Source organism: Pantherophis guttatus, chromosome 2, assembly GCF_059756535.1.
Source record: "Pantherophis guttatus breed Tessera chromosome 2, ASM5975653v1, whole genome shotgun sequence".
Classification (NCBI taxonomy): domain Eukaryota; kingdom Metazoa; phylum Chordata; class Lepidosauria; order Squamata; family Colubridae; genus Pantherophis; species Pantherophis guttatus.
The window spans coordinates 248,452,799-248,580,615 of record NC_142064.1 but is presented as its reverse complement, the minus strand read 5'-3'; the positions used below and the strand labels follow the sequence as shown (position 1 = coordinate 248,580,615).

The window sequence follows — 127,817 nt, the reverse complement described above, 5'->3', positions numbered from 1 at the left end:
TAATGGAACATGAACTCCGATGGATCAGGATCAGGTCATTTATGGTGGTACATTTTGTGTCAACTAATGCACTTTATGAGAGAAAAGTCTGGAGTTCCGATTCTTTCTACAAGGAGCATTTTGAAAGGAAGGATGCAAGGTTTATGGATGGGCCTCAATAAATTGTCCCAGAGGTGCTTTTTCAAAGGATCCATTCTTGATTCTCTTGAAAATACAGGAAGAGGATAGTCTTCTCTTTATTTATTGTTGACTGAGAGACTCATTTGTTTTGTCTGAGATAGAATGGCTGTATTGATAAACTTTGGATTATCTTTCATCTGCAGTCACTTATTAATTGACCAGCATTGCTGTTAACTTTTTTTTTTTTAATTTGATTTATATGCCGCCCTTCTCCGGAGACTCAGGGCGGCTTACAATGTGCTAAGCAATAGCCATCATCCTTTTGTATATTTATACAAAGTCAGCTTATTGCCCCCACAATCCGGGTCCTCATTTTACCTACCTTAGAAAGGATGGAAGCCTGAGTCAACCTTGAGCCTGGTGAGATTCGAACCTGCAGTAATTGCAGGCAGCTGGTCTTAATAACAGGGTGCTTTAGACCACTGTACTACCAAGGCTCTTCTTGTGTTTTTTTTTTATACTCAAGATAATCTGAAATCAGTTTTCTCAAAAACACGCCATCTACTGTGTCAGATAAGAAGAATGAAGTCTGCACTTCTCAATTTATGAAATACCAATAGCTGGCTTTAAAATGCCATTCCTGTCTATACTTTTTCAATGGGGGGATGGATCTTTTAAAAAATGAATACCGTAAGTTACCTCATGAAAAAGTATAGCCTGGTGAGATTCGAACCTGCAGTAATTGCAGGCAGCTGGTCTTAATAACAGGGTGCTTTAGACCACTGTACTACCAAGGCTCTTCTTGTGTTTTTTTTTTATACTCAAGATAATCTGAAATCAGTTTTCTCAAAAACACGCCATCTACTGTGTCAGATAAGAAGAATGAATAATCTTTTATTGCAAGAGTTTTACAATTACATTTTCACCCCTTTTTTCACCCCCCCCACCTCCCTCCCCAAACTTCCTCCCTAACCCTCCCTAACCCTCCCCCCCCGACTTCCCTATTATGTACTCATAACTAATAACACTGATATATAAGCTTGAACCCATCCCTCCCCCTGTATAATTTTTCCACTTTGTCTCTTTAAAATATTTCTAATACATTATTTTCAAATAAAAGCTATTTGATACTTTCTAGTTTGGTATTTGTTCTGAACGTATTCTATCCACCTTTTCCATTCCCATTCATAAGTCTCTTGTGAACAGTCTTTTAAATATGCTGAAATCTTCGCCATCTCTGCAAAACTAGCCATCTTCAAAATCCATTCCTCGATAGTGGGCAAAGCTTCATTCTTCCAATATTTACCTATCAACAATCTTGCTGCTGTTATCATATACAATATCAATTTTATTTCACCCCGTGTAAAACCCTTAACTATACCCAATAAAAACAACTGTGGAGAAAATTGAATTTTTTTCCTCAAAACATTCTGCATGACCCACCAAATTTTTATCCAAAAAGCCTTAACTTTCCTGCAGGTCCACCAAACATGATAATACGTAGCATCTGAACATTCACATCTCCAACATTTTGGCTGAACATTAGGGTACATACATGACAACTTTTTGGGATCTAAATGCCATCTATAAAACATTTTATAAAAATTTTCCCTCAAGTTCTGCGACTGTGTAAATTTAACATTCTGAACCCAAATTTTTTCCCATGTTTCCAACATCACTGGTTCTTCAAAATTTTGTGCCCACTTAATCATACAGTCTTTAACTAATTCAGTTTCTGAGTCCCTTTCTAGCAAAACATTATAAAGCCTCTTGATATGCATTGGACCTTTCTCTCTTATATGTCTAACCAATTCTTCCTCATGCAACATAATACCAGTTTTTTGGTCCTCTTTCCATCTCAATTGTAATTGATTATATTGTAACCAAGTTAAATTAATCCCTTCGTCCAACAGTGTCTGCAATGTCTTCAGCTGCCATCTGCCCGCATCTGTAAAAAGAACCTCTTTGTATAAAAAACCCCCGAGTGACATTATATTTGTATTCCACAAAGTATGACCAAGATCCAGCCATAGCGGTATTTTATAATCCCATTTGAGTCGGTGCTTCTTCCAAACTCTCATCAAAGAGTCTCTGAGTATATGACTTTTAAATACTTTATCTACTTTGTCGTCATAAAATAAATAAGCATGCCATCCAAATTCAAGATCAAAACTTTCTGCATTCAATATTCCAGTCTTTTTACTTCCAAACCAATCACTTGTTAAAGTTAAAGCTGCTGCATCATAATATAACTGTAGGTTTGGGAGTTTAAGGCCTCCTCTTTCTGGAACATCTTGCATAATTTTCAATTTCACTCTCGGCTTCTTCTCGTTCCAGACAAACTTATTCACACCAGACTGCCAAACTTTCAATTGTTTATCACTTTTAAGCACCGGAATCATTTGAAACAAAAACAGAAATCTTGGCAAAATATTCATCTTAACTGCTGCTATTCTTCCAAGTAAAGACAGTTGCAGCTTTTTCCAAATCTCCATATCTTTCTGAACCTCTCGCCACAACACCTCATAATTATTTTGAAACAATTTCATGTTTGATTCTGCAACCTAAACTCCAAGATATTTTACCTTAGGTACAATTTCAAAACCTGCCCTCCGTTCAAGCTCATGTTTACGATCTTGTGTCATATTTTTAACTATCATTTTGGTCTTTTTTGAATTCAGTCTAAAACCTGAAACTCTACCATAGTCTTGTATAATGTCCTTCATCAGGATTGTTGATTCCATTGGTTGTGATAGGGTAACAACCAGATCATCTGCAAATGCCTTTATTCTATAATCCTCTTGCCTTATCATTATACCTTTCAAAATTTTAGAGTCCCGTATTGTATTTAGCAAGACTTCCAATGTTAAAATAAATAAAAGTGGGGACAACGGACATCCCTGTCTTGTTCCCTTTTCAATTTTAAACTCTGTCGTCAGACTTCCATTGATAATAATCTGTGCCTTTTGCTCTTGGTAAATTGCTGAAATCGCTTGTATAAATTGGTCCCCAAAGTCCATCTTTTTTAAAGTCTTTAGTAGAAAATTCCAATCCACTCTATCAAAGGCCTTCTCTGCATCCAAAAAAACCAGCACTGCAGGAATCTGTTTATTCTTATCAAGATATTCCAATAAATCTATTACTTGCCTTACATTGTCCTTCATATATCTGCCCTCAATAAATCCCGCTTGATCCTTATGAATCACCTTTTGAATTACTGGCATCAACCTGTTGGCTAATACTTTTGCATAGATTTTATAGTCTGTATTCAAAAGAGATATTGGTCTATAATTCTCTGGTTTTTTAGGACCAACTTGTTCTTTTGGTATCAAAGATATATAAGCAGTTGTCCATGACGGGGGTATTTTACCCCCTTGTTGAATATTGCAAAATAAATCTCTAAGTTGTCCCACCATTTCAGCTTGTAAAGTTTTGTAATACACTGCGGTCAAACCATCCGTGCCAGGAGCTTTGGCTGTTTTTAACTGTTTAATTGCTGCTATTATCTCCTCCTCTGTTATAGGATAATTCATTCTTTCCTTTTGTTGATCAGTAATTTTTGTAACTCTCTTATCATTTAAATATTTTTCTATAAGTCCATTCTGCACCTCCTCTTTGGCATATAGTTTGGTATAATAGTCCACAAAAGCTTCTTTAATTAATTTTTGTTGAGAAATTTCTTTCCCTCCAATATCAATACTATCAATAGTCCGTATACTTTGTTTTTTCCTCAATGTGTAAGCCAACCATCTGCCCGGTTTGTTAGCGTTGCAAAATGTATTATGCTTCAAATATTGTAAGTTTGTTGCAACTTGTTCCGCCATAAGCATTTGAAATTGATCTTTCAAAAGTTTTATAGCACTTCGTATTCTTTCATCTGTTGGGTTTTTAATAAGTAACTGTTCTTTATTCTTTATTTCCATTTCCAATTCAGATCTTTTCTTTTGTCGGAACAGTCTATGTTTAGAGTTCATGTAGATAAGTACCCCTCTCATATAAGCTTTACTTGCGTCCCAAACAATTTCAATTGGGGTACCTTTATTCAAATTTATTTCAAAAAATTCTTTCAAATGCTTTTTAAGTTCTATTGTATTTTTTTCATATCTAAACAAATTCTCATTTAATCTCCAAGAACGTCTCTCAACCTTATCCATCTCAATTTCTATCCATACAGGGCTATGGTCAGTCAAAGTTCTTGGAAAAATCTTTGTTCTTTTTGTCTTAACAAGTAGATCATTTGACAACAGGATAAAATCAATCCTAGAAAAGGATCTATGTCTATCAGAAAAGAAAGTGTAATCCAATTCTTTTGGGTTATGTATTCTCCAAACATCTTTTAGTTCCATATCTTCTTTCATATCAAAAAAAGTCTGTGGTAGTCTAATTCTAGACTTTGCCAAACTCTTTTTATCTAGTTTAGAATCAATTACTCCATTCCAGTCTCCCATAATTAAAATAGATCTATAGTCCCATTGCAATATTTTAGTATGTAACATCTTATAAAAATAGTCCTGTTGTTGATTGGGAGCATAAATTCCAATCAAAAGAATTTGGCCATTTGCTGTAATCAATTCAATTGCTACAAACCTACCATCTTGATCTGCTTCTATAACTTTAGCTGTTAACTTTTTATTTACATAAATAACCACACCATTCTTTTTCTGCGAAGTTGAAGATATAAAATGTGCTCCTAATTTTGAGTTTATCAAATATTTTTGATCTTGAGTTGTAATATGCGTTTCTTGTAAACATATTATATCATTATTAAATTGTTTCAAATATGTAATAGTTTCTTCCTTTTCTGTGCTGAATTCAACCCATTGACATTCCAAGATAAACACTTAAAGGTCATCAGCCTCTTTCTGGAGCACAGAGCAATATGCTTGAAGTTCATCCGAGAGCTTCGATATCGCTCCTCCCAAAGCTCCACTCTCTTGTACAGTACTCTTAACTGCCTTCTTGTCTTGTCTTTCCTGTTGTTGTTGTTGCTTTTGTTTAAGTAGCTTAGATTGAGCTCTAGTTATACGTTGATCTTTAACTTCAGTCAACTGAATCAAGTCCAAAATTGGAGAAGAATCAAACAGGGGCTCACTCAAAAAAACTCCTTCTGCACCTTGCACTACTTCTAATTCCTGCTTGGACTGTTCTTGCAATTGCTTCTCTTCACTCTCTTTAATCTCCAAAACTGTGGATGTACGTGGAGATGGTGTTCTTTCCTTAAGAATAGTAGTGTAAAAGTGTTGTGCCTTCTCCACGGTATTCAGCCGATATCCTTCTCCCTTATATCTAAAAATTATCCCAGCTGGTGCATCCCACCGGAAGGGTATCTGTAAATTTTTCAATTCCTTAACAAGAAAACCAAATTCTTTTCTGGCTTTCAACATTTTAGGAGGTAATTCTTTAAAAATTTCAAGTCGTGAACCCCCCACTTGTACAGAAGTATGAAAAGATTTTTGCAGGATATCATTTCTAATTTCTCTATCTGTAAAGTATATGACCACATCTCTAGGCAGTTGTCTTTGTCTGGCCACCCAAGAGTTCACTCTGTAAATTTTATCTATTTTGTGAAATACCACATCAGGATTAACTTGTAGAATCTTGGCCAAGGCTTCAGAACAAACTTGTCTCAAATCCTGTCTCTCCCCCTCTCGAATTCCCCGAAGCCGTATGGCGAATTCCATCGCCCGGAATTGTATCATAACAATCTCATCTTCAATTCTCTGCATTTTATTGTCAACTTCATCAATTTTATAATCATTGTCTTTCATCTTGACATTAACTTCTGATTTAAATTCTTCAACTTTAAAATCAACTTTCCCAATAAATTCTGCCAGGCCAGACGCCACTTCTGATATTTTTTTGGTCACCTTATTTTGATTCTGTTTCACCATATCTTTAACTTCATTAATTTCCTGCATAAATTCCTGATGTGATTTTTGAAGTTTATCATCTATTTCCTGTTGAGATTTTAGAAATTTATCATCCAGAGTTTTAGAAATAAATTGTTTTAAGTCTCCCACATCAAATTCTTTTTTCTGGGTCTGTAACTGCTGTGCAGAGGGAAGCTGCGTTTCTTGTTTATGTATGGGGGATCCCCCCCCTGTTGCCTTCCCTTCCTGCTTCTTTGAAGCCATCGTGCCACGTAAGCTAGTTTTTCTGAAGAGGGAGGTTCTTTTTCCTTTCCCTCTTCCACAGAAACTTCTAAAAAAGTCCCCCAGATTTAATCAAGGGAAACTGAAATAAAGCAAAGTCAAATTTTAGCAAAAGAAATTTTTTCTTTAGATAGAGCAACTTTGTAGCAGCTTTACAACTTTGTAGCAAAGCAGGAAGGCTTCACAAATCCACTTTCACTAGCTCGTTAACTCAAATGCTGGGCGCCATATTTTTTCAAATCACTTTCACTCGCTCACTTTCTCTTTTGATTTAAAAAGTCAACAAAGCACTAATACTTGCAATTTTCAAGTTTCTGGATTCAAGTTGATATTTCCGCTGTTTGTTAGAGTTAGTTCCTTTCACTTTAAAAGTTTGCTGCTGCCGGCTTGTTCTGCTGAAGGCAGAATCGTCCCACGCCGCCCGGAGTCTCCGCAGGTTGGAAGGGAGCCACACCTGTTTTCGCCCCCAGAAGCAATTCCCTGGGGGGGTTACAGGGGCTCAACCTGTGCCCTGCTGTCTCTGCTCCTACAATCTTCAAGATTTCGGAGTTTTCGAGCCGCTCCTCGTTCGCGGGGCGGCTCTACAGGCGGCGGGGCTGGCGGTCTTTAAAAAATCACCGCCGTCGCCGAAGCTCGCAAACCGGAAGTTCCTGATTTCGCAATAATCTTGAATCAGATCACACCTATGCCAGGAGTGAATTCTAATTTTTTTTACTACCTGTTCTGGGGGCGTGGCTTATTTTGTGGGCGTGGCTTGATGGTCATGTGACAATTCTTTAGGATTTAGCAGAGGTACTGGTCTACCAGGCTTTTAACTGCTTGCAGAGCTGTACTGGTCTACCGATTTGTTTTTGGAGGCACTGGTCTACTCATTTGTTTGTGGAGGCACCGATCTACCCATTTGTTTTTTTGAGCGCCCTGGTCTACTACCACACTGCCTTTTAACACTGATCAGCTGTAGGGCGGCACTTTGAAGCCCCACGGCAAGAGTTTAAACAGTTTTTTTCCTTCTAGCTGATCAGCTGGGACTCGGGAGGCAGCGAATAGATTGGGGGCGGGGCCAAATAAAAGGTAATAATACTGGGGGGGCAGGAGGGCCCAACTCCCGAACAAAGAGAACTGGTTCGGTGATGTCATATCGTCACCGCTACTGGCTCGGCCGAACCGGGCCGAAGCGGGAGGAACCCACCACTGGCCTATGCAGACTGTCTGTGTCTCTGGATCCTGGAACCTCCCCTAGTTTTTAGAAGAACTGTGAAATGAAACTGTACAACTGATGCCTAAAGTGCTTCTGAAGGAAGACAAAGAGAAAAATTCAATCCAACCTTCCTTTTGGTGGGAAATGAATTGAAAGGGTGGTTTGCTTCCCTGAAAGATTATTTGGACCATTTTTTTCCCATCTGATTTCAGGTTGGGTTACAGTATAAATCATGCTTGCAAGTAATCTCTGGAGGGCTTTGGATGAGGGTGGGTACCCCTTTATGCCCTCCTGAGTCTCTGTACCATTCATCATGGTTTCCTTCTGGAATAGCTTAGCAGGGGTGTCAAACTGGTGGCCCGCGGACTGGATGCATCACATGCAGGCCACGCCAACCCCAGCTCTGTGAAGGGAAAAAACATAGTCACGGCAATGTGACCAGGGGTGAAATGCTCCCAGTTCGGACCGGATCACCTGATCCGGTAGCGATGGCGGCAGGTGGTTCAGAGAACCGGTAGCAAAAATCCCTGCCCCCCCATGCCCAACTGAGCCGCGCGATCATCAGAAGCTTTTTTTTTTACTTTTAAAAGCATTTTTTCTACAACCTCTTCGGCCGAAAAAATGCTTTTAAAAGGTAAAAAAAAAAGGCTCTTATGATTGCGCGGCTCAGCTGGGATCATCAGAGTCTTTTAAAAGCATTTTTTTTACAACCTCTAAAACCTTTAAAAGTAAAAAAAAAGAAAAAAAGGTTGGCCATGCCCACCCAGTCACATTACCCCCCCTACCAAGCCACGCCCACAGAACCGGTAGTAACAAATTTTACATTTCACCCCTGAACGTGACGCGGCGAGTTTGACACCCGTGGCTCAATGGGTTAGGAAGAGAGAAGGAATAATGGTTCTACTCTTTCTGGTGCCAGTTAGTGTTGATGGAGATGAGCAATCTAACCCCAAGGCCCCAGAGTTTGGCACCCCCCCTGCTCCTATTTAACATATACATGAAGCTGCTGGGTGAGGTAACCTGCCAGGATGAGGAAGTGTCTAGACAGGCCAGCTCCTTCAGAAGGCCACTCATGATGTCACCTCTATTTCAGGAGATGAAAGAGGTGGTTAAACTCCAGAAACACTTTTACCCCTGTTTGGATGACACTCCAATCAAGCAGGGCAGGTAGCCATTTTGCCTGAAATGTCTTTATGGCAGTTTCAGACTCAAAACTGCCTCTTACCTCCCTGATGACTTTCAGGATTAGTTGACTATTGAAGTATTGGCACAGGATTTATTTCTCATTAAATAAACCCTGAAGTTCTGAAAATGAAAAAGTTTCATCAGAAATATATGATTTTGATATTGGAGCATTATAGGACAGGGCAATAGACATAACACAGATCGTTATGTCGACTTCCAACAGTTCATTCTAGTGACTGTTTGATGTTACAACAGCACTGAAAAAAGAGACATGACCATTTTTCGCACTGACGACCATTGCAGCATCCCCATGGTCACGTATTCCAAATTCAGGTGCTTGGCAGCTGGCTCATATGTATGATGGTTGCAGTGCCTTAGGGGTTATGTGATCCCCTTTTGCGACCTTCTGACAAGCAAAGTCAACGGGGAAGCCAGTTTCACTTAACAACTGTGGCAGGAAAGGTAAAATGGGCCAAAACTCATTTAACAAATGTCTCACTTAACAACAGAAACTTGGGGTTCAATTCTGGTCATAAGTCGAGGACTACCTGTATTAAAGATGCTGTGGAATTCAAAACATACATTACTCGGCAAAAAAACCCCGACAGGCTTGGGGTTTACTTGTTGATTTGTTTCCAGACTCAATTCAGAGGGTTTGTTTAACTCTCTCTTGTAATTCTCAAGATCCAGAAGAAAAATCACAACCTGTAGGAAAGGTTAAGCTGACATTGTTGAACAATCATACTAAGTACCTGATGAAAGAAGTAATGAGTGGTGTCTTCCTGGGCTCCATTCCAAGACTTGGGCTTAACATATGATTATCAAATTTGTGAGGAACACAGAGATATCCTGCAGAGGACAACAAGCACTTTAGAGGTCAAGATCAAATTCAGGAGGAGATTGCCACACTGAAACTTTGGGCAAAACCCAGCAAATGAGGCTCAACAGAGATAACAGAATAACAGAGTTGGAAGGGGCCTTGGAGGTCTTCTAGACCAACCCCCTGCTCAAGCAGGAGACCCTCTACCATTTCAGACAAATGGCTGTCAAATCTCTTGTGAAGGAGGCACGGTTCTACCGTTAATGAGAAAAAGACATGAGTCTCAGCTGAGGAGGCCTGCGGGTCTTGGTGGATCACAAGTTGAAATGAGCCAACTGTATACAGGTAGTCCTCAACTTACAACCATTTGTTTGAAAAGATTAGAGGAAGCTCGCTTCCTGTTATCCAGGATACTGCTTTTCAGCGCTATGTGCTTAGTGCTCAAAGCATTGTTAGAGACCCCACACACCCACTTCACGGTCTGTTTCTGTTGCTCCCCTCTGGGAGGAGGTTTTGAAGTATTTCTAGCAGGACTTCCAGATTCTGTAACAGCTTTGTTCCCTATGCCATTCAAACTAGACTGTGTTGTTTCTCTGTGTCATATAATATATGTGGGTATATGCATAATTTTGTATTTATTTACTTATTTATTTATTTTGTCATGCTTAAGTAGTGTATATTGGAGGTGGAGACCCTTTGAGAGCTGTATGCAATGAAATGTCATTTAACGTATGCCGATTAGTCTACATTCAAAGCAGGAGTGAAATTCAGCAGGTTCTGACAGGTTCTGGAGAACCGGTAGCGGACATTTTGAGCAGTTCGGAGAACCGGTAGTGAAAATTTTGAGTAGTTTGGAGAACTGGCAAATACCACCTCTGGCTGGCCCCAGAGTGGGATGGGAATGGAGATTTTGCAATATTCTTCCCCCAATATTCTTCCCCCAGGTGTGTGGAGGGAATGGGGATTTTACAGTATCCTTCCCCTGGAGTGGGGTGGGAATGAAGATTTTGCAGTATCCTTCCCTTGCCACACCCACCAAGCCATGCCACACCCACCAAGCCACGCCAAGCCACACCCACCAAGCCATGCCCAAGAACCGGTAGTAAAAAAATGTGGATTTCACCACTGATTCAAAGTGACAATAAAGTTATTCTATTCTATTCTATTCTATTCTATTCTATTCTATTCTATTCTATTCTATTCTATTCTATTGAAACATACAATGGCACTGAAAAACGTGACTTATGACCAGTCCACACACTTAACGTCACAGCATCCCCATGCTCACATGATCAGAATTTGGGCACTTGGCAATGGGCACATATTTACAATGGCTGTAGTGTCCTGGGCCCACATAATCACCATTTGCAACCTTCCTATCCGGCTTCTGACAAGCAAAGTCAAAGGGAGAAGAGTTTCCCTTCACTTCCTGCAATGATTTGCTTAACAAGCATGGCGAAAGATTGTAAAATCAGGCATGACTCTGTTAGAAACCACTTTGCTTAGCAACAGAAATTCTGGTCCCGGTTGTGTTTCTAAGTGAAGGACTACCTGTAGTGCAGCCACTCCCCAAAACCTTAACTGCCATAACAGAAGAATTATGTCAAGAGAAAATAATCCCTATCACTGTTCGGGCCAGTCTATACCTAGAATATTTTATTGCACTCTATAGCATTTCAGTAAGGGCACTGACAAACTTGAATCATTTGTAGAAGAGATATACCAAGATAATAAGAAGCTGAGAAAGAAATACTTAAAAAGAACAATTAAAGACAATGGGTAGGCTTAGATTGCAGGGAGCCATGGTCGCTTTCTTCAGACGTTGGAAGGGCTGAAAGACGGAGCAGAGTTGTCCCAACTTATTAAGACAAGAAAACTAGATTTAAACTAAAAGGTAAAGGTTTCCCTGTCAATCATGTCCGACTCTAGGGCACGATGCTCATCTCCGTTTCTTGCCCAAGGGAGACAGCGCTGTCTGAAGACAATTTCAGTTGTCATGTGGCCAGCGGGGCTCTACACCAAAGGCACACAGAACGCTGTTACCTTCCCACTGAAGTGGTACCTATTAATCTACTTCAGTGGTGGGTTTCAAAAATTTTTACTACCGGTTCTGTGGGTGTGGTTTCGTGGGCGTGGCATAGCTTGGTGGGCATGGCAGGGGAAGGATAGTGTAAAATCTCCATTCCCTCCCCACTCCAAGGGAAGGATACTACAAAATCCCCATTTCCTCCCGATCAGCTGGGACTTGGGAGGCAGAGAATAGATGGGGATGGGGCCAGTCAGAATTTTTACTACCAGTTCTCCAAACTACTCAAAATTTCCGCTACCGGTTCTCCAAAACTGGTTAGAACCTGCTGAAACCTACCTCTGATCTACTTGCATTTGCATGCTTTCAAACTGCTAAGTAGGCAGGAGCTGGGACAAGCACAGGTAGTCCTCCACTTACAACAGGCCATTTAGTGACCGTTCGAAGTTACAACAGCATTGAGAAAAGTGACTTGGGACTACTTTTCACACTTATGACCATGCAGCATCCCCATGGTCACGTGATTTATATTCAGATGCTTTACAACCGGCTTCACATTTATGAAGTCCCAGGGTCATGTGATCACCTTTTGCAACCTTCGGACAAGCAAAGTTGATGGGGAAACCAGATTCACTTAGCAACCTTGTTACTAATTTAACCACTGCAGCGATTCAGTTAACAAATGTGACAAGAAAAGTTGAAAAATGAGGCAAAACTCACACTTAACAAATTTCTCACTTAGCAACATAAATTTTGGACTCAATTGTGGTGGTAAATTGAGGACTACCTGTAATGGGAGCTCAGGTCTTGAACCCAGGTTGTTAACTTTCCAGCTGACAAGCTCAGCATCTTTAACCACTGAGCCATTGTACCCCCTGTACATGGGAATAAATTTCAACTGGACATCATGAACCAATAAGTTCATGATGTCCAGTAAGGGATGCTCTACAGTAGAATAGACTGGCTTGCAAAGTCATGGTATCTCGTTCGCTCAAAGTGATTTAACAAAAGCTATATGGTCAATTGTTGCAGACGCTTTGGCAGCAATTCCTGCACTGAACAACAGCTTGGATTAAATGATCTCTAAGATCCCTTCCAATCTTTATATTCTAGGACAGAGGTCTCCAATCCCCGAGTTGCGGCCCACAACCAGGCCGCAGTCTGTTCGAAATTGGGTAATGGGAGAAATGGGCAAGTGCTTGCACGTGAAGCTCCAGTCGTGTGAGGGGCAAACCAGCGTGTGCATGTGCATGAAACTCCATTCACACAACTGGAGCTGTGCACCTGCCACTCACATGCCATCCACCCCCCAGGCCACCAAGCTGGAAATGTTGGGGACCATTGTTCTAAGACGGGTGGGCAAATATGGCCCCTTTATGACCTGTGGACTTCAACTCCCAGAATTCCTGAACCAGCTTGGCTGTCTCAGGAATTCTGGGAGTTGAAGTCCACAGGTTGTAAAAGGGCCACATTTGCCCACCTCTGTTCTAAGATATGCTTTTATATCACTACTGCTGCCTCTTATATATTTCATTTATGTTACTTCCTCTACCTGTTCTATTAGGCTTGTGTTTTAAGAATCCCAACTGTAAGTACCCTATGTATTTCACATTCTACAAAATTGGGATTATTTATTTAGCAACATTTAACACTCTAGTGACTAGTCTGAAAGAGGTAAACCTTCCTTGGGCTCCAAATCACCTTGGTGGCTCTCACCACTACTTCATTAAAGAAAGAGAAAAGGGGAAGTCTTTGAACTCTTCCATTTTATCTAGTATACAAAATAAAACAGGAAAAGCCGGCTAATTAGTGAAGGAGGAGTGAGGCACTGGGCAGCATAGAAGAGAGAGGTCGCATTTTTCCCCTAGACTGGATAGCATTATGTGTTGTTTAGTGTAACAACAATGTGAATGAAAATCAATAGAGTTTATTCTTATCCCAACAGAAGGGATTGTGTAGGTGGAATCTTTATTTATTGTAGTTATTTTTACACCTCTTTTATATTTATGAATAACTCAAGGTGGCAAACATACCTAATGCTTCTTCCTCCTCCTCTTCTATTTTCCCCACCACAGCCTTGTCAGCTGGGTACGCCTGAGATGGAGAGTGACTGGCCTAAAGCCACCCAGACGGGTTTTGTGCCTAAGATGGGACTAGAACTCACAGTTTTCTGGTTTCTAGTCTTGGGCCTTAACCACTAGATCAAACTGGCTCTCTTAAATCTCTGATATATTAAAAAATCATGCAACAATTGGGGAAGTCTGGCATGGGAAAGTCATAACATTTGCAGTCCCCTTGTGAACAAAAGGCTATGCAATAAATATGAAGGGTAGGTGGGCAGGGCAGTGCTTTAGTAAAGTTGGCAGAAGGAAATATGAGGACCAAAGTAGGATAAATAACAATGTACTTTAACAAAGTTCTTTCAGGATGGACACTAGGGTGCCAACAGAGTAGTGACTATACCATTGCACCGGCTGGAGGGGTTAGGTGCAATGGTATAGCACCTAACCCCTCCAGTGCTTCGGTGGTTCTCCTCCTTCCTCTCTGACCGTTTGCAGTTTGTGTTGGCAGGGGGGCAGAGGACGACCTCGAGGCACCTTATCTGTGGGGTGCCGCAAGAGTCAGTCCTCTCACCCCTTCTGTTCAACATTTATGTAAAACTGCTAGGCGAGATCATCCGTGGTTTCGGAGTGAGTGTTCATCAGTATGCTGATGACACACAGCTATACATCTCCACCCCAGACCACCCCAATGGTGCCCTTGCTGTGATGTCCCGTTGCCTGGAGGCCGTGCGGATCTGGATGGGGAGAAACAAGCTCAGACTCAACCCCTCCAGACTCAACCCCTCCAAGACCGAGTGGCTGTGGCTTCCGGCGTCCCGGTATAGTCAGCTGGTATCATGACTGACAATTGGGGATGAGATCTTGCTCCCCACAGAGAGGGCCCGCAACTTGGGCGTACTCCTGGATTCACGGCTATCTTTAGAAGATCATTTGATGGCCGTGGCCAGGGGTGCCTTTTATCAGGTTCGCCTGATCCGCCAGTTGCGTCCCTTTCTGGATCGGGACGCCTTGCGCACGGTCACTCTTGCCCTAGTTACCCCCCGTATGGACTACTGTAATGCTCTCTAAATGGGGCTCCCCTTGAAAAGCACCCGGAGGCTCCAACTGGTCCAGAATGTAGCCGCGCGGGTGATTATGGGCGCAGCTCGTTGTGCCCATGTAACACCTCTCCTACGCGAGCTGCACTGGCTCCCGGTGGTCTTCCGGGTGCGATTCAAGGTGTTAGTTATCACCTTTAAAGCGCTCCATGGCTTAGGACCTGGGTACCTACGAGACATCTTTTGCCACCAATAGCCTCCCACTGACCAGTTCGTTCTCACAGGGAGGGACTACTCAGGGTACCGTCAGTCAAATTATGCCGACTGGCGACTCCCAGGGGGAGGGCCTTCTCTGTGAGGGCTCCAACCCTTTGGAATGAACTGCCCCGAGATACGAAATATCCCTGATCTCCCTGCTTTCCGCCGTGCCCTCAAGACCCTGATGTTCCAACAAGTGGGGCTAAACATATGAACATGTGAATGTTTTTAAAATGTTATCTAATTTTAGGTTCTATTTAATTGGGCCAAACTATGTTATAATAATAATTTTAATTAGCAATTTTATGATGTTTGTGTATCTATATTTTTCTTGACTGTACACCGCCTTGAGTCCTATGGGAGAAAGGCGGTATAGAAATATAATAAATAAATAAATAAATAAATAAAAGCACGAGGAAAGCGAAAATACATGGATTTATTTGTACATGTCCCTGTGGTACATAATGTAGTTGCTTGACAAATCTGGAGATCAAAGTCCCTTATTAAATCTAAGTAGTGACCCCTATCTAGGCATCATTAAGAGAACAAAAGCTTCGTATTCTAAAGGAACATCCAAAGGTCATAACTGGTGTGCCAGTTGCAACTCTTTCTAGAAGGGAAGGCTTTGTTTACAGTCATTCACTCATACCTCTCAATTGGACTGTTGCAATGTGCTGTACATCAGTTGCCCTTGAAGAGCATTTGGAAGCCGCAGCTGATCCAGAATGCAGCTGCCTGATTAAAACAACAATTTATTTTTATTTATATTAATTATTAATATTATGGATATGTCTCCCCTCATATAACACAGTTATTATTGGAGCTTTACTGATAACCTGTTGACTTTAGGGTGCACTGAATTCAAGGCACCCGTTATGAAATGTAAACCCTTTATGGTTACAGATATTTACGGGACTGCCTTCTCCCAATCACATCTGCCCATCTAATTCCATCATGGAGAGTTACTGTAATCTGTCTTCCCATCTCCTGGCTCAAGGAATGCCATTTGCAAGGGCTGCAGAACAGTGGTGGGTTCCTCCCGGTTCCATCGAGCCAGTAGTGGTGACGATATGACCAGTACCTCTGCTAAATCCTAAAGAATTGTCACATGACCATTAAGCCACACCCACAAAATAAGCCACACCCACAGAACCGGTAGTAAAAAAATTTAAAACCCACCCTTGCTGCAGAACTAGGTCTTCTGTACTGCTACCATCTTCCTGGGGAACAGCATTCCACTAGACATTCAAATAGCTCCCTTCATATTTAGAAAATTCTGACCTAGCTATCAAGAGAGGCCCCCTGATCTGAATGATTGTGGTTTCTCTCTTCTTACTGTTATATTTACTGAAAGAGATGACCTTCAATTTAGGATGATGGTGGTTTTCCCAGCCACAAAGTAGGAAAAGACAAACAATAATCTGTGTAGTGCTTAGCTTCCTATCTTGTTGACTAACACTTGCCAATTCCAGCTGAAACCACCCTTAAGACTTCCCAATATAGGTGCATGTGATACACGCGTGTGTACCTATATGTATTTTGTGTATATTTCCATCAGGAGGGGGAGGATTGGAACAAAAAATAGTAACAACTGTAATAAAAATGGTTGCTATATCTCTCAGAAATACATACAATAAATGCATTGTAAGATGGTTGGAAGTTAGTTTTTTTTAATATTTCCAATAGCTATTACACTTGCAATGCTACTGCAGAGTTTCATCCTTCACCTCCTGGTAATCCCTAAGTAGGCCATAACTGTTGTCTTCTTGTCTGAAACTAGAACTGTGGGCAGAAAAGCAATTAAAGTGTCCAGCATCTTAATGAATAAGGAAAATATTGGATTGCTTTTGCACAAATGTTGTAAACAAGAAAGTATTGCAGAGAGCTGGTGTAATGTAGCACTTAAGGGGCTGTATTAGGAGCAGAGAAACCCAGGCCAGAGAGGATCCAAACGCCCTCCACAATCTCTTTCAATCTAAACCAGAGGTGGTATTTAGCAGGTTCTGACAGTTCTGGAGAACCGGTAGGGGAAATTTTGAGTAGTTCGGAGAACCGGTAAATACCACCTCTGACTGGCCCTGCCCCCATCTATTCTCTGCCTCCCGAGTCCCAGCTGATCGGGAAGAAATGGGGATTTTACAGTATCCTTCCCCTGGAGTGGAGAAGGAATGGAGATTTTACAGTATCCTTCCCCTGCCACGCCTACCAACCCAGTCCCACCAACCCATGCCACGCCCACAGAACCAGTAGTAAAAAATTTTGAATCCCACCACTGATCTAAACCTGCACGCAAAGTTTATTACTTTGGGGAAAAATGGTGAGAGGGTGTGCTACTTATGTTAACCTGGATCTATAAAGGCCAGGTGAAATATAAACCCAACCAACAGTCTTAAAAATTAAGGTGGCTAATGGGATTGCAGTATTTGTGTATGAGCTTTTCATGTTTGTGGTTTGGTTCTGTTGTTTTTGTTTTAAATTTGGGAATGTAAATAAAGACATTACAGTCACCCACCATTGTTCCTCCTAAATAAAGGTTGCAACTATAAACATCAATCTTTTACACTCATTTTCCTTGTTGGGAAGATTGGTTCCTAAAGAGACAAGAAGATTTCCATTATAGAGGTCTGAGTAGGAGGTTTGACAGTTGATGAAGTTGTGGGGAAACATTAGCACTGTTGTGTTCTTGACTGCATTCAGTTTAAGGTGATCTTGAAGAGGAACATTTACTTTGTCTGCTCATGGAAAGAAATATTATTATTACCCATGATTTGTAGCTGTTTTAATAACCATGAAAGGGATACAAGCTCATGGCTTGATTGCGTAAGGCACCTGAATGAGTCAGCTTTCAACCTGGCAGGACAGAAATCAAATGGAGATTGGTAGAAGTTTGAGAATACAGTCAATGAAGCATTAGATATGGAGAATATGGATATATAGATAATGAAGTATAATCCATGGAAGGTAAGTCACAGAAGATTGGTTACTGGACTTTTTGCTTGCTCTCTTGTTGTCTTGTACAGGTAGTCCTCGATTTACAACAGTTCATTTAGTGACCGTTCAAAGTTACAATGACACTGAAAAAGTGACTTACAACCATTTTTCATACTTACGACTGTTGCAGCATCCCGGTGGTCCCATGATCAAAATATGGAAGCTTGGCAAATAAAATTATTGTTTAAAGGTTTCAAAACTTGATTGATCATCTTTATTTTAAACTGCTTACACTGAAGCAGATGAGAGTATTCAGTATGGGAGAGGGAGTTTAAAAAAAAGTCAGTTTGAGTTTGCATTATTGGATTGTCTTGAATTTGTTGAATTGTGATGGGTTTTTTTCCTCTTTGTTTTATGATTTCCTCCATGTTTGAGGGGATTAGATGATATTTAAATATTTAAAAGATAAGGTGATCATGGTAAACCTTCTTGTGGAGCCAGAGATATAAATAAATTAATCGATTTTTCAGGCTATCATGGTCAACTGGCTGTACTTACTGATATTCTGCTTCCTCTATTACACATACTAATTAGATTTTAAACTCATGTAATTGAACAATTAGTTTTAGGGACTTGAATTTGATTCAGGAAACCAGAAGCCTCACATCCCATTTCAATTCTGTACAGCTATTTATTTACCTATAAATGCTCTTAATTCCTGATTATTCTAAAACCACAGCAGGCGATGGCTATCGGGAACACAGCCCCAGGGGCACACTTGCTAATATTCTGAGAAAAATGTTTATAATGATACCCAATTTGCTTCTTAAATTATTTGTAAATTGAGCACCATGCTGTGCTACAAGCTTAATTTAAAAAGTACTAACAAATGTAATGAAGATCTTGTGAGGATTTTTAAAAGTGCATTGCAAAAATTGAGGGCATTTGGTACATGAATTTCAGCTTAGAAAAGCTGTTTAAAAAACAAAAACACACATTAATTTTACAGAAATTAATCTTTAAGCTAAATAATGCTAAACAGCTTGAAGTAAATGAACACATTAAAAGGCACTTTCAGGGGCTCGCCACAAAATAACTAACTTACACAAGAAAACTCTCTTCGGTAAAATGGAAACTAGAAGGTTATATTGAGTCTAATTGTATAGTCAACCATAGTGTAATGGAAAGTTTGTTTTGTCTCCGTTTCTTCTCGCTCCCCATTTTTTGATTTCCCAAGTTAAAGTATTATGAAGAAACAGACTACATTCAAACACTGCTCTAGGCTCAGCATAAATTGAGTTAGTTATAGTTTATTTAGTGAACAGTGGTTAGTTTATAGCATAATTGCAATTGCAGGTAGGGAATGGAAAGCTGGTCCTTCCCTATTATTGGATCTTCCAAGCAGAAGATGCTTACGTGATGAGTTCCTTAGACATTCCCAATGCTACACATGTCACTGGAGCCAGTGGTTGTTTAATCAGATCACTGCCTTTTTAAGAGTTGAGAACCAGCTGACGCAGACCAGCCTCCTTTAAAGAGCCTCAGATGTGTGTGTGTGTGTGAGAGAGAGAGGGGGGGGGAGGGAGGGAGGGAGAGAGACCTATCATCTATGGATTCTAACACTTTCTATATTGCTATTTGTTTCTGTTACATTCAATTGTAATAATGGTTTATTTATGAAATTTATAGGCTGCCCAATTCCCAACAACTTTGTGAAAGACATCCTTATCCAAATTAAACTTCATAATTATACCAGAAACGAAATGTTTATAAGATTAGAAAAGAAACGAAGGATCTAGAAGCAATGTGAAGAAGTTGGTTCTTCTACAAAACTATGCTTCTGGAAAGTTAGATCTCACTCTTTTTATTGGTGTCTAGTTGAGTTTCTATTTTTCACACTGACACAGCCAAATGAAATACTAACCAAACAGTTGCCACATGTCTGCAGCAGCCCTGTGGTTTTGAGGAAGCAAAATTCCCTTTCTGGATTAGGGTGATTGTCTTTAATCCTGCACAGAGTTAAAAAGGATAAGTTCCATTAAAGGCAATGGCTTCAGTAGCCAGTGGCTGCGTTGACATGATTAATGTAAGTATAACAATTGAAATCATTGCCATAATTGAGGACAAACCAGTGTGTATGAGTTCCAGGACTCACAGACCCATAGATTAACAATAGGATCTGTAATTGTATAATATATTAAGATAAAACATGATTTAATTCATGGTTTTATACTTCATATGAACAAGGTAAAAACCTGCTGCCTGACTTCACTTCCTTAATTAATTTACAACATTTATATGGCTGTCCAACTCAAATAATATGACTCTTGTTGCCATTCAGTTCACTAAATGTATAAAAGAACAATACCAAGTGCCACTAACGCAAAGGCAAGAATTAATGACAAGGATTACAATATATCTCACTAACCGAGAATTCTACTCATTTTGACCCAAATGCTTGGAGAAAAAGCTAGGTCTCAATTGCCTTTCTGAAGGCGTCCTGAAGCCATATATTGGGGGGATTGTTGGATCCCCTAATATATTGTTTGGAAAATTCTCCATAGCATTGAATAATGTATCAGATTGCCCACAGACAGCAATAGATATAGATATCTTGATGGGTCCCTCTCTCCAAAGGGCAGGAACTGAATTTTGTGGAATAATTATAATTTCCCCTATACTCAAGTGATGCCTTCTTGACCTGAGGTAAAAAGTAAACTGAGAATGTGCCCGGTTATACACATTGATATGATAAGAATTTGAGATCAGGTCTTCTGGTTTTATTGATAGGGAACCTGTCATGAAATTAGGCCTCAGCAGGAATGTTGATGTTCGACACTCTTGCTTTCTCAACAACTCTGTGAAGAATGCAGTACTGCAGGCTACTTCTGCTGACTGCCGAGTTGCCTGCAATTTGGCAGTTCAAATCTCACCCGGTTTAAAGTTGACTCAGCCTTCCATCCTTCCGAGGTGGGTAAAGTGAGGACCCAGATTGTTGGGGGCAAAATGCTGACTCTGTAAACTGCTTAAGAGAGGGCTGTAAAGCACAATGAAGCAGTATATAAATGCTATTGCTAATACTACCTCAGCCAGGGAAGATATTGGGAAGCAGCATGGATAGTATTTTAACATTATGTCCAGTTTAATATTCTAACAATTTGTCCACTACCAGGTGTCAGCTCCAGCTCAGAAAGTTTTTCTAGCAAGCATGTAAAAAGACAAAGACAAATTAATGTCTTTCGCAGTCTTTCTATAAGGCTACAGCAGGTTTACCATTCACTTTCCAGACTGGCTCCTGTATATCAGGAAATTTGTAAAAAAAAGCTCTTCTGACATAGGAGAACACGTTTTATGATATGTAAATGGGACCTATGGTATGCATAATTATTTATATAGATTTATACATAAATATTTATATATTTTGTTTTTGCATATGCACAGACATTGTGGGAGAGGTTGTTGTTGTTACCAATCTAGGGCCTCTGGGAATGGTTGATAAGTAAGTATAGAAAGCAAATAAACCAACCCTTAAAAATATTCAGAGCACGATCTGTTTCAAAATCCAGTTAATTGGGGTTTATTCAGTATATTATATTTAAACTATTGATTTCCAGGGTGGGAGAGGGGCAAAACAGTGATGGGGGAAGGAGAGGGGCTATACTGCGTACCGTACGGCCCACCCCATCTTATAGAAAACCGCCATTTAAGGTCAGTGAAAAACATTGCTCTATCAGCAGCCTGAAGTAAGAGTCAGCTGTAGGCAGGTTCTGTTCTTTCGGCCTTGGCAATAAAATTCGTGGAGCCAGTCTGCCCATAAGTTGCCTGGGAACTGACCATTAAGCTGCTTTGAGTTCTCTGTAAAAAGGCAGATAAAAGAAACATTTTGGAATATGTGGGTTTTGCTTTGCGCTTAAGTAACCTTCAGAGATATTAACGGAATGTTTCTTGTTACACTTTGCCGTTTTACTGCTTATCATAGTTCCCTATATATGGGCATACCAACATCAAAACTGAAGCCATTGAAATTCTTTGCAACTTTGTCAAACGGCATTAGCGACCCATCTTTCCCCCATGTGAATAACTGGAATTGCATACAAAATACAAATAAACTGAAACCATCACTGATATGCCCAGCTGGAGGCAGGATGGATTAGTGCCAAAGCAGAGGGTGGCCCGTTGGCAGGCTGCTCACTAACAGCCTTGGAAAGACAAATTAGCCTTTTCTCTTTTCTAACTCTCTGAACCCTCCCTTAAGATTAAAATCTCCCTGGCTCTAAATAGTGCTTAAAGCACGTTCAATTTAAAAATCAATTTCCAGAAAACTTCCAAGCAAGCAGAATTAATATTTTGGGCAGGTTTGGCTAACCTGAAATCAGTGAGAAACTTATAAATATGAACAATAGGTCAATAAAATACCCTTTCACTAATTATTTTTGCCTTGATGTTTTGCTTTGTGCATTTATCAGGTTAAACAGACATAGCTATCTGGTTCATGTTTTATCATAGCGTTGAATAGGGTGATGGCACACAGGTCTTGAACATTTGCAGCTGTACTTACAAAACAATTGCCCCAAACTATGCACTTTCCTTTAAAAAGCAAAACATAATCAAATTTCACTGCCTTTGATTAAAGCCTGTAGTTGACAAGTTGTTATGGTTACTTCTGTACAGCCATGGTTTATGGAATAAATCACTATTAGCATTCAGATAGTTGGCACAATTGGCATTCAGGCCAATCAGCCATCAACAGACACAAAGAGTTAAATCGCATTTACACACTGTCCAAAAGAGACAATAAAAAAGCTAAGAAGAAAACAAAAAGACACATCCTCTCCAGCAGCCAAACCCGGTTAAGCAGGAATTAACACCAAGCAAATAAGCAGAAAACACCACCTGAATCAAAGAACTACTAAGAAGAAAAACAGCCCCTCCCAAATACTGGCAAGGCAAGCTACTGTACATAAAAAGAGAGCACACCCCACGCTCACTAGCACTGATGTTATCTAGTTGGGAAATGAAATGTCTGCAAGAAAATAACCAAGCCCAGAGGGTCCTAAGGTTTCCATAAATCAGAGTTAGCTTTAATTGAACATGGTTTACAAAGTACGCTTGCTGGATTTACTTCATATGCTGGAGCAATATTCAGGTATTATGTAAATTGGAGTAAAATTCAGTAAATAGCTGGTGACATCAAAGAAAAGGTTACTTACCTACACAGAGCAGCAATCTAGGTAGAAGACTCTGTCCATACAGAGATAAGTACATTGGAAGGTTTGGAATCAGGTGAAAGCTAGGACACCTATCACTGGCCCTACAAAGGTTTCTGCATGCCAGACATTTGCACTGTCTGGATGCATAGATGTGTGCCATTTAGCTGATGTCACATGCTTGACTTATGAGGAAGTGCCAAAGGTAAAATTGTTTACTGCTGCTTATATGGTTTTAGTACTTTTCACAATAATGGAATATAGCTGTTCTAAATCTCTTCGTAATCAACTTCTTTGCCCAATATTAAACTACTACTGCGAGAACATTAGAGATGGTACCTTTTGTCTCACAGTATAAAATTGTCATTTGAGAGCTGTACGAAGTCCCACGGTGAAAACGGACTTGTAAAATTATTATTCATCTACATTTCCCAGCATACTAGTTCTTTTTGCCCTAGCTGTGCTCGGGAAGAAAAATTATCCCCCAGATTAAAATGAATTGGGGTGTATTGCAGCAGTGAGAACAGCATTTATAAGAAAATGTATAAGGATTCCCATGAAAAAGCATTCTTACTGCTTCTTGATTGATAAGACAGATGGGAATAACAAGCAATCATAAAGAAAAAGGTATTTATTTATTTGTATGCCACATTTCTACATTTTGCTGGCCACATGTTAAAAGTCAAGATCTGGAGCTTTAGGGCTTTTTCTCCATTTTCTTTGCTTGAAAAGGAGAAAATGTAAACATTGATTTAAGAAGCAGAATCTTTGTATTTCATACAAACGTGCTTAAATGTTTTGTCCACTGAGTTCTCTCTCTCTTCCAACTCTTCTTCTCATGGATTGCTGTATGGGGCTCTCCTGATTTTGGATGTGCAGCCAGTAACAAGCAAAATGATTGGTTGATTCTTCTGTCTTTCCTTTCCCTCCTATTTTGCCGGGCAGACTGGGAAAACACTCACCAATTGCAGAACTGTGGCAGGAATAAAGTGAATTTTCCGTTCTGTTCTTTTTATTTTGTTTGCTTTCCAGAGTTTCACTAGATAAATGGGTAGCCATATAAATGTGCTCAATAAATTAATAAATCGTATCTAAACTTTCTGCTATGCCTCTCCTATATATAGCTTGAACTGAATGAAGTTAAAAAACAAACAGCAAGTTGGAATCACAGAGAGCTGAGTTGCAAGCAGCACATTCATTTAGGAATTTGTTCCCTTTCTTTGTTTGGTAGACATATATAAATGCCAGCCTCCAGATTCCTCACTGCTCAGTTCTGGTGGCAATGGGGTGGAGGTCAGTCCCATTGTTCCTGTTTCTATTTCAGCCTTGTGCGGAATTAATAAGGACCACAGATTTAAAACATTGTAACCGATTTTATTGTATATATATGATATACAATGACAATAAAGGTGATACTATACATATATGGGACAGTTGGCTGAGAGGTTTAGCACTATTGCACTGTTCTCATAAATTATCACAGCGCTGCATTTAGACAGACCACAGCAATTAACAGTAGATCAAGCTGAAGAAAAAAGGGTGTGCTCATATCAATCTGAAATTTCGAATAAAACCCACCCACAACCATGTTTCCCTGAAAATAAGACCCTGTCTTATATTTTTTTGAACCCCGAAATAAGCGCTTGGCCTTATTTTGGGGGGAGGTCTTATTATTCTGGGATGTGTGGAGCAAGATGGGGCTCCTCTAGCTGTCTTACCTGATTTCCACCTCTGTCTAACCCGAGGAAATGGTGGGGACTGGCTGCTCATGCACTTAAATATTTTCGGGGAGGGCTTATTTTAGCGCATGCGCTCAAAAGCTCGATTGGGCTTATTATCCGGGGAGGTCTTATTTTTGGGGAAACAGGGTACTCAACATTCAACTTTGCCCTCCAACATTATGGATGCCAGAATGGAAGGTTTCATATACTTTGCAACTGGATCTTGTCAGATGAAGGGGAAAAACACTATTTTAACAGTGATACAGCTGAGGATTTTTTTTTTTAATTTGATTTATATGCCGCCCTTCTTCGGAGACTCAGGGCGGCTTACAATGTGTTAAGCAATAGCCTTATTTAAGCAATAGTTAAGCAATAGTTAAGCAATATTTAAGGCTGTCTCAGTCTTGGTCTAGGGACAAGGTGAAAGTTAAATCATGGAACGTGGCAAAAAAAAACCACCTATTACCCGTTTCCCTGAAAATAAGGCCTATCCCAGAAATAAGCCCTAACATGTTTTTTTTACATCTGCCTAATATAAGCCCCACCCCCAAAATAAGCCCTACTTAAGATTTTGTACAGGTGGCCATTCACCCATTCCATCTGGTTGCTCATGGTGCTATAGCCATGAGGCGAGGCGGGGTGGTGGTGGAGCTGCCTCATGTGCCCACCACCAGCTTACCTCAGGGCCCCTGCAGCCAGGTCATCCATGCTCCAACACCTGCCTTGTGGCGGCAGCACAGGCATCCATGTGCAGCAAGAGCCCACGTGGCCTCTGGCCCACTTCTTTCACTTGCTTGTGGCTGCAACAGAGCAAGAGGCCGAACGGTATGCTGGTGCCGCAGCAAGACAGGTGTCAGGGCATTGAGGGCCTGGCTGCGGGGGCCCTGAGGTAAGTCAGTGCGGGGCGCATGGGGCAGCTCCACCTCCCAACCTCGCATCGTGGCCCAGCACCGGCACATCACTTGGCCTCCTGTTCTGTTACTCTCTGGCTGAGAGTAAGCAGAAGTGGGCTGACAGCCATGCGGGGTCCTGGACGGAGCTAGTGGAGCCATCGCCACGAGGCAAGGCAGTGGTCAGGGCATGGGTGGCCTGGCTGCGGGGGCCTTGAGATCAGCCGCTGCTGGATGCATGGGGCAGCTCCATCCACCCTGCCTTGCAGTGGCGGCACTGATGAGCTATACGGTGTCCTGCCCCACCACAAGCAGAAGTGGGCTTCCTGTACATGGAAAAAAAATAAGACCCCCCCTGAAAATAAGCCCTAGTGCTTATTTTGGGGCCCAGAAGAAAATAAGACAAGGTCTTATTTTTGGGAAAACATGGGTAGATGCAAATAGGGAAAAGCTGTAAGTTGCAAAAAAATGTTGGTTTGTAAACAGTAGATTCTAGTTAACAGTTAAGTCATGAAATTCCACCCAACAAACAAAAATTTGCTTCTGTTAATCTGATGTAACTGACAAAAAATGTTTACCTTAAACCAGGAGTGTCAAACTGGCGGCCTGCAGGCTGGATGCATCACGCGCAGGCCAAGCCCACCTCAGCTCCATGGAGGGAAAAGACATAATGATACGTCATGTGATGGCAATGTGACACGGCGAGTTTGACACCCGTACCCTAAACTCTTAGGATGTTTTATTCTGAATTAAAAATTCCCAGATCCTGCTCACTTTGTCTGAGAGCGAAGTTGTCTTTAGGCTTACTCTCTTTGACAACAACTGTGGACTAACTAATAACCTGAGGGTTTACTTTCCCTCAGAAAGGAAATGTACTCCCTTTGGATATTACATTGACCCCTGAACCCATGTTCCCCCGCCGTATTTATAAATGTTCCATGAGATCACAAGAGCAAAGCCATTTTTTAAAAAAATTAGTGTACATTATAGAGCTACTAATGTCCTAGTGCAAGAGAACATAATGACAGAGGCAGTGACACCACCCGAGACAAAATATTTCCCTAAAAGTTATTGTAAATTTTTCCTCAAATAATTTAAAATGGAAGAGTCATTTTCATTTTGCTAAAAACATGTTACAGAATGTGATTTCCCCCCATCTGATCTTTCTTTTTTGAGGAAGATGTACAGGGTTTTCTCCCTTTGAAGTAAATTCAGTTCAGACTTAACCAGATTTATGTGCTGGGGGCATGATCTGATGTTCAGTTAACTCTCTGTGTTAAACAGTTAAGAAATATTTGTTTCCAGAAAATGAGAAGGATTTGGGAATATTGATGGGACCTCTTGATAAGGGAATAATAAATATGCTGTAACTGACAAGCTCAGCCAAGGTCATAGTTTTGAGTAGAACTTAACAACTCAAATAACCATTGCTTTTTTCTTCCTTTTGTCATACCAAGAGCAACACAGACGTATTTATACCGACAACATACAATGGCGTCATCAAATCAAAAGCCTGTATGTTACTGATGCTTCTGGGTTTTAAGAATAGACAAGTGTCAAGTGCTTATCTATCTGCCAAGTACTGTGTTCTGATTTAAAAGTACTAAACTTTATATTGTGTGTGTGTAGCCAGCTGTACCTTGTGCTTCAAAAGGGGCCCAAAGTCAAAGCATAGATTTTGCAGACATATAGCTGTTTCTGTAATCAGTGAACAAGGTTTCACTTATAGGGAAAATGCACTGCATTTATAACATACTTGCAAAGTTCATTTTCAAAGACATTAACTGCTTGAGTAAACAACTGATATACTTTTTGTGCACGAGGAAAATATAGTGAGCATTTCTTATAATAATCTTCAACAAATGTAACTTTCATTTCTTTTTCTTTTGTTCCTGTACATGCTGCATCTTTGTTTCACAATTTAAATCTCTCATGTTAACTGTATTTGTTAGAAATTTCATCCATTAGGGACAGGACACAAATGGAAGAGTATTATACGTGGGAATGACTTGAAAGTCAGAAGGAAGAGCTGCAAACTGGACAACCATCATGCAAAAGGTGCCTTCTAGCACTGATGCTATCTAGTTGAGTAATACAATGTTTGCAAGAAAACAACCAAGCTCAGGGAGCACCAAAAACTTCACAAAGGCATCTCAGCCCACAAAAACAAAAGGCGCATGGGAAGTATCTCAGAAGGGACTCTTCCTAATTTTCTGGAAAGTAAAAGTGCTTTCAGACTTGCATATTTTATCACTTTAATCTGACAATAAAGATAGGGTTGATACTCATGGTTTGTATTTCCTGCCTGGACTACTTCAAAGGGGTGACGTATGGATAACCTAGAACTATAGAGCTGGTGTTAGGAAAATGAATGCTTAGAATGAGCTGAAAGTAGCAAGAGATACATTTTTTTTTAGTTATGTTCAAAACATAAAGAACGAGCATACCCAACTGCTCAGCAGAGAAGGCTAAATGCTGATAGGTAATAAAGAAAAGCCAGAGCTATCCAACTCTTATTCAGTCTAAAAACAGATCAAAACCCTTTCACTAGGAAAGCAGGATGAAGGGATAGAATTTAAGTTTGAAGTTAATAAACTTTTGGTCAGGGAATACCTCCTTACTTTGAGTTTAAATTTCTAAGATCTGATAAATTGTATACTTAGAAACTAGCTGAACGACAGTTTCTGGCAAAGCACTTATATATTATCCTTCAGAAATCCTCTAGTGAAGTACCAAATGACCAACAAATGTTACTTCTGACCTTCCAAAAAGGAAAAATCCAGGGAACCAAAAAGTCTGACGTTGATCCTGAGAAGATTCCAGAGCACATCATAGATCAGTCTATAAACAACATGAAACAAATGCTATAATTATCCAGCCATGTACAAATCCTGCTAGACCAAACTTATTTTTTGGTCAGATTGCACATATTAGGAATGCTGGGGACACAATATGCCTTTGTTTCAACAAACATTTGACAAACTAAGTGTAAATTGAATGGCCTGACAGCCAAATGGATATACAGGTTGATGGACATATTTTGCTTTAGTGCTCCATCTATGACTTGGAGTCTTTCTCTAATGCAGCACGTGAGGCTCAGCTGGCTTGCTGAACAGCATACCAGAGGAATACATTTATTGTTTTATTATTTTAAAGTGTTTTAGGCCAGCAAGATTTCTTAAATGACTTACTGATAATTTTTGCATGGAAACTCTCAATCTGAAAGACATGACACAAAAGGAATAAAAGGAACAGAGAGAAAATCTCAATACTGATAAAATTAAATATTTTATATGTAACATATATGCAAATCAGAAGCAGTTAAGGACTGATAGGATAGTTTTCTGAGCAGTTTAATATTGCTATGCGATAATGTTGCATAAATAATATTCAGGTATAATGTTGAGAGTGAAAACACATTTTTAGATAAATATGCAAAAGTGTAGCAGAAGGAAAGATGGATGAAAAAGTTAGTGGTTTAATAGAGAAATTAAAATTTCCTATCACAGAAAGAAAAACTATCACTTGGGAAGCATGTGATCTCATGAGGGTTTTTGTGATATCACTCAACCCAATATTGTTACATCACCAAGGCTGACCTCTTGAAATTGAGGTTTTAGGCTCTTGCTAAATCTAAGGTTATGAACAGCTCATTGTTGTTCATAACCTCATATATCACAAATGAATGAGATATGCAAGTGATTAAATATAAATGCTTGTTGGCCCATAAGACTCATGACCCTACAGTCCAAATCCTAGTGGCTACAACATTTAAGTCATTGAGGCCAATTCCATACTCAGTACAAGAATCCAGATTAAAGCATCCTGCCATATACGGTAGTTGTGAAGCCTCGACTTGTATACACCCAATTGGAGTCTCACACTTCTCTGGATATTTGGTGCCACTTCCACAATTTGGTGCTTGCTTTCCTTCTGTTTAAGAAAAAAGCTGAAGGCATCTAGTCCATATTCAGAGCAGCATCTCTACCTTTTGTAAGAAGCAGGGTGGTAGGGATTTAGTTTAAATTTTTTTGTCCCCCAGGAAGCACATTTTAGGGACCTCTTGTATTAGTAAAATAGGAGGGCTAGATGAGGATAACAACTTTTGTTTACAGAAGTGATAAAGGAAGAGCTGACATAATACTTGCCAATTATTCCACTACCTGAGCTAACACTGATGAAATAGCAAGATAAAATCTTTATTTCTTTTACTAAATATAACGCCTCTCTCTCCCATACATCAAAAAATGGCCAATAATGTAATGCCGCCACAACCAGAACATGATTTTTAAAAAAAAAAAATATCCAGAAGTTTTGAAAATCAGGAAAACTAAAAAAAAAAGATCCGCTTTGGAAAAATGTTTACATTTATTTGCACGTTGACAAGCTTAATTCACATTTTTCAAACGGCTGCCTTTAGGTAAAAGCAGCTGGACAGTTAGTTGGTGGTTCATTGTGGAGCCGAGGGGCAATTTCTGAACAATTTTGAGGTGTGCAATTTACGGATTTTGGGAAAGTTACTAAAGAAGAGTCGTCGCGTATTTTCCAATCATCGGGAAGACAACGAACCGATGTCAACCCGAAGCACAACATCATCGCAAACAACCCCCCCCCCTTTTTTTTTTTTTAATCACCGCAACCCAACCAACCCTTTCCTTCCCACAGCCGGCTAAGAACCCGCGAAGGAATTAACAGTACCAAAACGCGGGTTCTCCCACCTGAAACCCGGCCTTGCTCTGCGCACGCGCGACGTCGACATCGCCCACCCTTCCATATTACAGTTACTCCTTTAAACGCGTTCCATTCGCGCGCCCCTTCTTCGGTATTGTGACGCAACTGATTCCACCCATTTTTTTTTTCCCTCCACCTAATTCACGCCTCCCACCTCGGGCGCCGCCGCCGCCGCCGCCCCCTTTTTCTCCCCCCCCCCCACCACCTCGCCTTCGCTCGCGCTGTTGGCCGTTTCCTGCTTGGAGCGCGTAGCGCGTTGTGCGCTTCCGTCCCAGTCCCTCCCTCCCTCCCTGCCGCCCCGCCCCCTCCCCTCCTCCCCCCACCCTCAGTCCCTTTCTTTCTCGCGTGTCAGGCGGCGGCGCGAGCGCGGCTCCCTTGGCGCTGAGGGGGGAGAAAAGGGCTCGAGAAGGGGAGTGAACCGCGGTGGGAGACCCCGGCGCCGGCCCCCATTTCGGAAGCTCAGGGGTGGTGGGGGGGTGGGGGAAGGCGGCGACGACGGTTGGCAGTTAGGGCGACTTCGCTGTTCCGTTCCCCTGACTTGAATTCGTTGGGGGCTCGCCAAAATGAGTATCGAGATCCCGCAGGGTCTGTCGGAGCTGCTGCAGGGCTACACCGTGGAGGTGTTGCGGCGTCGGCCGCCGGATCTCCTCGACTTCGCCGCCGATTACTTCGGTCGCCTGAGGGATTCCCGCGACCAGCAGCTGCGCGAGGAGGCGGCCGCCAGGGGCAAAGGAGTCATCTTCGACGGGGAGCCTATGCAGACCGAGTCAAACGGCGAAGAGTCGAGGAGGGAAGCGGCGGCCGAGGAGGACTCAGACTCCGACTTCGAGCGTGAGTTGCGGAGGGGAGGGGAGCCCCGGGGAGCCCCCCCCCCGCTGGGGTGGGGGGGTGTCTCTCTCGCCACGCGCTGCGCAACCTTTTCTCCCCTTTTTCCTGGCCGGGGGGGGGCTGTTGGAATCCGAAGATCCTCACGTGCGGAGGGCTTTTCTCTCTCTCTCTCTCTCTCTTTCTCCCTCTCGGGTTTCTCTCGCTCTCCACTATCTCCGGCGGCTCTCGGTGTTAGGATGGGGGAGCCCCCGGGCGGCTACTTCCAACATGCCGTGCGAACGGTGGAGAGCGGAGAAGAGAGAGAAAGAGAGAGCTCTTCGCTGTGCGAAATCCTGCCCTGCCTCCCTCAAAGCAACGTTGGGGAGGGTGGGGGGAAAGAGAGGCAGGGTATAAATTTACCAGGTTAATATAGCAATGCCCAGAACATTGTTTGCGGGTATTGGGTGGTGCTGGTGCTGGTGGTGGTTATTCTTTGAATGCGGAAAAGTAGGTGTGACCTTATGTGGGAAAATAAAAGACACCCTTTTTAGTGTGTTTTTGCTTCTTGGCCTCCCCTCGTTCGTTTTGACGTGGGAAAGAAAAGGATAGCTGGATCTTTTCAAAATTTTACTTTACACACACTGCCTCGCTTCAATATGCCTGAGTGACTATTGCTCCAGGTGTGGAGGTGACTTTTTGAATGAAAAGTCTTTCCTTCTCCATTATTTTTTTTAAAAAGGGAGCCAGCTTGGGGAAAAAAACAAAACCAAACAGCTTCTAAGGTATTCCTTGATTAGAGAGAGAGAAAGGGAGGGGAGGCCTGAAGGTGGATTAAATATACTGTTCCTTGTGATTTTAAGAATAGGGGCAGCCTTTTCAGTGTCCAGGTTTTTTGGGGGGGGGGCGGGGATGTGTGTGATCAGCTGTATTGAGAAGAGAATAGAGAGAGCCTCCTAAGGTTGGAACACAACAATTTATGAATAGTAGTTTGTTTTAAAATAGTACATGCTAGGAGGGACGGAGAGAAAGATTGGAAAAAGATCGTATCTTGAATGATATCCCCTCCCCCTTCTTAGTAAAGGAATTTCTTGAAGATTCTTCAAGAATCTGTCCATATTCTACCATGTTTTTTCTTGAACGCAGCAGCTTTTTACATCTTATCCACTTTTTTCAGTCCTCCATTTAAAAGAATATTTAGAGAATGTTTCCTGTATTGTCTCATTATTTTATTTACAACATACTTTATGCTTAATGGTAAGCAATGAAAAATATTTTGAAAACTCATTTCTAAATAGCTATTTGCATATTCTTGGTTCAAAATTGGGTTACTTCATGTTCAAAATTGTCCAAAGGAGCTTGCCAAAGTGTGGATTAATTATCAAATAATTGGAACATAGTGTAAGTAGCTAATCCACGAAGCAAGCCATTAAAAATATTCTGAGTACAGGGACCAGAAATTTGAGGAGAATATGCCATATTGTATCAGGATTCCATTATTTAGTTCACCACCCTTGGGGAACATTTAGGGAATCTTAGAATTAAGTGATATCAGTGTTGTCAGACACAACATTCTATTTTTATAAGTGTCAAAAGTGAAGGTGCTATTTGAAAACCTTAGTGATAGAATAGTGTCTAACTTTTAACCGTTAATTGAGAGGTTAATTCAGTTGATGCTTACAGCTTTCTGATCTCTTTTCCCTGGTTGGTAAGTTATGTGCTATGTACTGTATATAAATGAGTTAACATGTTTCTAAGTTTAGCATATGATAACAATCAGGGAAGAGGAAGTTTTCAGAGAAATGGGTATTCTGAATTGTATCTTTGTAACTAAAATGGTTATGATGCTAATGAGATACTTTTCCTGAGATGGGAAGTAGGAAAGACCCAGTTAAAAAGCTGTTTTTGTACAGTGTGTATCAGGCTGTTGCTAGGGAGAGCAAAAATGAACAGAAATGGAATGCTGTGCATTATGGGGAAATTCTTCACTTTCTAAGTGATAAAATATTGGTAGGGCTTTTTGTAGAAAAATGTCATTTCTGAAGACCTGAAATTAATGCAACATTTAATATATACCATGATTTACACAAAATTTAAAAAATGCAGATTAATTAAATAGTGTCAAGTCTTACTAGGCATGGCAAATATTAAATAAAATGAATATTAAATTAAACCTTGCTGTTAAATTTGGAAAAACCATGATACTCTTTTTCAAATGTAGATCTATTTAGTGGGTCTGGATTGTGCTTTTACCTCCAAACCAGACTTATAATTAATTAATATTCTGAATTCAGAAATAGTTACCTTTATCAGTATGAATGAGTGACTAATTGAAATAATTAAGATGTACAGAAAAAGTTAGATCAGTTATTAACAATCATAACTTAGAACCTTAGTAGTTAAGTAGCTTCAAATCCATTGAGATGATGGAGGATATAAATCAGAACGTTTTCCTAGATACTTTGTAAAGTATTTATGTATGGTACAATAAAACTTTGATGTGAGCCTTTAAAGAGTTATATCCATTAAATTAAACATTGCTAGAAAAGCACCTGCATTTATAGAGCATGCCTCAGTTTTAATTTGCTAAGGAAAGGCCAATTTGGAAAAGAAAGCAAAAATACAGAGTTTCCTAGTAACTGTTAAAATAACAACATAGAGTGGTTGGAGTAAAATGGTAAATCTGATAGTGTAAACAGCAGCAGTTGGTGTACGGTAATTAAAAAATTCTGTCTGTTAACCATGTTAAGGCAGTGATTCAGAACATACTTGTTGGAAGGAAGATTCATTGAAATAGAACAGTTTTGACCAAAAATTGTTGGAATAAGCTGCTAAAACACTTAATGGTGATTATGCAGAATTTCCTTTAGTTTTAAGGCATTTTAACATAATTCAGTGTTTTATTTTAATTTGACATAGCTTTTTGTGAAAAGTCATTAAAATAGCCAGAAAACCCATGTTGTTGCTATATTAAATGTCACAGTACAAGAGTAAAATGAATAAAATATACCTTACTATGTTTGCTATATTGTTATAAAGGTAAGTTGTCTATTGAATTGAGCATAAATCTTAGTGATTACAGGATTATTGAAAAGCGGATTAAAATATGGAAAAAGAATGCTAACTGGTCAGACTGGATTATAACTCCTTTATGATAAGAAGCTGAGTCAAGTGGGATGCAGATATCTGATGAAGTACAGTAATCTTTAACCATTTTTATGCTGGAAATTGGAGATAAGCAACATTTAGAGGAGTACAAATGTGCATTATGAAAAAAAGATGTAATGTCAAAGGAGAATTGATTGGAAAGCATAATTTCTTTTGGTAGTACTACAGTCCTTGTGTGCAAAGGATAAGATAGTCCTTTTACTGACAATATAATCTTGGTTATCTCTGGCACACGATAAATTCTGAGCAGTGTTTAGTTTGCTTTTATTTTCTTTGGAATTTGATATATTTTGTCAAGCATGATGGGAGATAGTCCAAAAGCCAGAGAGCATTGCTTTTTTTAAAGGGTTCTTGGAAATCTTTCTAAAATCTCTTGGTAGATGCTCTCCAGAGTTTTTAAAGCAACTATTATACTGAGGACAAAACAGGTTTGCCTCCATGAGATTTCACAGTTGAAAAAAATATGTTTGCCATGTTCTACTGTTTTAGGGAGTATAGAGTATGTATAATTGAATTATGAAATACAACATTGTCACTCTATGGTTCTATGGTATAAGAGCAATAAACCTTTTTAAAAATATATTTTAATCAAAAGCAATAATATAAATATGGTGGTGTTCTCTGTGCTTTTCTTTTTCACCTGTGTTCCTTTAGTTACAATATATGCCCCTCTTTATCCTTCAAGTGATAGCATTCTAAGCACATGCATTTTAATTTTTTTCATTGTAGTCATAAATCATATCTAAAATGGCAATTATATTTCTTCTCCCCAAATCCCAGAAGTAGGATGAAACATTGACTTTGCTGGAGCTCTCTACCGTAATTATGTTATGATTATATCCTTGTTATTGTGTGTTAAAAGTAAATGTTCATGTCATGTAGTTTGTAACTATTGAACATTGTAATTGAACTCTCAGCTATATATTTTATAGCTGATTAGTTTATTTTGACATAGTAAATGTTTGTTTGGGTACTCATTTTATTATAAAGTTGATAGCTTTGAGTATTTTTTGTTTCCTAATTTATCCATCTATTCCTATGCTAAATGTGTCAAAATTTTAAACTGCTTTGGAAATTTGGATGGTGGATAAATTCTTATATCAATAGTAAGGTAATATATTTGATATCTGCTTCTTAAAATATATTAGATAAGATAACCAGTTGACAGTTGGGTGAAATTGTGCTATATATAGATATATTTAATACCTACAAACTTCCAAGATTTCCTGAGGAAGTAGAAAATCACCATTGCTCATTCTTCGTCTAACATTCAAGTTAAGTTATACACTGCAGTACTGAAATGTAGCAGTACATGTGGCCATATAGTAAAGGTTGCAAGTGTTGTGTGCATAATACAGTGGCAGGCATGCAGGCAGGCAATCTTCCCCTACTTAAAAAAAAGTTTTGTTTACAGTGATAGTGGGTTGCCAGTCACATAAACCAAAGACTTCAGTTAATGTTGTCAAATTTGGTGTCTCTAGTTTATCAGATACCAGTTAGATAAAAGTCCCTTAGATAATGTTCTAAATTACAATGATATCCAGAGTATCCTCTTATATTGGGTTTAAAATATTTCCAATTAAGTTCCTCAGTTCCTGAGTACTGTAATTGTTTCTTTGCTTTTTGTTATATTAAGAAATTCAAAGAAACATTAAAATTCTAGAATGCAGTGAAGTTTATATTCACGGTGAAATAGGATTTGCTTTCCTCTTCTAATGGAAACATTGAATACAGTACTGAAGAAAGTAGAGGGAAGTAGTAATAAAAATGTATCCCTACTTTTTCATGTCTATATGCAGTTGCTGGATGTAGTCATGCATTGGCATGACCATTATGCCTGGAAGTTGTTATGGTCTGGAGGGAAGAGACAAACTTACAGAAAATCAATCTTAACACAATTGAATGGCTGTGACTATAAACACACTATGACTCAAGAGAAGTACAGTATTTGTTTCTGGGCAGGGTCACACCCCTTTCAATACAACTGGTTTACAACTTGAGATGGTGGGTTTCTCCTGGACTTGCAGCTTCTATTTGAATTGCATATGGAAGCTGTGGCAAGAAGTTAACTTTTTTTGCACGAGGAGGTTTTGGAAATCCAAGAGGTCATGATTGGACTGCTGTACTTAATTAAACATTAGTTAAGGGCAAAGTTTCTAAGGATAAGGAGTCTCATGAAATCTGACCACCAACATTTCAGAAAGAAGAGCACTAAAATGGGGTGTGGAAAAAGCCCATCTATATTTATCTTGAATAAATATAGATGGGCTTTTTCTACAGTCCATTTTGATCTATCCTGATTGTATAAATATTTGGCAATAGAGGGTTTGCAGCAGTTAATATTTGGTGATAAAATTCAGGAACACTGGTGAGATTACTCCAACAATGTCTCTGTTTTGTTCCTTTGCCATTGATTTAGCTTCCACAAGTTTTGGCTTTTTTCCAGACTAAGTAGAATTATAGTAATATTCGTCCCGTGTCTTTGCGACTTTGTTTGCCTCCATTCTATTAAAGTTTCATTTGCTAACATGTTTTCTTAACTAGACTTTACTTGTGGCAGTAATGTCTTAGACCTAATCTAGATACATTCATTTTTCATATATTTGTTTTGTCATTTGCTTTTACTTCATGTTCACATCCTGGAAATGATCCAATTGCTTCAGTTTAGTCCTTCATGATATTCCACATTCATTAATCATTCATTCTTATCCCACTCTGTTTTACTACAAAATGCACACTTAAGTACTTTATCACTGTTACATTCAACAGTTTTCTGTTTCTCCTGACACATCGGATTTAATTGACAAATCCAACTTAATAAAGTAGATAGAAACCTGCTTTTCTATAGAGCTGTTTTTGCTTCTTTAAACCAGGAAATTTTTATTTTCAGGCAAGTTTGGAAGTTCCAGGGTCACATAATGATTTATTACCTAAGGTTGTTCCCAACTTTCTAGTGAAAATATTTTTTCTTCATGCATCAGAGATCTTTGACTATACTTTATAGAGGCCTCATAAAATAGGCTGAATTTTCTTTCAACAGATGTTTACTCCTCACAATAGATCTCATATTCTTCATCATATTTCTGTCAACTTTTGCACATTTTAAAATGTCGTCACCTCCTTTTCCACCTTTAATAAGCAAACTATCAAGGTGTTTAAATTCATGTACTTGATTTCCATTTTTCCTATCAAAAGACAACTAACTACTCTTAGATTAGCAGACCTTGGTTTAGCAGATTCAGTGGATAAAATCCATTTGCCATTTTGAACATGCATTATACATTATGGATTTTATGCATTCTGCAAATGTATAAAATGTGTATGCAGCTCATATTACATTTGTAAAATCTATAACATACAATATGCAAAATCTATCCCATCCATTGTTTTGTGAAGGTATAAAATCCCCCTTGGGTTTAATGGACTTATTTCCCTACATTAGTTAAACCTGTGTTTCAACTTTGATCCATTTATTTCATATCCATACTTTTCATTATTTGGGTCCTCAGCCAGCACAGTATCATTTGAATGCAGAGGAACAGATGCATTCATGTCCCCATAAATAACACAAATTTATCATCACCACAAGCATTCCTTATATGTTTATCCATAAAAACATTAAGCAACAAAGAGAACATTACATTTTTTCTTTAATTCTTAGGGTTCAAGGACTATAGCAAGTCTCCCCTGCTATATCTCATTAGAATGGCAGATTGTTCCCAGAGGAGGCAGTCCCAAAGATATCCAGGCCTATTCCATAAAGGGATTTAGAGGTGACATCAGCATCTTGAATTGCACCCAGGACCCTATTGACAATCATGGCAGCTCCTGAAGTAATGATGTTACATAGGAGAGACAAGTTATACCCATTATTTCTCAGACCATTGCATTCTGGACCAGCAGAAACTTCCAAATCATCTTTGAAGACAGGCCCATAAGAGCAAATTGTAGTACTAGTCCTACAGTTATAACCATTCATTTAATGACCATTTGAAGTTAGAACTGCACTGAAAAAAAGTGACTTGTGACAACAGTTTTTCACATGACTGTTGCAGCATCCTTATGGTCATGTGATCAAAATTCAGATTCCAAGTCTCTGGGAAAGCTGGCAGCAAAGATTGCAAATGGCGATCATCTGATTATGGAGTGCTGCAGCTGGTTGTTAAGTATGAATTGGTTGCAAACTGCCCAGCTCATGAGGGTGCTGGGACAGTTGGAACTCTGAGGACCAGTCATAAATGCCATGCAGGGCCATTGTAACTTTGGATGGTCACTGAACAAATAGTTGTAAGTCAAGGACTATCTGTAATATCTGGCTAATAAATAAAGCTTAATATCTATCTAATGCCAGCAATATCAGACTATAGATTTCTTTGAATTTTGTTGAGTCGTCCAGGGTCAGGCCTGTAAGTTTAATAAAATATGATTACACATACAAATTATCTGCCAAGATATGCTTTTGTTCAACTGATCCAAGTACCAACAATTATGTTGGTAGGTAAAAGAAATAAGGAAAGTGTATGGAGAAGTTGGAAGGGGGACTTCAGATATTCTTATGTATACTGAGTATTCATGCTCATGTGATGACAAAAACGATTTCTAAATATTGCAGCCATAAAAGAGATGGTCTTGGAACCAATTAGACAGGAAACAACTCCAAAGTTAATCCTAAATGAGGTTCATGATCCAATGCAAGATGTTGTTGTATTACTGATAAGGAACAGCAACCGCACTGCTCTTTATTATATATGCAAGTGGAAATTGAGAACAGACTAAAATATAGTCACATTTGAATACGAACATTTTAAAAAATGGACTAGTGATAAAGAGGCTTGACACTTGGATCTCTTGAAATGCCAGAAAACTGTCAGGGAAACAATATAACACCATTTTTTAAAAAAGGAACCTAAGGAGGATTTGAGAAATTATAGCTTGGCTGTTATCTGTTACAGCAAAATCATCATTCATATTCAATCATGCTGAAAGAAAATCAGCATGGATTCCACAAAGTTAAGTCCTGCCTCACTAAGCTTCTGGAGTTTTTTTTAAAAAGTCAATTAGCACTTGAATGAAGCATGTTTGAATTTACACAAATGTCCTCATTAAACACTCTTGAATAAACCTTACTATCATGTATAAGAAGTCCTCTTTCCTTTTAAGTTTTGATTAAAAAGAAAAAGCAAAAAGTGGGAAATAAAAGAGATTTTTTTTCTTTGTGGAGGGAAGTTTGTAAAGAATTTCTTAAGAATTTCTGCTATTTCATTTTTTGCAAACTTGACCATAAACTGCTTGAGTCCTACTGTTAGGTAATGAAATTTGTGGGTGATAAAAAATAAAGGTTTTTTAAATACTAGCATTAACCATGGAACAATGGCAGGAAAGGGTATGTCTTGCTCTTCTGTTTCGAAGCACAGCAGAGGCACTTAGGTAGCTACTACAGTATGAGAAACAATATCCTGGGCTAAGTTGTTCCTTTTAGTTCCTTAAGTTGCCATATTCTTTTGTGGATCTCAAAGGCAGACTGCAATAGTTGGGTAGAGGAGTTCTTGTGGAAATCTTTAGGGTGGTTTTGTCTGAGCATGCAGAAGAACCAGTTTCTTATTCCTAATGTACTTGATAAGAATACACAGCTGACCATGTCACTGCACTTGTGGGTCTTCAAGACCTTACCATAATGACAGGAACAGATTTGCCCACCTCTACCAAAGTGAGCAATAAAATCCACAAGGATCTAAAACCTCCTTTCCTCTCTTATATAAAAATGACAATGGCAGTGAAAGCAGGGAAGTATTCTCCTCTTGCTCTTACTGTTTGTCTTCAACACTGGAAATGTAATGATTCTAGGCAGAAAAAAAATTCTTTCGTAAAATGCTAGAGTTAATTTACATGAATGTTTTGCCTCAAGTTATTTTGAAAGAGACTGTTATGTAGCTGATTTTTTTTTAATTTGTTCCAGTTCTTCAGGGAAAAATAAAATGATGCCAGGAGAAGGGATTCCAATGAGGAACTGTGCACTTTCCCCCTAGATTTTCATGTTTCCCTATGAATGAAATTATGCTTGTTAGTAGCAAGTTATGGGTGGAAATAAGACATATTCATCTGTGAAAAGCAGCATCAGAGGTAGGAAGGATTCTTCAGTCTAAAATGTAGAAGAGATGCCATCAAAAGTTCTTTTTGGCTTCTAGCAGTGGGAGCTTCTGATTCTGTGCAGAAGGAAGACTAGAATCCAAATGATGGCGAGAAAGAGAATGACCATGTGTTTCTTTGAAGGAAGTCACCTTACATGGAGATTCTGTTAAGCAAAAAAATGCAGTCGAAGGAATAACATTGCTTTCATGATCCATTTCCCCCCCGATTCACAGGATCTGTTTTTGTTGCTTGTGTTTTATTCCTCTTAATTTCATTTCTAGCTGAATGAATTTTCTGTTGACATACAGTAGGTGCTATTTCTGTTGACATATAGTTGCTATTTGTTAGCCTGGTTGCTGTTGTGATACCAGTTTTGGATCATTTATTATTATTTTGTTAACATGTAGTTGCTTATACAAGGCAGTCATATGTCTGTTTAGATCAAAGTTTCCAAACTGGGTAACTTTAAGACTTGGGGACTTCAACTCCCAGAATTCCCCAGCAATATTAAAGTTGCTATGGTTGCACACCCCTGATTTATTTTTACCTGAGACAAAGGAAAATGATTAGGTTTGATATTACATGAATATGCATAACATGGATTAGGCTTTAAATGAATAGAAATTGCTTCATACTGATTGATGATCTTGTACAGCTTTAAAATTCATGTCAGAATATTTGATAGTAGCTAGTATCCGATAGCATGGGCAACTCAAAAACTTAAATTAGTAAATCATTGCAGACCTTTAAAAAAATATATCTCACCCTCCATCCTCAGTTAAATGAAGCTGAAAGTGTTTCCTCATTTTATTGGTAATACAAAATACCAATGATGGAATAGATTAATCCACATATAAAGTTGAACATTCATCTTCATGTCCCAGTTACTTATAGATAGCTAAATGTATTGCCTGTCTGATTGCTATTCCTTGACCAGAATTAGATCCTGATAGATGTTTTCAAAAGAGAAATGACTACACCCAAAGGGTGATTCCTGGAAAATAATTTTACAGCAAGATTGATTATGGCAGATAGCATAAAAGTGAAAAGATTCTTCCAGTAAGAAGTTTAATCTAGAACTACAGGTAGTCCTTGAGTTACAACTGTAATGGAGTCTGCTCATCACGGTTGCAACTACCGTATTTTTCGGAGTATAAAATGCACTGGACTATAAAACGCACCTACCTTTTTTGGTGAGGAAAACAAGAAAAAGAAATCTGCCTCTGCCTCCCAACAATTTTGCCTCTTTACAGCAAACAGCCTGCTGTACTTTCATTTTCGTTTTCAGCATAGCTTGGGGAAAAAAAATCTGCTCCAGCAATTTACCTCCTTGCAGCAAGCAGCAGAGGCCCATGCAAAACAGCTGAGAGCAAAACAGCTGAGAGTCGGAAGGCTAATCAACTTGTACTAATTAGGCTGTTCTAAAGCTGAAAGGAGCTGTTTCTTCTTGCTGCTTGCTGCAAGGAGGTAACTGCTGGGAGGCAGAGGCCAAAGGGTGGGGGCCCGTGGGTGGGCGGGGCTACATTCAGTGTATAAGACGTGCCTAAATTTTCACCCCCTTTTAGGGAGGAGAAAGGTGTGTCTTATACTCTGAAAAATACGGTATTTGCACCAGTCATTAAGCAAATTACTGGAATTGTTGAGCAATTGTTCACTATGGGTGCAGTTTTACTGAAAGATTACTAAAGGAGTAAAGGACAATTTTTGGCATAACTGCCAAAAATATATAAATTTAATTAGAAATAACTGCCAGGGGTGGGGGGGAGCTGTCAGAAATTCGAATCTGGGTCATAATTCCCCCTCAGATAGATCATCTAAGCAACCATTTGTAAATTGAGGACTATTTATACTTAACTTTTTACTGTGTACTGTAACAGTTAAGTCTGAGCATCTGTTTTATGAAAATTAAATCCTACGAAATACTGTAAAAGCACAGCAAATTGCTTTGGGCAGTTCTTACCTACAAAGAAGGACCTTCGTCTAACAAATTACTGAACTTTGCATTTTATTGTATTTTAGATACATCTGCCAACCTGACATTTAAGCAGCAATTTACTTTAAATCAAGAATTTCATACTTGTTCATGGACTGCATATAATACATGTTATATTTTTCTTCTGTGTTTATGAGAGAATTGAAGGAAAAAAAAACTGTTATAAGAGGAAAGCCTTCCTTCTGTGCCCTGTTTATAAAGGCAGTTTTCTATTCTCTTGCAGCAGCACAGAATTTGTTTTAATCTTAAAGTTCTTAGAGGTATCTTTTTGTCTGGGCTTCAAGTTAATTTCAGGAAAATCTTAACATTAAATATGCAGTTAAAATAAAGCTTTGGAAGTTTAATTAAAATCAGTAATAATAAAGCCAACCTGTTATAGGATAACAAGTTGATGAATCTGTTGTTAGATAATTATGATCCTCTTTAATAATTTTATCAACCAGTTATTTCCTAACCGAACTTTTTTGTTTCTTTTGTAGCTCCTGTTATTAACAAGTTTAACAGAAGAGTATCAGGTCAGTATTCTTTTATCATATAATTTAAACAGTTTTTTCAGTGATTACCTTAGTGTGTGTGTATTTTTCCAGTGTTGCCGAATAGTAAACAAAGGATTTGCAAAAATTAACACTGTGTGTAGCTGCAAGTGCTTTTCGACACTGTGTGTCGAAAAAGCCCAAGTAATGACTTCAGGAAAATTAGAAGAAGAAAAAGAAAAAGAAAAATTGCAGCCCTAGATTGTTTTAGTATGGATGCTGTTTGCTTTTACTAATATAAAGGTTAAAAGTAAGTTTATGGGATAAAAAGTGAAAAAGTCATAATATTGGGACTAAAATATTCAGGCCTTTCCATGAACAAACATCTGAGAGGATAGAATATTTTTAACTTTCCTTCACAGTAAACATGACAGACTGCCTTATTTTGTTCCAAATTTCTGATTTGATTTATTTTTATTGTATTTACCAAGAGTTATATACTGCTCCAATTAAAACAATGATTGAGTATCTTATTTCCTCAGAACAATATAGGATTAAATTACATCAGAGAATTACAAACAGCACAGCAATAAAATAATACTGTTATATTGAACAATATAGATTTGTAGTAATACAATAAAACTTCACAAAACGTGAATGTTTGACCCAAAAAATATTGGCAATTCATAAGCTTGTACCTTTCTGAAACTCTAATAATGTTATGTAAATATTTTATTCAAAGTTTTGTATAAAAGTGAATCTGTTGAGTCATGCCATCAAATTTTGTAACTTCTTAGTATGTTGTTTCATTAAAAACTACCGTATTTTTCAGAGTATAAGACGCACCTACTTTTTTTGGTTGTTTTTTTTTTTTATTTTTTAGACAAACACACATACAAACATACAATGTATTTTCTTTGAACAGAGTATTTGGCTGGTTCACAAATTTAAACAGTGTTTAGTCATTTCAATTAAATTTACAATTTCTATATTTCCTTTTTGCCATATTTATTCCTCATCTATTTTTTTTAAAGAAACCAATATTACCCTTCATTCTCATCTCTAATCTTAATCAAATTCAATTTTTCCCTTCTATTCTGTATTATACCCCTTCCCATTGTCATCTATTTTTATATCCATCCTCACATTGGTTAATTATTTAATATTACAATTGTTTAATACAAATTCAACATTTTTATATAAATCAATTAGTTATAACTATCTTTTTTGTATATTAATCAATATGAACATGAATATTCCAATTATTTCCATGCAATCCAATTTCTTACAAATCAATTAATTATATTTACCAATAATAATAAACCAAATAATTTTCCCCATATATTCCTCCAAACCACAACTTAACCATTTCTGCTTTCAACACAATATACAATTAATAGTATCTCAATTATTACAATTCCCTAGTTAAATAGGGCTTTTTTTCTTTTGTGTTTTAAAATCTTAAACTCTCCTCTTTTGCCTTAAATTTCCCATTGTTTGCACCTACCTTTTTTGGTGTGGAAAAAGAAAAAGAAATCTCTCTATGCCTCATTTTGTCATGTTGCAGCAAAGAGCCTGCTTTACTTTCAGTTTTGTTTTTTCAGCATAGCTAGGGAAAAAAAATCTGCTCCAGCACTCTTTGCGGCAAGCAGGACAGCCCTGCCCAAATCAGCTGAGAGTCAGGAGGCTGATCTAATCAACTTGTGCTAATTAACCTATGCTGAAGCTGAAAGGGGCTGTTTTTTCTTGCTGTTTGTTTGCAAGAAGGTAACTGCTGCGAGGCACAGGCCAAAGGGTGAGGCCCAGTGGGTGGGCAGGGGTACATTCGGTTTATAAGACACACCTAAATTTTCACCCCCTTTTAGGGGTAAAAAGGTGCATCTTATAGTCCGAAAAATACGGTAATTGAAGTAACCCTAAATTGTTACTTTACAATATAAATTTATGTTGAACTTATAGTCCAGTTTTAATATGGACTTATTCCAGATGTTGCTAGAATGGATCTATTAGCCAGAGGCACACACAAACTATAAGTAATAACTCTACGGTTGGGGGAGGCGGGAGTGCAAACAAATCAGGGTTAGCAGTGGGCTTGCACAAAGAAAGGATAGATAACAGAAATTGCTAAAGGGAGTGTACCTGAGGAGCCTGAGCTAGGCAAGTCCCAAGCACAGCAATACGTTGCAAGTTAAGAAGAGCAAAAGAAGTCAAGTCATCTACTTGACCGGAAGAAGCAGGATTCAACCAATTATATAAAAGAGATGACTTGTTTGTTTTTGTAAAAAAATTTAATTTGATTTATATGCCGCCCTTCTCCGGAGACTCAGGGCGGCTTACAATGCGTTAAGCAATAGCCTTCATACTTTTGTATATTTATACAGCTTATTGCCCCCACAATCCGGGTCCTCATTTTACCTAACTTAGAAAGGATGGAAGGCTGAGTCAACCTTGAGCCTGGCGAGATTTGAACTTGCAGTAATTGCAGGCAGCTGATGTTAATAACAGTGCTTTAGTCTGCCGTACCACCAGGGCTCTAGACTTGTGCTATTGACTCTTTTCCTGTCTGTTACTCTGTCTATGCAGGTAGTCTTGACTTATGACCACGATTGAGCCCAAAATTTATGTTGCTAAGTGAAACATTTGTTAAGTGAGTTTTGTCCCATTTTATGACTTTTCTTGGTGCATTCGTTAAGTGAATCACTGCAGTTAAATTAGTAACACGGTTGTAAAGTGAATCTGGCTTTCCCATTGATTTTGCTTGCGAAAAGGTCACAAAAGGGGATTATATGACCTCGAGATACTGCAACCGTCATAAATATGAACCAGTTATCAAACATCCGAATGTAAATCACATGACCATGGGGATTCTGCAGTGGCTGTAAGTCTGAAAAATGGTCATAAGTCACTTTTTTCAGTGCCGTTGTAACTTTGAATGGTCACTAAATGAACTGTTGTAAATTGAGACCTGCCTGTATACAGTTGTTTAGTTATCTGGAACTTTAGACTGGAAAGACTGTTCTTGGAGTTTTTTGAACATGATATTTGACTCTCTGGACACTTGTGAAAGTTAACTTTTATGCCTATTTGCTATGCAGAAAGCCTTGAGTTTGTGGTATGTTCTGGGTTATCGTGAATTAATATTTGAATATTTGAACAGTCAGAAGCTGACTGTGGGCATTTAACTGGTAATGCAAAACAACATAATTGGAGGAGCTCCAGGTATGCAAGTATTCAAGAGCTGGGTGCTTTCTGTGGTGCTATGTGAAGAGCATGGCCTAATCCATCACCCCTAGCATGATCTATCTCCACTGGAGTGACAAGAAAGAGAGGCTAAGCTCAAGTAGTTCTTTTTAGGTAGACTCAAGACAAAGTTGGCTGGTGGTGGAGATTTTATTTATTTATTTATTTATTTATTTATTTATTTATTTATTTATTTATTTATCTAATTTTTATACCGCCCTTCTCCCGAAGGACTCAGGGCAGTGCACAGCCAAAGATAAAACAAGGACCCATATAAAATTTAAAAACAATTTAAAAACACATTAAATAATTTGGCCCCGACGTCATTAAAACAAAAACAACCCATTAAAATTAATATTTAGGCCAACCCAGCTTGTTGGAACAATAACGTCTTGAGGGCACAGCGAAAGGTGCGTAGGTCAGGGATCATCCGTATCTCTGGGGGCAATTCATTCCAGAGGGCGAGTGCCCCCACAGAGAAGGCTCTCCCCCTGGGTGTTGCCAGTCGACATTGTTTGACCCACGGTACCCTGAGGAGTCCTCTGTGGGAGCGCACTGGCCAGTGGGAGACTATCGGTAGCAGAAGGCGATCTCGTAAGTGCCCAGGTCGTAAGCCATGGAGCGCTCTGAAGATGGTAACCAACACCTTGAATCGCACCCGGAAGACCACCAGAAGCCAGTGCAGCTCGCGCAGGAGTGGTGTTACATGGAAGCGCTGTATCGCTCCCATAATCACCTGCGCGGCCACATTCTGGAGCAGTTGGAGCCTCCGGGTGCTCTTCAAGGGGAGCCCCATGTAGAGAGCATTACAGTAGTCCAAACGGGAAGTGACGAGGGCATGAGCTATCTTCGAGACCGCCTGCTGCTACCAACGACCTCCCATCGACCCGTGCGCTCCCACAGAGAGGGCCTCCTCGGGGTGCCATCAGCCAGACAATGTAGGCTGGTGACCCCCAGGGGGAGAGCCTTCTCTGTGGGGGCACCTACCCTCTGGAATCAGCTCCCCCCAGAGATAAGGAGAATCCAAGACCTCAGTGCCTTCCGTCGCGCCCTTAAAACCCATTTATTTAAACAAGCCGGGCTGGCTTAAGATGAAATTTTTAACTGTTTTTAAATGTTTTAAACGTTTTTAATTGGTAAATGAGTTTTAATTGGGCCAAATTTATATATCTTTTAATTGTTTTTAATATTTGTTCTGCATGTTTTTTAATCTGGCTGTACACCGCCCTGAGTCCTCAGGGAGAAGGGCGGTATAGAAATCCAATATAAAATAAAAATAAAATAAATGAGTGACTGTGCGCAAGGAGTCCCGATCCAGAAAGGGCCGCAACTGGTGAATCAGGCGAACCTGATAAAAAGCCCCCCTGGCCACAGCCGTCACATGATCTTCTAGAGACAGCCGCGCATCCAGGAGGACACCCAAGTTACGAGCCCTCTCTGAGGGGGCTAAGGTCTCACCAGCATTTTGAACCTGGTATACTTCTCTTAATTATTGATTTGGGAGCTTCAAAGTGAGGGTGTAGTTGGTAGCATTCTGGTCCTCACTTCTGTATTATTTATAGCCTAGGACAGTGGTGGCGAACCTTTTTGGCATAGAGTGCCTAAACTGCAATGTGCACGTGCCGAAGTGCCGGAAACTGGAAGAACCACTGCTCTTCCAATTTCCGGTGTGCTCATGCAAGCTGGCCAGCTGGTCTTCACATGTGCCAGAGCGCCAGAAAGCATACTGGCCAGCTGGTCTTCGGCGCTCTGGCACGTGCACTCCATATGTGCACTGGAAACCAGTAGAGCAGCTGGCGATGGCGCGTGTGCTCACAGAGAGTGCTCTGTGTGCCACCTCTAGCATGTGTGCCATAGGTTCGCCATCATGGGCCTAGGATAAATGTCCAGTTACCCTTTTCCTTCTACTCTGTCTGGACAAGCCAGCTATCCAAGAGAAACCTGTTGAGAAGAACAGGTTTTGACAAAGCCCTGAAGATCTGGATCCCTACTAAATTGCATTCTGGCCTCTACGTTGCTTAGGCAAGCTGACACTGATTGTTTTGTGCATGCAAGTCATCATCTTATTTTAATCCATTCACAGAGTATGAGGAATAGACTCATAAAGTGCTAGATTGCCCTGTTTCATAGTCTCTGCTGCTATTTACTAATTAAAGAAAATTGGTCAAGGAAATTGCTTTTACATTTTTAAAAGTATGTTTTGAAGAATTGCTTAGTAAATTAGAAAAGCAGCAGCATGTTGGGGCTGCTGGGGTGCACCCGGAGGCTCCAGCTGGTCCAGAATGCGGCCGCACGGGGGATTATGGGAGCGACGGGGCGCTCCCATGTGACACCTCTCCTGCGCGAGCTGCACTGGCTCCCGGTGGTCTTCCGGGTGCACTTCAAGGTGTTGGTGACCACCTTTAAAGCGCTCCATGGCTTAGGGCCGGGGTATTTACGAGACCGCCTTCTGCCACCAATAGCCTCCCACCGGCCAGTACGCTCGCACAGAGTGGGCCTCCTCAGGGTGCCGTCCGCCAGACAGTGTCGGCTGGCGACCCCCGGGGGAGAGCCTTCTCTGTGGCGGCGCCCGCCCTCTGGAACAACCTCCCCCCAGAGATACGTACAATATCAGACCTCCGGATTTTTCGTCGGGCCCTGAAAACTTATTTATTTCAACTAGCCGGGCTGGCTTGATCCCACAGTTTTGGGTTAAATTTAATTGATTTTAAATTGGGTTTGTTTTAAACTGCGGCCAAAAATATTTAATTATTTTAAACTGTTTTTAAATTTTGTATGTTCTGTTTTTATTCTGGCTGTTCACCGCCCTGAGTCCTGTTGGAGAAGGGCGGTATACAAATTGAAACAAATAAAAATAAATAAATAAATAAATGTTTTTCACAGTTCTGAACAGGACTGAGCTGAACTTATTGAAGAAAGTGCAATGTAGATTCATTTCAACACAGGTCATGATTAAGAACAAAAGAATATTTTTCTGACAATTATTTTTAGGCTTTCTAATGTTTGTGCAGAGTACACACTTTTTGCATTTGGTAACGCATCTGCAAAAGAAGTTCAGAAATATGAGAATAGAAATAGTCTATTAACACACATTGTTGCAACTGGCAACTTCAAGGCTAAACAGTATAGCACCTCCATCATGTGTTGTACGTGTAATGAGTTACTTTTCTTGTGTTTATTTTTTAGATCTCTTTTTTAAAAATGTGTGCTACATATATATGTTGATGAATGAAGAAGCATAAATGAGATTAATTCCTCAGGGTGACATCATCACAATTCACTGCATGAACTACTGTCCCTAGTTTGTTGATGTGGCAAGTTAAAAGTATATAGGATTACTGTTTATGGGGGAAAGAATGAGAGAGCAGGAAGCTTTTGCATGAATGAATCTCTCTCTTGGAGCTCCAGTGTCTCAATTTATGATCTCCAGCTGCCACAAAGCAGCAGTCCAATAAGATGCTTAATCTCTCAATGCGAACAGATTCTGTCACCCACATACTTCCTCATTCTTTAACTCCTAGTCAGTAGCAGCAGGGATTGAATGTGTGTGCTCACTGTTTTGTTGGCTGATGCCTTCTCAAAGTATGGTTTGAAGAAATGACAAAAACAAATAAGCCAATTGAGAAACATAGAAACACTTGGAACAATATGTTCCAGGCAATGGATAAAATTCTGTAGTATATGATTTAAACTAAATACAGTACTTGAAATGCATCCTCTCTTTTATCCTGTAATAGAAAAACTTCATATCTGTGGGACAGTTAATGCTGTATGGGTAGAAATTAAATTGTTCACCAGAGTTTAATTAATTCTATTTCTGTCTTGGTAACAATGGAAAGCATTGTCTTACATTGTAGCAAGGGTAGTAGAGTTCTGCGGAGGCAGGTTAAATGTCTTTCATGGCAGGTAGGGAAAGATAAGTTTTTAATATTTGCATATTCAAAATATACAGTATCTGTGTAAAGATAATACCCTATGTATTATGGGTAAGCTAGAAATGTATTTGTCTAATATACTGTTTAAAAAACGCAAACAGAGATTGTACTTTATATATGGTTGCATTTAATAGGGTCATTCCCCAATTGCAAGATGATTATTTTGTGCAACTTAACTCTGCTGTGTGGGTAAACCAGACCTAATTAGCATTTAAATTGAGGAAAGCTCAGCTGGCTTTCTGCAAGAGGAGAAATTGACTTTCTAATAAAGCATTAAGCATGTGTACACAGCCCTGTTCTTGGAGTGGATATGCACACATACGTGTGACTGGTTATGTCTTTTGCAAGCATTTCCAAATGGAGTTTGGATACTTGAAAAAAATAGCAACTTGATCAAACAGATCAGGATCATCACAAGCCTTTCCTGCTTCAGGCAGCCCTTCATTCTTTAAAATGCTTGCTGGTGGATGATTTGTTGTGCAGAGAAGACAGATTTATTACTGTTTTTATATGTGATCATCAACGGAACTGTTTTTCCCTTATAATGAATTTTGCACCAGTGTGAGCTTGTATCTTGATCTGTTTGACAAACAAACTTTACATGTCTTGTTCATAACACCGTCAGATAATTTTTTAGGATAAGGCTGGTGTCATGGCAGTAAGAACAATGCAGTATTATTTCTTCTTCTTTCTGCTATACTTTGAAAATTTCAGGAATTTGTCTCTCTACTTTCTTCCTGCTATGTAACAATAAATAAATAAGCAAAGAAATGGAACAATAAGAAAGAAAAATACAAATGAATAAGTAAGGGATTTACAAATGTCACAGAAGTTGTGTAATTTTCCAGGATATCATTATTTAAATGTGAATTAGCTAATATATTTATTAAATTTATATAACCATCCATCTCATCTAAACCAACTCTGGCTGGGTGCATAATAATAAATAAAACAACCAGTATAAAAATTCTGTTCCAGGCCTATGAAGTAGCCAATGGCAAACACTTCCAAAAATCCTTGCCAGTTTGAAATTAACAGAATAACAGAGTTGGAAGGGTCTTCTAATCTCCTGCTCAATTTGACACAAATAGTCAAAAATTGATGCAAAAGCAAAAATATTCACTTTATAAGATATTCTGGTTAAATCTTTAATTCATGTAATGAATAAGAATTAGGAACATGAAAAACTTTCTTCATCATAGAAAGAAGCCTTTATTCTTGTTTATAAAGAAGACCTAGAGACCTATTTCTTTACTAAATGCAAAATGTATGCTTTTCCTGACAGTACTCAGAAGAAAAGAAACAATTTTTTAACTGAATTTGTTCTGAAAAGATACATGAACATTGGATATATTTTGGAGGTTATTAAAAAAGTGGCCATGATCTTTTTTGGTGGAGATTCTATTTTTTACAATTTAGCATGATCTTTTATGCTTATTATTGCAACTAAAAGATGAACTGTGGCTTTTATTTTTTTTCATATGAATACAGAATATTCATAAGCAAAAAACCATGATAAACCGCTTAGAGACAGCTGTAAAGCATTGTGAAGCAGTATATAAGTCTAAGTGCTATTGCTATAATAGTAAATGATTTTGTATCACAACAATGTACTATACTGAAAGGCACAAAACAAAGTTTACTCCTTGTCCCCGTTTTTGTTTTTATTGGCTTTTCATTTGACAATGAAACTGTTTCAAGAAAATACTGTAAACTTCCAGGAGTTAAATGAGCAACTCAAAGCTTAAACAAGTAATGAACTATGTATGGTTCAATAAAAGATCAAGGATTAAATTCAAAATTTTACAAGATTCAAAAATTTATTGCAGAATGGATTATATATATTTTTAATAACCTGGCCTTTGAGCTCATTACAAACAAGCAATTTATAAGAGATTATGTCTCACAAAGTAATGTAATAGATGTTTGGGATAAATACAGAAAAGAATAATCCCAAATGTTTCACTCTTGCTTTATTTTAAAAGACTTATTTTTACAAAGAGAAAAGTATAAAGAAATATACTCCATACACTGGGGCGGGATGGGATATTAATGAGAGGGATGAGTGCAGAACACTAGGAGTATACTGTATGCCAAGAGTAAATTCCCCTCAGGGTTACTCAAGGCCTGAAGGTCATCCCAGCTGCCCAGATAAAACAAACATGCACCTATATTGGGAAACAGCAATATATGAAGATGCTACAGACAGACGATCATTTTAGGATATCAATTCATACTGTGCAGGAAAACACCATGAAAAGCCATTCCTGTATTTCCAAGCAAACCCCACATTGATAGACAAATTTAAATAATTAATAACATTGTTAATAAATAACATTGTAAATAAATAAACATTGTGCCAAATGATAGTTTATCAACATGGTACTGAGGAAAAAGTGAGGATTGTTTTAGAGTTCTAATGGTATTAGAACCATAGATTATGGCTAGATTAAAGCCTTGAGAATACCTAGTTGCCAATGTTGCCATACAGGAAAAGAAAATCCAGTTACAGAGATAAAATTTACAGTAGGAACATAGTACATAAGAAGCGTGAACACGGGAAAAGGTCAACCCAATGAAAGATGAAATGACTATACATTGACATCTTTGGCATCAGTGACTTGAGATAGATTGGATTTGAATACTTTTAGTTGGTAGATCATACTATATGCTACTCAGGACATGCTGTGGCTGGTAAAAGAACACAAACAGATGTTATATAGCAATTTCCATTGCAACATATCCAAAGAGCTCCTAACTCCCATTTTTGGGAGAGACAGACAAATTTGATGAGGAGTTTTTACTAGCAGATAAGAACCAAAGGTAACTCTTGCAGTTTGAAAACTTGTATATTGCTGGTACCAAAATAGTGCAAGCATGATTGTATATTTTTCTTACATATATCTTACTTTATTTTATTGTGTATGTTCTATTTTAACCTCTATATTGCAGATATTATTTAGTAAGTTTTATTTAGTCTGGGTCATTGACTTGCAGTGAAGAATTTAAGCAAATATTTGAACTCGGGACATGAAAAAGAAAGAATAGGATTGCTTTTAGGAAGGGTATAGCAAGAACAGTGTTTGGCTACAATGCAATCAATTGCCAAATAATACCAGTAAGACCTTGTAGATAACACTTTAATATGGCAGTCATCCAAGTTTCCGCTTCAGTCACTTGATACAGAAGCAGTTGATGATTTTTATGATCAAGTTCAATTTGTAGTTGACAGAACATGAAGCAAAACATTCTGATTAGAGACTGGAATATTCAAATTGGAAATATTGAGAAAAATGTAGTTGCGTCATATGACTTTGGAAACCGAAATGAAGCAGGAGACCAACCTGTTGATTTTTGCCAATCAAACGATTCATTCATTGAGAACACTGTATTCAAACAATCACAACAATGGTGTACCTGGACATTACTAGATAGAGTACAGAAAAATAAAACTGACTACATTATTTCTAAAAGAAGTGGGGACCTTAATTACAACATTCAAATACATAGTCAGGTGCATCCTGTGAAACAAATCAAATACTTCCTACTTTCAAGGACCTGTAGTATTAGAAGATGAAGTTAGATCAGCACTCGGAAGTTGGAAAAGTACAGAAATTGATGGAATACCCACAGAAATATGATAAGCACAGAAGAAGAATCACTAAAGGTTCTAACCAAGCTACGCTAGCAAATCCATAGTGGGCAACAGATTAGAAACTAAACCCAAACTGTTTTCAGAGCTGCTTGCTGTACCTGTTATTAATCTGATCTTATTTTAGTCTCAATTTTTCACTGTGCTCCTTGACTTCTAGTACTGGAGCTTATTACATAAGAGCTTGCAAACCCTTTGCAATGTTTGGCTATCAGAGTAGTGTTGTCAGCATAGTGCGGATTATTGCTTCTTCCTCAAATTTTAAAGCTATGCTCATCTTTTTCCAAAGCCAGTTTCCCTTAATGTATATATCATGCCTAGGCTGTCTCACTTCTTGGCCAAACTTAAGCCAGTCTGTTTTGTCATGTTCTGTGAGTAGGTTTTCACATGAGGACAAATGGTATGTTCTGGGATTCCCATTTTTAAGCACATTCTATAGCTGTGGTGATTGACACAATCAAAGGTCTTTCTATCATTAATGAAGCACATACTCGTTTCTTTTGGCATCCATTGGCTTCCTCAATTATCCAGTGTGCATCAACAATAACATTTCATGTTCTATGGCCTTATATCTAAAGTTCTGGCATCTCTTTTTCCATGCAGGGCTCTAATCATGTCGAATCATTTTAGGCCTTATTTTGCTAATGTGTGAATTTAAGATATTATAAGATCCTTTGCACACTCTTGTTAAGTTTCCTATATTTGGTACTGTTATATAGAATGACCTCTTCTCTTTCCTGCTGTCAAAAGTAAAGAGAATGGAGAATAGGGAAAAAATTATCAGTTCCCTAACTTCCTCCTAGCTTCTTTAGCAAACCAGCACCCAAATCTTGCTTCTCAGTTGCATTGTAGCTCTCAGGCTGTCTTCCTAATGTTCTTTCCCTCAGTGCCATTCACTTCCTTTACTGGCCAAGTCACACTCACAAATCACTTGTTCTCAGGTAATCCTCTTTAGCGTTCTGTTGTCGTCTTTCTTTTCTTTGATGTTATTAGTCACTCTGCTTAATACATGGGTAGGATCTCCAACAAACCAGGAGAAAGCAAAAAGACTATTTTCCCCTACCCAGTCTTTCATTGGAAGCAAATCTGTTTGCCTGTAAATATTCTAGGTCAGTGATGGCTAATCTTTTCCGGACTGAGTGCCCAAAGCGTGCATGTGCGCCCGAACCTCCAAATGCAATGCGTGCGCGGCCTCTGCACATGCATCCAGCCCCCCTCCACATGCGTGCACGTACTCCCGCATGCACGGCAGAGACCTGAAGACCAGCTGACTGGCAGGAAATGCGCTTGTATGTGTGGCAGAGCTGAACTGGGGCGATGGCTCACGTGCCCACAGAGAGAGCGCTGCATGCCATCTCTGGCATGCATGCCATAGGTTCGCCATCACGGTTCTAGGTAATTAGGAAGCTTCTGGCTGCCTATTTGCATCTTGCAAGCAGATAAAAATGCAACCTTGAGAGAGAAAGAAACAACACAACACCAGCACTGATGGCTATATCACAGTTGGAAAGGTCTTTTAGAAAATCATTTTGAGCACAACAGCTTTGTTTGGAGTTCATGTAATAGTTCAGCAGCCCTGTCATGTTTCGAGTCCAAATAACTCCAGGTAATGCCTGTTGTCCAGTGGGAAAGAACAGTCCCAACACATTCCACTGAATGCGAAGGGCCAAAATGCCATGTGCAACATGGTTGCTATGGTCATAATGAATTCAAATTACTATGTACAAAGAGATCTTGGCATGGATGGTGAAGTCCCTAGAATACTTGTCAAATTATTTAAACCAGTTGAGACACCCTTCTGTGTATGCAGCTTTTTCTCAACCCCCAAAGTCTCTCCTAATTGTAACTACAATGGTTTCAAACACTTTTGCTGGGGTTGTGAGAATCATAAGCTTGCATTTACCTTTTATCAAAAGTTGAACTCTTTTACTCTTGCTGAAAGCTATGTTATTGTATCCTCCATCTTTACTGCTTGTTTCTCCTCCCCTCCACTGTCTCCTTGCTGTGTCCTTGCCCCTTCATCTCCCACTGCAGTTTTACTTCTATCACTTTCAGATGAAGTTTGCTTTTCTGTCTTAGTAGTGTGTGACATCAATAAGTTCCTCTCCTTACTAGAGATTGCTGCAGGAATGTAATTACTAGTAAAATTTAAAATGGTATATGAACACCTTTGATGCTCTTTAAGCTGTAAACTTGAGATTCTTGAAGGTCCACTAAAGGAATAATATAGATACAGCAACATTCACAGGTATTGTCAACCTCAGTATTATATTAATCACAGTATTGAAAAGGGAATATGGCAGTATTCCTAAGGATATACTTGTTGCTGTTAGGATACTTTCTGTTCATAGCATTTCAGATAAAGAATGGAACTTATTATAATAAGTTTTTTTTATCAGGAATGTTTAATATCTCAATTAGTTTTAACTTATTTTGTTCACCTTAGGGACTGACCACATTTTATCTCCTCATTTATTCCTATCTGCCTTCATTCTCTGTCTAGAATGACTTTATTTCAGCAATTCATATATTCAGGTTTAAAAATAGTCAAGGGGAACAGAGTATTCTTCAGGCAGCATGCATCTGAAAATAGATTTAATTGTGGCAGTACATGTTTTAACTTCCTGGAGGTGAGAGAAACTAGTTTTGAATAGTGAATTAATAAAAAGTTTCTGACAGAAAATGGAAAAGGTAACTAGAGCATAGAAAAGTAATTTTTTGTGTTTTATTCAATTCAACATGGATTCATTCAAATCTGTGGTGCAATTAACATTATGAAATATTGTTTATTTTTCAGGCTTCTTTCACTGAAAACAACTCTCTTCACATTTTTCATGTTGTCTAAACTTCAATGAAGCCATATCATTCATGCTCCTTTTTGTAAATTCAAACTTTTCTCATAAAATGATTTCCCCATTCATCTGATCTATTCTTTTCAGGATTTTTGAAGCATTATTTTCTCATTTTTTCATGCTGGAATTTGTTATTAAACGGTGAAAGACTCATCTAGCTATTTTGCCGCTCTTATCGCGTCATCAGATAATCGCCCGGCCGCCCTGTTTAGAGTGACCCGCTCCCTCCTCCATCTGGAAGTGCGGGATGACCCCTTGCAGGGCCAAGCCGAGGATTTTGTGCAGTATCTGTATGACAAAATCGCTCAGATTCGGGAAGGGCTGGCCACTGACTGGGTATGTCCGGACGGGATGACTGAGGCAGGTCTTGAGAGCGTTATCTGGGAGGAGTTCGATCCTGTGGCTCCCGAGGACATGGACAGGATCCTGGGACGGCTGAACGCAACCACATGTTTATTGGACCCGTGTCCCTCCTGGTTGGTACTGGCTTCCCGGGAGGTTACACGAGGCTGGCTCCAGAGGATTGTTAACGCTTCTCTGAGTGAGGGGGTCCTGCCGGCCGCTTTGAAAGAAGCAGTGGTGAGGTCCCTCCTCAAGAAGCCCTCTCTGGATACGGCTGTTTTGGCTAACTATCGTCCAGTCTCCAACCTTCGCTTTGCTGCGAAGGTTGTTGAGAGTGTGGTGGCGCAGCAGCTTCCCTGGTATCTGGATGAAGCTGTCTATCTAGACCCGCTCCAGTCCGGCTTCCGGCCTGGGCACAGCATGGAAACGGCATTGGTCGCGTTGGTGGATGAACTCTGGAGGGCTCGGGATAGGGGTTGCTCCTCTATCCTGGTCCTGTTAGACCTCTCAGCGGCTTTGGATACCATCGACCATGGTATCATGTTGCACCAGTTGGAGGGGCTGGGGGTGGGGGGCACCGTTCTGCGGTGGTTCTCCTCCTACCTCTCTGACTGGTCGCAATCTGTATTGACAGGGGGGCAGCGGTCGACCCCGAGGCACCTTGCTTGTGGGGTGCCACAAGGGTCGGTCCTCTCGCCCCTTCTGTTCAACATTTATGTAAAGCCGCTGGGTGAGATCATCCGTGGCTTCGGGGTGGAGTTCCATCAGTACGCTGATGACACCCAGCTGTACATCTCCACCCCAGGCCACCCCAACGATGCCCTTGAAGTGATATCCCAGTGCCTGGAGGCCGTGCGGGCCTGGATGGGGAGAAACAGGCTCCGACTCAACCCCTCCAAGATCGAGTGGCTGTGGCTTCCGGCGTCCCGATATAGCCAGCTGACGCCATTGCTGGCTATTGGGGGCAAATCACTCGCCCCCACAGAGAGGGCTCGTAACTTGAGCGTCCTCCTGGATGCACGGCTGTCTCTAGAAGATCATATGACGGCCATGGCCAGGGGGGCTTTTTATCAGGTTCGTCTGATACGCCAGTTGCGCCCCTTTCTAGATCGGGACTCCCTACGCACGGTCACTCAGGCACTCGTCACCTCCTGCCTGGACTACTGCAATGCTCTCTACATGGGGCTCCCCCTGGGGTGCACCCAGAGGCTCCAGCTGGTCCAGAATGCGGCCGCGCAGGGGATTATGGGAGCGACGGGGCACTCCCATGTGACACCCCTCCTGCGCGAGCTGCACTGGCTCCTGGTGGTCTTCCGGGTGCGCTTCAAGGTGTTGGTGACCACCTTTAAAGCGCTCCATGGCTTAGGGCCGGGGTATTTATGAGACCGCCTTCTGCCACCAATAGCCTCCCACCGGCCAGTACGCTCGCACAGAGTGGGCCTCCTCAGGGTGCCGTCCACCAGACAGTGTCGGCTGGCGACCTCCAGGGGGAGAGCCTTCTCTGTGGCGGCGCCCACCCTCTGGAACAACCTCCCCCCAGAGATACGTACAATAACAGACCTCCGGATTTTTCGTCGGGCCCTGAAAACTTATTTATTTCAACTAGCTGGGCTGGCTTGATCCCACAGTTTTGAGTTAAATTTTAATTGATTTTAAATTGGGTTGTTTTAAATTACGGCCAAAAAAAATATTTAATCATTTTAAACTGCTTTTAAATTTTGTATGTTCTGTTTTTATTTCGGCTGTTCACCGCCCTGAGTCCTATTGGAGAAGGGCGGTATATAAATGGAAACAAATAAATAAACAGTGTGTGATTGAGATATGGAATAGCAGTATTGCAATACCAGTACCACTATGCTAAGAACCTGACTCTACATTACTGCCTTTATTTGGTTATGATTTTCTGCACTAGTTAAGACTCTCTTTCTTTTGGGAGCTTGTTTCAATTCTGAGTGGTATCCTCCATTAATTTCAGAAAAGAAATTAAGGTTTAAATAGTCCCTTAGCAATCATCACCCTGCAAGTGGCTTCTTAAGATCTTATTGATAGAGTCTGTCAGTTGTTACAAAGATACACCACAGGCTCTGTTTCATAGGTAGTGCTTTGAAGCTAGATTCATTAAATCTTCCATCCCATACTGTTGACAACTGCTGTTTTAAAGCAATAGACCTTACATTTGCACTCTTGATTATATGTCCAAAACTGAATATATAAGAATAGTTTTTTTAAAGAATCAACGTGTTTTTATTTAAAATCAGAATAACTTGTACAGTTTTGTACAATAATGCTATAATCAAAATCATTTTTCATTATAAAGGCCAAGATTATGCCTGTGAATATAATTACCACATTGTATGCAGTTCTGTAGCAATGATAAGATGACCTTCCATTTCAGAAAGGTATGTGATGAGTCAGTTGGCTTTCAGATATATAGGACTGAACTGAGTTTATATTTTGACTAGCAATAGGTATTATTATATTAGCTTGCCAGGTTCTAAATGTCATGGTAACCTAAGGAAAGACTTTTTGTTGTGCAGAAACAAACAGCCGTTAGTGTTATCTTATGTACTTCACAGAATTAGATCCATGGATTATTTACTTTTATTCTGTGAGTTTTATATCCTGCCTTTTTTCCAGGAGCTCAAAGCAGTATATATAGGGCTCCTACCTCAGGACCTGTTCAAATATGATGCTTAAATGAACTCTATGATGTTCAGTTTTTCAGTTTTGGGTTGTACAGGTAGTACTCGCTTAATGACTGGTCGCTTAATGGCCATTCAAAGTTACCTATGGTGGGATGATGTGGGGGAGAGGTCTGTGGGGACCTGGTCTGGGGAGGAAAGCAGGCCCAAGGGCCATGAGGATCCCCAAGGAGCAGGAAATGGAGCAGGGCATCTCAGCGGGTAGGAGAACCTTGTGCTCTGCTTAATGACCTGCACATTCATTTAATAAGTATCAGGGAGAGCAGTGGGTTGGGGATTTGTTATGTGAGGCCATCTTGTTTAATAGCCATCATCATTTGTGACCATAATGACAGGCTCCATTATGGTCGTAGGTCGAGGACTTTCTGAATGTTTCATAAAATTCACAATTGAGTGTGTTAAGGAAACTTTAGAAACTCAAATATGACAGCTCCTCCTCTGACCCTCTGTTGACTCACCGACAGCCCCAATATTGCAGAATATACATAACTAAACTTGGTTTCATGCTGAATAAACTAAATTATTAATGTATCTTAAAAGCATTTTATTAAAATAAATTTGATAAAAATAAAAAAAAATCATTGATTTTTATCCACCCTATTAAGACACCACCAGGCTAGAAACGAAGAGATTGACAACCTAATCTCACTTTAAGCATAAAAGCCCCTGGATAACTTTGGGCCAGTCGCTTGCTTTCTCTCAGCCTACAATGTCAGAGTTGGGCAACAAGCCAGTTGGTCAATTCCTGTCATAACCAATGTATTAACACTTGGTTGATCCGAAAAACCCCCAGACCCTGCATGTGTGGGAAAACAATAGGAAGGAAAAAAACTATATAAATGTAGAAGGCTTCATAAGAGCTCCACTGTAAACATCTCAGAGTGTTTTGATTTTTGTATTAACACCCTCCCCACAATCTAGATCCCAAAAATGGTCATCCACTAGTGTTACCAAAGCAGTTTCTGAACCTAGGACAGCAGCCCCCAACCTTTCTGGCTCCCTAGGCTGGGGTGGGGTGGAGGGGATGCTTTTACACACCTGCTGCTTGTGCAGATGGATCTTTGCATGCTCATCCACTAATTTAATGAGCCGAGGTGGCGCAGTGAGCCGAGGTGGCACAGTGGTTAGAGTGCAGTACTGCAGCTACTTCAGCTGACTGCTAGTTCAGCAGATCAAATCTCACCGGCTCAAGATTGACTCAGCCTTCCATCCTTCCGAGGTGGGTAAAATGAGGACCCAGATTGTTGGGGGCAATATGCTGATTCTGTAAAACCGCTTAGGGCTGGAAAGCACTGTGAAGCGGTATATAAATCTAAGTGCTATTGCTATAATAAAATACAATTATCATAAATCATAAGATACAACACGCAGTGATAGTCATAGGATACGAAATAAGCAATCAACATATAAGATACAAAGTAATAGTCATAAGATGCTAAAGGAATAGATAACAGGAAAGATGAGAAGAAGAAGAATACCGTTTAGCCCTATTATGTGGTTTGACATCCTACGGCATAAGACAGTGTTGTGGGAATTAGTTGTTTAGCAGAGTGATGGCATGGGGGGAAAAACTATCTTTGTGTCTAGTTGTTTTGGTGTGCAGTGACCTATAGTGTCATCTTGAGGAAGAAAGTTGAAAGAAATTTATGTCCTAAACTCTATTGTCAACCTTTAAAAGTGGAAATAATATAAGGCTATATGGTGACATTCTGGGGCTGTTAGAGACTTTTTTCAGCATCTTGCATTTTGATTTCTGGCTGAGTTTGCTGGAATGGCCTGGTCTGGGTAGGTTGACAGTTGTTTCAAATCATCTCCTCTTGTAAATGATATTTGGAACAAGTGGAATGATTGATGTCCATTTGTTTGGCAATCTTTTTAAGGCCCTTCCCAGACTCCTAGGCCTCAGAGTGGTCTTTTGATATATATACTTCAGCAACAAAAAGCAAATCAAAGTAATTTTAAATTATGAAGTGGGTTTACAAAATGGTGCATGATATTTGTTATATTAACTTTATTAATATTATTGACATGGATCAGATATCTGTGTAGAAATATGTTGAAAAAAACCAAACATTTCAGTGAAGTGTATTTGTGTTTTCATATGCCTGTAGAATAATTGCTGTTAAAGTTACTACCGTAATACAAAAATCTTCCATGTGGAACACTTTCTACTGTATACATTGATAAATTATCATGCAGCTTGATTCATTCAAACTGCTTCTGAAAAACCGGCTGAGTTTTAGAGAAGCCAGCTGCATCCTGTTAACAAAGGCATAATATGTATAGTATTTTTAAACACTAAATTTATAGTATTTTTAGTGTAGCTAAAAGTGTTCAGCTCTCGCAAAAACAAGCAAAATCCTGTGTTTTGAAAATGGAATTATATAAGAGTACTAACATCTTAAATTGATCAGTACCAAGGCATGCACTCATTTGTGGTAAAGGACTATATTTAATATTTTAGAAATGTGCAATGCTTCAACTGTTACACATTTGCAAATAGTGATGTCAGTAACAGCTTTTCAGATTCTAATAATAGATAAATCTTAACAGATTATTTTGTGTGTTCTAATACTGTATTTTTAATGCCAGTAAAATGAAATATATAGTCTTGCAGACTATGAGGTTGTATAATACAAGCGTAGAGCTATTGCAGAAGACAATTATTTCGGAGAGAATCAATAGATGAGAGTATTTGTAGATCAGGGTTGAACTGTAAGGCCTTGGTGCCCTCTGGGCTTGCAGTTTTCTTGAAGACATTTCATTACCTACTTAGTTTGGTAATGAAACATTGCAAGAAAATAATCAAACTCGGACAGAACCAAGGACCCTACAATGGAGATTTTAAGGTACGTGCTTCATTTTTCCTCATGTTTTCATGCCCTATCTTGTGATGTCTGTGCATAGTATAACTAAATGTCTATGGAGATTCTCAATCATCCAGGTCATGGTTGTCCCAAATGTGTTTGTCCAAAAGCCAACTGGATTTTCTTGGGTTTTTTTCCTTGAAAACATTTCATTTCTCATTTCTTGAGAACTGTCTAGTTCTGAAGAAAGCCCAGTTGCCTTTTGGCAAAAAAAGCACCTTTGGGACATAGTATGACTAGTTAGAATTTAGCTTTCCAAAAGTACACAATCATCTATAACTCATCATCTCTTAATTGGACATTTTCTCAAGCAATTTAGCTCATGTGCATCTCTTTCTCTAAAAGTCCTTTGCCAAGACCAGATACTTAGGATGATTTAGTTGGTATTATTTTATATAAACCTTTATTAACTAAACAAAAAGTATGAACAACAAACATATGTAATTAAAAGGATGAGTGATTGAATATAATTTAAGTTTTCAGAAGCCTGACAACTTCATATCAATAAAGCTAATATTTATCTTAACACACATGCTTCCTTGTTCAGTATCTACATGGATTATATCTTTCTTAAGTGTCCTTGGCAATTATTAAAATGTTTGGGTTACATCCAAGATAAAGTATACCACCAAACCATATCCTGGTGTTATGTTTTTTACATTCCTGATATTTTACTAAAGGTGGCAGACAAGTATTTTGAGCCTTAGTATATAGCCTACCCAGAAAAGGTGCTCCTATTCATAGATTCTATATTTGTGAATTTGCCTGTTGGCTAGAAGTTATTTGTAACCCCCAACTCAATATTTATGGCTCTTTCATGGACATGCACAGAACAATGAAAATTATGAATCATAAGAAGGCTATGTATGCTGTATCTTATGGAGAAAATAAGATGTCTTCTTCCTCTGCTGAATAAATTCTACCAATCTCCCTTGACTTTTGTGGGGCAAGCCAAGCCTGGATCCCATCAGCTGGAATTTCTTGACCAAGGGAGTCCACAGCATGATCCTTCTTCGAATGGGCTTTAAAAGAAGTTGTGCAAAGGCTCCCTTTTATATGCAACACTCTACCCCCACAGGCTGGGATTAAAGGCCCTTTTCCTTTTTAGCCCACTTCCTTTCAGATATACCCATACAACACCACTGGTTATTTTTCCACTCTGTCCCCTTTGGTACTTCTCCTTTTCTATGCTCCAGCAATATTTCCCTTTTGTGGTTACTTCTTCTCTCAGGCTGATTGCCTTGGGTAACTTATTAGCATCTTTTGAGTGTCCTGATCTGCGTGCTATAATTAGCAGAGGTCAGCATAGATTTGTTGTAAACAATTTGTGCCCGATTAACCTTCCTTAATAGCATTACAACCTTAGTAGCTAAAGACAATGCTGTGGATTTAAAGTGTCTGAACCCTACCAAAAGTTTTGCATCTCAGTATGAAAAAGTATAAGGCACAGTTATAGAATGAAATGTAGCCTGGTAATGGTAAATGCAGAAAGAACTGAATATCCTTGCAAGCATTAATTGAACATTAGCCATCAGTATGATGCAGCTATTAAAAAGGCAGGTGTAATCTTTGAATATATTAATAAGTAAGTACATAGAGCCTGAATCATAGGAAGTAATGGAGCTAGGTTACTCTGGTCAGTCTGTCTTTGGAATATTTAGGTACTAGTGTTCATCAAGAGTACTGACGTTCAAAAAAGGGCTACCGAAATGATGAAGAGCCTGAAAACCAGGTCTATAAAGATCAGTTAAAAGATGTATGAAGGTTGTACCTGAAAGAGATGACTAAGAGACAATATAATAGCAGTCTTCAAAAATCTGAAGAATTGTCATCTAGAAGAGGAAGTAGCATTCTCCATTGCTTAGAAAGAAGGACTGGAGCCAGTGGATTAAAAGTATAAAAAAAGAGGTTTGGGGGACACATTCAAAGGAATTTCCTGTGTGAATGCGTAGAACAGCTAGTGGAACAAGATGGTTGGTTGGTTGAATCCCTGATCTGTAAAATAGTGGGTGTGGTGTTTCTGCAAAGAAAACAAACCTTACCTTTTCTGTTATTCTATCAACGCAAGAGACAGTTTGTTCAGAGTTGTTTCAAGGAGGAAAAGAGATGATGAGTTTAAATTAAAAGGACACAAATTTTGTCTGGATATCAGGAACAATGCCCTAATAGAACTGTTCAGCAATGAAACAGACTGCCTCAGAAAGTGGCAGAAACCTTCACTGCAGATATTTAAACAGAGGCTGTCTGAGCCATCTATCAGAAAGTAATGTGGGCTAGAATCGGATCCTTTCCAAGGCTTATATTTGATGATTTTGTAAAACAAAAATTCTGTTTTTCATCCCAGAAAGCAATATATGAAGTTAGACAGAGACAAAAGAGAAATGAAGCATATCACATACTATGAGCAGACACACTCAACACAATATATGAATAAAATTAGCACAATATTTGAAGATAACTATCTGTCCTGGACAAAATACTCCTGATATACAGTAGCTTTTTTTGAATAAGAAAGAATAAAGTTCTCTTTTGGACTTCATAAATATAAAGCAGTTATAAGAATAACCAGGACTAAATTTGTTAAATAAACAAATAAAAATATTACTGTTTCTATCTTATTCTATAGTCTAACTGTACAAAACCTTTGATAGATTACCCAGAACTAAATAACCTTGGAAAAAATAAGAAAAATAAGTCAATTTCTGAAAATCTGAAGTAAACTGGCAGTTCCACAAATATGTAAACAATTTAAGAGGTAGCTATACAACCATAACACAGTGGCAAATTCAACAAGACTGTAAATATTAAAAGTGTTGTTCTTCTACTATGAGGATGTAGGTTTTCAATGACAAAACCAGGCAGAATCACCTCTGAAAAAGGGATGAAGAACCCACCTCAGGTGATATTGGATTTAATTCAAGAGAAGTATTACTTTTTAAACTACCATATTTTTCGCACTATAAGATGCACTACACCACCCCCAAAGTGGGTGGAAATGTTTGTGCGTCTCATAGAGCGAATATTGCGGCAGGGGGAGGGGGGTTGGCAGTGGCGATCGGCAGCAGTGAATGGGTGGCGGTGAACAGGCGGCGGTGATCTCTGCCGCCTAGAACAGGTAATCGGCAGTATTCCAGGAGGCCGATCCAACCGCCAATCAGCTGCTCAGCAGTGAAGGCTCCAGCGTTCCCCAGCCGCAGCAGCAGTTCAGCTCAGTTGACCGGTGGTGGGCACAACAGAGCGAGCCCTGACGAGCCATATGCTGGGAATGCAATAACATGCTAAAGCTGACCAGGCTGTTTGCTGTTTGCTTCAAGGACCTAGCCAGATGAATAACGGATGGATGCTGGGAGGCAGAGGCAGATTTTTTTTTCTTGTTTTCCTCCTCTAAAGCTAATGTGCATTTTATAATCCGGAGCGTCTTATAGTGCGAAAAATACAGCAATTATCAGTTCAGCAATTAATGCAGATCAATGTGAACTATTGTTCTAAATCTAAACCACAAACCACAAACATAATGAAATGATTTTTCTTCCTGTTCATTTTCACCATTTCATTATGCAAAATGTTAGGAAAAAAAGAGACATTTACAGTAATTTGAAGAGATTCTAAAATAAAATACATTAAAGGCATCCATAAAATTTTTCCATGTATAAATAAATGTATACATGTTATTTTGAGTAAGCGGAGAAAAATAATTAGAAGTGACATACCTTCATTAATTAAAAGTGGCACTAGGATTTAGATTTTTTTCCTAACAATTGCAGCATGCTAAATCAAATCAAAGTGCACACAGGTGTGAATTTTCTTACATCTTCATTCTTATAAAATGATGTACAATGACCACAACTGAGCTAGTGGGCAGGGACTGTTGAAATAATCACAAGACAATCTGATGCTAGCTGAAACTAAAGCTTTCCAGGTTTTTGAAATTTTATTAATGAAACAGCATTGCTCAAATAATTTTCTTGCGTAAAACACCACATATTAAGCTATGTCTATGAGCTGCTCCCTATATTCCAGATTTAGCCAAGGGAAACATAATCCCCTTCCGAAATATCTGAACTGGCATGACGTGGGGAATTACTGTTATAAAAAGGTATTTTTTTCTTTTATGAAAACTAGAATTCTTAACACGTCAATTAAAGCACAGTAGGCACTTTTTAGGCTGTTCCCTCTAATCCCTCTCAGTATGACTTTTCCATTCCAGCTTAACTTCATGTTTTCTCTGAAACCATACTTTAAACACTGTGGCAATCACAGAACATTTATTATTTTTAAAAATGCCAATAAGGTCTAAGTACACCCAAACATATTCTTGAAAAACTGATGATGCTAAAAGCTAGCAACTTCTCAATAAAAATAATAAAATTAGGTGGGGACCTATATGGCAGGAATATTATAACAGCAGTCTTTGACATGATTTTAGGAATCATGTTAATACATAATAGAATGGACCATAAAAACATTTTCAGAAGATTGAGAACAACATTCACAGCAACAATCAAAAGATTATATATTAGTAACAGACTGGAAAAATAAGAACATTAAAACAGTTGCCAACTTTTTTGAAATAAAGCTTTTTAAAGTAGTTTTTAAATTTTAATAGGAGATATCTATGTATCTATCTTCTAAATAAATGTCTAATTAAAGTTGATGGGACTTACTCCATAATAAAAATATACATCCTGTTTAAACTTTAGCACTTTATTATTTTTATTCTATTATTACAGAATTTGCATTATCATTTTTTCAATTCAAATTTTCAAGAGTTAAAAAATCATTATGAAAAAAGTAAACAAAATTCTTGAACACATCAAGACTAATAAGCTTAAAAGAATATTCAGCAAAGTAATTCCTAGACTAGGGGAAATAAATTTAAAGTGTGTTATTATTCTGATAGCCACTTGTTTCCACTTGATATCCACCTGATGTTCACAAATTTGGAGAAAAAAATAGAGAATATTCTCCGCCGTGACTTTACAATTAAACTTGCTATCATTTTATAATTTCATTTTACTGAGTTAGCTGCCCAATAAATTTAAATAAAATAAAATAAATAATAGGCATTCCTAAAGCTGACCAACATTGGCAAAAAGAAAAGAAGAACCGGGAAGGAAAGGAGTAGGTAAAACAGATGGCAAAACTGCAGCAGGAATTATACGGGAATTTAATTGCTGAGGATCTCCATGCATCATCACCTCTTTTTCTTCTTTTTACCCTCAGAGGATTACTTTTAAGAATCATTCCATAATTCAATTTCATTTGCATACTTATTTTAAAATTCTATTGATTAACAAAACAGTGTGGAAGCTTGTTAAATTAGTGCTAACTTTGTTCAACATTCAAAAACTGATTTATGAAGTACATAAAATGTAACAAAAGTGTGCTAGTTCAATGCAATTGTTGACATATCATAATGTTATGTCATGGCTTTATTGTCTTTCATGTAATTTCATTATTACAGCTGCATGAAGAAGATACACTATAAAGTTTTTCACATATAATGCTAACTCAGCATTTTAATATATAACCCACCTTAGAACTGAAAATGAAGATACTGAAGTGTTGAATAGCTTTTGTCTTTCAGGATTGGTGCCTTCTGTTCATAAAGGAGTAAACACCCAAGAAATATACCACAAACTAGCACTTAATAAGATAGCAGTGAAGGCTTTGAAAAGGATATTCACATCCCAGGATGTGTCTAAACACACAAAATAATTGTGCAGATGGTTTCCCTGTATGAAAGTGAAAAAAGAAACAGGATAGAAGGAATATTGATGTTTTCGAGGCTGGAGAAGGCTCTTGAGAGAGCATGACTAGCCAATAAAATAAACAAATGGATCATAGGAAAAAAAATTGACCTAGAGTTTATATTCAAGGCACAAATGGCCGGATTCAAATTATCCTATTTTGAATACATTATGTGAACATCTAATTCCTTTGACAAGTCTATAATGCTGGGAAAGGAAAAAAGAAAGAGGATGGCCAGCAGTAAACCAGACAGATTCAATTAGAATGTCAAAGGGTGTATTATCAGAAAACGTGGATGGCCAGGATGGGGACAGGTCCTGAAGATCTACCCATATATCACTAAGAGCCAAGACCAATTTGAGGGCATATAATATTTTTTTAATCCCACGAGATCTTTAATGCTTTAATGAAATCAAGCTTTCATATAGTTTTATTACAGATACTTCCAAGGTCTATGAACATTTTATTATTTCAATGAATTCTGTAGAGTATCATTAAATTCAAGGCAGAACTAATTAACTGTTAATGGTGTTTTACTTTTAACTTCTCTGTTATATTTTTTAGGTTTTCCTATGCAGCTTTTGAAACATTTTCCTGGCTGTATAATTATTATTTTCCAAACACAATCAGAAAGAAATATATAAGCAACAAAAATATACTGTGAAAATATTAAATTAAAACTTTAAATCATTTGGATTAGTAACCTAAATCAGACTCCTAATGAAACAAATACATTTCAGTTTTTTCAGCTAGTTTTTCCTTCAATATCTTCTATCCTAGAGAACACTAAATCTGAGAAGCAAAACCAGTGAAGCAAGACTTACTGCTAATAATCAGGGGGAGAAAAACCCTGAATATTAATGCAGATTGGTAAATTACAGGATTCATCAATATGTTTCTAGCAACATTCTAAAATGTTTAAATATGTCATGTAAAAAGCCTAAAAAAGATGCAGTAAGAAGATACAGAAATACTATTTACCTGACTGTGGAAATAAAGGTAATAATGTCTCTCCGTATTGCCTTACACTTTACACAGTTTGGAGCAGAAAACTGTGTAAAGTGTATCAAATTTGGATCATTTTAAATTTGCAACACTCCATTTTGAGTTTGAAACAGATGTCTGGGATGCAAGAAGCTGTCCTGCATGTGAAATAGGATGTTTTCATAATTTTGAAAATCTTTTGAATACAACCCATATTTTTTGAGCTGGAAAGGCTGCCTAAAAGCATAGAGTGAACTGTTAACTGTTGGTTCCATCTATTACACCCATCTCTGTTTCAAGCACTACATGGAATATGGCTAGAGAAGGTACGTTTGTTTGGTCAGTCAGTCTACCAAGCATAATTTACTTAACAATTTTTAAAAGATAATGATAAAAAAAAGACTACCACTCATAGCATAAATGTACTATGTATTCAGAGTTTTGAAAACTCCATTAATATTTGCATCTCTACACTTTTTAAGACTTGTAAAGTGAATGTTCTACTATTGAAATGCATTTACACATTACTTTCTTAAACAATAAACAAGTATCAACATCATTTAGTTAAAAAAGAAAAAAGAAAAAAACATGTAAAGTCAAGGATTTTCACTACTGGAAATAGATTAAGAGTTAAAATAAACCTAGCATTATGCTTTTTGCCATCTAGAAAAACACTTACTATGGTATTTAAATAAACGAGAGCCACTTTGATATAGTGCTTAAAGTGCCTGGATTAGAAAGTGGAAGCACATGATCTTTCTTTAAGCATGAAAACAAGCTGATGACTTTGGGCCAATCATTTTCTTTCTGCCCAACCCACCAGACTTATTGTGGAGAAAATAAGAGGCAGGAGCATTATGTACCGGTATGTCAACTGTACAAAATAAAGGCAGGATATAAATCCACACTCACTTTAAAGAAGATGACCAAGAGCTATAGCAAGCAGAAGAGTGATAAAATGTCATTGACCTGGAAAGGATTGGAATTTTTAGTCTCTTCTTCCTTGAGATGACATGTTTTTTTTTTCTTTTAAGGTTCCTGTATTTATTCAAGAGATAACATATTAAGTCTCTAGTTTCTCACTGAAAAATCATTAATGATTGTCATCAAGTTTCAGAAATACAGTTTTGGAAAGAGAGTCTGTGGCCCACTAAATAGAGTTGGAATTGTCCGTCATTGCTTAAAGGATTAAGTACAGTTTGCAGCTACTTTTGAAATAAATTGAAAATATTTTTTCTTAGTAAATTCTTAAGAGTATGAGAGATTAAGCTATTAATTTTTTAAAATTTAATCTTCTCCTGAGTTTTGGATCTCTTGGCATCCTTGACTTCAAATTTGGCTTGCCTGATTTTTAAAGCTCTGATGACCAGGTGCCCACTTTTGAATTTTGGGCTAGGATTAAAGCAGGTGAGCCTGCTCACATACAGTTGATCACCTTGTTTTAGCAATGAAGCTCCAGAAGACATAATGGGAAAAGGTATGCTTCGAGCACAAGCCAGAGTGAAATGGGACAACTTGCCACAGCCATCTCACTGAGGCCAAAATGCTGCAGCCAACTTGCTGCAGGATAATTCCACGCAGGATTACTCAACGTGATAATTATGATCCACCACTGTTTCTTTGACATTATTTCCATCGACAAAGATGAAAATAATTTAGAAGAAACAGTAGCAGATAACTTTTACAGCTTAGAGTTATCTTGCATAGATTATTCTGTAGTGAACTGTCCTGTGGCGAGATGACTGTGGCAAGATTGGATCGTTGGCCATGGAGAGTTGTCCTAAACCTCAAGCGAAGTGAATATTATTATGGAGCACAGGTAAATTTCATGTTTAAGCCTAGTTAATGTTGGCTCATCTCCTCAAATATTGCCTTAGCAAGTTGTCATCTAGCAGCACCATTTACAATTGCCATTTTCTTTTCAGTAAGGATAGACAGGAAAGACTTCTGACAGGCTGCAATGTCTTTTTTGGTAAGGAAGGAATGTGAGATGCTCTTCATGTTTGTATATTGAGGAAAATAACTTTAAAAACATGCTTTTTTTAATCAAGGAACAGGCTATCTTCCCTTGTTCCTTTAGAATATTTTTATACCAAATCCCCAAACTGCTTATTTATTTATTCCTTATATAGTTGAGCTTACAATTAACATATTCTGTAGTTTAAAATGTTAAAACATAGCTGAAAGTAAGAACTGGTCTTTGGAACTTCCCTGTTTCCAGTACAATTAAAGTGCAGCAGAAAGTAACCATGTTTTTTTATATTATTCCAAATCTTTCCACAGAAGGATCATTTCCGAACATGCTTTACATAGATATTTGTCTCTCCCATGAGAAAATGATATACAATTCTGCTTTATTTATTTAAAGAATGGTTAAAAATATCAGATCCATGTAACTAAAGCAAATTTAGTACAGCACTGTGTGCCAAATGTCATCATGTCTCAAAAATAATCAGAATTATGCTTGTGTCATCACTTTAACAAGAGTGAAGAAAAAAATGTGTGAATGTTAAAAGAGCTTTTTGACACAACACATTAATATTCTAATTTTATCAACTACTGCACTGAATTCAATAGACAAAAAAATACTAACTTTACAAAGATTTTGATAATCTGAGAAACAGAATCAGATATTGTTGTATAAACAGAAAACTGTATTTTAGCTTGAAAGATTACGTAAGGTGCAGAAAGAAGATAGGCAGCATAGAAATTTATATTCCAAGGTTTGTTTTTGTTTTAAACTAACAAGTTCTGCAACTTGAAAAATATGTAAAACTCTTGGTCTACACAATAACCCTTCAGTTACATGAACACAGTTATCATGTCTCCCTACAGTTTTCCCTTCTCCAAGGCTAAAAGTATTTGGTTCCTCCAACTATTTCTCATTCATTTTTTCCCTAAGCTTATCATCTTGATTGTTCTTCTTTGGACATGCTGTATTCAGTGTCCTCCCTAAAATGTAGCGCCCAGAATTGAATACATTCAAACCGTGTGGTACCTCTTTTTCCTTCTGGTCAATCTTGACATGGACTCATTCTCAAACATTCATATAGCTGTAATTCCTCAAGTACTGGGCTGTGGTTTATTCGGAATCAGACCATGTGAAGAGACGGGATGGCCCACCTATGTGCATGCGCAGCTTGACTCACGTGAATGCTGGCGTTGCACACTCATGTTTGTGCACACAGCTCAATTTGCAGTTAAGTGCATGGTACACACACATGTGTGCTGCCCCTCTGCTTGCACGGTCCAATTCCCCTCCCACCCTCCCGCCGGGTCACCAAACTGCAAAGATTGAGGACTGCTGTTATAATTGATCAAAAGCTGTATCCATCTGTTTATATTATAGTTGAAGCTACATTTTTCCATATTTTCTACCAAATCTCATGGGAGACTTTGCCAAATGTTTTGTTTATCTGAAGTGATGGTTAATAATTTTACATATTTTCAAAAATAAATTAAATGAATTATTACTAACTTGTTACATGGCAGGAATGGAACTAACTTTGGCCCATTAGGACGATCCATTCAATTTAGAGGCATGTTACACTTTTCCCAATCAAGGATTTTTGGGGTGTATTTTGTTTTTTTTTCTCCTGAACATCATCTCTCCATAAGAAAAATCTACAATGAATTCTGTATAACAAAATTATAACTACAAACACAGGATGAAGCAGGAATTGATAACGCCCGGTTTGACCTGAAGTATTTTTTCCATGATAGATAACATGAAGAACAGAGTATACCTGTCCACTCAAAGAGAACTGGATCGTTTTTGTAGGGGAGGGCCTTGCTGTGGTTTGGCTAAACCCAGACATTAGCTGCCCTACTAGAATAGATCAAAAGCTGGATTTTACTCTTACACGAAATGTAGTTCTCCACTTTTGCGTAATGGTGATGCCTGCCATATCAATCTGTAATAAATATTTTGATCTAGAACCTATTTATAATCAGCCACAATGGATGATTTGACGTCTTAATATTTTAACATGGTTTCCTAATTATATTTTGTCTTTTCTGTTTTACAAAATTATAATCACATTTTTCTTTAAAGGTATACAAGGTGGTTTTAAGATTTTCTCTCTGCTTTTGTTTTTTGTTTTTTAAATCTGTGAGTGATTTTAGGCTGAGTGAAAGATAACTGCATTGATGGCTTTTGATATGTTTTGCTGCCTTCATCAGACTGGGGAAAGCTGAAATCTAAACATTATTAGACTTCATTAGAAGTTTCATTAGACTGAAATCATATACAAGAGAATACATTTCACTGAATTCAATAGGGTTTAATTCTGCTTGAACATATCTAGATTCTATTATCTACATAAGGAAATGGAAGGTAGAATTGGATTAGGCTTTCCTAGTGCTGCATAGGCCATCATTACACCTAGGTTGTATATGGCAAATATACAGTAGAGAGTTCTACTTTTTTCTGAAAATTCAAACTCAAACCCAGTTTTGATCAAACACATTTCCCAATTATAAATAAGTATTTTCATGCTCTAGGTTTTGTATCTTTCCTAGAATAATAATACAATTAAAACAATTAAAACAGTATTAAGATTCTAGCTGATCTTGAAAAAGCTACCATAAGTAGTCAGGAGACTTGAATAGGAGATCCCAGGTTAAGAGATAAAACTAGGAAACTGACAAAAATACATCCTGGAAAGCATACATTAGCAAACCTTTCTGAATTATCATCAAGAAAGCTATATAGCTTGTATTCATGAATTCATCAGGAGTTGAGTCAAGTCAGTGTCATACATACCATTATTAAAGGCTAGCAAAACCACTTTAAAACCAACAGTGATTAATGACACTCACCAAAGCAAATATTTCATGTTATGCTTTCAAAATTCCAGATGAGCTTGCTGATCAACTTTGCAGGCTCCTATTGAGGAAGCAAATTGAATGGTTTAACATTTTCTGATCTACGTATTTCCCCTTTTTTTGCACTTTATTATTGTAAATTGTAAATATAAATTTTATACACTTGTCCAAAGTCCAACATGTTATTTATTGATGAATGTAAAATATTGCTCAGCTTTTCTTTGGGAAAGTGTCAAGCGCAGATCACATTGAAGCAAATAATTATTAACTTGTATTTTGTTCAGATAATCTTTCATCATAATCTTGGCCCAGAGCTTCTTTGCCTTTTTAAATATATGTTAATATATATATGTTAAGCTCCTGAAATTTTGAACATAATGACTCCATTATAGACTATGGGTAGTTCTTAACTTCCAACAGTTCATTTAGTGACTGTTCAAATTACAGTGGCACTGAAAAAATGATTTATAACCTTTTTTCATAAGTATGACCGCTGCAGCATCCCTACGGTCACATGATCAAAATTTGGATACTTGACAACTGCTTCATATTTATGATGGTTACCGCAGCGTGACCTTTTGCAGCCTTCGGACAAAGTTGATGGTGAAACCAGATTTGCTTAACAACCATTTTACTAGCTTAACAATTGCAATGATTCACTTAACAACTATAACAAGAAGAGCCATAAACTGGAGCAAAACTCACTTAACAAATGTCTCACTTAGCAACAGAAATTTTGGGCTCAGTTGTGGTTGTAAATTGAAGATTACCGTATACTGAACTATTTTTCTTCCTAAATCATGACCAAAAAACACACAGGGAAAACTGTTGACGCAATGCTTATTTGCTTGGTGTAAATATTGACATCCCTATTTGTTAAAAAAGAAAATTATTTTCTTAGTGCCTGACTTTTATATGTTAGATTGGTTTTTGCTATTTTTCCCTTTCACACAAATAGGCAATATAAATCTCACAAGCAATCCTGTTCTCTACGCCTGTTGTGTCATATTGTGATATAGAATGGTACAACTCAGAGAACCACTGTATTGCCTTTATTTTGATTACCTTGGAATAAATCCTGAATAATAGTTAACCAAGTGTCTGAATCATTAAAGTGTTAAATCTTTTACACTATCTTTCATATTATTTGCGAACTTAAAGATGGCACTGATTAATATATCCATACAGAGTTCTTGCCTTTCTTTGCATGACAGCCCTGTAAAAGAATAACAAATATTTCTTTTTCAAGTCTGTGCGGAAGCCTTCAACCCAGATGAGGAGGACGAAGATACAGAGCCAAGGGTAAGCAAGATTGAACACACTATATTGTTTGCTGATGCAAAGAGCAATTTATTTTACCCTATTCCTTGTGTGAAGTTTCAAACTAAAGTGATGAATGAAATGGCAGCTCTTGTTCTTTATTATGACTTTTGAACGAATACAAAAGGATTCTCAAAATTGTTCCTGAAGGCTTTCCAATTGGGTATTATTAATTAGTAAAATAGTTGGAGCTAGATCTTTCCTTTCTTACTTCTGAGGTCTTCTTTACTGAAGACCTTTACTGAAAACTCTTCCCTGCTACAGTTAAAACATTTTCAAAATGTTCTCCCTAAATATATTCAGAATTATAACCCCAAACACGTTTAACCTAACAAAATGTGTTGATGTCTAGATGTTTAAACCACTTTGTGGTTTTTCTTTTTTTAGGTAGTTCATCCAAAAACAGATGAGCAGAGATGCAGACTGCAGGAAGCCTGTAAAGATATTCTCATCTTCAAAAACTTAGATCAGGTAATTAGCTTGACCTATATTTACTGTTTTAATTTGACCTTTCAACTTGAAGATTCAAACCCAAAAATGTATAAGTTCAGGAGCATCTTGATTTATTACATGTGTGGCTATACCAACATGTGGATGAAATTGAGTTACTTAGTTATTTAAAAATATTACTATTTTAGAATATTTAATTTGTAACAATCAGTAGAAAAAAGGAAGAGGATTTAATATTTAACTTTAATATATCAGTCAGGTGTATATTAAATACCAGATTTGTAAAGAATTTTACCTTATTTAGAAAGGGGTTACTGATTTGACTAATCTTTCTTGTTCATAGTTGCCTAGATCCAGGAATCTGGCTTGTTCCTCTTCAGCAAGCCCGAATTATTAATTAGTTTATTCTTAGTGTCTATGATTATATAATTAGGATGCTCAGATGATTTCATTTTAAGAATCATGATACAGGGCATTCATTATTTATTATTATTATCTCGCTACCTATAGTGATTCTAAAATCTAGGACATGCAGCTATTTCATGGGCTTAGCAATGATTGTTGGGGCTGACTCTACATCACTGTATCTACTTTGTATATCTTGACTTAAGATTTTCAATATCATAAGAGAGTAGGACATTTTTAGCTGAAGTGGTTTTTTAACCTATCCATATTGTAATATTGAGCATTGCTTGCAGCTGTTGCCACCTTTTCCTTTCACAAATTAAATAAAGTATTAATGGACTTTAGAATAAATGCTTTATTACCTTATACTCCCTTCAATCCAATCATTTTTAAAGGCATGGGTAATATAAGGAAAATAAATAGAATAGAAAATCAGAAATATTTAAATGAGCATCCAGTCGTGAAAATATTGCCCATCACTTTACCAAAAATGTTCTTTAAAAAAAAAAACTGAAGTGGTATCTACCAGGGATATTGCTAGTGAAGATTATGTACTTGGCTTTGTTAAAAGATGATCTGAACATTTTTATTCTCTTCTGTTGCCATGTTCTTTTACTTGACAGTAATTAGCAAACATGAATACAAATTGTCTAAAACTACTACCCCTTTAGGACTTGAGGTTTCTTAACAGTGACTTTGGTACAGGTTGCCTAGTTACAATTTGATCCTTTTAGTAAAGATTCAGGAGGACTGCATGAACAATGCTAAACTTACTATGATAAAACTCCATTGATAGGATTTGAATAAATGAGAGCTGTTTTCCCTCTGAATGTCAGTTTGCCAAATTACTATAGTCCTTAACCTTTCCAACCTCCACCTGCTTCTCTTAGAAGATGCTGTCAGGTTTGTTTCATGGTTCTTAGACAGCTCTCACTTAATCCCTTCTGTTTTTAACATGTTCTGCAGCATTTTAGGTTTTAATAATTAAAAAGGTAATCATGGTAAAATCTGGTAACATTCAGGACAATGTTTGTAAAGATCAGTATGAATGAAAAACGTAATCTTGGGTAGATCACAAATAAAAAGTGTACCAATTTAACATGTGTAACATTTATTTAAATACCACTTGTAGGAAGAAATAATGTATTAGGTAAATTGGGTAACAGAGAAAAGATATAGCAAGCAAGTCCAACAAAAGCTACTTGGATTTTTTGGAAAAAATCTTTGTTGCTAGTAGGGTAATGTAATATAGTCTTGAAAATCAAAGTACTTCTCTCGAAAAATTAAGGCAAAATTATTCTGAGTCTCTTATTCTAACTCTCTTATGTAAACTCAAGAACTCCATCACAGTTTTCTAATCCACAATATTGTAAAATGTTTGCACCACTAAATAAAAACAATCTTTTAATAAAGCTACTCATTTGGGATATTTTTATTAGTCATATCCTGCCTTAATTTCCTGCTTCCTACATTTCCCTTTGCCATTGAGAGCTATTTCAGTTGTGCTGAAATTCTATCACCAATAGCAGAGTGGAACTGCCTTGATAGGAATGCTTATTATGGTTTTAATTCCCTGTTTAGCCTTTTTTTAATATGCTACATTTCAGAGAATAGGGAATATTTAAACATGGGAATAATACATCTTGGGTTCAGAATAAAGCCATGCTGATTTTACCCGAGGTGGTATGTTAATAAAAACCACCGTCCAGTTTCCCCCCCCTTTTTCCAGTGTATTTAAATTGGACAGAGCTCTCTATAAAACAGCAAGGTATGTCCATTTTTTTCAATCCATCAGGATGTCCTAAAATTTATGCTGGCTAACTAGAAATGATCACCCCATTGCTGTATCAACTGGCTGCCTGTAGAAAATGAAACACTGGTTTGTTTAACATCTGTCTGTCGGTCCGTCCATCCGTCTATCTATGAAATTTATTATTGTCCATCTCATATCCATCTCGTATTCAACAACTCTGGGCAGCAACAATCAGAACACAGTGGATAAAATCATTAACAACTACAAAATTTAGCTTGTAAACAGTGATAGGTATTACATATTTGATATGCAAATGATGCATAATGCCTTTTTGGAATAACATTTAAAAAATAAAATATCTGCTTTTTGTTGACAAATATTCAATGCTTACTACCATTGAGATATTTTCCTCCAGAATTTTGAACTTACAATGTGATGACTCCTTCAAGTGTTCTCTAAGGAAGTTATATGGTTATATTTTTATTTTAACACAGGTAGAATAAATATCTGTTCATTTATCTTGTGGATGTATCTAAGCAATAACCTTTTCAGTAATTGAAGCAGTAATTTTTAGGTGAAAATTGGCTTTCTTGAAGCAGTGTTTTATTTTAAATATATTCAGTGGAGATTTAAACACCCCAAACCTCAGAGATTTAAACAGTAATTTATTTTGGTGTTTTTTAAAAAAATCACCCAACAACTTTAGTTAATTGAAAACCCTTTCCTCATACTAAGGGAAACATTTTGTTGCAAGATAAGAGTAGGAAATTGACATTCCTATAATCCTTAATATAGGGGTTGAAATTTTTCTCTTATTTTAAGAAATAGGATAAGAAGCTTTCTCTTGGCCTTTGATTCTATTAAAGTATTTTCAAAATCTTCAAAGGGAGTATCTGACAAAGAAAGTAGTTTAAAAAAAACACGAATCAGCCTATTTTAAAGTCTACGTTTAGATTGATAATATCTGCTGCCATAAAATATTAATTCACTACCCTTTAGACTATCATCATTCTTTTCTTACTTGACTTAAAATTAAACCTTACGAAGAATTAAATGCATTCATATTCTTCTAAACTGCCTCTCATATGAGCAAGCCACTCACTGAAGGATAACTCCACTTATTAAAAGGTTACAAAGGAGATCCACAGAATGTTACCTTCCTCTAAGGCTAAAGGACATAGCCCCTAATGTTTTGGCACAAGTGGTGAGATTTTACTTTGAAGCCATAGAAAAGTATAAGTGTTTTACAGATAAAACATATCAGCAGGCAAAATTTTTATGTTTCGTCCATTTCTGTAATGTATGCCATAAAGTTATTTCCTGCCTCCAATTTTCTCTTAACTGATTTTTATATGTACTAACCAAGGATTGTAAAGTGGCAAATAAAGTAGGTTTTATAGATCAGATTTTACAGGGTGAGTTAACTAGATTAGTTCCACAGGTTTTATGAATGGTATGTCTGCATTTTTTTTGTTATCTTAAGCCTACCTGTTTGTTTATCTATATGTACATGGATATTTTGTTGTAATTATGTCTTTTTTTCTTTGCATTGGTTGCTAACTGTAATAAAATTTATTTTCAGAGAACTAAATGCTGCTGATGTGCAAATTTAAAGATTTTTGTAGACTGAATTCTTGAATTTCTGGTAAAAGTAAAAACAATCATACATCCTGTTGGTTTCTTCCAAGCTTGCTGCCACATGCATTTCTGAGAAGTAGCAAGTCTGGCTTTGATGCAGACTTTCATGCACCAAGATACAACTGTCCTGAAGGTGCTTTTCCAAGAGGCAACTGAACTTTCTGATTTTTCTTTGAAGCATCCAAGAAGCATCCAGTGAGCTTCTTCAGCTCTTCTTAAGTTTTACTGTTGTGATTAGGAGAACTGATTAGGAAGTTTTGCCAAAGATTAGGCAGTTCTGCCCTCAAAAGGCAGAATCAATGGACCACTAGGTCTTTTTCTGCTGTCAGTTTTCTATGTTTCATTGCAGAGATTATCTTGTATTGTCTCAATCTCTCTGAAATAGATTTGGGGAAGATCTGAGGGAAAGAATACCCATCTTTTCTCTTTTGGAATTTGAATCATTTGGCATGAACTTTACCCTTTCTCTTTCCCTTCTTCAAGAGGTGGTACTTCCTGCATTTCATGGTGTAACTGGACTTTTTCGGGCTGGCACTTTTCTTTGGTGTATAGAATGGTGCTTTTTACTCATTTTGATCAACTAGAAATCAGTTTCATAGATGTGTCCCCTATGAATTGTCAAAACCACTAGATAGATGACTAAATGTGATATAACCAAAACTTACTGATCTTTTGGAGACCATACCTCTGCTTATCAGTTGCCTAGCACTTTATCCTGAAACATTTTCAAAATATTTCAAAACAGCAAAGCCAAGAATCTCATAGTTGACCATGAGAACAGTGGCTGCACAGATAGCATTGTAGCCACTGTTTTCATGGTCAGCTTTGAGATTCCTCGGCATTTTTTTTTCTTTTTTAATATGGCAGACTTCTATTTGTTCTTTGGAGTTAGAAGACCCTAGAAGTAGAAGGGAGTTTTTTCTGACATAGGAAAGTAAAATCTATTTTTAGTTTGATTTGTATGTTTTTTGCATTTATGAACAAGTGAGATGGCACCCCATTCAAAAATACTCTTCTCTGTAGTTAAAAAAGCTCATGGTATAGACGAGTATTTGGGGCATTATAAATGAACGACTTAGTCCTCATAAGAAATGTTAATTGAAATGCTTTTATCCTTTCAGGAACAATTGTCACAAGTTTTGGATGCCATGTTTGAAAGAAAAGTGCGACCTCAGGAACATGTAATTGACCAAGGAGATGATGGAGACAACTTTTATGTCATTGAAGAGTAAGGAGCCAACTGTTTCTGACATAAATGTTAAATTAAATTGTATTAACTAGGAATGAGGAAGCTGAACTTTCTAAGTTTCAGATAAAAAGGACAAACTAAAGCTGCTATGATTGTAAGAAGATTTACTAAAGGAACACAATTTTAACTACCATCTTATATTGCAGAAATCAATTGAAAATTATATATGAGAACCCCATATTGATATATAGAAGTTATTTATAGATGTTAGATGTAAAACTTTAGTCCATTTCACAGATAGCCATTTCATCTTTGTAAAGCAATATTTCAAGTAGAAAGGTTTTTGTTTTACAAGAATGTGCTTACTGGTTTTAAGGGTTAAAGATAGCTCTGTGTTCTGACTTAGGCTTCCTGAGACAGTAAAAAGCACACAATTTGTCCCCAAAACCCTCTTTATTTCAATAGCTGTGAATTCTGTTCATTCGCAGCCTGTGATGAATCACAAATAGTTTGTAAAGAGTCTGACAGAAGTCTGCCACAATCCTTCGGGATAAGGCTGATAAGCACCCATCTTTATCTCCCTTGACACACTGCCAAAGACCTAATTGGCAATTAGCTTTGCAAGGCCACACGGAGCACAGAGTCAAAATGGAGCTTCAGAATTTAAACCGACCAGCATGAACAAAATTGCTTCCTGCAAAGGCTCAAGTGCCTTTGCTCCTCCTTTATGTCTTATGGGAGGGGTCAATCATCCCAAAGTCTTACTCCTGAGTCGCCGCTTTTGTCTTAATTGTTCTTGCCTACTGGCAGCTCTGCGGATGCGCACACTGGGGACAGGCTCCACCTGTTCCTCTGCCTCGCTGACGTCAGACTCAGGAGGCTCTGGAGTCAGCACATAACTCCCAGATGGCCCTGCCCCATCTCTGCCTCCGACACAGAGGCCTCATCTGAGCCTTCCCCAGACTCCAGGACTGGCCCATGTTCCTCCCCAGCCTCCTCACTGTCAGAGACTACTGCCAGCTCCGCAGGCTGCCGGCGGACCACAACACTCCGCTAGTTCATTCCCAAATATTACTGAGCTCATTGCTTTTCACAATGAATGCCTTCTTACAGTGAAATTCTGAAGAATCCAACTTAACTGAGTTGTCTCAGTTTGGACAGGTTATTGGGATCCATGGTTTCTTTTATTTATTGCTACAATAGTTTATATCCCTTCTTTAAAATATGTGATGTGGTTTATAATACTTTCAAAAAAAAAAAAAAAAAAGTGGAAGATTTAAAATCTAAAAGCACCTTTGAATATCTTACACAGATAAAAAAAGAACAAATTTTAGGATCTGGGCTGAATTTACAAGAATCCTGTTTATGTTATTCTGGGAACCATTCTTTCACCAAGTCTGGTATGCCTGTTTATAGAAGTTATTCCATAGGAATTTGCTTCTTGCTGTTTAAGCATACATTTTAAAGGCATATTCAACAACAGTCAGGTTTTTGCCTAGTCTTGGGTTCATTCAGTAGTTTTTCATTTCTGATATTGTTGAGATTGTGTATATGTTTTACCCATAGAACTTTATTATGAAAAAAACTGAATTATTAGTTTGCTAATAGTTCTGATATAATATGTACTGTTTTATTTAGCTATGTGATCTCCCACCAGCATAAGCATTAAAATGTATTCATTTCTTTAGCCCCGAATCTTATTTCGATCATAATAAAATACAAATAAAATTTGTATGAAAAACTGTTACAAGGCAGGGTTATCTAGAAGCTATTCATTTATGCTAGACAGCTCTGGAAATTATCTAGGCATCTTATAAAGAGGTTATATATAAACAAAAGTTATTTCTTAAAAGCCTCCAAAAATTGTTTTCTCATTCCACTTTTTAAAGCACAAGGAAAATACTATTTTTTATTGTGATTGGTATTAATTCTTTTTATGAAGTGCATTTTAGAATACTATTATCCTCACGCTACCTTGGAAAATATAACACATATAAAACTGTCAGATTGAAAAATGTGATCTGATATATCTCTAAAGATGTACAAGCCAAGGAATCTTACGAAAACAGAGGAAAAAATAATTCCTAACAAGTGTTTCTTGAATGATACCTCTGTCTTGAGAAAACCAGAATAATGCTGTAGACTGGTCCCCTTTTTCTCTTCAGATAATCAGTGCTAAGTTTCTGAATGAAGATAGGTAGTTGGACAGGTTAATCATTTGAGGAAAAAATTAAGTTTGGCAGAATCACTTATATAGTAAAATATCTTTCTGCAGATCTTTCTGTAAAAACATAATGCTTAAGTTCAAATAATTAAAATATGGGCAGGACAGGCCCATTGGCTTTTATAATTTTTAACCTGTGAGGCATTTAGAACAACAGAAAGAGAAAGAAATGAAAAATATTATTTCACTATTCTCAGATCGCCCATCCCCCCCACACCCCGCCAGCAGTTCGATGCATCTGCCCCTATTGCAAACAGTGGAAGGGAATTAACCTCAATTTAGTTGTATAGATTAGAAGCTTACTTGGTGGTCATTTCTGCAAGCCAAGAACTCTGCTTTTTCTCAGCTATGCTTGCCCTATAGTGATCAATTCAGTGAAAAGATGGGAACTGTGGATGGGCAGTGTTTGGTAGGAAATAGGGATATATTCTGACGGCATATTCTGCTCCAACCAGATGGAAATGTTTTGTTTTATTTTTACTTTAAAGAATAAACTACTACTATTTTTACTAAACTAAGCTTTTATTAGTGCTTTGCATTTGAACTAATGCCTTGGGTTTTTATTTTCCCATCTTTCTAGGGGATCATATGATATTTTTGTAGCACGAGAAAGCCAAACTCGCTGTGTTGGTCGCTACGATAATCATGGCAGTTTTGGGGAACTCGCCTTGATGTATAACACTCCTAGAGCTGCAACTATTGTTGCCACCACAGAAGGGGCCCTTTGGGGACTGGTAAGTTTTATTTGTGGGAAATCTTCCAATATGTCTTGAATTACACAAACACAATTTCTATTATCATTTATGTCAGTATATTGAAACATGCGGATTTCTCTTAGCTTCCTGCCTTGTTATTACTAGCAAAGTTTTATTTGCTTTTAGCCAAATGTGACTGTTGTAGGGACATGTAAAAAGCAGAAGGAAGAAAGATGAAAAAGATAGTAAAATAGAAGAAAAAAGTTGCAGACGTGCAGATAAACCCTGATTTCCACAAAAATGGTGATATTTAAGCCCATGCTGCTTTGTTATATGGAAGAGAGAGCAGAAATTCTAAGATTGAATCCAGTAGAATTGAGATACTTAAGTGTACCCATACTTTTCGGAGTATAAGATGCACTTCTCACCCCCATCCCCAAAAGAGGGTGGAAATGTTGATGCATCTTATACACCAAATACAGCCATTTTTGGCCTCCCGAAACTCCACCCTGTGTGTCCTGTTTTTGCCAAAAACAGGCCTGTTTTTCACGAAAACAGGATGCGCAGAGGGTTTGGGTGGCCTGCAGAGTGCTCCTGGGGGCTGGGGAGGGCAAAAATGTGATGTGGGGGGGGGGGGCTTGGGAGGCCAAAAACAGGCTCATTTTTGGCCTCCCAAACCCTCCATTTTAAAGAGGAAAACAAGAAAAAAAATAGGTTTTGGCCTCCACGCCAGAGGTTGGTATTCAGCAGGTTCTGACCAGTTCTGGAGAACCGGTAGGGGAAATTTTGAATAGTTCAGAGAGCCGGTAAATACCACCTCTGGCTGGCCCCACCCCCATCTATTCTCTGCCTCCCGAGTCCCAGCTGATCAGGAGGAAATGGGGATTTTGCAGTAACCTTCCCCTGGAGTGGGGAGGGAATGGAGATTTTACAGTATCCTTCCCCTGGAGTGGGGTGGCAATGGAGATTTTACAGAATCCTTCGCCTGTCACACCCACCAAACCATACCACGCCTACCAAGCCACGCCCACAGAACTGGTAGTAAAAAAATTTTTAACCCCACCACTGCTCCATGCGTCACGTTTTTGCTCTCCCCAGTCCCCAGGAGCACTCTGTAGGCCTCCCAAACCCTTTGCACATTCCATTTTTGGCAAAAGGTTTGGGAGGCCTGCAAAGTGTTCCTGGGGGACGGGGAGGGCAGAAACCAGATGCACGGAAGCCAAAACTTATTCTTTTTCTTGTTTTCCTCTTTGAAATCTTGGTGTGTCTTATACTCTGGTGCATTTTATACTCCGAAAAATATGTTGTCAAAAGAAAAGTGATCAGATCAAGAATGAATTAATATGTATTGAATTCAAAAGTGAGTGACTGGTATGGAAGAGTCACCTTGAGGCATTTTGGTTATATGGAGAGCATGAATTAGTATTAAATTGAAAAATAAATATATGAGAAGAGGGTTAGGGTTAGGGTTGATCAAGAGGGAGAAGAAGACAAAGTCAGTTGGATGAAGCTGAAAAAACCCTCCATAAGTAAAATGTGAGAAATGTAAAGAGGAAAGGAGGAATGTTTGCAAGCAAGGATAGTTTGCAAGGATGGAGAGGTATAGGGAATGGTAAATAGGTTTAGTTGTATTTTGTTATATTTTTCTTAACTCACACTTAAATTTTTAGTTCAGTGTTTCTTACTCCATTTCTGCACTTTGCATAACATTGCTTGCCTCAGAAGGGAATGGATATGTATGGATGTTATGGATGAGCACACAAAGGACAATGCAATTTGCATGGATCATCTAGCAGGACTTCCCACAGAGTTTTGGAGGGCCAATGCAAAAAACAAAACAAAACCATATGAGCTGAGATGTTGGATAAGGGGCAATTAAAACTATAGCTCACATTCTGCTATACATCCTGCATCTTCTATGAGGACTCACAGAGTCAATTAATAAAACCTAGCCTAATAAAATATCTGGGAAACACTGATCTTTTTTACATACAATTATTATTATCAGATCGGTATGAAGTACTTTCTCTGGCCAAATTCTGCTATGCCACATGTAAAATTAGTTCTAAGAAAGTAGAACCGGAGTCCACCTACACCTTGCTCAGCATCAGAATCATTACATCATGGGAATGATAATAATCTCTCTTAACTGATCAGAGTAGAGTTAAATATTTTTTATTTTGTTTTACATTATAAATGGAAGATACTAGTGAAAGGTAATGATCAGAATGTTGGAATAGGGTCAGACTGCCACTAGTTATGGTGCTTATGACTGTAGATGATTTTGGCCAGTCACTTGTCTTTCAGGGTAACCTATATAGATCAGAGGTGGTTGTGAGAATGTGTGAAAGTAAAAATTAACACCTACATTCCTGATGGAATGTAACAAAATTACATTAAAAATACATGAAACACTTTTAGGTCCAGTTTGTTCCATGTTGAACTAGTGGCCAAATGTAGTAGAGAAACCATCTGATAGTTCATGAGTTTGATATTTTTCTGTAACTATACTTCCATTTCCACATAATCATCAATATCATTTTCAACATTCCAGAGATTCTTTTATCAATGTTTTGTTTGCTTCACAATTATCTTAGTTTACTTACTTTGTCTTGTTTTTTGAAGATTTGCCAATTTAGGCTCATAACTACTTCAGTGTGTATAGTATAATGTAATATGTAATGACCTCTCTATATGACAGAGGTGGTAGAAAAGGCTTGACATTTAAATGAGAGGTCATTACACATTACATTATAGTATACACACTGAAGTTGTTATGAGCCTAAATTGGCAAAGCAAGAAACTGAATCTCAATTTTCTATAATCCCAGTAAAGTCACTGCAGATTATTTCCTTGTTCTCAGGAGTTTAAAGCTGTTGCCAACACTATGGTTCTAAATGCTTAGAAAATGGTAAGAAAGATGTGCTTGAGACCTCTTGCAAAGTTAGCATCTAAATTTTAAAAAGTTGATGCTGCTCATTAAAACAATATCATCTTCTTTGTGCAGAAATCAGAAAAAAATATATGGCAACTTTAATGACTGAGCGAAAGGTCCTGTGCTCTGCTCACATGGTGCCCAAAATGCTTTTCCCAAATCATTTTGAAGTATGCATAGTGCTGATAAACACTTCCCTCCTCCAATTTCATCCTTATAACAACAGCCCTATAATTTATGTTGTAGGAAGAGTTAGTGTTTGACCGAGATTTGGATCTTTCTAATCTTGGTCCCAAATTCTAAAGTGTGATTTTTTTTAAGGCTTTTTGTATCCACACAAAGTAGGAATTTATCTATGGCTTCCTATTTGATAAGTATTTCTAACTGCATGTGAAGCATAGCATCTTAGAAACATTGCAAAAGCTGTCTTATTTACAGTTTTGGTTGAATCGGGAAATATAGGTATTTTTCCTTGATCAAAATGACAAGCATGCAAAGAGAACATTGAAAGTGAGACGGAGGCTTTCAGAATTATGTTTGAAATAGTTACCATTTCAGTGGAGAATCACTTCTCAGAGGATATTTTACTTAAAGATAAGCAGTCAATAAAATAAAAATATTCCAGATTAGTGAGGACTAAGTCTGGAGCACATTATGGGCAGATTTTCTTACATAGGTATAAACTTGAATAAATGGAATCTTATTTTGGTGCCATAGGAAAATGATTATACAATTTTCCTGATTGCAATGCACAAGTGATACAGTATGTACTTTAGAACAAAAATAATATTGCCATGGCATTTGAAATGTTACAAGTTACACTGGCAGTTGTACACATGTAAAACTGATCTTGACGCTTGTGCAGGATCTGAACAATCTCAAATCAACTCGATCATTTGCTGCCATCTAATGGAAACAGTCTTGCAAAAAAAAAAAAAAAGAACATTGGAGTTACTATGCAGAATCAGCACTGTGTCAGTTCAGATTATTGCTCCTCCTCAAGTTGTCAGAAGATTTTGATGTAAACAGCATTAAATTATTTGGCTCTGCATTTTTTAAAACTGATTTCCTGAAGTGTCCTACAACTGAATAATAACAGAATGGGGAATGCATAATCCCCAGAAATGGCTAGATTCATCACCTGTTTATTGGATTTGCTGGCTTGAAATCCAGCAGTCTCTGGTGGACTACAACCTCCCCTTCTCCAAGTTAATCAATACTGACTATAGTAGTTATTGTCAAGTTTAATATGCACTTAAGTGAGCAAGATTTCCTTGATGGTTTAAGGCAAATGGTCATTGGGGTTTCCAAGAGGTCAAGTGAGGCAAATGACACATGTTGATGTGATTATGCAAATGCCTTGACTTCAAATATTTAGTGCAAGTGCATAATTGTAGCATTTGCATAATTACATCCATTGCATGCTTGTCATCCTTTAAATATTGTGTGAGGTACTTTGGTTTATTTTCTGTAGTTAAAAGATCAAATTCTATTCCTCAATCTTTGGGAGAAAATCCAGTTAAAAGATAGGTGTCCTGAGAAACAGCCTGTACTGATAATAGAGAGATCATTAAGTCATATTATTTTCCTGATGTGCAAGTGCTTTTTAAAAATGTTTTTATTCCACCTTTATTATTTCTTATAAATGTCAAGGTGGCAAACATACGTAAAAGTCCTTCTGCTCTACATATACACATCTCAAACAGAAGGCAAGAAGAGAAAGATTCTTAGTTGCCTATATTTTGAACTTGTTATTTTTGCCAAAGGAAATATTAGAAGATATTGACCAAAAGGTATTGAAGCTTCTGCACCTTTTTAAAATTTTGAATCTTTCAACTTCGTGTAAATAGTAAGCATGCATTTAAATTTACAGAAAGATATTATATTTAACTTTGTTCCTTGTAAAGGTTATCTCAGCTGCTGTTCACTTGGAGATTTATTGAAATATAGAATTAGATTAATGTAGACCTTTTTAAAAAATTAGTAGTATTAATACCAGTGGATAATATGCTACTTATTCATACAAAAAAGGCCATTGTTATTGTATATATAGGTATGTTTTCTGTTTGTGTTGATGTTCTAATTTGATTAGCTCAAAAATAACCAAAGAAAATATTTTTTTCATTCTATTTCTTGAAGGATCGTGTAACATTCAGAAGAATTATATTGAAAAATAATGCAAGGAAAAGGAGAACGTATGAATTATTTATTGAATCAGTACCTCTTCTTAAGTCACTGGAGGTAAAGTACTTTGTGGAAATGAACTGGAAAGCATGTCTAATTAGATTTTCCTCAGCATTGTAAATGTTTAAGAGGAAGTTAGGGATTAAGGAAAGCATCTATGACAGCAATTACGGGACTTTATAATCTTGATAGGTTTTTCAGTAAGCTCTTCAGACAGATTTGGCTGGTACTCTATATGTATTTTTCTCTGAGTCTGCCAAGAAATATATGACTGAGTCTTGCTATATGGCAGTTGGCTTCTATAATCTAAACTGGTTTCTTTACATTGGGAATTTACATCGTGGTAGCTTATATGGAACATATGGCAATATGAAGTTAGTTGTCAGTCAGGAAAGTTATCATAGAGTACAAGCTAGGCTGTAATCATCCTTCTGCTAATTAATTTAGTAATGAAAGCGAAGAAATGGATTAGCTTCTAGAACTAATGGTGATGGAACCGCCCCCTGCTGTTCCTCTTCAGTAGATACACACACACACACCTCTGAAAAGGACCAGAGTAATAATGTGTCCATTTTCTTGGGTTGAGATGTATGTAAAAAGTAAGAGTGACATGGGGATAGATATGAATGGAAAAAAGCAAGTATATGGCATCCACAGAATATAGAAGTTCAGGGTAAAATTATGCATGATTATAAAAGTTAGTATGAAACGTGCAACCTCCATTGCACTGTGGAAATAGATTATGCCAAAGAAAGGGACAGGGCATATTAAATTCATTTTTGTTGTTGTTGCAGCCATCTGAGCGAATGAAGATTGTTGATGTAATAGGAGAAAAGACATATCAAGATGGAGAACGCATCATTGCTCAGGTATATAAGTGCAGTTCTCCCACTTTGCTAAATATATTGGATTTGGAAGATAGTTAAGAATTCAGTGATATGCAGAATTAGAATAGAATTCTTAAAAATGGATTGCAAAGAATGTTTTGTAAAATGTAAAAAATATTTTACAGTTTGTACTTTGTACAGAACTGTTAATTTATATTCTGTATTATTATTTGGATTCTAGAATACAGAATATAGTAATTACTTTTCAAAATCAAAAGGATTGCTCAAACAATATTTGGAAAGTATGCCATAATTTTCTAAAGCAGCAGTGACCTTTATATTTGGATCTCCTTTCTCCATTGAAATATTTCAATATTGTCCGAATTTTCATTTATATTTCCACATCTTAGATTAGGTGGCATAGATTCTTTTCTCTGTGCTCCTGTATGCTTTTCCTAGCTCAATCTCAGAAATTACATTACTTTGTTTGAAATTGATTTTGATCAACACTTCAGAAAATCCAAAGACATCTGTAATCTTGTTGTCACAGGGTGATAAGGCGGAGAGTTTTTTCATTGTAGAATCTGGTGAAGTAAAGATCATGATTAAAAGCAAGGTGAGTTCAGTTATTTCTGGTATGATGGTTAAAATTTAGAATATTTTTAAATATGTCTCATTGAATTGACAAAGTTAAGGGATCTTTCCTGAAAATAGTCCTTACTGTGTCACATTCCAATTATCTTGGAAGAAAGATGGAGATGCCCAATGACGAAACCATAGATCAGTGAACAATTATGGAAGCTTAAGATAGGATTTGGAAACAGAGTTGCAATGAGATGGGAAGTTAATCCTGTTAAGTGGGAATATCAAGTTTATTCTGTAAAGCCCCTTAGTTATGTTTTAAATGCGCTCTTAACATAGCCTGGAAAAGAGTGTGTGTTAATTTAGTAATGAGCTTCATCCTGCATATGTTTTCTTTAATTTATTGTAAATCCATTTATACTTTATATAATCTGGTTTCCTTGAGCTATTTTGGTACTATAATTCCTAGATTTTTCTAGCTAGTTATAGTGAGCGATCACATTTATTATGAATTTTTGGGTAGCGTTCCTAACACATCTAATGGACACTAAGTTAGAAAGATCACTTACATTTTTCATTAATGAAATTGTCTTTGCAAATGAATTTTTGCTGGAAAATGTTTGGCTTAAGAAGTGCTTAAGATGTGTGTGCACTTTTAGGACTCATTTCTTGACTTGGCAAAAGAAATATCCTATGAACAGGTTACCTGTCAAGAAGTCAGGACTAGATCATATTCATTTACTAATGTGGACACACGTTCCTGGATAACCTTATTTGTGGAGAGTGTTTCGCAATAAAGGGATCATAACCCCAAAGGATTTAATTCATACAAGCTTTAATGTGACCTCTGAAAGATATGCAACAGGACAATCTCAGCTAATCTCAGGATTATGCGGAAGGTGAAATATTTTTCGTAACAGTTTGTCAGCAAATAATCAATTCTGTGTCTTGAATTTCTGTTGTAGACCGTGACGGTAAAAGATGCAAACCAAGAGGTAGAGATTGCTCGATGTCAAAAAGGACAGTATTTTGGAGAGCTTGCACTTGTTACTAACAAACCAAGAGCAGCCTCTGCCTATGCTGTTGGGGTAGTCAAATGTTTAGGTAAGGACTCTGTTTTTCTTTGTCATAATTACTATTAGAGTTTGATTCAGTTGGTTCTGCCTTCCATACTGTTCTGTTTGAATCCATCATTTGTTTCAAATGGCTTCTTCACTTGTGATACAAATCGGTCATGGTTCCAAGAATCCCTTGAATGTATACTGTATTTGGTACTTGGTTATTAGAAAATTGGCATGAAACTTTAAGAAATCTTTTCTCCCACTATTAGCACCTTATATTTCAAAGCATATTAGCATTTTATGATCTCTCGATTAATAACGTACTGTGTGGAGTTTCCATTATTACTTAAATTTCTAGGAAGGTTAAAAGGAAGTGAGAAGTTGCAACTTCTCCCTTACTGAACTAAATTTCCAAGTATCCAGTATTGTAATTAAATAGCCCATAATGACAAATTCTATAAGTTTGGACTTTGCAGATCTTGTAATACTATCTACTTCAAAGATAGTGAAGGGAAGCATTTAGTATAATATTTCCAAGATTCTTTCCTCTGTCCTTGGGAATTCTTACTTCTGGGACTATTTTGTGATTGCTCTAATTTAAAGGTAAATAACTGAATTACTGAGTCTGTAATAATGGCAAAATCAGGTGTTTAAAAATTCTCTTTGGTCACATTAAGGCATATGTGTATGCCAAAAAAAAAAAAAAAGCCAGTTGTTATTCTTGTCCCATCACTCATAATTCCATTTAATTAAATATCCCCTAGATTTGCATGATTCCCATCCTATGAGGTTCCAAAAATCCTTAAAAATCTGGCTGTTTTCCTAGGCCTTGGGGTGCTGAGCCCCCATAGGTTGTTTTCTTCAGTTTTGCTCTGTTTGTTGCTCTGTTTTGAATATCTACAATAGCTTTCTCAAGTTTTTATTTTTCTTGCTTTTCAATTGTCAGTTGCTCAGAGTCAATTGGAGTTGGGGATCTTAAAATAAAATCATTTATTCATTCTCCAAGGATTTCTTTTCTGCTTTTCTGGGTAATTTATTTCATTGCTTTTTTAAAAAAGAGCTTGGATTGGCAGCTTCCTTGGAACTAATGTAAAAATTTCTGTTCACATTTCTCTGTATTTCTGTGCAGTTATGGATGTGCAAGCATTTGAGCGGTTACTTGGGCCCTGCATGGACATTATGAAGAGGAATATAACACATTATGAAGAGCAGCTGGTGGCTTTGTTTGGTTCAAGCATGGACCTGATCAATCCAGGCAATTAGGCGCAAAGTGCCTTGATGCCTTCTCAGTTCAAGACGTAGAAAAGTCTCCTATTAGTAACAGCGCAGCACCACACAAATGAAAAAAAGGACACTACGGGACAGTGGCTGTTGGTGTCTTCTTGGGCATTTTTTTTAAAAGAAACCTACGCAGGTCTCAGCATAGCTGGAGGGTTCAGGGCTCACTCCAGGCCTCCGCTTTGCTGCTGAAATTTTGTTATTAGACCTAGCCTACTGCTGAGTCTCTTAATCCTCTTTTCACATTGCTTGGTTCAGAATGGCATGTTTCTCCCAACAATTCAAGTGCCTGATACTAAAGAAATGGAGCAGCCAATTTGTTGTTCTTGTTAAAAAAAAGAAAGGAAGGAAGGAAGAACAAACTTTGAAATCAGAAATCTGGATGGTTGGTGGCTGTTCCTACACTTGGAAATAGCTCCCTTCTTAACATTACCTTCTTGTTGACAGCTTTTTTTTCCTCACACGATCAAAATCTGATTTTAATAATGATACATTTGGATTTGAATGTCAAAAAGGATGGGACATTTGTAGGAACAGCAGGTTAACCAGTTCTGAGTCTTTCTTGTTCTTTTCTGGAAATGGGAGTGTGGTTGTTTAAAGCTGAAGGGTTCCAATGGAACCTGGTCGATAAATAATGGACAGTGAAGTAAAATGCTGAATTGTGAGATGTCTTAAGCAGAGTTTCAAGACTCCAGTGAGTTTGAATCATAGGTCATGAGGTTCAGGGGCCGCAAAGGTTACGCAGAAGATTTGCTGCTGTTTTCTAAATTGGACTGATTTTTGGCCTGCTGGGAAACAGCAGAAATTTCTTTTAAATTTCTGCTTATGGAGATTCTTGGTACTTCTAGATTTTGCATAGCATTGCCATTGGCAAAATCTGTTTTAATGCTTTTTTTTAAAAGAAAAAAGAAAAAAAGGGTTGGGTTTTTTTGTAATTTAAGAAATATTTATGTACTAATGGGGTCCATTATACTGTAATGCTTTACAATATTATATAACTATTGGATATACAGTTTCCAACTACAATACCTATTTGCTAAGTCCTTTTTGAAAATTAACAGCATTTTACTTCAAAAATGATTTTTTTAAAAAGCTATAATAGAAAATAACCTCATCTCTGGAGAATTAACATTGTATTGGAGGCACTTTTTTGAATGCAGATTCATTTAGCTGCATTTCTCTAAGATCTTGCTTGAATCGGCATATAGCTGTCAGTTTATATATAATTATTGAAAAGAAGTAACTCTTAAATTTTACCCAAGTATTAACCATGTAAAAAATTGCCATAAAAATAATCTAAATGTAGCATCAGAAATTATTAGGGAAGAAGCTATTGATCCTGTATGAAATTGCATCAGTTGCCAATTCCATTATCAGTGTTTCTCATCTTATATGTGTTTTAGGAATAAATTTTCATTCATTGTGGATTTTCAGCTTATAGAACAAGTCAAAATTTAGTCATTGTGCCATCAAAATTTGATACATAATTCAGCCATTCTGAATTCCCATTGGCAATGCTATAAATCTAATTCATACGTTGCCTTTTAGCCTGGAGCTTGTTACCCCCTTTTTACAATTTCTATTCTGTGTTACTAATTTAAGATTTAAGTGTTTTATATGTTGTTGAATCAGGAGATAGCACTTGAAAATATTTTTTTTTCTTTTTATAATCATTGCCGTTGAAAAAGTTACTGAAGCCCTGGCCATCATATTTTGTTTCCCCCCCCACCCCAATATATAAATTCAAACTTAGCTACAATTTGAACATCTGAGAAAAAATGCTTTATTTATGTAAAGATTTTACACCAAAGATTTTAAATGTATGTTTCTCAATTTGGGCAAATTATTACTTGGCTCTGGATCTCATAAAAGGGATTGGTGAGAAAAGGTAAGTGGTACAGCCTTTATTCTTGTATAAGTAGCAAGTCATTTAAAAAAAAAAAACTCTTTAAGGCTTGGCCAAGTTACAGCTGAACCCAACAAATGTGTTCTAGAACCACCATTTTGGCCACAAAGGCATTCCTTTCCATTTCTTGCCCCAAGTTCTTTTGTGTCTTTTGTGATGTAATCTAACAGGTTATACAATTGGGGTATCTCTCCTACCTAGTTAATCTTCAGGAGCACTTGCTGGGGTTGGGATATTTTGAAGAGAATTCTACATTGGTAAGAAAGGATCCAGGAAAAGTGAACTGAGGATATATTCAAAGCCATTTTCAAATCGAAGTGAATAGGATGAATTAGTACTAATTTATACATGTTCTGCTTTAAATGAAAACCCTATATTATTTTGAAAGCAGACAAATTGAAGGGCTGATTTGCACAATCCTAAACTGGGTTTATCCTTTCAATTGATGCAAAAAATTTTTATCTATGTGTGTTTGTGGCTGACCAACTGGTCATACGAATCACTTCATTATGATAGTTGGTCACTGACATTACTGTGAGTATTGTTTGAGACTTCCATCCTTAGGCCTAGTTGGAATAGATACTTTTATCATCATCTGATTTTAATACAAGTTCAATTTTTGGTTGATTGTCGCATTAAAGAAATTATTTTTTAAAAGAGCCATTGGGATCTGTCAGAGTAGAAATTATTTATAATGTATAACTTAAAATGATTTGTTGTGCAGTATTTGGAATGAAAGCTAGAGCAATCATGTAAACATCTGTTCCTTCCTTTGTGGATTTCCCTTTCATTTTGCAAATCCAGCTGGATTTCAGCAAGAACAGCTATGAATAATTCATTTCCATCCTTGTATCCTTCCTTTATCTTGGCTTCATTAACTTCTCATGTTGCACATCATTTCAAAATGTTGTGTAATATTCTTTCCTAAGGGCAAATCTAGCATTCATTCGCATAGGGTAATTAGTGATGTCTAGCTTTAATAAGAGAACTCAGCAGCAAAGTGGCTAACTAGAGTGGTGTCTTCTGAGACTCTTTTTTAACTTATATATCTTTTTTGAGGTTTCTGGGAAGAATTTATAGTGTCCTATTCTTAAGATATGTCTACTGATGTCACAGCACAAATTTTCACAATGTATTAAAATGAAAAAAAAAATATCTAAAACAAATCGACAAGAAAGTGCAGCTTTGAGGGGGAAAAAAAACCTGACATCCATTTTGTCATCTTTTTTTTTCTTGAAATGTCTTTGTAAAATTAGTTGGACAAAAATGCAAGTTTTCTGGTCTTTTCCACTCCAGTTATTATTATTATTATTATTTTTGTGAATACTGTGTGTGTAAGGCGAATGTTTTCTGTTTGTTCTAAGCACATGTTTCCTTTGAAGAGGCCTTTTCTGTGGGTTCTCCTTGAGCAGGCTGTAGGGCTATGCTGGACCTTGATCTTCCAGAAAAAAGAAAACTTAGACCCTAAACTAGCAGGAGCATGACACATCTTTACTGAGCCTAGCTAAAGCTTAAAACCATGTGGATTGCTGTGGATGCTTTCCAGCCTGGTCCAAAAGGTGATTTTAATTTTGCATAAAGATGCTACCTCAAGGCTCTTAAGAGCTTTAAATGTGTCTTGCCTGTGAGAAGGACACACATTGATTCTGATAAGCTGTTCTGTTGCATTAAGTAGGAGGGATATTTTCTGTCTTTTTTTGGGGGGGGGGCGGAATATTTTAAATCACTTTTACGTCTGCCACATGATTATTTTCAAAGTGTGAGCAGTTTGCAGAGAGATCTGTTCTTGCACTGTAGTGTTGCCCAAGATGGGAAGAGAGTATCTTCCATATAAGACACTGGTCTCATTCTGATCTGAAGTTTGATTTTACTTTCAACTAATAAAAGCTGACATACCATGTCCATCCTTTCTGACTACAGTTTTGCATGTGTGAGTGTGCTTTCTTTAGTCCAACAAATGCAGTCCTTTACCATTTTTTTCCCAAAAGAGCAGTTAAAATCAAGCTTTGCTAATCAGTTACAAGCAGCAAACACTAAAATGAAAATGCAAAGTGCAAGAAGTAGGAATAATTCTAATCCTACCTCTTTCTCAAGAACAGTGTTATTCTGAGATGGAAAAAAAATACTCATTTAAGTGCTTTCCTCATAGACACTTTTATCAACTGAGAAGTTTGCCTTCTATAGGAACTCTGTGTTTGAAGCTTCCTAGAGATGCTCTCCTTCTCTGGAACAATCTATCCCCAAAGATACATACTGTATTTTCAAAAACATGCGCACACACACACAAGCAAGACTCTTCAAGGAGACATTAGGAGGTGGTTGAAGATCTTGCTGCCTGCATCATGTTACATCAGTACCTTCTTCTTGTTACATTATTTCATGTTACCCAAGTGACATGTAAAGTGAAATAATAAGCATGACCAAGTCAAGCAACAGTGGTTCTGCCAATATCTGCTCAGCTTGGGCTCTTCACTTTTGTATTGCCATGATATCACAGGAAGCAGGAAATAAAATTTCAGTGAACTGGGAGAAAAAGATAAAAATGAGAATGTTGTCCATCTAACGTAATCCAAAAGAGCCATTTTGGTGTGGTAGTTAAGACACAAGGTTAGAAACTGGGAGACCGTAAGTTCTAGTCTCATTTTAGGAATGGAGCCAGCTGGGTGACCTTTGGGAATTGAGTCATTTTCAGCCCTAGAAAGAAGGCAAACCACTGAAAATTTTGTGAAGAAAACTTTAGGAATAATCCAGGCAGTAAACAGGAGTAAAGACTGACTTGAAGGTACCAAACAACAATTCACCACTTCCAAGAGAATTAAAGTAGATGCAATTAACAGTGGACGCAGCACTGAGGATCACTGATTTTCAAACCTTAATCTGATATTCTTTCTCGCCATATTAGGGAAGTGGGTTTTTAACTCACATATTTGTACAAAATATTGCCACAAAGTCCTTGCTATATTGCAGGCTCAGCATGCCCCCAAGGGAGGAATTTTTAAAACTATTTTTAATCCTGTAAAAAGTAGAAAGATACAATTGAAATAATTAAATCCAGTGCCCTGCTGGGATAGATTGACAAGGTAGAGATGAAACCCTTTGCTCCCTGCTAATCTAAAATTTCCTTTTCTCAGAGCAGACTTTGGCTGTTGCACGAAGTCAGCCAAGCAGCCTTGTTCTATCTGTCATCATTGGAATCTTTTTGGTATCAGGGTTCCTAAAATAAATAGATTCCAGAGGCAATAGGTTGGAGTGTCTGACATCTGATTTATCTTCCTATTTGGAGCTGTTCCTTTGATATTGGAGAAAATTGAGGAAATTTTGGTTCTGGGTCACTGTGCCAGAAACCATACAACTTTACAATGCAGAAATCTGAAAAGCTGTTCTGACCATATTTGGAAATATTCTTTGCTCAGGCCTCAATTTCAACAACAGAGGAAAGGCAATTGGTGTGAAGAAGAGGTAAACGTAGCTACATGGAGTAACGCAACAATGCTACACACACACAAGTACAAGTTTCATTAGAAAGTTGGATCAATTCTTGACCTGTCTATGGAATGGTGGTGGTTATTTTCTCTAGGTCTTCACCTCCTCTGCTGCCTACTAAGTATCTAGTTGTAGCTCCCATTGTATCAGCCAAAGAAGTTAATATGGGTCTTGCCGGTCTCCAGCCATCTGGCACTTCCTGAGCCTCAGGCCACCTTCTTCTGCGCAGCTGAGTCACAGACTGATTTGTAGAATTCCAAGAGGAGCCTTGCAGATGTCCTGGGTCTCTCGAGGGTTATGAAGTGTCCACATTTTTCCAGCCAATGCACTTGGGAATTAGGAATGGCAGCCGCCAGAATTTCTGCACCCGAAGAATCAAAAACCTACACAAAACAAAACAAGGAATGTCTTCCCATCACAATTAAAATATGCCACCTTGCATTTGCTCTTGGAGCAATGTTCAGTTCACAAGCTTTTAATAGTAATTGATATTTTAAATTGCATCTCCGCTATTCTCAGATATTCAGGTTTTAATGGCTTGAATTGTATAGCCAGGTTACGTGTGAGTTCTGTTATGATGTAAAGAAGGTTTCTTGGTGCTTTCTGAGCTTGTTTTGTTTTCTTGCAGACATTTCATTACCCAAAGATCATCAGTGCTAGCGCTACCATTGTTTTTATTTACTGTTAATAGTTCAACCTTTTGACCACTAAGATTCATCAGGATATTCTCTCTACCATTATTTCATTTGTTTGGATTTGCCTCATTGTTTTTAGGATAAATGAGATTTCATCATCCATCCATCCATTCAATTTCTATTGCTGCTCATCTCAACCAAGTCACTTTAGGTGGCTTCTAAGAAATGTATGAAAACTTTTATTAAAAAGTATAAGAGTGAGGGTATAGGATAGTGGAAGGAAAAAATGTCTGTTACATTTCTCCCAATTCTGGATTTAAAATACAGTAGTGTTGCCTTTCATCCTGTCTGCAGATGCTGCTTAACACCCCAGAATAAGCCTTTGCCATGCCCCCTTTCAAAGGGCCTCCCTCAACCCTCTGTACAAACTTTCCTCCTCTTGAAATGTAGGCAAAACTTTCAAGCTGTTGACTGAACTGCAGGATGTCACCTTCAGAATAACAACTGAGAATTATTTTCAAGTCAAGCATTTCCACCAGGAACAATGAAACTATCAGCAAATGAACAACCATAGCAGTACAATTTCCATTGCAGGATTGGTTCTCTTGCCTGATTCTAAAATTACATAAGTGTGCACAGAACCCCAGATACACATAAATCCCTTACCTTGTCCTCCTTTCCCCAAATGATCTGGGTGGGAGCTTTGATTTTCCTCATGTTGTCATGGAGGCTATACTTCGATTCAGTGCTGGTGAGGTCCAGAAAACCTTTCTCAATAAAAGGAAGTAAAATTGAGGTGGTTTCTTTCCATTCTTAATAAGCAAGGACACTCGTCCTGTGTTTTCCCTGAGTGTCTGATCTTCAGTATTCTTATTCTTATGAATAATGGGAAATTTATTTATTTAGCATATGGCGATGTTACATTAGCCAGAAGACTACAATGCTATGCAGAGTAGTAGTTTGGCTATCTTGTTTACTAGCTCTATTTGGTACACCCTCATGCACTTCTCAAGGTGGGCCACAGGAGGGCGAGCTAACACTGCACCAGAAAGAAAGACCAAGTGCTTTCTCCTGCAGCAGCATCTGAGGCCCTCTCCCTCTCCCTAAGCCGCCTCAAATGGACATCGCAACTGGGGTGGGTTCAGTACTGGCAGGATTCTAACCATCCACACAATCCATCCTCGTCTCCCCCACCAAAATGATACTTATTTAACTACTCGCATAGAACATGCTTCTGAACTGTTAGGTGGGCAGAAGCTGAGGCGAGTGACAGGAGCTCACCCCACCACGCAGTGCTAGAACTCGAACTGCTGGAGCAAAGCACTGAGCCATCGCACTTCATAATGATGGGATGAGGAAATCCGATATGGAACATTCATTCAGCTCCAGGAGTTAACTCTTTGCGCTCTCATTTGCCTGATGCTAGTCCTGCAGCTTCTCCAATTTGCTTCTCTCTAAATGTAGCTGGGCAACAACCTCTGGACTCTTCACCCAATGGGAGTTGAGTTGACTGGGAATTATGGGGGTTATATTCCTAACACCCTTGGAGGGCTTGTAAAACTGCCTCATTGTGATGATCCTGAAATGTGTGGCCAAGGGCATTCATTGGCCCAAAATTTTAACCTTAGACTGCCTACTGTTGACCTCACCCCATTCCTAAGAGGTCTGTAAGGGGCATGCATAAGAGCACCAGCGTGCCTACCATCCCTGTCCTAATGTTCCCTTTAATTGTATTCATTTTATGTATTCAATTCATGCTTATACTTATATATATTATCTAATACGTACTCAATAAACAAACAAACAAACAAACAAATGTTAGTGCCTCTTCCATTGTAAGCTGCCTTCTTTCCTGTGATATGATCCAGAACAGAGCTAATGTTAAACAGTGGAAAGAATTTCAGAAGCCTTGCTTAACCTGTTTTCTCTGCTTCATTAAAGAAATGTTTAGGGGTTTAGTGCACCCTGTAATTAACACAGCTGCCTGCAATTTCTGCTGGTTCGAATCTCTCCAAGGCTCAAGGTTGACTCAGCCTTCCATCCTTTCTAAGGTAGGTGAAATGAGGACCCAGTTTGTGGGGGCAATAAGCTGACTTTGTATAAAACATACAAAAGAATGAAGGCTATTGCTTAACGCATTGTAAGCCGCCCTGAGTCTCCGGAGAAGGGCGGCATATAAATCAAATTTTTTAAAAAATGTATAGTAAAATAGACCCACATTTTGCTAATATATCAGTCCTTTTCAGGATTATTTTCTCATTGTAGAAAACAGAAATGTTCATATCTGAAACAAATCCAGTGAAAATGTCTTGAATGAAGGGCTGGTTTTGGCTGCAGCTCCCTGGATGGATTCTCTTGATATTAAATGTATGCTGGCCCTTCTAAAATAGGTCTCCAATCCCCGGGCCGTGGACCACTACTGGGCTATGAGCCATTTCAAACCGGGCTGCAAAAGTGGCAGGAAAGTGTACTGCATGCACACACATCTCCACTTGCATGAGCAGTGGGCAAGTGTATGTGTGGATGCTCCATTTGCACAAGCGGCATGTGCACAATCCCAGCACTCGCACAAATAAAGCTGCATGTATTTGCCGGCCACTCATGGGGAACCATCCCCTCTCCCTTCCCCCCACTGGTCTGCAAAGCCGGAAAAGTTGGAGTACTCCATTCTAAAATATGGATGAGTAGCCAAGTCTGGTCCATGCTGTGTCTTGTACCTACACAATGTAAAAAACATCTTACTTGGTTTCCGATCCTCAAGGTATCCCTTTAGGAGCTAAAGGTGAAAGGAGAAAAGTATAAATCAGCAGTTAAGGCAGTGTTAAAATTTACAGTGCCATCTTTTCCAACATTTTCTCTATTTGATTCGTAGATTAGGTGCATAACTGCAGGAGGATACTAGTGGTAATCCTCGACTTATGACAGCTCAAAATTTCTGTGGCTAACAAGATATTTGTTAAGTGAGTTTTGCCCCATTTTAGAAGCTCTCTTGCCACAGCTGTTAAGTGAATCACTGCAATTGTTAAGTTAGTAACATGGTTGTTAAGTGAATCTGGATTCCCCATTGACTTTGCTTGTCAGAAGGTCGCAAAAGGGGGCCTTTCTTGAAAAAGAGCAGAGTAAATGGAGGGAGGGAGGGAGGGAGGGAGGAAGGAAGGAAGGAAGGAAGGAAGGAAGGAAGGAAGGAAGGAGCCATGCATCTCTTTTGTTATTCTAGTATTTGGGAAATACGATGCTGGTCTCCCTTCCATCTTAAATTTCAATCATTTGTAAAAGAACTTGAGGAGAAATGGGAGATGGTATTACAGGGGACACAGAGAGCAGCAATCTAGGAAAAGGTCAGTTCTTCACCTGCATCTTTAAAAAGCTGGGTTGGTATAGGCAAATTTTCATGAAGTTTTCTATTCGCTCCTTAGTAAGCGAAACAAGAGCAGGCTCAGCAGGATCCTTTGATAAAACTAGCTTTTTTAACCACAGAAAGAGTTCGGTTTGTTTTGGAATCTTCAGACCTAAAAATAGGGTGAGAATATGGAATATATTTTTAAAAATTACTACCACTCTAGAACAAAACTAGCAAGAATCTTAAAAATATAGAAATAATACTAAAAATGTGTTAAAGTGAAATAATTTCATTTATCAATATCCTCAGCTGATAAATAGCAATAGCACTTAGACTTATATACTGCTTCACATAAATATTCAATAGCAATAGCACTTAGACTTATATACCGCTTCACATAAATATTCAATAGCAATAGCACTTAGATTTATATACCGCTTCACATAAATATTCAATAGCAATAGCACTTAGTCTTATATACCGCTTCACATAAATATTCAATAGCAATAGTACTTAGACTTATATACTGCTTTACAGCAAGGATCCCCAGTCTCTGAGCCATGGCCTAGTACTGAGCCGCCCAAAGTGGGTGAGCACAAGCATTCATGCACATCCCCCTTGTGTGAGCTGTGGGCACGTATGCCCGCCGCTTGCACAAATAGAGCTGTGCGTACACACGCCCTTGCCGACTACTCGCATGAAACCATCCCCTCTCCCGCTTTTTGCAGCAGTCCACAATCCAGAAAGGTTGGGGAACTCTGGTTTACAGCCCTCTCTAAGCAGTTTGCAGAGTCAGCATATTGCCCCCAACAATCTCATTTTACCGACCTCGGAAGGATGGAAGACTGAGTCAACCTTGAGCCAGTCAGGATTGAACTCCTGGCAGTCAGCAGAATTAGCAATAGCAATAGCACTTATATACTGCTTCACAGTGCTTTCCAGCCCTCTCTAAGCAGTTTACAGAGTCAGCATACTGCCCCCCAACAATCTGGGTCCTCATTTTACCAACCTTGGAAGGATGGAAGGCTGAGTCAACCTTGAACTTGGTGAGATTCAAACTGGCAAATTGCAAGCAGCTGGCAGTCAGCAGAAATAGCCTGCAGTACTGCATTCTAACCACTGCGCCACCACGGCTCTAGTACTGCATTCTAACCACCATGGCTCTGGTGAAAGAGGAATGACTAAAAAATGAATGATTAAAAGATTGGAGGAGAGCCAGCTGGATGTAGTGGCTGAAGGTCCGAGGCTAGAAACCAGGAGAATGTGAGTTCTACTCCCTACTTACAGTAGGCACAAAGCCAACTGGGTAGCCTTGAGCCAGTCCCTCTCTCCAAGCCCCAAGAAGAGCCACAAGAGCAATCACTTTTGAAATCTCACCAAGAAAACTGCAAGACCTGGCTGTGGCTAGGGGCCACGACTGACTTGAAGGCACAAAAGTAAAAGAAAAAGTTGGTGAGGAAAAAAAGATGGCAGCGCACACGGCCCCGCTGCGAACCGGTAGTAAAGGTAAGTAGAACCCACCCCTGATCTGGAGGTGAACTCTAGAAGTAGCTATGCAGAAATGCACGAAGAAGTTTCTGATCAGAGAAGGCATCTCCAAAGAGCCCATCCATTTCTCGTTTTATAATTTAGAGTTTGGGCCAAGCATTCTGTCTTTTTTCCTTCACTCTTCACTTACTTGATGTAAATACTTACCAGCTGGGCAGAGGAGGGCTAAAGAGGAGACGTGGGCTGGATAGAGAGCGGCATAAACCCCAGCAACCATGCCTCCCATGGACATGCCAACCAGGTGGAAAGGCTTGTGGTTCAGGCCAGCACACTGGACAAACTGAAACAAACATCGGGAACAAAGAGATTGTGGTTGTTCTTTCATGAGATGCTCCCCCACCCTAATCCCTTCTTTCTGGAACTAATTGCACAATATAATGACCACTAAATTAGTTACACAGGATGAGTTCATACTGCCAGGTAGGGTGAAACATTGCTCGGGATTCAGTGATCCATGCAGATCACTGTTTATATGGCTGATACAGCAGCATCTAACATGACAAGTAAGAATGTCATCAAGCAGTAAGAACAAGATTGATTAAAGAAGGAATTGTGGTAATAAAGTGCATTTTGTAAATACATTTGGTTATACGGTGTAAGCCTATAAAACAATGTTGTTATTTCCAAAATATGGAACATGTATCTCACAGGGATAAAGATGAAACAAAAGTAATAATGGCAAAGTTGAGAACATCTGCTACAGCTCTTTATTAAGGTGCTCACCATATAAGATGAATACTGAATACTTGAAAGCTTTCCCTCTACAGGAGAGTGCACAAGACTGACCGATTCTTGGACGTGACCAGGGGTGAAATGCTCCCGGTTCGGACCGGATCGCCTGATCCGGTAGCAATGGAGGCAGGTGATTCGGAGAACCGGTAGCAAAAGTCCCTGCCCCCCCCCCATGCCCAGCTGAGCCGCACAATCATCAGAGGCTTTTTTTTTTACTTTAAAAGCATTTTTTCTACAATCTCTTCGGCTGAAAAAATGCTTTTAAAAGTAAAAAAAAAAGCCTCTGATGATTGCGTGGCTCAGCTGGGATCATCAAAGGCTTTTAAAAGAAAAAAACCCTTTTTTTCTTTTAAATGCCTCTGATGATCCAAGCTGAGTTGCCTGATCTGCAGAGACTTTTTTTCTTTTAAATGCCTCTGACGATCAAAGCTGAGTTGCCTGATCGTTAGAGGCAAAGAAAAAAAGTCTCTGCCGATCAGGCAACTCAGCTGGGATCGTCAGAGCCTTTTGAAAGCATTTTTTTACAACCTCTTCGCTGAAGAGGTTGTAGGAAAAAATGGTTTTAAAAGTAAAAAAAAAAAATTGGCCATGCCCACCCAGTCACATTACCCCCACCACCACCACCAAGCCACGCCCACAGAACCGGTAGTAACAAATTTTAGATTTCACTACTGGACGTGACAGTTGATGTCCCATTTGCAATCCCAGTCCAAAACATGGCAATAGCACTTAGACTTATATACCACTTCACAGTGCTTTACAGCCCTCTCTAAGCAATTTACAGAGTCAGCATATTGCCCCCCAACACCCTGGTTCCTTATTTTACCATTGTACCACCATGGCTCAAATATGAAAATATTGCACAAATCAAGTGTTGGGGAAATTTTTAATCACAATGGGCCTGAGCATATTTTTCTAGGATTGTCATAACAATCACACAACATCAGATTGAAGTCATCCTAAGTAAACCCCAAGTAACTAGGATTCATTGAGATTAGTAAGGGGATAAGGAACACACAATTGCGATGTTTTCCATGTTGGACTTAGCTGTAGAGATTTGGGTTCACTTCTTTAACTCTCTAAAGTTCATTAAGTACCCATGGGCAAATCATAGCTACAACCTATTTTTCCTTGAACTGTTTTGAGGTTAAAGCTGGATAATCTGTATCCAAGAAGAAATTATTGAATAGGAATGAAAAGAATACTATTTAAGTATCATACAATACACAGCTACTTCACACATCTGTGAGACTTTGGAAGGGATTGATGATAAAGCACTGGATTTCCTTTATGTGCACTTTTAACGAAAATATAGATGGCAACATCTAACCAACCTTGTTTCATCTTGGAAAGCTAAGCAAGGTTCAATCTGACTAACATTAGGAATGCCTGATCCAGAGTGAAAAAGTAAAAACAAAAAGATGGAAGTCAGGGGCAAAATTCTGTTTGTCTCCAAGAAATTAAATGGACAAACCCATGAAGTCATGCTTGACTCAAAGGAGGTTCTACATTTTTAATACAAAGAATAGATGCTTTTTATATTTTTCATTGCACAGTAAGTCTCACCTTGGTTTATATCCAATGTCTCATCCCTCCTCAGTTTCCCCCTTTGCTGCCACTCACCAATTCAAAGAACAATGTATCACATCACAGTTCAAGAGATACTCTACCTGGTGTATTCTTTTAGCTTGAGCAACTGCCGTGTGACTTTCTGCGAGCAAGCGAGTGGTTCCCCCGTGACCTGGCAGATCAAGGCAGATCAAGTGGAGGTCCTTAGGAAAGACCTATTGGGGGAAATGGTTCTGCATGTGAAACCTAGAAATCAAAGCAAGAATAGCTGGTTCTCCACACTGCCCAAAGCAGGACTAGAGAAGAAATGCTATTCTTGGTCCCAGACCAGATCCAGTTCTCTTCTCCAATCCGCCACTCCCACCCTACCCCATCTTTTCCTTTTCTTCCACTCCTCTCATCAACTGAAGCATTTTGGAAAGCAGTGAGCATGCTTAAACTTCACTGATATATTTGGGAAGATCCTCCTTTAGGTTTCACTCCCTTGCTAGCTGCTCCACCAGTGACATGCTACTACTACTACTACTACTACTACTACTACTACTACTACTACTATTATTATTATTATTATTATTATTATTATTATTATTATTATTAGTTTGATTTATATGCTGCCCTTCTCCAGAGACTCAGGGCAGCTTACAATGCTTTTAAGTAATAGCCTTCATATTTTTATATATACCTGCTTAGTAGGGCTTTTGGCCCCCCACTAAGCGGTGTTCTATTTTATACAGTCAGCTTATTGCCCCCACAAACCGGGTCCTCATTTTACCTACCTCGGAAGGATGGAAGGCTGAGTCAACCTTGAGCCTGGTGAGAATTGAACTCACAGTAATTGCAGGCAGCTGGCAGCTAAATACTACTTTAACAGTAGTTTAGTCCACTGCACCACCAGGCTCCTTCTATTGATAGCCCAAAGCTCATAAGAGCAACAATTTGCACAGGATCTTGAATTTCCCAGCCTGCTTTATCATAGTGACAGATGGCTGGTTCTCAGCTACACCCAAGAAGATACAGAAGCAGAAGAATTGGGTAGAGCTTTAGATACGGACATCACCCATTCTAGCCAGGGACTCTGGAGATGGTTCTCCTACTTGGAGGAAGTGGGGCAGGCTGTACTTCAGAGACACCCACAGCTTTATCTTTGGTCTTTCACCCATCCCACTCTGCCCAATGGCAAGGAGGCTTGGGGGCTGTAGGCAGATGGGACACAGGGAATGGTATGGGCACATTTCCTTTAAAAGAAAGAAGGCTCCAGCAAGCACACAAGAGGTTCCTTCTATGATTTCTAGCACCCAAGGCCAGACTAGCACCATCCAAGCTAGAATAAAAGGAAGACCTACTCCAATGGTATTTAACCACATGTCTTTGTTGAGGGAGAATCCATGAAGCATCAGCACAGATGGTTGGGATCCAGGCTTCCCTCGCGTGAAGTATCTGAACCGGTAGCCCTCACTGTCAAGATACTTCACCTTCACACCCATACTCAGACGCTTAGTCCTGAAAGAATGGAGAACAGTATAGGACAGGGGTCAGCAACCTGCGGCTCTGGAGCCGCATGTGGCTCTTTCACCCCTCTGCTGTGGCTCCCTGTCACTCAAAATATGTGTCACAACTGCCAATGTGCAACATCCGCCGGCACATGATTTATTGCACTTTTCAACCCCCGGTAGGCCAACCATAAATAAATCCAAGAAAAGAAAAGTTTCAGAAGAAAAAAGAACATTTAATTCAACTACATATGCTAGTTTTGTGGCCGCTCAAGAAATAGTCAGGCACGGACAGGGTTGTGTGGCTCCTGGTGTTTTCTTTTTTGTGGGAAATGGGTCCAAATGGCTCTTTGAGTGTTTATTGTTGCAGACCCCTGGTATAGGAGGCTGATGGGGATTTTGTGGAAGAGGCTATGAAAGCTGTTGTAGCTGTTGTAAGCTAGTTGCTTCTAGAATGGTGTGAGGTTGTGGAAAGGGAATACGGAGAGGGGGAAGTGACAAGACACACAAGGTAACCCTAAACATCAATGCAATGAGTTACCTGCTTAAGCCTGTTAGATAAGCAAGGTAAATCAGGGAATGATTATAGGAGAGAGTCGAACCTTTGTGTCTTTCCTTCCAGCTGAGGTGAAGTGCTCTCCACCCACCCTTGAATCCGCTAAAATATTTTTTTTTAATTTTTGTGACCCTTATAAGCTTTTATTGGGGTGGAGTCAAGGTAATTGAATGGAAGTGAGAATTTACTGACTGGATGCTCTTCCTGACACCTATGTGGAGTTCGCAGCAGATATTTTCTCTTTGTGCCCTGATAGAGAAACATCTTCTTAGGATTGAAGTCTCAACCTCCTGAGTGTGAGGAGAGCACCTTTACCTCTAAGCCACCGCACCGCTCAATCAGCTAAAAGCAATACTAGCATGAATATTGGCGATTTCTGTTGCCAACCATTATTGTGTCTCTATTGCCTTTGCTCCAAGTCACAGCCAGTTCCCTCACTTTCCTTCAAGGTAATGGGTGATGTAACCTAACACATTTTACATCTTTGAAGCTGCCTTTGGACAGTTTTCAAATAAGGAGAATATTCCCTTATAGCCAACAATGACCAAAGACCATCTCATCCATGAGCTGGGATTGAAGTTCCCAGACATTAGAGCCGTGATGGCGAACCTATGGCACATGTGCCAGAGGTGGCACGCAGAGCCCTCTCTGTGGGCATGTGCGCCGTCACCAGCTGATTTTTTGGTTTCTGGCGTGCACATGCGCGCCAGCCAGCTGGTCTTTGCGGGTACCATAGAGCCGGAAAATGAAAAACCAGGCCATTTTTCGGGCCATTTTGGGGGCATTTTTCTTTATGTGTGCTAGAGTGGTGAACTGGTCTTCATGGGTGGCAGTGCTGAAAAACGGCCCAAAAATGCCCCCAAAATGGCCCAAAAACAGCCCGAAAATGGCTCAAAAAATGCCCTCAAAATGGCCTGAAAATGGCCCAAAAAACAACCAAAACCAACCCAAAAACAGGCATGCGCCCACTGGCCAGCTGGTCTTCAGGTTTCTGGTGCCCTGGCATGCGCATGCACGCACATGCATGTGCATTTCGGTTTGGGCACTCGGTGCGGAAAAGATTCGCCATCATTGCATTAGAGAAACATAGTAAAAAAAAAAAAAAAGAGGGAGGGAGGGAGGGAGGGAGAGTGAGAGAGAGAACACAAGTTGGCAAAGATGTTTGTGCCAGTGAGGAGAAGACTCTGAAAGTAGGTACCATTCCCACATGGCAAAATTCTAAGATTATTTACTAAAAGTTTCATAGTCCCGGGTTATAAAGTGTAAGGAAGCTGATCTTGATAGAAAGATACAAGACAATTACCTAGGCAAAACATTTCTTAAGGCCTGAGAAACAAGATAACATTCAGAAATAGTTCCTTGATTCATAGGGAGGTATGGTACAATCAGGCTCATATGAATCTATTATTATAGGCATTCTCAATAAAAGGAGTTATAGACTTCCAGAACAGTTGATGTCTTGATCCTGACTACCTAACGGCGTTGACGCATTCTCTGTGCCTGGAAATGTTGGGAGCTGTGGCTATTCAAGATCAGACTTCCTAGTACTCACATTTCCTTTAAAAAATATTTGGCTGCTGGTACATAGTTCAAAGGACCTTTCTTCACATGAGCCCAATAACAGCATAAAGGTACCCTAGAACTCCCAAAGTTTCATCATGATATTGACTTGATCTTGTCTTCAGTCCATAGGGATTTTTTTTCCTTCCTTCCTTCCTTCCTTCCTTCCTTCCTTCCTTCCTTCCTTCCTTCCTTCCTTCCTTCCTTTCTCCCCCCTCCCTCCCTTCCCCCTAATTGGGGGATTTCCTGGCATTGCTTCCCCTTCCATCCAGTATTTGCGGGAAAAACCATGCCCAGTTGCTCTCCTTAGAAGCAGGTAGGCTAGGGTGAGTGTGAATGGATAGTTGGGATGGAGACCTAGCCTCCTTTCAAATGGCTCATGTGACAGATGACAGGTATAGAGATGCTTTAGACCAGACTATTTCCGAAGGTAGAATCTGCTTCTGGAAGATTGGTAGACCCATGTCCAAAAAATAGCCCAGTTGACAGGTGAAGGAGGGGCTGTCCTTTTAAAAGGGACTCGTTACGCACAGTCACTCATGCCCTCGTCACCTCTCGTCTGGACTATTGTAACGCTCTCTACATGGGGCTGCCCTTGAGGTGCACCCGGAGGCTCCAACTGGCGCAGAGTGCGGCCGCGCGGGTGGTTATGGGAGCAGCGTGGAGCTCCCATGTAACACCTCTCCTGCGCAAGCTGCACTGGCTCCCGGTGGTCTTCCGGGTGCGCTTCAAGGTTCTGGTTACCACCTTTAAAGCGCTCCATGGCTTAGGACCTGGTTACTTACGGGACCGCCTACTACCATCAATAGCCTCCCACCGACCAGTACGCTCCCACAGAGAGGGGCTCCTCCAGGTGCCGTCGGCCAAACAATGTCGGCTGTCGGCCCCTAGGGGGAGAGCCTTCTCTGTGGGGGCACCGACGATCTGGAATGAGCTCCCCCCAGAGATACGGAGGATTCCGAATCTGCGCACCTTCCGCCGCGAGCTGAAGACTCTTTTATTTCATCAAGCTGGCCTCGCCTAAATCTTCTCCCTTTTAAGTGTAAATTTTAAATTTTTACTGTATTTTAAAATATGGGTATTTTAAATTATGGGTATCAATTCAGCCAAATTTATTTAATTCATTTTATTCGATTTTAAATTTTGTATATGTATGTGTTTTATTTCATGGCTGTTCACCGCCCTGAGTCCTTCGGGAGTAGGGCGGTATAGAAATTCAATAAAATAAATAAATAAATAAATAAATAAAATAAAACAGTTCCGTACCACTTCATCCCACCTTGTCATTTATATCACCAACGAGTCATCTGAGCTATTTTTGGACAAGACTTCAGAAAATGGGCACTATAGATCAGTACACAATACGTGAACTGTGATCTAACTGACCAAGTATGTTGTGTATTTTATAAGAAATAGACTTACCAGATAATAAACCTGAATATCAGTGAAGGTAGCTGATTGTACTTTGAGATAAAGAAGTTAATTAAGATGTCTAACACACCATGTGTGATCATTTTGACCATGTTGCAATCCATGCCTGTAAATTAAAGTGCTTCTTTATTGCTCTTGTTGCCTAAAGAAACGAGACATAAATATACATGGCTTCAAGATTTTAGATTCTGTTAACCAAAGACTCAGATGATAAGAGCAAGGATTTAATTATACTGTCTAGTTAATTATACCCTAGTTAGTGGGATGGCCAGTAACATGGACAACCTCACTATAAGGTTTGCACATTCATGAAGGATTAAGCTATTTATTATTAGTAATGTATACATGATCATATAAGAAGGAATTTTATGGATTTGAAGTACTAGGGCCCCTTTTAATGACAGAAATGACTTCCCTGTAAAGTGAACAAATAACCTGTGAAATTTGCATCCACAAAATAAACAATCAGGATAGTTTTCAAAAGAAATCAGATATACTTATGGGGGATAAGACTTTTAAAAGTTTTTGGCCTTTAGAAGCTACGGATTACCTAAAATCCTAGGGCATTATAGCTCTTGATAAGCCTTTTTGGAAACAAGACCAATGTCTGGTCACCTCAAACAGAATGCTGAACTAGATATGTCTTTAGATCAGGGGTGTCAAACTCAATTTCATTGAGGGCCGCATCAGGGTTGAGTTTGACCTCAGGGGGCTGGGGTAGGCATGGCCAGGGTGGGCATGGCCAGCTCCACGTCACTCGTGTCGGGGCCACCTGTGGTGGCCCGAGCGCTCTTCCAGCTAAAACAGGCTCCCGAGCTCCGTTTTCACCTGCGATGGCCTTCTGCAACCCTCTGCCAATGAAAACGGAGGCCCTCCTGAGCTCCGTTTTCACTGGCAGAGGCACTGTGGGTCAATCTTTCACTGTTTCCAGGATGCCCCCACGGGCCAGATCTAAGCACCCTGTGGGCCGTATCCAGGCCTTGAGTTTGACACCCCTGCTTTAGATAGATCCCACAAGGTTCTTCTTATGCTCTTATGACCAGAAAGTATATCATCCCCAAGTGACCTGGACATGAAATTAATTCTGTTAATTTTGGGAATATGAAAAGGAGGCAGGTGACAATATTTTGAAATGAGGTTTACAGTCACTGTGTGCTCTTCTTCAAGCTTTTTTTAAATTGGAAAGAACACACAAACACATATGAAAATGTAAAAATGATGGATTAATTTATTCAGTACGGGGGAAATATAAATATCAGCCACAGTATACAATCCTGAAACAGCTTTCAACAACGTAAAATTGCATTCATGACTCAGAGGAGCTAAACGCCACACCTGTGAGTTCCTTAGCAATCTAGATCATCCTCCGGATGAGCAGGATGAGTCAGGATGAGGGAGTTTATCTCAATGACTATTTACCACTTTGTTTATATTGGTCATTCTGAACAAATGCCCATGGAAGTGATCAGATACAAATCAAATTTCCAGACTGAAATTCTGGAAAACCTATTTCCAAACAGAAATTCTCTATAAAGTAAAGATTACAGGCTGCAATCAAATTGTTCTTGGGATAAGAAATAAGATTCTCTCTTCCAGGCTGGTGTACTTCTAATGGTGGAGGAGGAGGAGGAGGAGAGAAGGAGGAGAAAGAGGAGGAGGATTGGTGGTAGCACAGTGGTTAGAATGCAGTATTGCAGGCTAATTCTGTTGACTTCCAGGGGTTTGATCCTCATCAGCTCATGGTGGACTCAGCCTTCCATCCTTCCAAGGTCAGTAAAATGAGGACCAGATTGTTGGGGGCAATATGCTGACTCTGTAAACTGCTTAGAGATGGCTGTAAGAGCACTATGAAGCGGTATATAAATCTAAATGCTATTGCTAGGTGCTAAGGCAGGGGTGTCAAACTCAAGGCCCGCGGGCCCCTAGGGTGCTTAAGGGCCGCCCTGGAAACAGCAAAGTACTGGCCCGCCGTGCCTCTGCCAGTGAAAACGCAGCTCGGGAGGGCCGCACATGCCTCCGTTTTCTCTGGCAGAGGGCTAGCAAAACAAACTCAAAACAAAACAAAACAAAAGGAGCAATGTTTCCCCTTTTGCATTTGAGCATGCAAGAAGGGACAGGAAAGGAGAAAAGGAAAGAGGAGAGACAAAGAAAAAGAAGAAAAGATGGGAAGAGAGCAAGAAAGGAAAAATAAGGAAAGAGGGGAAAGAAGAAGAAAGGAGAATGAAGAAGGCAGGAAAAAGAAGAGAAGGAAGGAAGGAAGGAAGGAAGGAAGGAAGGAAGGAAGGAAGGAAGGAAGGAAGGAAGGAAGGAGATTATAATGAGAGTGAGGAAGGGTCTTAGGGAAGTCCTGCCTTAGCACTTGGCCACCACAGGTGCCCCCGACATGAGTGACATCGAACTGGCCATGCCCACCCTGGCCCTCGAGGTCAAACACAACCCTGATGTGGCCCTCAATGAAATCAAGTTTGACAACCCTGTGCTAAGGAGAAGGAGTTTTGCAACTGTGGAATTGACCAGGAGAAGCTTTGCAACCAAGACTTTCTCAGATCCTCAGTTCTATCCCCCACCTCCACCTACATCTCTGAGTCTGGGGAAGTTGGCAGACGACTCTATGAACTGGCCTCCAATAATTCACTCTACCATTTGTAACTGGGAGACTATTTTTTAAAAAATAGCATTTAAAGGTGAGGAACAGAAACAAGCCTTTCTTTCCCTTCCTTCCATCCTGCCCTGTATTTCTTGCAACCTCTGAAAATCAGATGACTCCAAAGACAGCATCTATTTGCTCACTACCATTTTCTGTTCAAAGTGTTTTCTCTCCAGGGTCAGATTTATGGAAGTTAAGGGAAAACCACACTAGTTCTCTGTGCATAGTAGTATAGTTTGGTTTGTGTCTGTTTTATCACCAATGCAGATGCACATTTTACCTTCTAGCAATTTTAAGGGTTAGGATTTAGCTCTTATCAGCTAGCCATACCCTTACTTGGATTCGAACTTGGGCTGCCTGCATGTTAGGCAGTTGTATTAACCTCTGAGCCACAAGTTCTCCTTCCTTCATCACCTTGAGCCAGGGGAGAGATTGTTTTTCTATTGAGGCACCTGGTCTACCCCAGCATGTGGGAGGGAGCATACTGCATCCCTTTCGCCTTTCAGCTCTAATCCAAGAGCCCTCAAGCAGTCACATTCAAGACAATATATATGTATATATATATCTATTTTCTTACTCTTCGTAGGTTTTATGTGTGTTTTTCTTTTAGCCAGGTTTTCCTACGTAACCAAGATTTTTCTACAGCCCTAGCTCAGTGGAATCTCATCCACTCGATTCTGGGCTTTTTTCTTCTGGCAGACAGGTTACGTAGGAAAAACCTGGCTAAAAGAAAAACACACATGTATGTATGTATGTATGTATGTATGTATGTATGTATGTATATATCTATATCTATATCTATATCTATATCTATATCTATATCTATATCTATATCTATCTATCTATCTATCTATCTATCTATCTATCTATATATATATATATATATGTAGGTCTTTGGTTATACACACACACACACACACACACAAATATCTGTTTAACATACATATTCCAACTAAGTTAGCTTTTACAATTTTTCTTGTAAAAAGTCTTTCTTTTTTTAACTAATATTCAAATACATTAAAAATTCTTTCTTTTTCCTTAAAAAAGATACCAAAAAAATATCAAAAGCTTGCAGATAAAGTAAACTAATGAGGAAGAGCTGTCCCTTGGGTTGGTTCATGTTATTCATACACTGTAAGTAAATAACATTTACTTTGTCTTAACAGGTTATTTAGCCTTTCCTTTTTTGAATTTACAAATCTGAGTTATGACAACATATAGAAACTCTGTCAGCTTTCATGGTACTTCCTTCCAGCAATATTTGTATAGGATTGTAAACAATGGGCAGAAACAGACACTTGGAAACTAACTGGAAACATCCCTGTTTTTTCCATAGAGTCTTACCTGAGATGAGTAAGTATGATGAGTGTCCATCCACTCTTGGTGCTTCTGTGCAATTGTTGGCTGATCTGCATTTTGAAGCGGGATGGAAGAGGCTTTAAAAGCTGCCTTGCTCATGTGGAGGTGTTAGGATAAATTAATTCTCCCTCCCACATCTGGAATCTCTGGAAACTGCCTTTTGGCACTTGGTTAGCTCTTCTTTTCATCGCTCTGGCACCTTGAAAAAAAAATCAAAAGGGTTTTAAAAAATATAATTTTACTAAAAGTTTTGAATAGAACAATAAAAGATAGTACACATGAAAAAAGAGAAATAATGCAAGAAAGCAAAACAATATATACAAGTAGCCCTCGACTTACAACCATTGTAATGGTAAGTGACCATTCAAAGTCACTTTTCATACTTACGACCATCACAGCATCCCTAGGGCCACGTGATCAAAAGTTGGACTTTTGGCAACTGGTATATATTTATAGCAATAGCACTATAGCAAAAGCACTTATCGTATTTTTCGGAGTATAAGATGCACTTTTTTCCCTCCTAAAAGAGGCTGAAAATTTGGGTGCGTCTTGTACTCCGAATGTAGCTTTCTCGAAGCTTTTTTTCAGCCCTAAAGAGGCGCTAGCAAGTGAAATGATCTCCGTGCTAAGCTTTTTTTCAGTGAAATGATCTTCCCTGCTTTGCCTGCTCCCTCCAACTCTCAGCAGTGAAGCTTTTTTTCAGCCCTAATGAGGCGCTAGCGAGTAAAACGATCTCCGTGCTTTGCCTGCTTTTCTCATTGCTTCTCTCTCCAAAAATTAGTTGTGCTTTAGAAGCTGTTTTTTATCCCCAAGCAGGGGATAAAACCCAGCAAACTAATGTGCTGAAGCTGACCAGACCAAGGACGCTAGCCAGATGAAAACAAGGTAGGCAGATTTTTTCCCCTATTTTCCTCCCCAAAAACTAAGTTGCATCTTATACTCCGAAAAATACGGTAAGTTCCAATGGCTGCTACCCAGCCTGAGTAAACAACTGTTTGTAGCATCCTGCAATGATATGACTCTGATTTACAATGTTTTTGCAGAAAAACGGACTTTACTTTTGGTTTTCAGCAAAAATGCCCCATAGGAAACAATTGTGCTTGCTTAATGACCATGGTCCTTGCTTAATGATTCTGGATTCACTTAACAACCATGATGATTTGCTTAACACCTGCTGCAAAAGAAAGGGTTGTAAAATCATGTTGGTCATGTGATGACTTGCTTTACAGCTGTCACACCATGCAACTTGTAATGAGCAGGCTGCATTATGATCATAAGTCAAGGACTTACTTGTCCTCTGGAAAAAATATTTTTTCTCTGGGCTTTCAGAATTTAACAACATATTGTGAAACCACCAATGGAACTGTTTTGCTCCATTTCCAATTGCCCTTTCTTTTTAATGTCCTTGTTAACAGAAAGTGTGTCCTTGGCCCTACTGCTCTTCTGGTAACATGGAATAGGGCAGGGGTCTCCAACCTTGGCAACTTTAAGCCTGGCTGACTTCAACTCCCAGAATTTCCCAGCCAACTTTGCTTTTGAATTCTGGGAGTTGAAGTCCGCCAGGCTTAAAGTTGCCAAGGCTGGAGACCCCTGGAATAGGAAACAAGGGCAGGCATTTAAAGAATATTGATATCATGTCCCTGGAATTTTATTTTATTTTATTTACAGATACATAAAAGCACTACCTAGAAAAAAGAGGGGAAATGAAATCGGGGAGAGAGGAAGAAAACAGAGATATGTAATATGTGGAATTGAGGAAGAATTGACAAGGTAACTTTACATTAATAATGCACTTAAGGTGATCTTATTGAAGTAAGACCAGTGATCAATAATTAATAAAAGTAGCCAATATATTAAAGTCATCATAAAAACAAACAATTAATAAAATTTTCCATCATGTGCGAGAGAATTGATCCTTGTTTCAGCAAAACTAGCAAGATCATTTTTTTAAAAAACCTTGTGTTAAGAGAAACTCAAATTTCAGATACAGAACAAGTCCATGTGCAGAACTATCAAATTCTGTGTTTTTTAAATACAAATTTATTTTGGAGATCAATATTCTACAAAATGCCTTACAACTTATTCTGCTGTTCATCTAAAAAAATGAAATTATGTGTGATTTCCACTACAAGTTATGTGTGATTTCCACTACAAGTTACCATATAAAAACCCAATTCTATATACTTTGTTGGATATTTCATTTAATAATGAAAATTTAACAAAAACTCTAGAGCTGACAAGAAGAAAATGTAAATTTTGTTTAATCTGGTACTAAATCATATTCCAGAATTGTTGAACATTATAACATTGCCAGCAAGTATGAAAAAATGGTATAACCTGATTATTGTACTTTCAGCAATTTTGAGAGAATGAATTTTGAGAGAATATATCACCAATAAAGTATTTTATATCATTTTTTTCAATATATTTCAAAAATATAATATTCATCTGTAATTGGCATTCCTGTTGATCATATCAACTTTCCTGTGTACATTCTGCCTCCATTTAGTCTTGGATTTGCTCAATCTCAGTAGGTTATTTTAATAACAACATGTAAATAAGCCTCAATAAGTATTCTGAATTCTGTGCTGTAAACTTTTGAAATTTGAATATTCCGCCTTGGTTTCATAAACCTTGGTGGAATGTGCTACTTACTGAAACCAGTGAGATGGTTCTGATACTGCAGGGATAAAGTTTTGAGAAGAGCTTATCTTTATTTTGTTAAAGATTAAAACTTACAACTTACATGAATTATCTTCTACTGATTTTTTTTTGTACACTCATCTTCAAGATAAAATGTTAATGTTGAAGCAAGTAGCTTTATGTTCAGATTTATTATTCTTTCGTGTTTACTTTTAAGACGTAGTTTATAATGAAGTATTCTCTTATATACTGTACACTTCTATTATTTATATTATATAAAAACCTTCTGGGTATCCTGTTCCTTCATCTGAAGAAACCAATTACTGGGTAATACAACTCAGTCCATAATCCTTGTTAAATAACAGGTTTGATAACATCAATTGAAATTTGGGTATTGCCAGTCCACCTTGTTCTTTCATATCTTGCAAAATCCTAAATTTAATCCTTGGTCTTTTGTTTGACCAATGCAACTGATTTTTTGTCTCTGTCACTCTAATGTATTTTCTCCAATTCTTGTTGGAAACGTTTGAAATATAATTTGGAGGGGGGGGTAAAATTTTGATTTATACTGCTCATATTCTTCCTAACCAGCATGTTTAATGTTTTCCTTCTTAAAGTAGCTGCCATTGTGTTTTTCTAAACTAGTGAACAATTATTTTTGAATAAGTCTTTTATCATGTTCTGTTAAGTGGATTGGGGGGGAGGGACAATGGGTGTTTCCAGAGCATCATTCAGCAGATGAAGTATATAGGGCATTGGGATAAGTAGTAGATGAGACCAAAGTTTATATCGGCATGCATTTGATGTGTGCTCTGAGCCAGTCACATGCATGCATGAACTTGCTCTCATTCTCTTGCTCAGTTAAACCTGCCACAAGAAGCTTTACATTTATATTTTCAACAAATTAAAAGAAAAGATCTGGAAGAGAATTTCTGTGGAGATTCTCAGTCATCCAGGTCATGGTTGTCCCAAAGCAGTGGTGAAATCTAAAATTTGTTACTACCGGTTCTGTGGGCGTGGCTTGGTGGTGGTGGGGTAATGTGACTGGGTGGGCATGGCCATTTTTTTTTTTTTACTTTTAAAACCATTTTTTCTACAACCTCTTCGGCAAAGAAGTTGTAAAAAAATGCTTTCAAAAGGCTCTGACGATCCCAGCTGAGTTGCCTGATCGTTAGAGGCATTTAAAAGAAAAAAAAGTCTCTGCCGATCAGGCAACTCAGCTTGGATCGTCAGAGGCATTTAAAAGAAAAAAAGGGTTTTTTTTCTTTTAAAAGCCTTTGATGATCCCAGCTGAGCCGCGTGATCATCAGAGGCTTTTTTTTTTAACTTTTAAAAGCATTTTTTCGGCCGAAGAGGTTGTAGAAAAAATGCTTTTAAAAGTTAAAAAAAAAAGCCTCTGATGATTGTGCAGCTCAGCTGGGCATGGGTGGGGGGCAGGGATTTTTGCTACCGGTTCTCCAAACCACCCGCCTCCATCGCTACCGGATCAGGCGATCCGGTCCGAAATGGGAGCATTTCACCCCTGTCCCAAAGGTGCTTTTTTCGGGAGGACAACTCGACTTCCTTGTTTTTTCCTTGAAGACGTTTCACTTCCCATTCAAGAAGCTTCTTCAGCTCTGACTGGATGGTGAGGAATGGAAGGATTTATACTCCTTGCAGACAGCTGGTCATTGGCATCCTTTTAGAGAGTCCTTGAGGCCACCTGGAGGTTTATCTGTGTCATCAGGTCAGGGTCACCTGAGTAGTGCAAATGGGTGTGAAGCCTTCTTGGAACTGCTGAAAGGACTGTGTTGTGGAGTTGTGCTTTCTGCAGGATGTTGTCTGCCCTGTGTCCCTTCACAATTGAACAATCATTAGTGGAAAGGAATCAGTAGCTGCCAGTTTTCTCTTGAAATTTAGTTTTATTTTCCTTGGCAATGTTTCAATGAATAAACCAGGCACAGTTTTCCAATTTCAGCTAATTTTGGGTGGAGGCTACTAACAGAATGCCCTTACTTGTCTTGTTTGCCTTTCTCTGTCCATTCTGAATCAAAAGATTACAAGCAAAGACCAAACTAGAAGTGAAATCGGAATTCTTTGTGTCCCTGTGTCTGTTCTTGGATCATTCTTACCCAAAGAATGAAGAGGAACAAACATGTTCCCCTTTATCTCCCAACAACTTCATGCAAATTTCAGGGTGCAACTTACCTGTTCATGCCACTTTACATAATTTCTTTCCAATATTTGTTTGGAAAGAATAAAAATGGCTTACATAAAAGAGGTTATACACTCCCACCCATATGCTTGTTCTTTGTATCTGTGGACTCTATTGTTGTGTTTCTATTTCAATCAAGAAAGATGGGATATTTTGGCTATGCTGGCTGAATCCAGAGGTGTATGGATTTGAGCATCTAGAAGACTACAGATTCTTCAAGTCTTCATCTTTTAAAAAAATATTGGGAGACTTTTCATATGCTGCCTTTCTAGCTTGATTGTATAGTATAAGAGGTGTGTGTATGTGTGTACTATTCAGTCATATCCAATTCTCAAAGAGAATTGGTAAGTCCTTGCAGTTTTTTTTGACGGCTCTTTAGAAGGGGTTTGCCATTACTTCCTCTTTAGGGCTCAGAGAAAACGACTGGCCCAAGGGCACCGAGCTGTTCTTTGTGCTTAAAGTGGGACTAGAACTCAGTGTTCCAGTTTCTAGCCTGATGCCTTCATCACTACAACAAACTGGCTCCTTTCAAATAGATATAGATCTACTTAATTAACTATTTATTTATTAATTAGAAAATAATAATAATAATCTACAATCATAGATTAGGCTGTTTACAAAACTGTAGAAAATAATTAGTCAAGTATAACTCAAAATATAGCATAGGAATCCCAGATTAGACACACTGAGAGCTAGATAATTTGGAGCATTTAAAAAATCCAGTTATTTAACATTATTTATCACTATGCCTGTAAAACCTGTTTTTCAACCCATTTATCTTTTTTTTTTTCTATTACTGTATAGCAATTTTAGGCAACCTTATAATTTTTAATTTACCATCTGAAATTGTGGCACTGATTGCTGTTTTATCCATAATTAGCATCTACATGAATTACATGTTTCTCAAAGTTTCATTAACTTTCTAATTTCCTCTTAGTCATATGTGCTATTAATGTACAAAAATGCATCTGCCCAAAATCTTGAGAATAGATTCACTCACTCACTCATTCATTCAATCAATCAGCCAGTCAATAAATGATGCTTCACTGATCTTTCTATTGGTGGGACCAGTGGTGTATTGATCATTAAGCAGACTAAGCATGTCCTCAGGGCACCAGGCCCAAAGGGGGCACCACAAAGTTGAGAAAGAAAAAAAACCCAATGAAGTTTGTACAGTATGTACAAAGGAGGGGGCCACCAAGATTTGTCAGTGCTTAGGGCACGAGTGAGCCTTAATCTGCCACTGGGTGGGACAGTCAAGTAATCTCTGGGGAATAGGCTCACATTCTCAGCCATTGAGGAATGATTCTTAATCCTTGTCTTAATCTTCTAAGGACATTTTGTTCTAGGCAGTTGCAGACTCCGATTGTTTTCAAACTAGGTTGTCCTTCTGTGGTGATCCCTGGCTTAGAAACCTTGATGATCCTGGTTGTTTGCTTGCAGCTGTTTCATTAACTAGGTAACATCATCAGGGCAGTGATCAATTCAATCCAGTTGTACAGATACTCCCTTCTGTGGAGACCTGGCTGAACCTGAACAGGAGCTGCCCATTGACAATAGCGGGCAGCTATACTTTGAAACAGGAGAAGGGTGTGTATGTGTTAAAATGTAATCTTCCCCACACCTGTTAGCTGTTCTTCAAGCTGCCTTTGATATCAGCTGCTAGCCAGGCTGTCTTTCAACCCATCTGAAAAAAACATTTGCAGAAAACCAGAGTGAGATTAGAGAGATGACATCAATCCACTGGACTAGGAGTGTCAAATTTGCGTCATCATGTGACATACAGTATTGGGGCTTTCCCCCCCTTCACTAAACTGAGCGTGGTCGTGGTCAGCCCAGGACACATCTGGCCTGCGGGCCGAGAGTTTGACAGCCATGTACTGGACCATCCAATTGTCAAAACTTACTGTTTCTATTCATAATTACAGAACAACAGAGTTGGAAGGGACATTGGAATTCTTCTAGTCCGGGTGTGTCAAACTCAAGGCCCGGGGCCCAGATTCGGCCTGTGTTGTGTTTAGATCTGGCCTGCAGGGCCACCCTGGAAACAGTGAAGGACTAGTCCACGGTGCCTCTGCCAGCGAAAACAGAGCTCGGGAGAGCTGCGGGCGGCCCTTGCAAGCTCCATTTTTGCTGGCAGGGAGTTGCAGGAGGGCATCCCAGCCGAAAACGGAGCTTGGGAGCCCATTTTTGCTGGCAGAACACTCAGGCCATCACAGGTGCCCCTGACACGAGTGTTGACTAGCTGGCCATGCCCATCCTGGCCAGGCCCCCTTGCTCCCTGAAGTCAAACACAACCCTGATGTGGCCCTCAATGAAATCGAGTTTGACATCCCTGTTCTAGTCCAACCCTCTGCTCAAGCAAGAGACTATACCATTTCAGATAAATGGTTGTCCAATCTCTTAAAAAGTTCCAGTCAACTATATTCCCATTCCACATTAAGGAAAGTGAAGCATGGGTGTTTTCTGGCTTGAAAATCCTGCCAGGCCATGTGTCCCTCTGTGGGGTCTCACTTAGATGGAGCATTAAGCTGAGGAGCTGTAATATCCAGGGTTGTAAGGTAAGGCCATGGAACATGTTTTTCATTTCTTGGAAGGTTAGTGAAAGTCTTCCAGATCAGGATTAAAAATCTTCCTATGATGTACTGCCCAAATCTTTTCTTATCTACTTTATCCAGTCAGAATAATGCTTCATTCAGAATACCTGACTGCTCTTGATGTCATTTCTCGTTTGGATCGTGACATGTTTCCCAAACTTTCTTTCTGATCTTATTCCTCCGTTAATATGCATTTTGGTTCCAAGGATTATATTTTATAATTAAAATTATTTGAGGCTATTTCAGGGACTGCCTTTCCCCAATTTCTTTTTTTTTTTTAATTTTAAAAACAAACTGTATTAAACTTAAAAAGATAAAATACAGTATATACAGAATACATTTATATTAATCCGAACAGCATTACTTACTCACAGCAAAAGATAGAAAAAGAAAACAAAACAAAACAAAAAAGAAAAAGAAGAAAGAAAAAAAAAGAAAAACGAAAACACAAAAAACAAAATATAGAAAGTGACTTTGTCTTTATATTTTATAATTAAAATTATTTGAGGTTATTTCAGGAACTGCCTTTCCCCAATTTCATCTACCCATCCCTCTAGCTCAGGGGTGTCAAACTCGATTTCATTGAGGGCCTCATCAGGGTTGTGTTTGACCTCGGGGGATGGGTGGGTAGAGTGGGTGTGGCCAGAGTGGGTGTGGCCAGCTCGACGTCACTCATGTCGGGGGTGCATGCGGTGGCCCAAGTGCTCTGCCAAAGAAAACGGGCTCCCGACAGCCTCCTGCAACCCTCTGTGTCAGCATTTCAAGCTGCAGTTACTCTAGTGCTGACATAAGAAGGAGAAACGGAGGCATCTGGAAAGGGACGTTTGACTTTTCACCTACTTATTTTCCCTGGAGATAATATCCCTTAGGAGATGGGATGGGAGGGGGGAAATTCCTTTGAGCTGGAGTAGATTAGGGGTAGAATGACTTGGAAGATGGCCAATGAGTGCAGGGGAGTGAGGAACGGAAAGGGAGAGTTTTGGGGCTGGAAGTCAGTGTTGGCTTCAATGGAGTCGGGTTTTAGAATGCCGTGCTTAATAAATAGAAGTTTTTCTTCAAAGACTTTGTTTGAAATGCAATTTATTTGAGACGACCTCGAAACTTGACACTCTGCCAGTGAAAATGGAGCTCGGGAGGGCTGTGGGCGGCCCTCCCAAGCTCCGTTTTTACTGGCAGAGGCACCTCAGGCCAGTCCTTCACTATTTCCAGGGCAGCCCCATGGGCCAGATCTAAGCACCCCGCGGGCTGAATCTGACCCCTGGGCCTTGAGTTTGACACCCCTGCTCTAGCTCAAACAGAATGGGCATGTTACAGGTTCCATCATCTAGGGGGCTACATTTGATGAAACCTAGTGGTGGGCCTTTTCTGTTGTGGCCCCTGCACTATGGAATGTTGTCCCTTCCCATGTGAAGATGTCCTCATTGCTCCTAGGCTTCTGAAGGTCCCTTAAGATCTTGTTATGCCAGCAGACCTTGGGACACCAGGGGATGGGTGAACTGGTGAAGTGGCTCCATTACTATTCACGTTCCTTTGCCTGTTGATTTTGTTTTATAGTTTGTTAACGTTTTAATGTGTTATTGGTAATGATTTTAGATATTTATTGTTTTCATTTCGTTTTGTTCATTTTGTTTTGTTTCACCCAGAGTCACTTACTTGTGAGATGGGTGGTTATATAAATTAGATAAACAAAGAGGAAAACAATACAGGTACTCTTCAACTTACAACCACAATTGAGCCCAAAATTTATGTGTTTTTTTTAATTTGATTTATATGCCGCCCTTCTCCAAAGACTCAGGGCGGCTTACAATGCGTTAAGCAATAGCCTTCATACTTTTGTATATTTTATACAAAGTCAGCTTATTGCCCCCACAATCTGGGTCCTCATTTTACCTACCTTAGAAAGGATGGAAGGCTGAGTCAACCTTGAGCCTGGTGAGATTTGAACTTGCAGTAATTGCAGGCAGCTGATGTTAATAACAGTGCTTTAGTCTGCTGCGCTATCATGTTAAGTGAAAAATTTGTTAAGTGAGCTTTGCCCCATTTTAGGACTATTCCTTACATATGTGTTAAGTGAATCAATGCAGTTATTAAATTAGTAACACGGTTGTTAAGTGAATCTGGTTTCCCAATTGACTCTGCTTGGTAGATGGTCAGAAAAGGGGATCACATGACCCTGGGATACTGTTACTGTCATAAATGTGAATCAGTTGTCAAGCATCTGAAGGTAAATCACATGACCATGGGAATGCTGCAATGGTTGTAAGTGTGACAAACAGTCATACGTCACTTTTTTCAGTGTCGTCGTAACTTTGAACAGTCACTAAACGAACTGTTGTAAGTTGAGGACTACCTACAGGAGGATATTTCTTTTTGCCCTGATATTCTGAGAGCAGGATGTTCCAAACTGTCTTCTATTTTCTCTCATTTGGGAATGGGATTGGTCAGTGAAAGAGAAAGAAAAGGAAAGAAGGAGGGAGGAAAGAAAGAAAGAAAGAAAGAAAGAAAGAAAGAAAGAAAGAAAGAAAGAAAGAAAGAAGGAGGAAGGAAAGAAAAAGAAAGAAAGAAAGAAAAAGAAAGAAAGAAAGAAAAAGAGAAAGAGAGAGGGAGGAAGGAAAGAAAAAGAAAGAAAGAAAGAAAGAAAAAGAGGGAAGGAGGGAGGAAAGAAGAAAGAAAGAAAGAGGGAGGGAGGAGGAAGGAAAGAAAAAGAAAGAAAGAAAGAAAGAAAGAAAGAAAGAAAGGGAGGGAGGAAAGAAAGAAAGAGTGAGTGAGGGAGGGAGGCAGGAAAGAAAAAAAAGGAAGAAAGAAAAGAAAGAAAGAGGGAGGAAGGAAGGAAGGAAAGAAAGAGAGAGGGAGGGAGGGAAAGAAAGAAAAAAAGGGAGAGAGGAAGGAAGGAAGGAAGGATAAAATGCTGCATATAGTAGCTTAATTTTTTAAAACATAACTGTCACTAATTTTGCCACTGTAAGGTCCTTCCTTCAGTTGACAGAAAGCTACTAGCATTAATTCAGTGCTTTCAATTGCCTGGAGGCATCCAGAGGAAGTCATCCTTTTTGTCAGAATGATGAAAGAACGTTGCAACATTGTCCTTTGATCTTGTGTGTGGCATCATAACACATGCAGAAAAGGGATGGGGTTATCTAGCAGCCTGACCTCCCTCCTTGCCCTGCTGCATACCTTGCTACCATCATTCTAGGTTGGTTTTCTCCTTCATTAATTTATTAATTTATTAATTCATTAATTTCCATCCATTGCTTCTTGTCCCTGCCTTCAGATGCTTTGGAGAATAGATTGACCTACCTCTTCTTTGTGGCAGCGGCTTAGATATTGGAACACAGCTATCATATCATCCTTAGTCCTTCTTTTCATTAAACTGGACATACCCAATTTCTGCAACTGTTCTCCATATATTTTAGCCTCTGATGCCCTAATCATCTTTGATGATTGTACTCATTATTAGATTACAATAATTCAACAATAAGGGGGAAATAATGTAACACAATTTGTCTGTAATTATTATTTGTAATGGTAATTTTTAATCTTTTAAAATTGTTTTAATCTGACTGCTGCCCAGAGTCACTGCTTTGAGATAAGTGGCTATATAAATTATTTAAGCAAACATATAAAATGATCACTATCTTTTCTCTACCATGCCACGATGAACATTTTTCTAATTTCATATATTATGCTACTTTCTTCTTTGGCCAAGCTAAAAGTCTATCCTCTGAGTCGGGCAACAAGGAGGGAATTAACTTAAACCGGAAAAGGTAGCAGATAAAAAAGGCAGCAGAACATAGAAGCAACAGAAGCAGGTCAGTTCCATCAGCCAGGTAAAAATGCAGCAAGAATTGGCATCTTAAACTTTCTGCCCATTGGCATCTTGTAACAAGACATCTTGTAACAAGATTGGTAAATATTCATAAGGTATACAATGGATGTCCCGTAAGTCATTGATTATGTGCCACCAAGTCGGTGTCGACTATTAGAGATTGTTTCCCCCCACCCCCACAAGACATTTGGTCTCCATCCTGGTCAGGGGTGAAATGCGGCTGGTGGTTTGGAGAACCGGTAGCAAAAATCCCTGCCACCCCCACCCCCATGCCCAGCTGAGCTGCACAATCATCAGAGGCTTTTTTTTTATTTTTAAAAGCATTTTTTCTACAACCTCTTCAGCCAAAAAATTGCTTTTAAAAGTAAAAAAAAAGCCTCTGATGATCGTGCGGCTCAGCTGGGATCGTCAGAGGCTTTTAAAAGTATTTTTTAAAACAACCTCTTCGGCCGAAGAAGTTGTAGGAAAAAATGCTTTTAAAAGCCTCTGACGATCAGGCAACTCAGCTGGGATCATCAGAGGCTTTTAAAAACATTTCTTCTACAACCTCTTTGGCTGAAGAGGTTGTAGAAAAAATGCTTTTAAAAGAAAAAAAAAAATTGGCCACGCCCACCTAGTCTCATTCCCCCACACCAAACCATGCCCACAGAACCGGTAGTAACAAATTTTACATTTCACCACTGATCCTGGTCCTTCAGAACTTCTAATGGTGAACCCATCATTATTGCATCTGAGTTCATTAATCTCTCTTCTTGCTGTCCTCTTCCCCCCCCCCCATTTCCTTGCATTCTTTCCAGCATTGTGGATTTCTTCAGAGCTAGGTCCGTGATGGCGAACATATGGCACGCGTGCCACAGGTGGCACACGGAGCCATATCGGTGGGCACGCAAGCCATATCCGTGGGACTTCTGGAAGTCAGCAAATGGGCTGTTTTCTGCCTCCGGAGGGCCTCGGGGGTGGGGGGGGAAAGGCCATTTTCGCCCTCCCCAAGTTCCTAGAGAGGCTCTGGAGCCTGGGGAGAGCAAAAAAAGGGTGTACTGGGCCCACCATGCCATCATGTGCCAAAAGCAGGGGGAGCATGGGGGGGTGTCATGCGTACATGCACCAGGGGCGGGGCACATAGAATTATGGGTGTGGGCACGCGCACATGATCCCCCCACGCTCCCCCCACTTTTGGCACGCGATGGCAAAAAGGTTAGCCATCACTGAGCTAGGTTTTCACACAATGTGATTGTATAATAATTATATAGAATCATAGGGCTGCAAAAGATGAGTAGTGTAGTGGCCTAGAGGTGGAGCTCTCGCCTCACAATCAGGAGGCTGTGAGTTTGATCCTAGGCAGAGGCAGATATTTCTCTCTGGGCACACTGAGAATATATCTGCTGAAAAAATACTTCTGAATTGGTGACAGGAAGGGCATCCAGCCAGAACAGTCAGCTCCATTCAGTTGGCCGGAATCCACTCTGCAAGGGATTATGGGGTCGTTAAAAGAGGATGATAGGGCTGGAAGAGACCTTAGAGGTCTACTCCAATCCTCTGCCCAAGATAGGAGAATGTATTGCAATCTGGACAAATGGATGTCCAATATTTTCTTCAAAACATCTTCAGTGATGGAGCACCCTCAAATCCAGGAGGCAAGTTGTTCCATTAATTAATTGTTCTCACTGTCAGGAAATTTCTCCTTAGTTCCAAGTTGAATCTC

General features: G+C 38.7%; 2 protein-coding genes and 1 long non-coding RNA gene across 5 annotated transcripts; 1 reads left to right on the top strand and 2 right to left on the bottom strand.

The window, feature by feature from the left end:
- Positions 1-23,615: 23,615 nt before the first annotated feature.
- On the bottom strand, positions 23,616-30,395 carry LOC117673951 (uncharacterized). 2 transcript variants are annotated; one of them, XR_004593621.2, is made up of 4 exons: positions 30,327-30,395; positions 28,370-28,449; positions 26,187-26,256; positions 23,616-24,036 (listed from the first exon to the last, which is right to left on the bottom strand). It is a non-coding gene; the product is annotated as an uncharacterized LOC117673951 (long non-coding RNA). The 2 variants fall into 2 exon arrangements; XR_015731690.1 differs by lacking the exon at positions 30,327-30,395 and adding an exon at positions 27,248-27,306 and having other exon boundaries at positions 28,370-28,451.
- A 56-nt stretch (positions 30,396-30,451) lies between these two features.
- PRKAR2A (protein kinase cAMP-dependent type II regulatory subunit alpha) lies at positions 30,452-96,424 on the top strand. The gene is made up of 11 exons (XM_034431680.3): positions 30,452-31,170; positions 42,913-42,948; positions 75,308-75,360; positions 75,766-75,849; positions 80,746-80,852; positions 83,618-83,771; positions 88,807-88,908; positions 89,646-89,720; positions 90,229-90,294; positions 91,226-91,364; positions 92,451-96,424. The coding sequence occupies exons 1-11, from the start codon at positions 30,903-30,905 to the stop codon at positions 92,582-92,584; spliced, it is 1,218 nt and encodes a 405-aa protein (XP_034287571.1). The 5' UTR covers positions 30,452-30,902; the 3' UTR covers positions 92,585-96,424.
- A 1,325-nt stretch (positions 96,425-97,749) lies between these two features.
- Positions 97,750-110,980, bottom strand: LOC117673950 (monoacylglycerol lipase ABHD6-like). 2 transcript variants are annotated; one of them, XM_034431681.3, is made up of 8 exons: positions 110,841-110,980; positions 107,156-107,312; positions 105,914-106,027; positions 103,659-103,791; positions 101,975-102,132; positions 101,345-101,399; positions 99,290-99,390; positions 97,750-98,371 (listed from the first exon to the last, which is right to left on the bottom strand). In XM_034431681.3, exons 1-8 carry the CDS (start codon positions 110,951-110,953, stop codon positions 98,195-98,197), a joined length of 1,008 nt encoding a protein of 335 aa, XP_034287572.1. In that variant the 5' UTR covers positions 110,954-110,980; the 3' UTR covers positions 97,750-98,194. The 2 variants fall into 2 exon arrangements, with proteins under 2 accessions (XP_034287572.1, XP_087739910.1); XM_087883784.1 differs by having other exon boundaries at positions 101,366-101,399.
- Between the last annotated feature and the right edge of the window lie 16,837 nt (positions 110,981-127,817).

Excerpts from the sequence above, each read along its gene's own strand:
- PRKAR2A (XM_034431680.3), top strand. The coding sequence starts at position 30,903 with ATGAGTATCGAGATCCCGCAGGGTCTGTCGGAGCTGCTGCAGGGCTAC. Across the intron at positions 31,171-42,912 it reads CTCAGACTCCGACTTCGAGC|CTCCTGTTATTAACAAGTTT; the intron begins GTGAGTTGCGGA and ends TTTCTTTTGTAG. Across the intron at positions 83,772-88,806 it reads AAGGGGCCCTTTGGGGACTG|GATCGTGTAACATTCAGAAG; the intron begins GTAAGTTTTATT and ends TATTTCTTGAAG.
- LOC117673950 (XM_034431681.3), bottom strand. The coding sequence starts at position 110,953 with ATGGATTGCAACATGGTCAAAATGATCACACATGGTGTGTTAGACATC. Across the intron at positions 103,792-105,913 it reads AAGCTAAAAGAATACACCAG|TTTGTCCAGTGTGCTGGCCT; the intron begins GTAGAGTATCTC and ends TGTTTGTTTCAG. Across the intron at positions 101,400-101,974 it reads CCAGCTTTTTAAAGATGCAG|CTCCTAAAGGGATACCTTGA; the intron begins GTGAAGAACTGA and ends TTTCACCTTTAG.